This window comes from Trematomus bernacchii, unplaced genomic scaffold (genome assembly GCF_902827165.1).
Source record: "Trematomus bernacchii unplaced genomic scaffold, fTreBer1.1, whole genome shotgun sequence".
Classification (NCBI taxonomy): domain Eukaryota; kingdom Metazoa; phylum Chordata; class Actinopteri; order Perciformes; family Nototheniidae; genus Trematomus; species Trematomus bernacchii.
Window position 1 is genome coordinate 1,673,874 of NW_022987646.1, and position 140,429 is coordinate 1,814,302.

Below are 140,429 nucleotides of genomic sequence, written 5' to 3' on the forward strand. Positions count from 1 at the left end.
GTAAAGGTTTTCTCTTTGTACTGTTCATATAAAAGAGTACACCCTCAGACTCTGCTGGAATTCTCCCTCCAGCATATTTAAATAAAACAGAGGAGAGAGCGAACAATGACTGCAGGGTAGGGCTGTGCAATTAATCGTATTTTAATCGCAATTACGATTTTGGCCTGCCACAATTACGAAAACAACATAATCGGAAAAAACAATTATTTTGCTTTGCATATTTGATCTAATTAATTTTGGTCTCATTTATTTGTATTTATCATATTTATATATGTTTAGTAGCTTGTGGAAGTGCGCTCCAAAATATTTGTTGATCTTGTTTATTGGTATTTATTATTTTGATATTATTTATTTAAATGTATAATTTATTCAATAAGTTCAATAAATTGATTTTTTCAAAGTCAATGAATAATCGTATTTAATAATCGTGATATCAATTATTGACCCAAATAATCGTGATTATGATTTTTGCCATAATCGCACAGCCCTACTGCAGGGTCACTTGTCTACCACGTCACAGTGAGGTGGGGGCAAGAGAATGTGGTGCTCCTCCAACACAACCATTGAGAACGTACTGTACTTTGGTTATGTCCCATGTTTCATCCCCTAAAGACTGGCTACTTTAGTGTTGTTTTAGTTTTTAATTTCCACATAACCTCGTCACCACACAATTAAGGTACCTTAAAGATACAAGCATTTAGACACTTAATAATCACAGTTGTTTCTGTGACTTCCTAATCTTTTTGGAAGTGTCGCGGAAAGTCACAGACGTGTTGCCCAGGAACAACAACATATGTACTGAGGAAGTAAAGGGGATCAGCTGATTGATGGCAGAGGCAAAGTCGTCACCAGCGATACTAAGGATGTGTTTGAGTTCCCATACTACCATACTATTTAGGACCAGAACAATATTTTGTATGTCACGATACATATATCCAATGCGGCATGCAAATATCCAGCTGCATCCAGTCAAATGTTGAACTATTCATGCCAGCAAGCTTTTTTTATAGCCATTTTTATCGTGACCCACTATTCTCTGCGCAGCGGAAGATACAACAGATTCACCTAGCCTCAGAGACAGCTCAGAAAGATGAAAACATGCTGACTGCTTATTGACATTTTGTGCTACAGACAATAATGAATGTGAGCAAAAGAGGCATACAGTAGTTCAAGGTGCAAAGTTATGTCAGTATGACAAAAAAAGTATGCATTCAGCATGTTAGCGGACTGCAGTACTTTCAAATTAAAAGAATGAAAATCCTAACACAGCCACCAGACGCACTTATTCATTTTGATGGAGCGAACACAACGCAACTTCATCACCTTTGTACTCACTTCATCCCTCACTCAGTGACAGACTTTGTTTATAGGGTTAGCCCCCACTTTGCTGCGATCAAGCCACAACTACTGCTATTACAGTATTAATGCTGGAAGGATTTATGTGTCCTTCTGTCTTCATGGTTGACACATCTGCTATTGTTGGCTATGAACAATTGATAAGAATAATACCCAGCATGCTTCTTTTGTAGTACCACAGGTTTACTGTAATCTCTCCCGCTACAAGCACATAAAGCTGGGGTGGGCAACACCCAGGACCACACACACACACACACACACACACACACACACACACACACACACACACACACACACACACACACACACACACACACACACACACACACACACACACACACACACACACACACACACACACACACACACACACACACACACACACACACACACACACACACACACACACACACACACACACACACACACACACACACACACACACACACACACACACACACACACACACACACACACACACACACACACACACACACACACACACACACACACACACACACACACACACACACACACACACGTCCCAGCCCCTCCCTTCAAGGGGGTAGCACACCTTTTTTTATCAATATAATAAAAATGATCCTAACATAAATTGCATACCATGACCTTGGAATAAACTCTATCTATGCAGCTCACACGGTTTTCCTTCTCTGCATATCCAGTCATTTGTCTCTCCCTGCCGCTCACACGGGCTTCTAATAACATCATTCCACTGGGAGTAGATAAGTGTGGCTGTTGTGATAAGGAGCTGGGAGAAGGAACGACGCAATCTGTCTCCATCTCCTCCCACTGTCGCAGCAGGTCTGATCTACCAGTGGATATGAATATCAGCTTTAGTGATGTGCGGTACAGTGTGGCTGGTATCTGAGATCTACTGAGGATGCAGTGTCTTATCTACAGATGCTGATAATATTCCCATGCTTGTACTGAGTATTTCCAATAATGAGAGATGACAGGTTTGGTGGGCATGGTAATCCTGGTCAATTAAACTCTTTAAAGCCTATAGGAGTTAACGGGTTAATTGTTCAGATTTTCCTTTATCTATCAAGTTATATTAACGGAATTATTTTTAAGCTAATTTTTAATCCTTGGGGTGCATTAAACCTTATCATTAATTTAATTGTTTTCCCTTCAATTATTATTCTTGTAGGCTTGTTAAGGGGACTTTGATTCTAAAGGCAGAAGTGTGCTGTTCCTAATTAGTTATTGATCTTATTATGCTAATAGATTCAGACACTTTTGAACTATTGATCCTGTCCACCTCAAAGGAGCACATTCTTTTGTGTGAAACATGATGCATTCTGCATGGCAAACACAAAAGAGTCTTCAATGAAGCTGCATTCATCAATAATATTAAATCAGCTTACACAGCTAACCTTCATACTTGACCTAAATTAGCTTCATTATGTTATTACAATACCTGAAATGTATTGAAGATAAATATAGGTTCTGGTCAATATTAGTCAACAGGATGCAAGCACTTAGGCTACCAAATCTGCCTTTAAAGATCCAGTTAGCTTAATAACCCAGTCTCACGGCATTTCGTGTTATAGTCACGAAATTAATTTAATCTATTGATTCGTGTTCACCAACACGATTTTCGATAAAAGAAATCCATCTGGCAGCCAAGCACACACAGATGAAGCAGGGTGTCTCCGAGGCTCAGGGACTGTCACTTCTGGATCTGAATGTCCTGGAGCTTTTAAAAAATGTAAGTCTGACCTGAAACCATGACCCTGTCCTTTTCTATTCTCCATTTCTTGCCAGGTTGCAATTACCCTCAGCCTTGTGTCTCACTCTCCCAAAGGCAATATCGTTCTCGATCTGCAGATATACAGGTCAGATGTATGTCTGTGCCCAGGATCACACATTTTTTATCAGCTGTGTGGTTCATCAAAAAAAAATGTCTTATTCAATGTTACCCTAAGCCTAACCCTTTTATTTTAAATTGTATAATGTCGGATTTTTTTTGCCGTCCGCGAGGAAAGGAAATGGGGCTCAGAGCCTCAGAATACTGAAATCTGTATTTTTTGTCATCTTTTTTTCTTTCTAATTTGTTATTTTCTGGTGCAGGCACGACACATAGGCTAGTAGGCTACTACCAATAGAAATACATTGCTTCTAAAATCGTTCTGTGTCAGAATACTGAAATCTGTATTTTTTTTTATCTGTTTTTCCTTCTAATTTGTTATTATTTACATTGCTTTTAAAATCGTTCTGGGTGAACACGAATCAATAGATTAATTTCGTGACTATAACACGAAATGCCTTGAGACTGTGTTGCTTAATAACACCTTCTTCCTGTTTTTCACTGTTAGCTACTGTTTGTGTGAACTTACCATCATCGGGCAGTCTGTGACACTGTTTCTTTTCTTCTTGAAGAATCTGTCTTGTCCATTTCACACTTTTCAGTTGTCACCAATTCGTCTTCACTGTAGCAGCAAAACAAGAAACAAACCTGAGCCATGCTGGTTAAACTGGGCTAGCTAAACACGTTGGGCCCAGACTAGCAGCAGACAAACAGCAGGACATTTGCAAGGCTTTTAAACAACTCAATAAACTAAAATATCGTAACTTACAACAGTCCTAAAGGCCTTATAGAAAAACCACATAGCAATTTTCATTATTTTTGGCTAAATATACCTCTCACCCGGTTGTGTAAGCTACGTACTTTAAAGCAGACTCAACTTACCTCCTGTTAGCTGTGTAGGCTGAGAGCTAGCTTGATAGCTCTTCAATGATTCTGTACTCAATGGAATCTTTTATAATCCTGAAAACAAAATGCAAAAGAAAATAAGAGCATGTTCCTTTGTTTGCTAACGTGTTTGCTCACTACAGTAGCTCACCTTTGAGTAGCACCCTGCCACAAAACTTCTATCACAGCCTCTCTAACAAAGACGTTTGGATATATTGCAGTGTGCCCTTTACTGTTCAATAAACTAGCATAGGCTACTTGTTCAAATCAAATCTTGTTGTTAAAATAAATATATAAAACGAATTATTTAAAACAATTTCCTTGAAAAAAAAAAGTATTTTAATTTGGAGTAGGAAGTATAACATTTTGTTATCAATAATCCCTTATTAAAATGTGGACAATTATAAAATCCACTCGTTCTTTTCTCTCTCACCACCTTACTTTTTGACACACGTTTCCTTTCTCCCGCCCTTGCTCTTTGTGATATTTCCCACATTTTAAAACTTATGACTTACTTTAACACATACTTCTGTACCCCCTTCACAACTTTAGTGGCCAGTGAGGAATAGTATCTGGTGCAGCTAGACCTTTTTCAGAGCAGGCAAAAGCACAGGTGTAACTAATTATATGAATTAGTGTTTAGGTCGTTACAGTTATTAATTACACCTGTACTTTTTTTTCTGCTATGTGTTGCTTGCTGCGACAACACTTTCAATTATTTCAACAACAATGGTACGTGTAATATCTTATGCGAAAGTTATTTCTAAAACATTTTGGTGTTCTCCTATTAATTTCCAGCAACCTGTGTCTTTTATGGTCTGTTTTAAACTTGTTCAGTACATAGGAATATTGGTTTGGGTTGGAATATCTAATATAGTGGTGTAATCGTAAACATTTCCTTGAGCCAAGAAAAGCAAACAACACAATACAAAGTCAATAAGTGAATGTAGCTAGAAACAGTTTATGAATACAGCAAGATCTCTAACGTTTTTCTTATGTCAGGTTGTAAGCAACTCTTTTGCCAGTCCTAATACACAATATTTTCTGTACTTGCTTTTATATCTTTTAAAGTGTGAGAGAAGGGTAACATATACATCCATGTGTTAGCTTGTATCATCTGGTCCCTCTCCTAAGCATTAGCGTAAAAACATCCCCCGCTTTGATATAAGCAGATCCTCTCAGCAGGACCTTTCAGATAAATTCACCTCTGGCGAGAAACTTGAAGAAACAGGCGAAGTCTTTGGGGAAGTCCCCTGCTGATCCTGACATTTAAGTTCCCCCCCAAGTCATTCGAGTTTTACTCAAGCTATAACCGACCATCTGCTTTACTTTCAAAGCCTTAATGTAAATGTTCACACAGTGGTTTCTCTTCAATAATACGTTTGTTCCAAGTGGGAGATTTAAAGATTTTTGTTTGTAGTTTTTCTCCCATAGAGTCCAAGGGAGTTCCATTCCCTCAAGGTATTAACTTGTATGTAAGTTCTCACAAATACCTCCACATGATTATAAATAAAGTTGGTGATATAAAAAGTACAAAATGTTTATTTATACCAAGCAAATTAAATTAGTTTTGTTCTACTCTTTATATAAATCGCAGTCTCTGTAATAGTGGACTTGCACTGCACAGATATGAAGCGACTGGTATCCCAATGTTTTTGATGCAGCCATTGGATCAATTCCATCTGACACTCAGATCCACATCCAAATGTTTCTGTGTTGCCTTTTTAGTTCCTTTTAAAGCAAAATGTACTGTCCTAGTAGCTTGTAGTGGTAGTCCTAGTTGTTAATGAAATATAATAATTGTTGTCAGACTGAGTTCCAGCAAGGCTTTCCTACATTGTGTGCAGTGTATTTCTTTGCAGCATCTGACACTATGACTCAGCCTTAGATGTTTTCTTGTCATGAGATTGAATATGGCTTTTAAAGAGTCTTTGTTCTTATTTTGACCAGCGCTTTCTTTTTTTTCTTCTGGTTGTCAGAAACAATATCAGTCTAGAGGATGAGAAATGGCTTCTCATGATCTAAGAGAACAGGGAATGGTGACTGAACCTGTGTGACACTTCACATGAAAGAAGCCACTCACGCTCACTTATGGGAAAGTGCGACATAGATCCATCTGTCTAAATAAAAAACAGCATGTGTGACAGCTCAGTCAGCCTTTCATTACCAATAATACAAACATAGGGCTATCGCTACTGCATACATTTCCTACAAGTGCTTGTATGTTCTCTCACTGGTTGACATTGAGTCTGAGCATACTGATCTGGAAACTCCAGAGTAATTAATGAACCCACCGCGTATCACAGTGACATGAGAGGGAGGAGGTGAAGAAAGACAGATTAGAAGAAGGAGGGGTGCCATGAGAAAGCTGTGTTTAATTAGACTCATACAGAGGACTAGCAGTCCTGGGGGATCGTCTGTCCTCCATAAACTCTGACACAAATTACTATTATGCTGAGAGAATAACAAGCAAATGGACAGAAAGAGCAGCTTTAGACAGCGATAAATATCGGTGACGGGCATATACATTGGCAGGCTTTGGTGTCCCAGTGGCTACAGTATGTAGGCAGATAACTTACTGTACTTTTCACTCACAACTTACATTTAAAATGACCTTTCCTAAATGTCTGGTTCTATTCACATTTCAAAATTCACATGGCAAGCATTACAAATAGTTTTAATATGTTTTAAGCTAAACAAACAACAGTGAGAGTGAAAGAATAAAGACAAAGGAAAACCACCGGTGAGTCCATTGAGAGGAAAGAGATATATTCTGCCACGCACACAGTTCCAGGTGGGTAATTGTGAGTTAAGGTCTGTATCGCTCTGATACGGGCCGGGCAGAGCTCAGCATCCATCTGGCAGCCAAGCACACCACAGATGGAGCAGGGTGTCTCCGAGGCTCAGGGACTGTCACCTCTGGATCTGAATGTCCTGGAGCTTTAAAAAAATGTATGTCTGACCTGAAACCATGACCCTGTCCTTTTTCTATTCTCCATTTCTTGCCAGGTTGCAATTACCCTCAGCCTCACTCTCCCAAACGCAATATCGTTCTCATCTGCAGATATACAGGTCAGATGTCTGTCTGTGCCCAGGATCACAAATCTTTTATCAAGCCATTTCTCTTTCTCTCTCTCTGAGTTTAAGGTTTGTGGAGCATTTTGTTTATAACTAAACAGAAGAGACACATACACCAGCCTCCATCTTTGACTACAAAAAAACAGCCTAAAACCACATTTCCTAAAAGCCGCAGTTGCACCTGAGGATTTTGTTCCCTGGTCTCGTACACACACCGCAATGTTCCCTTCTTCCTCTCCATCAATCTTAGTTAGTCTTTCAAATATGTTTTGCTTTTCTCTGGTATGTTTGGGGCTGATGCCTGAGTCTGCATCTCTTATCCCCATTTGGACATAATTCTTGTTCATACCTCTACATCTCCCTGCAACAATGTTTAAAAAATTGAAGATTAGGAAAAGGGTATAATAAGAAGAAAAGGAAGAAAAGCAAAAAAGGAAGTGTTGAAGTAGGAAAGGGCAAAGATGATGAAAGAAGGAAAGAAGGAAAAATGTATAGGGAGAAAATCATGCAGGAAAAGTAGAGAATACCAGAGAAGCAAACGAGGAGGGCACTAGAGAGGGAAGCAGCAAAGCAAGTAATAGGGAAATGACATAAGGGAGAATGGATACAAAATTGAACAAAAACACAGCTTGAGGGAAAAATAATTAGAGTGGGGTAAAAAAGTACAACTCTTTCTCTCTCAGTCTGTCTGTCTTTCCAGCTCAGAACAGACAGACTTGTTGAGAGCTGCAGCAACAGATTGGCATCACAGTCCTTCACCAGGGGAGACAGTGGCCACTCTGCGTGACTGATAACACAAACGTGCTGTTACGAGAACACACACACACACACACACATATATAAGCATAAGGACAGGGAATACACAATAAGTTTGTGAGCACTTGCCCTTTGAAAGTAAGAGGAGTGTCGGAGAGAGAGAGTGCAGCAGAGAGTGGAGAGCAGCAGGAAGTGGATGACAACGGGAGGTGACCGAGGGCTGTAACCTTGGCAACCAGGCCTCTGGTGACAACTGCCTAATCAGTGGGCGGACAGTCGGATATCCAGGGTGATTCCCAGGAGACGTATGCTCATTTCCCCGTGGATCACAAAAACAACTATTTTACATTAATGACCAAGATGTGACTTTTCACACAATCCCGTTAAGTCCTGTCAAAGTCTTCTACTGTCTGTGCTGTGTGCACACACTGTTTAACAGAAGCTTAAGGCCAACAGGCTGCTCTCTGGCAACTAACATATGGAGTATGCTGGACTGAAATTAAGAGAATGGCGGGAAAACCTGTGCACACGTTTAGGTTTAATATTTAATACTGGTAAAGTTTCATTTTATTTACAAAGCACACCAGAGAAGCTTTAACCATCGAAACTTCAAAATCTACAACTAATGCATTGCCAAAAATGTTTCTATAAAGGGCATATTGCAAGTTGTTAACAGTGAGAAGGACCCTCTTATGAATTATAAGTAGTTGTCATTCAGTGATCCATGGAAATGTTATGTGTATACATGAATCCCCCAATGCATTGGGGTAGATACATTGCACTCCCCTGTGTGCCTGTGTCCAGACCTTTGAGTCAACGGCTGAATAGAGGCCTGTTATTGGTCGAAACAAGGAAGTATGTTTGAGAACTGACAGTGTTTACAAATTAAGAGAAGAGTTAAATACAATTTGATCAAATTCATGAATGCAAACACAAAATGAGCAAGGCTTCCCACAGGTGTGACGCGTTCCTTGAGGGATTTGCATTTGGTAAATTGAGTTCCTAATCACAACTCCAGGCTTGAAGGTGCGGTTTTCCTCGACAGAGGGCAGATCAGAGGTCAGGGACTGGAGTGACAGATGATCTGCCAAATAAGCATCAACGAGATCCGGTAAATAGGGTCAACACTGCAAGCCTTCTTTGCATGCACGCAGCATCCAAGCATGCCGACTGAAATCAATTAAATTAAGATTGATGTTGTTTGCATTGTCTGAACTTTATCTCATTCTAAAATAACAAAAAGAAACCACTGCTACTCTTTTTCCAACGACATACAATATCCTCTCCTTTCAGAATCCCTCCATCTTCCTCTTTCTCCATTTCCTCTTCTCTGCAGCCATTGTGTCTCTGCTATGCACAAATGGTCATTAGGGCAAGGAAATATCTGGTAGCAAACCATGTACAGACACACTAGGCACACAACTCGTGTGGCACCGCACATTGCATCCGCTCAGCTTACATACAGTATGACCATTATCAATTAGGAGGTCGATTTACTGTCAAACTCCCTCATCATTCTGTGCTGCTGCCTGCCCTGCAGCTACCTGTGAATGTCATGCTTGTTAGTCTCACTTCTATTGTATCAAGCGTGTGGCAGCATGACATGAATCCTGCCTCCCAAACTTTAATTTAAGCCACAGAGGATACATCTGATCAAACTGAAGAAGAGCTGCTGCCTTCATTGCTCCTGTCTGGTAGAAATCAGATGCCTGCCTGCCGTGTTACAGCGCAGGCAGGTTGAGCCCTGAGATCTGTTCCAATTTGTATGGTCTTAGTCCAAGATATATTCCTACAGCTCTGCACCACTTTAATTTTTAACAGCACATTTTTTCACTTGGGAACTACATCATTACTTAACTTTTAACAAGATGGAAATGTAATTATCTCATCCTATCTGCCCCCTTAAATTGATTAATTCTTGCTGTATTGCAAACTGTGTATCAACTGCTTAACTTACTTGTTGCAGATGTTAATCAAAAGGCGATTAGCTGTTCTACTGTATAATATATTGATGAAAAACAGTATAATAGTGGACCTTTAAATAACGTTTAAATGTAAACCCTGAGCTTTGAATACTTTAACAGCTCTTATGAAATCAACACATTTTTGAAAAACATCAAAAAACAAAACAATGTAATTGAACCCCAAAATAAAAACAGCAAGAACAATCTGCACAAACATCTTCTATTGTTGTTGAATTTATTAAATTCAAAGTTGTTTAAATGACAAATAGAACAGATACCGGTACTTTAGTAACCAACATGTCATACAGTTATTAATATAAACTGTATACGTTTACACAGTGAGGCATACACATAATACATTTAATTAACATTTTATTTCAAAATCAAGTCTAAATACAACAAAAAAGTGGGAAGGGAGGGAGAAGGTGATGTAGGAAGAAAGAGGTGAGGGAAATGGAGGAGAGAGTTTGGGGTGAAGTGAGGGGTAAGGGAAAGGAAGTAGGTAAAGTAAATAAAGGATGGAGGAAGGTGAGAGAGGGGGAGGTAGGTACAGTTAATGGGGGAGGGACTTAATAGTGAGTTTTTTTACATTCCATTATACAGATTGTGGGAAAACCTGAGCTCCAGGAGAGAACCCTGAGTATGAAAAGGGGAAGAGAGGAAAAGGGAGTTACTGGTGTCCAGCCTCCTCCTTCTCCTCTTTCTCCCCCTTTGCTTTCTTACTCATCTCCTTCTCTTGCATCTTGCGTAGCATTTTCTGCAAAACGACGTCCCTTTCCTCAGTCGCCCCCCTGCGAGCGAAGAATCCTCTGCTCTTATTCTTCATGTGAAGACAGAGGTCCTCCAGAAGTGTCTTTTCGTCATCCATCTTCTTCTCTTTAGCCTCCCAGCTCAGTCGTGTCTGAGCGAGGTCGTCCTTCTCGTCCTTCACCTGTTTCAGTTGAGTCTCCATCAGATGAACCTTGGTCTCCCAGCTCTGGTGTTTCTGGGTCAGGTCTCTGGAGCACTTTTCCTTCTGCTCCTTCATCTCCTCCTCAAGCTGTTGGACTTTTGTCTCCCAGATCAGGTTGTTCTCATCCTCTGCCTGATGTAATTGAGCCTGAATCTCTTTGAATTCAGTCGCCTGGCTCTGAAGTTTCTGAGCCAGGTCTTCCTTCTCCTGAGTGACCTCTTTTATTTCGGTCTCCATTAAACTAGCCTTGGTTTCCCAGCTTAGGTGTTGTTTGGAGGACTTTTCCTCCTGCACCTCCATGTCTTTCTCAAACTGCTTCACTTGCCGGTCCTTCAGTTTGACGTCCAACTCCAAGCTGTGGTTCTCCTCCGCCAGCTTCTTCTTGGATTCCTCAACCTGTTTTAATGTAGTCTCCATCTCTCTCCTCTCGTCCTTCAGCTGATGTTTCTCACTCTCCCAGCTCAGGTGTTTTTCGGCCAGGTCTTCTGAGAACTTATCCTCCTGCTCTCTCATTTTGTCTTTAAGCTGTTGGACATCCGTCTCCCAGCTTTTGTTGATCTTGGCCAGGTTCCTCATGGATTCCTTGGCCTGTTCTAATTTTGCCTGAACCACTTTCAATTCATTCTCTCCGATCAGGTTTTTGTGAACCAAGTTGTCACTTTTCTTCTCTTCCTCTTGTAATTTGGTCTCCATGAAATGAACCTTGGTTTCGCAGCTCAGGTGTTCTTCAGCCAGGTCTTTGGAGAACTTTTCCTCCTTCTCTCTCATCTGGTCTTTCAGCTGTTTGACATCCGTCTCCCAGCTTTTGTTGTTCTTTCCCTAGTATTTGGTTAGAAACCGGAGTATTGGACAAATTAACATGTTAACTTGATTATGCCCCCAGATGAAAAGCCAGAGGAAAAAAGTGATTAAGCTTCATCCTCTGGGGAGCATTAATATGCAATCCATCCAATCAATGTCAAGATATTTAAATTAATTAAAAACATGTCAACTTCTTTGTAGTGCTAGAGGAAATGTCAGGTGATCACCAAAAGCTGTAGGATAAACTTTTGTCTCAATCCATCAAGTAGCTATTGACATATTTCCAATAACAAAACATCTATTTTTGTGCCAGGCTTTAAATATGTTTATTTCTGCAGCAAAGTTGGGAATTTAAAATAAGGGTAATGTGTCTGTGGTGATTGACTTGCTTTTGGAACCAGCCTCAAGTGGCCATTCGAGAAACTGCTTTTTTTGCACTTCAGCGATGGTTTTAATTTTTCAGCAGAACTTGGTGCAGACAAGCGAGTGGGATTGTTCTATTCATCTAACTGTTGACAAGAGCATGAATGAGGTTTTCACCTTAAAATGCTCAACTATTTCTCATACTTTCAGACACAAAGAACAGAGTTTAATTAATTTGCCTTGAATGCTCAACTGCACAGCATGCTGTGTGCTACAACCTGATTACACACAAATGAATGGGCTGTAGTGCTGTTACTGCTGATTAAAAATACTGAATCATGCTGATCACAATTTGCTGCTTAATACTTCATAGCAGGTGGAATGAATGCTTGGATACACACAATTATTGAAGTAGACTGAAAGGCAGAAATCCTGCTCTTTCATCAGGTTATTAATAGTTTATTTTCCCTCCAAACATAGATAACTATCCTGGCTTGAATGCTAAAGTAGGGCGACTGGTACAATAAACAGATTCACAGTCCTACGAAGACCAAATCAGATCCAAAAGTTGGTAGTGTTGCATTTCGACCGAACATCTCAATTCATACACATCATGTGGGGTATTGGCTGGGTCATGTATGCTCCACGTCAACATGCTGCGCTGTATTAATGTTGGGGGTTTGTATTAATCTCTTCCTGTTCTTGTTTTTTTCTGGTGTGCAATTTCAATTTCGCAGTGAGCTAAGAAACTATACCGACCTGACACAGTTACAAAAGCCTTTCTGTATATGAATACATTGAGTTATCAGTGAGAAAGCAGACAGAGAGATGTGTGCGGTCTTGTCAACTGTCCATACTGTTCCTGAAATTAAAGTTATTTTAAGGTAAACCAAATGCAAGTTGGAAGCCTATATTAAACATATACATTGCTCAAACTCCCATGCCTGAAGGCACAGATTACATGTGGTACTTAACTTCACACTCACATGTATCCTGGTATGCGATCCCAGAACGAGGGAACGTGAGCAGCATGGCCTGCTTTGATGAGCTGTCAGATTATAGATTACCAAGGAGCCCCATTAAAACTCACAGCAGCACTGTTCCACTTTCTGCTCCCCCATCAGCTGTTTGTGGAACCTGTCAGAGAGATCAGGACACTTGCCAGAGTTTAAGGGGGGAGAGGGGGATAGTAAGGAGGGGGGTGATGGCAAAGTAAGAACAAGACAATTACAAGGAGGCAGGCAGAGAAACGTGAGCTGACAGTGGAAGGGCAGAGGGTGGGAAGAGAAGGCTGGCTGATAACCAGCCCGTTATTAGATTTGATTTATGGAGTTGTGTCCTCTATTGAACAGCCTTTTTTCAGCTTCCTCTATCCGAGTGTAGGATCTCACTGCTGGCACATGTCAACACTGCACTCTACAGGCTGGATGGGGAGCTTCAAAATAAAAAGGCGACGTGGAATGGAAACTATAAACAAGAGTCATTTTTTACATATTTATTTTTAATTCTGAAAAAATATATAAAGGTGACATTGTAAGCTAAGAATAGGTCTACATTTTATAAATATGGAGGGGGCAGTATGAGTAAGCTTATATGAAACATGAAATATAAAATAGTCAGTTATCTGGACAAAGGCTGGATGAAAAAACAACTACACAGAGACAGTCTGAATATTTATGCTTTTTCAAAACATTGTATGCCAACATATATTTTTTATTTAGTTTGTGCTTCTTTTCTTTGACAATACACTTTGTAAATAAATATCTTTGTAAATAACTTGTGTCTTGTAATTTGGCATGACAAATTATTTAAACTAACTATAATAATTGAATGAACTAAGAAGCAGCAAGTAAAGTCAGTCAGTTTGGTTATTACTGTTTCTACTCTTGTCAACCCCAGAGCCAATTATCAATGGCAGCTCTTGTGTTATAGAGCAATTTAGACAGATTGCCCTGTGTGAAACTTGGTTTTAACTGAGCTAATTTCACAACACAAACTCAAACATCTAACCCAGCCATTCATTTACAAAAGAATATAAGAAACAGTGTGAGTGTAGAATTATAAACATAGAGAAAACCAGATGCTAAGGTGACTTTACTTATAGCTTACTCCTGTAACAGTTTCTGCAACAGTATGTGGCCGTTGTGCCTACTTCCCCCTCCTCTAATATTATACCAGACTCCAAGGACACAGTAATTGATGTTACAAACATTCCAATTGTTCCTCAAACCCAACTATCCTTCTCTTGCACAAAAACATTTAAGACAATTGGATTAGATTTTAAGACCTTGGCTGGAAAAAAAAGAACAAAGTTAAAAACATTGCTGACCAAAGGCAAAGTCTGTGTGCATACGTTTAACTTTGGATGGAGTAAACACAATAACCTTAAAGCTAAATTGATCCATTGGATTTTAAATATGAGAACAGAAAAAGTATTTTCTCCTGAACTTAATGTTGCCCATCCATTGCTTAGCTGTGACGCAGAATGATTCTCTGAGAGTGTGTTGACAGATGTTTAGTGGCCAAAAGGAGAAAGTGAATTTCATGATGAAAGTTGAGAAAGAAGGAGGCTGTGAACAGAATGCCTCATAGCTTCAGTTCCATAGTAATGAGTTACGTTCATGTTTCATCTGGATGGCTGCCATCTTGGTGAGAAGGATTCACTCTGGCAGTGGGGATGAGTTAGTTGCTGCAGCTGTGACATTATAGCTGACACTTCCTTGTGAGTAAAACACATAACAACGCACATTCACTGCAGCTTTATTCTCACGGGTATACAGAAAAAACGACTACTTCGCTCGGTCAACTTTTCTTGAAGGTGGGAAGATAATTGATGCAATAGCTTACATAAAAACTGCTTTATTTTCTGCATTTGCCTGAGGATTCAGAACCTGCATGCCGGCGGTCTGGGTAACCATTTGTTCTACTTCTCTAATCCGTACATCAATGTTTTACTGCTCCCTAGTGGACAAGGATAACAACTGCAACTCTCTATGATGCCACAGAGACATGAGTCTGCCATCCACAGTTTTCCCTTTCTAAGTAATTGTGATATAATACATTAATGGTACTGCAACACTTTTAACAATATTGGAGTATTTTTCTGATGCTATTCTGTAATTGCCTCGAAAGTAGCCGTAAATGAGCTTGCTGCTACTGCACTACGGTGGCTGAGAAGTGCAAACGAGAATTACAAAGTGTGAAACACTTTAACAAAGCTTGAGACAAATTTACATTTTATAAAACTAATTGACATTAGCAAAACACTTTTAACAAAGAAAAAACTATTTAACATTAACAAAAACAAACTAACAAGATGCGAAACACTTTTACAAAGCTAGAGACAAATTAACATTTTATAAAACAAAATTACATTAGCGAAACACTTTTACAAGAACTGAGACAAATGTACAAGTCTCGAAACACTTTAACATTTCCCGAAACTCTTTAACAAACTAGAGAATCAAACCGGAAAGGGAATGTTTTGTCCGTTCTGTGGAAACCACCTGGGCCAAGTGACACGGTTTTGCTCATCACGATATACTTTCTCGTGCGCACGAGAAAGTTACCGGTTCACCAAGTAGGAAGTGGAGCTGTGCCTTCACTGTGTTTACCTTCATTAGAACAGCTAAAGAGCGACTGCAGGCTGCTTCGTTTGAACCACACACACCTCTACACACACACACATTACATTACATGTTACTCGTTAGACGCTTTTATCCAAAGCGACTTACATACTCAATACTGTGGGCAATCCCCACAGGAGCAATTTGGGGTGAAGTGTCTTTCCCAGGGACACAACGACATGCTGACTGCAGTGGGGTTTGAACCTGTGCTCCCCTGATCCGAACACCATCTCCTTAAAACGAGTAATAGGGGGAATATTCGGGCAGTTCGATGTGTGTGTGTGTGTAGAGCTGTATGTGTGTAGAGGTGTGCGTGTGTGTGTAGAGCTGTGTGTGTGTGTGTGTAGAGCTGTGTGTGTGTGTGTAGAGGTGTGTGTGGTTAAAACGAAGCAGCCTGCAGTTGCTCTTTAGCTGTTTTAATGAAGGTAAACACAGCGAAGGCTGTGTGTAAAAGGCACAGCTCCACTTCCTACTTGGCGAACCGGTACCTTTCTCGTGCGCACGAGAAAGTATATCGTGATGAGCAAAACTCAGTTCTTGTAAAAGTGTTTCGCTAATGTAATTTTGTTTTATAAAAAGTCAATTTGTTTCTAGCTTTGTAAAAGTGTTTCGCATCTTGTTAATTTGTTTTTGTTAATGTTAAATTGGTAAAAGTGTTTTGCGAATGTAAATGAGTTTTATAAAATGTTAATTTGTTTTATAAAATGTAAATTTGTCTCAAGCTTTGTTAAAGTGTTTCACACTTTGTAGTTGTCGTTTGCACTTCTCAGCCACTAACAATTAGTATCAATGTTTTCAAATTGCCACCGTTATTAAGCCATTAACTGCATATTATAAATTAATTATGATTTCTAAAAGATTGAGGCTGACACAGAGCTGAGGGCCAGCAGGCTCTGTGCAACAATGCTAAGTTTAGATAGATATTGAAAAACCCAAATTGACCCCATCTATAATTTACTGACCATTTGAGTACATCCTAAATAAGTTAAAGACCTTTCCATGTACCACAGGAACGCTTCAATCCTATTGCCTGACAGTGACATTTCAAACAAAGCACCCGCTTTTAAAGTTTTTGAGGATTTTAGCTCTCAGGGGGAAACACTAACAAGCTACAGCGAGTATTATGTATTGATGGAAAGGTTTTCTGTGGTTTGTTTTTTAAATATACACCAAATCTTCAGTCTGCATAGAGTTATTATACAAACATTGGTCATAACAAGTCTGGAACTTCTGTAAAACTTTAACTTGTGGGTTCTTTTTAACAACCGAAATGCCGAAATTATATAAGTTAGGGTTATTCACATGGGCTTTGTAGAAGCAAGATAAAATTCTGTTTGTAAAACACTGCCGACATAAAAACTCACATCTTCTTATTAAACTTTAGAACACAGTATCCTGTGCTTGCTTAACAGGTGTACAATTCATAATTGTTTTACATTTTCCAAAATGTATCACAAAAACGAAATATGCTATTCGAGTGAAAACTCAGCAGTGCTTGCTGATATATTCCTCATAAGAAAGTCCAAATGAAGCTGAAGATGTAAATATGCTTTTTTACTACGGTCATTAAACTGATATATTGGTGAACAGTCATTGAACAGGCACAGGATACATTATGTGCTTTTAACAGATACAACCATGGCTGTTGCCGTAGTTTTGAAAATGCAGCAGGCAATATGATATCTGAGCACATGAGTTATTCCAATTAATATGACATGTAAGTAATAGCACCAAACAAAATGACAGCTCCAATAAAAGCTTCAAATTAAATCACAAGAATCTGACATGCCTGCAGAGGTGAAAATTAACACTTGATAATAATTGCAGGAGTTGTGTGTTGAGCTTTTGAAGGGGTTTCCATCTGGAAACCAAAGAAGCCACAGAGCTGAAAGGATCATTAACTTTGATATGATGAAAATAGCCACAGGCCCTTAACAATGAGTCACAGTTTTAAGAAGTTTTCAAATAAATCTGATGGCTTTGTGAGCTTCTTGTACTTCTATATTTCAAAATTCAATGTTTTATAAATGTCTCCCTTTCTGCATCAGAGATTTTATCGATCAGTGTTTTGTTGAATTTACACACTTTCCAGGAGACAGTCTTACTATTTTAGATGGGAATTTATCTGTTGGCCAGTGATGCGATGCAGCACCTTCATTCGCTTTGAGAATATACAGCATATCATTTAACTTAGCCACCAACCAAATCCATCCTTTTTTTGTAGAAGTGAGATGAATCTTTGGACTAAAATCACTCTGTGGTCACGCAGCAATGCTTTAAATCAGACGGGCCACACTTAAGACTGAAGTATTACTGTACAGGACATTAGACTAGTTTTAAAAGGCTATTCTGTAACTTTAAATTGGCTGTGCAGAGACCTGGTGGTCAGTGTGGCACCAGATAATGGCGGTATTAATAAGGGAAAGGAAAAATGTCTCCATTGTTCTTAAATCACCCTCTGACTATCTGCTCTCTCACAGGACACAGCGAGGCCGTGAGGAAATTAAAAAACCCACCACTGGGCAAATGTGAGTTATTCCTCCACATCCATGAATCATTTACACAGCTTAATTAAAATTATATTTTCTGACATGACCTTTTACCAATGTAGGTTATACATGATCACCCTCATTGGCTTCACAGGCTACTAATTCATATCCATCAGCCTGGCTGCCCTTTTAACAATTTATCTTAATATTTGTATTAAATGTCACTAATGTCACTCAGGAAGGTACAGACTTAAGCTCATTTCCTGCCCACCTCACTTCCTCAATCGTCAGTCAGGACTGTGAAGGGTTTAGTTGCATACATTCAGAATCAGCATGGATGTACCTGCAGGGTGACTGTTCACATGATCAGCACCAACAACCTGAGTGAGGGCGAGAAAACACAAGCCATGAAATATATATATACATGTTCCACTTTGTACCTTTAGGCTGCAATGTTTCTCCTACTCACATTGTTGTTTCTGCTCGAGGAGGAAAGAGGAAAGCTCACCACTCCATCAATTTGTTTTTCCTCTGGACAGCAAGAGCTGCTCTGATCCAGGGAGACGAACAGACACTGTGTCTGCAGACCTGTACTTCCTGTTTCACTCAGCGATCACATTCTTTAGGAAAGCAATTGGCTCCTACAAATCAAACACTGTGCTTTTTATCTCACTCACTCACAAATTAAGTAATTTATGGTGACCCCAAAAAAAGAATAAATCACCCAGTTTCATGCATCTTGGGAAACATTACTATAGGTTATTAAAGGAATATCTCAACATATAAGAAAACAGGTGTATAAGCTCCTTATCCAGCGCAGAAACTCAGTTACATTGTTACTCAGGAAATGGTCCCTCCTGGAGTACTTTTAATGCAGCACACCGTTAACTCTTACTCAAGTACATTTTGGTAACAAAAGAAAGAAAATTGTGATTACAACAAAGACATGAAGAACTTGATTGAATCAGAGCAAAGAGGCCATAAGCAAACAATTCAAACTACTCCTTAAAGATTGATGTTTATACATTAAAATAAAAGTGAATGCTTGTTCCAACCAATGCAGAATAAACAATAAGATTAGATTAAAAGTACCAAACAGTTTTGTCCCATCTTCAAGGTGTGTTGCTCCCCATTAATTTTAAGTGTATTAGACTTTGTTGTTTTTCTTTCAGCGGTAAAGCTTTTATGCAGCGTGTCTTGTTAAAGTCCTTTGGGAGGACACAGTAACCTTTGTGCTTCTTCGAATGATTATTTTCCCATTACCTTCAGTCAGTCCAATCAATGCTGAAACGCGTATAATAAGCTTTTTACTCAAGCACGTCTGCGGGATTGTTTGTGTTTGCTTGTTCTTGAAGAAGCGGAATTGATTGAAAACCTGCAAGATGGTATTTAGCTTCACTGGAAATCATTTGAATTACCAGGAGAAAGGTCACACCACAAAAATAGTCTTTATTGACAGATACAATCAATTATATTAAGGCAACAGCAATACTGAGACTGAGAGACTGACTGAGTGAGAGCATAATTTGGTTTTGCTTGCAGATTTATGTGAACTTACTTTAACAAAAGCGTAAAGATAAGTAAAGTTAAAATAAAATACAAAAATAAGCATTTCATAAATGATTGGCCCTGCACTGGGCTTCACATCTTCTCTGAGTTGGAGCTCTGTTGAAACAAACAAACATGCATAATGTAAATACAGGGTTACTCCCAGTTATGGGTAAAAATGAATGGATTATGTCAACAATACATATCCTGTTCAAATAGTTTGGAATGGTCTTGGTAACATAAGGCTAATGTTCATTCACATACATTTGCATTACTTCCTGTTAAAGAAATAGCAAGAACTTGTAGAAAATATGATTACTCACTTTCTTCCCAAGAGCTAGATGAAATGATTAATACATCTCTCTCTCTCTCTACATGTCTGTATGATACATATGAGGCGGGCCAGCAGTCATTTACTTTAGCATACTTAACCAAAGTATAGTTGTTTTCTCTTTTCACTATTATACAGGTCCAGACTAACTGTTTCCACCTGTTTCCAACCTTTATGCTAAGCTAACCTTTCCCTGGCTGTAGGTATATATTTAACATACACACATCAGAGTGGTATAGATCCTCCCCTTTCAGACTTGGCAAGAAAGTGGATCAGTGTTTTACTCAAATGTATTAAATCGCTAGTCAAGTTATAGTCCCGTTAATACATTATAACCTGATATTTCTTTGTGGAGCTGAAATTAAACAGTTGGTCTCACCTTGGACTTGAAGATGAGGTTGATGATTCCCTTTGAGCGCCTGTCTGCTGTTCTGTCAGAGGTCACACAGACAGACATGCTCTTACTGTCCCTCCTTGCTCTGACAGAGTCCACATCCTCCATTCCAGCCACCGCCAAGGACAGACCTACACAGAGCAACAACTGAGGATTTAGTGTCGGTGTTTCATTGATTAGCAGCTTACAAAGAAACCTCTGCCTCCTCCTGCAGCAGGGCCGATTAAAGTGACTAATTGTGCTCCTGCAGCTGAAATACTGATTAACTGTGTTCTCTGGCAACACGGTGGCACTGTGTGCATGTTCACCGAGGCTGTACAGCTTGTAGCCAGCGCTGCTAAACAGAGATGTTGTACAGTATTAACACCAGAGTCAATGCTGGCTCAGCTTGCCTGGCCGAAGATGGCAGGAAGCCAGAGAAAACAGTGATTTGTAGTTTGATGCACTGTAAAAAGGCGCTGGGTCATGTAACCGAAACAATGAAATATAAACTAGATGGCACTGCCGCCTAGTTCTGGAACAATTACTACCGACATGACTGATTCCCTAATTTGCCACCTTCCACCGGGTTGGTGTTAGGTCAGGCTATTACTGCAACAATCCCCAGCTTGCCAATGTGTTTGTATTCCTGCCATGACCTTGTGTACGATTTCCCTTCAGTCAGGGAAAAAGCAACACTTCCTCTCAGTGCGTGCATTTTCTATTTTTACTTGATGGGTTCTTGGCTCATTGGTTTAACTACAGTTCACTATGAAGCACCATGAGACATTGTGATCACCTGTGATGGCGGGCAGGGATCTGGAGTTGGCATTAGTCAGCGACACACTTCCTTCATTCGGCTCACACAGGTTGGTGTCACTGCGGAACTCCTGTTTCTTGGACAGCTAGAGGGAGACAGAAATCAAACAAAGCTCAGCACCGCCTCACACACTCGGCTCTTGCTGTCTTTTTCATTTCTTTACTTCCTTTACTCTCTCATCCTTTCCTCCCGGGATCAACCTCTCACCCGTTTGCTATCCATTGTATTCATCCTTTCTCTTTCCTCTGTGATGAAGATCATGCTGCTCCTCTTCTTCTTCTTCTTACTCTTCCTCAGTTTGACCTCTGCATCACCCACCGTCACCACTCCCCCCGATATACTTCCAGTCATGCTGCCACTGGAGCGCGGCAGGGTGGAGTTCCAGGAGGTGGGGGACTCGGGGGGGAAGTCCCTGTGAGGAGGCAGGAAGGGGGTGAGCAGGGAGTCAGAGGTTAACTCTTGGTTTTTCATATCCAGGTTGTTTTGGAGTGATTTTTAAAAGAACATGAGATGAGAAATACACCTGACATTTTGCTAAACATAAAACTAAACTAAACAAAGAAAAATGTAACACTGCACATTGCTTTAACAGAAATGTTTCGTATTTACATTTTCTTTACATAATTGATCACAAACATAATTAAATAACATAATTACATAATGAATACCCTCCACAACGCGTGCTCACAGCATTCCACAATTGAATACCAATGTTCAAAACAGAAAACTAGTGTAAAGAATCAGCTTCTGCAACTACAGAAGCTTAAAGGTATATAGAAAGAACAGATTGAAAGCAATTTTTTCAATGAACATTTCATTTAACACTGAGAAAAAGCTGATTTAAGTTGTGTAAAATAAATCAAACACAGCTGTTCCCTACATAAATGGGAGACATAGGCTGAGGTGATAGTGCAGTGGAAAAACTGTGGATTTCATATTTATTGCAAGTGAAACATAAACATGTTTTGTAACGCCATCAACTGTGAGTTTATCAATGTCAGTGTGTGGGTTGGATGTGTATGCTACCTGTCTGCATGGAGCTTGGTTGGAGTCCCACATTCAGATCCCTGCAGTGAGGAGATGGAGATGATGGACTGACGAAGGGAGCGCAGCATGGAGCGAGGACGAGTGGACTTCCTCTCATCCAAATCCGGCTGGAAATAGAGTTCAACAAGAATATTATTATATATGAAAAGTACTAGTAGTCCTGTACCTCTGCTTTGTTTCACTGTCTAGCATGGCTCATAGACAGTGAAACAAAGCAGACGTACATCATTAGAAAATGCTGGGAAAGCAAAAGCAAGGTACTTTTAGCCCAGCACCCCCCATACCCATCATTAGCTTAATCTCTCCTTAAGGGCCAAGTCTATTTACACCAGTTAACGATCACATTTAGCCCCAGTCAGATCACCTGAGCCATGCCCTAGTTGTAGAGAAATTTTAAAAGGTACAAATCCCATATCAACACTACACTTGAAGGCTTTTGTGAGTACTTTGATCTTTCAAATTTGTCTCTGTCAGCTCATTTGCAGCTTAATTAGCGCAGTGCTACCAGAGTAGATCTGTGTCCAGCCTCGCAGAAAAAAACATATCTTGGATTACAGAGACATGTTCTAGTAAAGAATCTCTCCATACTTTTTGTCAGCTCTCCTTCTCCATCTCCCCTGTTCTTACCAGCTCTCTCACTCCGTACTCCTTCTGCACTTTCTTCTTCAGCTGTTTGAAACACTCCTCCATGCGCTCGTGGAAAGGACGAAGGGCCTCCATCACTCTCTTGCCATGGAGAGCGATCCCACCACCCAGTAAAGGGATCTATAAATACAAATATTATGGTGTCAACAGAACGTTCTCATAAAACCATCTATGTGGTGTGTATGTGAAGTGTGTGTTAGTGTGTTCAGTACCTGCCATGCGATGAGGTCCTTAAGGCGCAGCAGTTTGTCTCTGTCCTCCGGGTGCTGCTGAGTGAAGTCTTCGGTAAAGAACGCCTGATACAAAGAAACATTTAAAACTCATTTAAAGAATCCTGGCGTTTGGTTTCACCTACCCAGGCAGTTTGTTCATGAATTACTGACTTTTCCACCCACATGTGCACATTCAAGCTCACTGATCTTATCCTGTGTGGGAAATGAAATCACGGAATGGTGTTGGAGAATGAATACTAACAATGTTTCTGGTTATGGATAAAACGATCTTTGCATTTAATGAAATAGGCAATTTTATTGTAATTAAGCCTCAGGAGATGATAATGATTTTCATCATTACAGCTCAGATAGCCCTTAATACATGATTATGTGATAGGTATAATAAACTGAACTCGACTGTTCCTATATTAGTTTGAAGAAATCTATATGAAAATGGCCATTATCTGATCCAGAACAGAAGCTATAAAGTGGGGAGGAAAGGGATGATTCTTTACCTTTTCATACTTGGCAAAGCCGCCCATGACAGCTGGGTCCACAATGCCATTGAGCAGCATGGAGAGGGGGTTGATGGGAAGGGTCCAGTCAGCCTGATACTGGTTGATCATGGTGAGAATCTTCTCGTTGGTGGACTCCATGGTCTCTATGGCGTTTTCCAGTGGAGACAAGGTGGTCTGAGCGGAGAAACCAAGTGATGAAAAGAGCAAAGGGGTTTAAGTAGAGAGACATTTTATTAATATGGAAGAAGACGAGACCAATGAAGTAAGAGGGGGGGGGGTTTTGAGGGTGGGATGAAGGAAAAACATTCAGTTAAAAAACAAATGAAAAATAAATGTATTGGTGGAGGTGAGACAGAGGATGGAGAAAGAGGAGGCATTAGCTCAGAACACAAACGGAGTAACCCCCCCCACCCAACCACAGACTCACATGTTTCATGTCCGTAGCCTCAAACCAGCGCAGGATCCCTGGCAGCTTGTACACAGTGGTGAAGGTTGTGCGTTCAATCCACATTGACTGAAAACAGATTTGAAAAGGGAATAATAAAGGAAAAAGCGATTAGATGACATTGTATATAACAAGTAATATAATACAAAATAATATATATTGTATTAAGGGTGTTGGTAGTTGAGAGCAGAGAGATAGAGAGGGAATAGTTATGGTCGATGCTAGAGCGTACAAGAAAATATATAGTGACCGTAGCAAGAACAAAGCAGAACATTATAAATATAAATGTCCATGTACAGGAGGATTTATCAGCCTTATTGTTTTTGTCTTTTCAGACTGATAACAATGCAAGTACACAACAACTTCTGAAACACTTTCCCAGTGGTCTTAAGTCTTATCACAAAAAACTAAATGGAAAAACTCACAACAAATTCATTGTTTGGGTCCACAGGTCCTTTCTTCACCGGTCTGGAATAGTGAAAGCGCTGCACGTAGTTGGACTTGTAGAAGCTGGACATAAAAGAAGAGGGAGACGGAGGTAAAAGGCACACAAGGAAAATAAAAAACGAATTTGCAACATTGTCAGAACTATTTTTCACATCATTTCATACACCAACACATATTTATTTGAAATAAATGACCGGTTAAACATGCTCTTTGACTTACTTGATGATCTGATCGGGAACAGGTTTGTTCTTCAGGCGAGGAGGAATCTCGAGGACTGGCTGCACTGTGAAACACTGGATATCTGGTTCACAATGCTCAGGAAGAAAACATCAATACAGTTTGGACAGGACAGTACATCCACAGCTGTGGCAAAATCTACACACTGATAGTTACACTACTGACAACACTTCAGACATCCAGTGGCAGGGTTTTAAGATATATACATCAAAAGATACAACTAATGTAAAGACAAATGTCTCTGTGATAAGTTCTGATACACTTGGATTCGTTTTTTTGTGTCCACCGATATTTTGTTTTCGAAAACACTGAAAGATACACTTCCTCTTCAACCCAAAAAGAACCTTAAGGTACAGCATGTACTGTATATTAAAGTCTACTTCATATATTCAGTAAATGACTGAGCATTACTACACTTGACTGTAAGACCACAAAGTGCTTGTACATCTTTCTATGTATATCTATGATTGCACATTAGTGTATTTCTGTGTGTGCCACGAGGATACACTGCAGTGGAGAGTTCTTGATGTCGTCTCCTGGCATGGTGGTGGTGTTGAGGTGCAGAGCGCTGGGGAACTGGCTCATCAGATGGTTCTGGAAGTCCTCTCTGCGTTCGTACTCCTTTCCACGGTGGATAAACACCTTGTTCTGCAGGCATAGGATATGTATGTTATATAAGAGTGTACTGATGGTAATCAAACCCTTATGTAGCCTCTGATCAACACATATAGAGTTGGTAGTGCTTGTAAATATTTCTCAAAGTGGGCCAATGCCTGGTCTCCCTTATCACTGCCCTGAGCTACTAAGAACTGACTCGCGGCCTTTATCAGACTCCTTACCAAAGCAGATGAACACATCTAATGAATATTGGAGCTACAAACAGCGGAATATTTATTTCTGCAACTTGCTGGAATCCACAGATCAACAACGCTCCCTGAAGGTACAATATGCCCCCTTCTGTTAAGCATCTTGCTAGTGTGTTTGGAAAGTTGTTTACTGTTGCAATTTGAAATAGCTAAGCTTCAGTGCTGATAATGGAGAATAAGCGTTTTCTTCGACTGCTTTGTACAAGAAAGGGTAGTCGGTAATACCTTTGTATTCCTTACACAGCGTGATCCAACGGTTTGAAAAGTGAAAAAGCTATGCATAATATTCATTAAAAGTAAACCATGAGAAAGACAAACCCTGAGGAATGGAGGGTAGCCCTGTCCGTAGTAGCCCACTGCAAAGTAGTCCGGCTTAGGCCTCAAGATCTTCATGATGTTTTCATAGAACTTGGCTTGTTTCTCCTGCAGAGCGAGAGAGAGAGAGAGAGAGAGGGACAAAGAGAAAGACAAAGGATGTGTTCAGGGGAAAGTTTCAGATGGTGCAGCCGTAGCAGTTTTATCAGCTTGTGCCAAAGACAAAGCCACCCTCAGCAGAATGCTGTGAGCTTTGATGATAGATGTAGAAACAATAAAGTGCATAGCATCCAAGGGCAATGTCTGTCATTGATATAACCACATACATTTGGCATTAGCTGAGCCACTGCTGCAGTCATATAAAAAGAGAAAGAGATTTTGAATTGTTGGTAAAAGTGTAATTCTATGTGGAGAGGGGAGGGGGTGAGTTCAGTGGAGGGGAGAAAGAGGAGAATGTGGGGTTGGATTTGTGAAGGAAGGAATCTACTGCTGTGGTGACAGAGCAAGAGAAGCAAGACACACAAGATTGATTGACAGTAAGAAGTGTTTGAAGTTTCATATGATTAGCAGTGATGAATCACTCTTCTGGGGTCATATAGTAATTGTGAAACCTCTAACCAGAGTTCTTCACACCAGAATTGAAGGGGGACTTGAATAGTTTAGTAGATATACATTTTTAAACATGCAATTTTAAAGTGCAGGTGACCTATCAAGTGTTGCAACTGTTCCATTTATATTTTCTGATCAATAGGCAACTTACTGAATGGCAGTTGCATAGATTCTGTTTTACTGTTAAAATGTCAAAGACTATTTGATCAATGTACATAAGATCCAGTACGCAAAAGGTGCACTGGATGTGAGCTATGTTACTGCAGCTATCAAAACACTCCCTCACACCCAAGAATATATATAACGTCTATAAAGGGGAAGTTAAGGGGAAAGTGGAAAATGTGAGAACATGATAACTGTGCAGACGATAAAGCATCAAGGTTTGAGATAGTCATTTATTACCAGTCTCTTGCTGAGTAACTCGTAGTCAAAGATCTCGTTTTCGTACTGTTCAGCCAGTTCCTTACAGAGAGTGATGGCCTCTTCCCACATCTAAAATGCACACACACACACACACAAAGAGCAAGAAGTATCCTTCATTACACCATCTGCAAATATTGTACATCTGAATCGGCAGCAGCTGTCGTGGTGGGAATTGTTCTTGTGAAATCTGTTTCCAGGTCTCTGGAGAGTGAAGTGAAATGTCTCTTTCAATGCTTCAGAGAACATAAAGCATTCATAGAGAATACAGAACGAATCTGACATCAACACACAAAGACTATGACTGAATACTTGATACAGGAAAGGAACATTTTCCAAAATAAAAGTGTATGTCTTGAATTCTGATCTTAGAGGCTTTAGAAACTATTTTCTTTATCGTTTTGTGAAATAAGTTCAAAAAGTTTTGCTACTTCGAAAAGAAAGATGAACTGTCCTGCTAAAAACTTTCTTTGTTTTGATTTTGGAGTGTTTATCAACATTTTTCAAATCATCACACGACTTAATGGAGGTCAAGATGGAGGAGCAGGTTGTGTTGTAAAGCCATGCTGACCTTGCCCTTGTCAAAGTAGTCGATGATGGTGTCGTAGAGCGTTTCTTTGAGCTGCCGCTGCGTTTGGGAGCCGTGGAACTCAAACTGGGGGCTGCACATCTCATCCAACCACTGAAATACAGACAGGATGGAAGATACACATAAAGATGAGAGGACAGAGACAAAATGTGAGATGCAGTATGTCAACGTGAATTAAAAAGAGTAGCCAGACCAAACAAGTTATTTACTTTCCCATTCATAATGACGTTAAAACAAAAGAGGAAAAGAACTTGAGGCTAATTTGTGTGTTGTAATGAATCAATGTTAGCCATAAGCAGAGTGTGCACCAAAGCAAACCGCACAATGCTCATTTATCATATAAACAAGACAATAATGTATCTTCCATTACATAAATTGCACAGAAATTCATTTAGGAACCAAACGTAAAAGTGCACAATGAGCAAAACAAACTTCACTGAGCACAGTTTAAATAAGTCTGTTAGAAGAGGATGACGGCATGCTGTGCCTTACTGCCCATTAATAAGAAACAGACATGACAGGACTGACACTAGAGATTAATTAAGTTCATAACAAATGTTATAGAGTTCAACTGCTTACTAGACAGAGAGGAGCAGAGAGACAGAAAGAGAGACAGAGAGAGAGGGAACAATGCTCTATTCCTCTGTCCCTCTCTGTGAAATCTAAGTATCCTATAAAAGAGGTCAAACACACGCAGACACGTGCGCGCCGACACTCACACAAAAAAGCTGCACGCATACAGACTCCTGAAATCAATCACCATAGTGATGCAGCACCAGTGGCCGATGCAATGCCATAAACTAACGGCAGAGCTTAATCATTCGGAGCCCAGGACCCATTTATCAGCATATAAAAAACTGTCTCATTTGTGGCTCAGAGACAAGTGATTAGACAGAGCAAGACACTAGCTACAGCATTAAAATAACAAAATATCCCTCTACATGTGTGTGTGTGTGTGTGTGTGTGTGTGTGTGTGTGTGTGTGTGTGTGTGTGTGTGTGTGTCCTACCTTGAGCAGGCGGGAGTGGAGCAGCAGTGTGTATGCTGCCTCCGTGTAGTTTTCACCCTCCAGATGAAGGTCCCTCAACTTGTAAAGGTACCTGAGAACACACGTGTAAAAACACACACAACAGAGGTCAAGTAAATGTAATATGCAGCTTCTGCATCAATCCACTAGATGACACTGTTGGGCAGCATTAATCAAGAGTGTGTCACTTTCTCACTCAATCGGTCTAATGCTCACACCATATAGCTACCCTGGAATATGTACACAACATAGAAAGGTCATGCAGGGCATATTCATGCAAACAAACAGAAGGGCAATTCAAAGTATGTCTTGTAAAAAGTCAGATGTTTTGTAGCCACAATATGTTTTATGAGCCCGACAGGAGGAAAATGGGAGCATTGGGCTGCTAGTGAACCCATTTACTATTTTACAGCTTCAGGTTTGATGATTTTTTGTTTCTTGTCGGGAAAAAAACATTCTGCCAGATCGCCAGAGGCTACACTTTCTTGCTAAGGCATTGATGACGAAGCAAGTAAGCAGTGGCTTCTACAGTAGATGCTTTCAAATGAGAAATCTTCTGTACGCTTGTGCAGTATGGATGCCCCCTTAGGGTTAATGTGTATGGCTACATGTTGAAGGGTCTCGCTTTCTTTTTTTTTAACCTCATGTCATCTTCTTCCTTCCATTTCCTCTTATTCTCTAAAAGAATTGGGCCAGGTACCAAACTTTGATCAATTTAGTCACCGAACAAATTACTTCAAAACTATCGAGTATAGAAATAATCCTTGTTATTTATTATTTATTTATTCCAATACCACAATAAGGAGTAAATATCATCGTTTGTGAGCCAATGATGTAATGTAGCATGCTTGTACAAAGATGCTGGTGATTGGCTTTATAATTATAATAGTTACATTGTGTAGAAGCACGCAGGAAAAAGCTATGGTAGACCCAGAGACGAAAAAAACCCATTAACGTTTGTCTCTTGGTCTCTCTTCTATTTATGCTTCCTGTTCTCTCTCTCCCTCCCTGACTATTCCCCTCCCTCTCATCCTCTATCTCCCTGGGTCTGTTAATCACAGGTGGTTTTCAAATTGCATTGGCAGGAGTCAGCTTTTAATTAGTCCATATCTGGGTGTTAGGAAACCTATTACAGGAACATTAGGTTTGTAAAATGTATTTCATTTCAGATCAATCTAATGTTGCCCTCTAATGAACATGAAGTGATATGAATCAATCACACAATGGAATCACAGAAAGCTATGGTTGAATTGTTCACCAGAAACATTGCTGGTGTGTTAGGGCCTTAATGCAGAAAACTACAGACGTCTCTCTTTGAAGTGTGACTTAAACAGGCCTTTCCACACTCTATACAAATGAGAGGTTTTCAGTACAGCATTTGGTGGGTTTGCATAAAAGACGTGACACATGTAGTACATTAAAAAGTCAGTATACATTCTATGAATTGATTATTACTTTTGTGTGCAACAATATTATGAATTACTGAAGGTGAAACTCAAGAGTTGATTTTTTTAATAATTTGTCTATTTTAGTGAGACAGCCGAACAAAGATAATAAAACAAAATAATAATAATTAAAAGTTTGGAAAAACATTTTCTAAATTCATAGTTGAAATTACCTCTAAAAAAGTTGTTCTTTACCTGACTTATCAGTAAAGAAAGGTCAATTACTTCTGCTTGCTGCAAACAAATAGTTTAGTATGAACACTAGAGATAAATAAATAATACAGTTCATTAAAGGAAATATTCAGTAGTCAACTGTTGTATCATTTAAATTATAAATGTAAGCAATTAAGATGCTAATGTAATGGTCCATAATTCACACCCTGAGCCACAACCTAATTAGTTTGTGGTTTTATTATCCACGCATGGCCTTGAGTAATATAGCTACTGTGTAAGATAACATTATGCTTAATAACATAACACATGCTGTATGTAGTTATCTAATGTTCATTTATGTCGCATGCTGTAAAGCCTCCTGAGACAAATGTGTGATTTTATTCAATATAAATAAACTTAGATTGACTAATGTATTGATTCCATTAAACTGTGTGTACATGCTAACATAAACTAGGGAGCCGGCCAAATGTTAACCATATTCTCTACATGAGAGACGAAGGCTTCTGACCAACCACAGAGCTGAGCTCACATCTGAACACACAGATAACTAATTAGGTCCATAAGCCACCGCCAGAAATGCACGTGGGACCTGACGGGATCTGCATTTCCCTCTCTCTCTCTCTCTCTCTCTCTCTCTCTCTCTCCCTCCCTGCCAATCATGTCTCTCTTTTTTTATCTCCTCGCCCTCCAGTCAGACCAAGAGCTGATCCTGTGGATTCTGACATTAATTCAGTGGGACTCATATAATCCCTTGTCAGATTATGGAGCCACACACACACACGTACACACACTCAGACACACACATGCAAGCATCTACAATGTGGAAACACACCACTTAAATGTATTTCATGTCAAATTCAGCACATAAATACCTGATATACATCCCTTCACGATTGATGTCCTTGTAAAAGTTCTGTGAAATAGAAAGGAGAAGACGGTTAGTGTCAGTCAACATTGGTGTGTCTGTGTGTGTGTGAGATTTTTAAGGTCATTTATAAATGCTGCACTAACTCACTAACTCTTTGTATTTGCGTGGAAGAGTATTTGTCTAAATGGATGTATGTGTGCGTTATATTTGAAATACTTCTGATTGCCTGTGTGTGTGTGTTAGTGGGGTTTATGCGCGGTTGTTAGATAAGCAGCACAAACTCCCAGTTTAATGAAGTTTAATGACATCTATGGAGACCAGAGGAGTGAAACGAACCGATCAGCGCGAGCCAGCAGACACAATAGTAGACAAACACAATAAGAAAAAATAACACATTGAAATTCACTGTGAAGTCAAAGGAGACTGCATGCCTATTAATATTGATTTGCTCTATTCTTTTCAAAGATCATATAGTATAGATCAGGGGTCGGCAACCCGCGGCTCTTTAAGCCCTCTACTCTGGCCATCTTGAGCTTAGACAGGACTATTTAAATTGTGTTGCACGGTTGAAAATGTTTCGTATCTTGTATTTTGAGGTGATACTGTGAAACATAAATAAATAATACATTTAATAAATGTTATTAGGTCAACTAAAATATGCGTCATATCCTGCTGTCCCGCGCCAGAGCCTTTTCTTGCAGGCGAATAACCTGACCCCCGGCTCGATGAGCGAACTATGGATAAATCAAAGAAAAGTATCGGAGGAACACAGAGGGTCTGCGTGGTTAGAGTTATTTGCTTTCACAGCAAACGATGCTGGCTTACCGGTATGTTTGATATGTAGAGAGAAGTTGTCAAAGGTGCTGCAGCCTTTACGTATTGGAGGGAAAACACGGAAGAGGAAGACAGCTGACGATCTTCAGTCATAATTCAATCAGTTAACTCTTTTTAGGGTGCAGCTATATGTTTTATTTATTTCAAAGTGGGTCCATTTTAATTATATTCATTTTCTTCAAATGTGCAGAGGACTCCCCAAGTGCTGTGTTGATTTATTTTAAAGTAGGCCTGTGTATTTTTTTTAATTCTCCTTATAAGAGTTCTTTGTTTCTTATTAGAGGTTAACAGTTTTATATAATGTAATAAATAATAAATGCAAAAAAACTGTACTTTTTGTCTATGATGTAACAATAAATAGAACTTTATAAGCTATCAAGCTATCAAATATGTTTTGCGGCTCCAGACAAACATTTTTTTTGGAAAAGGGGGCAAAATGGCTCTTTTGGTCAAAAAGGTTGCAGACCCCTGGTATAGATCATTGTTTGCATCATTGCATTTTAACTTCAGTAGACAATTTTTGGTCCATTTACATGCAGTTCACGACCACCATCGACAGATATGTTGAACGAACACCACAAATACACAGTACAATGAGAGACTTCTCTACATGGTTCCTAAATGAACATACACAAGGGTAATGTTAAATGGACTGTATTTTATACAGCCCATTATCCAGTCTTTACGACACCTCAAGGCGCTTTATATTTAGAAATCATCATTCACACCGCATTCATACAGAGCAATGTGCCATTCACACACTGTTGGCCACGACATTGGGAGAAACTAGGGATTAAATATGTTGCCCGAGGAAACATCCACATGTTGACTGCAGGGGCTGGGATCAAACCCCCAACCTTCCGATTGAAGGATGACGGCACTACCTCACAGCCACATGGCATTTAAAAATCCATATGTAAGTCTTAAATGAAGATAATCACGCAAACAGGCTTTTTTTGGTGGCTTAAAGTTATTCTGGAACGTCTTTAGCACAAGGTTAGCAGAGGTTATTTTAGCCTGAGCTGTGTGTATGTCTGTGTACAAGAGTACAGGTGTTTCATTGAAAGTGCATCTGCATGAGGGAGCATACCTATGAATACCTACGTGATTGTGTGTATGAAAGTGCACGCCCTAAGTGAAGTCAGTGTGAGGGAGGTTGGGAGAGTGCAGAGGGATTTTTTTTAGCTTGCCAAACAAATGAAAGAGACTAGCTAATGGGCAGCTGTCATGGGCAACAAGCTAAACATCTCTGGCATGTGCCAACAGCCTCAACTCCTAATGGGAAAATAACACATAATAAGATACCAGCACGAGCACGACCACCCATAATTAACCCAAACTCCTCTGAAATATCTTTAAAAAAAAATCTCTGGAAAGAATCCATATCAAAAGAGATATAAAAGAAGCAAAATGCATTATGGAGGAAGAATTATATGACATAATCTGATGTGGAGAGGATCTTAGGTGGGATAGACTAAACTTGAGTATACCGTGGAGGAGAATCTGATTAGGAGATCACATGAGAGGGAAGCTGTGTAGCAGACAGGAGCTGATGCAACCCTCTGCAAAAACAGTCGTGCGACCAGACACAGAGATGAATCCTTTTCTTTAGATCAATTTGCACACAAATCAGAAGTGGAAAAGGCCTACAAAGACCTTGGCATGAAAGACAAGACGTACTAGCAGTGTTGCATGATTAAGTGTTCAATTGGTGTGGCCCTTCTGGCATGGATGAGATTATTGACAAAGCTCTCTGTGGGACAAACTCACCTACTAGTCTCTTAATATAGTAGTCTTTCAATGAATAATGAGTTTATTGATGTGTGTGTGTGTGTGTGTGTGTGTGTGTGTGTGTGTGTGTGTGTGTGTGTGTGTGTGTGTGTGTGTGTGTGTGTGTGTATTTCTGAGATCAGCACATCTGCTGTGAGGTTCAATACTCCAAGTACAGTGCATGAATCACGAGGCAGGTGTCAATAAATGCAAATCCATGGAGACACATGCCAAGCTTACACACTACAGGAGATTTGGAAAGACTGCAGAGTATCGATGACACATCAAGAAAACAAAACTATGATGAAACTATTAAAGGAAATAACTGCTTACTGTACCTAGTCCTAACTCCATATGTTGTTACTGAAGCTCACTTCAGTAACAAGTGAGGAGGGATTTGAATATTTGGGACTTACAAGAAGGTTGACGGTGCAGCTCATGCGGTTGTTGCGGCTGTCATCGTTCATCACGGTGCGGTAGTCAAGGAGACGAATCAGGAGTCCCTTCACCAAGGAGACAAAGTGCTGCACCTGTGGCCTCAGTGGGGGCTTCTCTGCTGCACAGTCCAGCAGGCTGGAAGACAAGCATTCGCGAGTTAATCATCAGAAGATATGCCCTTTAAATGCAATGTTTTATGCTGCAAATGTTGTGAGTGTATTCCTGGTAAACCACTGATGTGAATCCAAACTGAACAATTGAGGGTTAGCAGGAAATCCACTCCCTGAATTCATTTTTTTTTCAGACAATAGCAAAGCAAGGCCAGCCAGAATTTAAATAATTTCTCAAATGTAAAACCATATTCTGGCAGTACTATCACTTCACTCACTACTTTTGTTGGTAGCTTTTTGTTTATCTACAGAAGAAGTCTACATTTTCAAGCATTATTGGCTGCCGTTATGGTTTCAAATGATAATACTCAGGCCTACATGGTCTCCAGTAGTTGCATGTATCGCTCGTCTCCTCCTCCACCCTCCACCTCATGGTCCAACTTCAGAATGATCTCATTCTCAAACTACAGAGGAAAGACAAAGAAAGACAGAGCAAACAGGGAGAAGAGAAAACAAATGAGATCAGGACTAGAAGAAGAAATCAATTATGCAAGTATAATTAAGGTGTCTCTTTTACTTTCATGCACTGTCACAGGAAAATCGATGTATATGGACAAATAGTGTGTGCCAGTGTCACTGTGTGTATTTGGTACATGCAAAAGGAAGTTTGTATTTTAAATCTTAATATTTCACTGCAGCAAACAATAACGGGCCACACATATCTGTATGCATGGATGCGTTTTACCTTCTGGAAGTTTCCAGAGTGTGCATTTTCACAGGTGATCATGTCGAAGAAGATGGGGATGGTGGCCCTCCTCAGCTCTTCTTCTGGGATCAAAGTCATCTCCAGGATGGGACCCACCATGCCAGGGATGAAACAGATCTTATGGCTGCCTGAAACACACACACACAAACACACACGTTATGAAAAAGGCAAGTAACATCATACCTGAACCATCTCCCCTTGTTCACCCCTGTTCCAATTGTTGTCCTCAGGAATATTCCCCAGGTCTTCCTCTACCAACACATCCTAATTCAAAAGTAGTGTTTCCTTCTACAACAAGGAACACTGCTTCCTATTTCAAGGAAATAACCCTGTACTTTACATGCAGCTTTCTCAGAATACCAAGTAGCCCTTTATTTAAAGAGCAATATGTTATATTTATTTATGTGAAAAGGTGCTGACATTGTGAACCCTCATTACCATGCTATACAGAAAACAAATTCCACTGGCCCCTTGGTTTCGTTGTGCACCGACATATACAAATGCGTATATCTTGCTGTGAAGGAAAACACACATTTGCATTCCCAAAAGCAGCAAAGCAACCACACTTGTATAAAGTACATTTATTTACCTAGTTTGTACCAGATGTCGCGTATAGCGAAGCCAATGAGTCTTCTCATGTCACCATACCTGATTTAAGACACAAATAGAGACAGGGAGAGAATGGGTTTAAGAATTAAGGTCTTGATGAATGCTGTTATTTTCACCTTCAGAAACTGAACATCCCAGAGGGAAATATAATGCTGTGCTAATCTGCCCCAACATGAACCAAATTGAATGTCTATCAACAGGCGTCGCACAGTGGGAGTGTAAACGGTAAATGCAGACTCCAAAATAGATCACAAATCACTGAGTGTTTCATTAGAGCAGGGGCAGTAACTGTGGTAAATAAGGAAATTAAATGGCCCTTGTCTCACTTGGCGAGAATCTTGTTCCTCTTAGTTGGCGAGAAATGCTGAAGCTGCAGAGATTCCTGGGTAATAAACGCCACCGCCAAGTGGAAGTAGTTATTCCACAACTAGACAGGTAGAAAGAGCAAGGAACAGAAGAGGGAGAAAATAGAGATCTATGTTAAATAAAATCAGGCAAATAAAGGTACTGTCAATATTATAAAAAGCCTGTAAATACACACTTACCTGTACTTCAAAGTCGTCGTTATTGAGGAACTTCTGGTTCATTGTGTCTGCATAGGTGTTGATAGCTCTCAGGAACACTCTGATGGACACAAATAATGTACTGATGCAGTTGTTTGATTGTTTTATAAAGCATAAACACACATCCTTAAGGAAACAACTATGTCCTTAAGGAAACAACTATGTTTATGTGGAATAAATTGAGGAAATTCGTTAATGATCAAAAATGCACGTTATTTGTTGTTTATCAAACAACAACAGCTTTGACAGCAGCTCTGGCCCACAACTTCATAGTGGTATTTCAGACAAGTTTGTGATATTGCTTCAGATTCTAAACATCCGTCACAACAACAGATCCTGATAGCAGCTTCAAACGGTAAGCAGGTGTATCAGTGAGTAGTGACTTGATGGATTTCTAAAGTTAGGTAGCCCCAGCCATCCTACCCGGGCGCTATTCATCTATCAGTCAGGGTTATTCACCGCTAAGTGACATTCCCTCTGTCTTACTTTGTCTTTCAAGCGTGACTTTCTCTACCTCTCCTAACCCCAGTTTGCAGACTCCTTATCAACCTGTCCTTACTTCCACCTCATTCTAACTTTAACCTCTTTTCCTTTTCTATTCCTCTGACACAGTTGTAACCTTCCTTCTAGCTGACAGCCCAAGAACTATTCCACAGCAGCTCACTAATAAATGCTTTGGTCACATCAGCCTTTTTCATCTTTGCAGCCCTGAGCCCCAGCTTTGCTATCTCTAACTTATCCCTGTGTGGGTTTGTGTGGATGTCAACAATATGTTATATAATTCACACACACCAAGCCTCAACGACCCAATAGCAGGTTGGGCTGGGGCGGTTGTGGCCTTTTCTGTTGTCAGAGACCTGGGAGAAGTAGGAGGATGTTTCAGATCTCAGGTCTGTGTGTGCTTCTAGTACCTGTTCTGTACCATGATCATGGCCATCCAGTCAGAGGGGTACACATGTTTCCCAATCAGATCCTTGAAAAGCAGGAAGGACTCCATCAGGAAGTCCTGCAGTGAAACGGACAAAAGAAAGAGAATGTGAGTGTATCACACATATTTCTTGTTTCATATTTCTCTTATTTATTTATTTAATTTATATTTCTTGTTTCATATTTCATATCCAATAATTCATTCACAGCATTCTATTTCCATGTAAATGACTGCTTTATTTTATTGCTATTTAACTATATTTTATTACGGTGTCCTTAAAGATTTCTTGTTTTATATTTTACGTCTGCACCACGACATCAAGTCAAATTCCTCGTATGTGTGAACCTACCTGGCAATAAACCTGTTTCTGATTCTGATCAAACTTTATCTAAATTAATTACAGTCGGGAGTTGTTTTTGACCATCAGTGTATATTTAACATTCAACATATTTAGCATTTTGACATCTGCAGGTGTTTGTGTACTTACCACCAGATCAGAGGACCCAGCGAAGGTTTCTATGTATGTCTCATAGTGACGATCATCCATCTGACTGAGTATAGCTGTCATGCAGGCTACCACCCTGGACTACAAATGGAAATTGTGAGAGAAAGAGAGAGAGAGGCATCATTACTTTTTGGGCACAGTGCAGCTGCTCTTAAACCGAGTGCTATTCATCTGAAGCCAACGGCATTTAAATCACTTAAGGTAATTTCTTGCTATACCATGTCAAAGACTGCCTGGGGTAGACTTCAGAGAATACCTCAGGGCAATTCTGTCACTCGCTAATTTGAGCTGCAATCTATACTAAAGTGCAAGCAGCATTAACATCCTCACATACAGGAAGTGGAGGAAAAGGGCTATGAGGAATTCTGTGATGTTATTTTGAAAGATGCTGTATGCATTAACAAGCCTTTACCACAATATTATTCACAAATTACCATAATTACTATCAACAAACATAGACATTGCCAGGAGCAGTAGCTGCCTCTTCAGTTTCAATTGTGGCTCTCGGCCGCCGGGAAAGATTTCAAACACATTTTTTGAAATGCTATACAATACAAATACAAAAAATAGACATTAAAGCAATATAATTGGTCATTACAGCATATGTTAAAAAGTGTTAAAAGAACAAAAATCCCTTATAACGGCAGCTTTCCGAGACAGGGCAAATTATCGTAACGTCAATCAGAGCAGCAACATAAAGGTCTCGTTCATACAATATGAAATACATGATTTTGTGAACCACAGTGTGATTATTATGGATTAATATAAACAACATATTAAGCAAATCTTGTCACATCAAACCAAAACATATGAGAATGCTGACATTTTGGAGGCAGTTTACATACTGCAGATTTCTTTCAGTGTTGACGTTTTTAATAAAGTATTCAAACCTCATTATGTTCACTTATCTCTGAATATGTCCCAAGGCGCAAACTGCGCACAAAAACACACACAGAGACTGGTAAAAGGAGAATTGGATATAGAAGATGAAAGTGATGAAGAGTCAAGAGATTAGAGAGAGGAGGGAGAAGAAGCAAGCGTTACTCTGAAAGTAAGACAGACATTAAAGATGAGGATAGGCAAAAAAAAGATTTAAACAAGTTTCAAGTTTGAAATGTGTGTGAAGCTGCTTAGGCTGAGAAGAGAATCCTTGAGCTGGATTATAAGCAGAACATTCATGGAAAATTTAGTGCAAAACCTCCACAACCAGAGGCTCACACTGTGAGGGGCGGCAGGCAAGAAAGGAGAAGAAAACGGATAAATAAACTGCATAAAAACTCCACTGCACTAACCAGAAGAGAACAGCAATTACCAATGGCATGAATGTCAAATGAATTTGCAAAGATAACAACTATTAAACATTATATTCCGGTCATTTAACCATCATACCATTCAAATGATCTGATTTCCATCTGCTCTAGACATTTGTCTGGTTCTACTTTCTGTATTTTTCTCTAGGAATATACAGTCTATTTTGGCCTTTGTAAATGATGTCTCGCCAACAAAAAATAACCAATTGGAAAGCTGAAATGAAACATGGTTGGACTCAAATTGAAAACTGTTGGTGGAAATTAAAGAAAAGGAAAAAAACGGCCGTGCTACAGCCATTTTTATTTTCATTTATTGAGCTGTCTGTAAACAAGCAGACATGATTCTCGTACTAATGGCAGTCGGCAGGGTAAGCCTGAAAAGGGTTTGCACCAGGAGGACAGAAAAACAGGAATACGGTCCAGTGTGCCCTGCTTAAACCTGCAGTCAGTTTGTTTTCCTCCACCTTACATTCATGTTTTCTGATCCTTCCCTCTGCTGTGCGTAATTGCTGGAATGAGGTACGCAAACCTTTTTTTTAAAACATGGCAGATGTGCAGGAACTTCTGTTTCATCTCAGCAGCCAAGGTTTGAGTGCAATTATCCTCCGGAGTTTTTGGCACAAAAGGGGAACACAAGACAGAGATGAAGGATGATGGATGGCTAATTAAAGATGAAAGATGATCGGCGTCTAATGTGGTGACAGCTTGCATCTGATCAAAATGGGCAGGGTGTGTGTGTTTGCCTGCATTCTTACAAGAAAACATACTTTTTTCAGTCATGTATGCACACTGAAACATATTTTCACTTTGTACAACTCAAACTAAAATGAGAGCACATAGAGGGAAGTGTTTACATTTGGACTTAAAGTTGTTCAGCTGGGGAAGACAAGTGTATGTTATCTGGTGTGTGTGTGTGTGTGTGTGACCTCCTCCCCCCTCCACTCAACTCTCTTCCTGCAGTGCAGTGACACCAGAGACCCTGGGTGTTTCTCAATGTCGAGGAAGGATGCTCCAGAGCCACTATTTCAAGCATACTACGTCATCGAGTCCCGCCGAAGGACTGTTCCAATGTCCAGCATACTTGGAATTCTACCGAGGCCGGCGTACTTCGTAGCGAGAAATGTCGAGGCTGCACATGTGTAGACTCCGCGGTCTTAAAATCCCCACAATGCTTAGCGCACGGACCAATTTCCAAATCTTTGGCGGAAATCGCGCTCCATTTAAAGCGGGGCCTCGCATATGACGCACACGTGCACACCTGTTAGCCTGTTCCACAATTCTTCGTTTTCCAAGGCTAGGAAGGATTCTTGCCTCGCTTCTGAAGCAAGTGACTCGGAAGACGTGCTACCAAGCAAGCGTCCTCGACATTGAGAAACACCCCCTGTCAGCACACTCTCTTCTTTAATCCCTCTTTCTTCCTCTCTCGCTACTCCAACGCAAGTCAAAGTTACTATAGAGGGAACAAGGTTAATATTGAACTTACATTTTGTCTTAGTCACTAAAATGTCCTCATGTCACTGTAGGGAAAACTCAACAGAGATATACTTTGTTTTTGTCAATTTTTCCAACATCACAGCAAGTAGGGATGAGAGGAAATGGATTTATGTAAGAGTGGAAATTCTTACATCTTATAATTCTGAAATCATTCACAACCTGAACAAAAGAAATCAAGCAGAATACGAGTTTCACATTGTTTTTGTGTTCAATTGATTTTTGAAAATGGCAAGTTTCTTAAAAAGTAAAAAGGCAGCCAGCCTAAGCCTACCAATTTCATTTTGGGATTTTATTATTTTTTGAACTTGTTATTCTAAAAGTCACAGAATAGAGAAATCCTGTTTTCACTTTTTAAGTAAAAATGCACTGTGTAACATAAATAAATGTAGCATTTTGTCTAATGTATGCCGTTGTGTGTTAACCAGGGAGTTAACGTAATTGAGAATCGATTGATATCCCATTTTCAAATAGAACAATTCTACGATCTTATACACTCTTTACTCTGCTTTTGTGCAGTAATTTGACACAAGCAGAATGGAGTAGATTCTCAACTTAGCACTCTATGCACTGAATCAAAAATCAATTACGATCCTGAAAGAGTCACAGCCCTAATAGCAAGTGTTAAAATGATGTTATTATACTACAGTGCATGAATGAGAACACCAACAGGGAGGAGCAGGCAGAACAACTTCTCCTTCTCACCCGCTCTCTCTTGCTCCTATGCCTCCCTAGTGTGTAATGGTTGATCAATTACACACACACACACACACACACACACACACACACACACACACACACACACACACACACACACACACACACACACACACACACACACACACACACACACACACACACACACACACACACACACACACACACACACACACACACACACACACACACACACACACACACACACACACACACACACACACACACACACACACACACACACACACACACACACACACACACACACACACACACACACACACACACACACACACACACACACACACACACACACACACACACACACATTTCAGTAGTTTCTGGTTTCATGTTCTCTATGTTTATGTGTGACTGTGTGTGTGTTTGTGTACAGTACCTCACGTGATTTATTGCCCTACTTCCATGTAATTGGTCTTCTCTGAGGACTTATGCTTTCAATCTCCTCTAACGCTTAAACTCAAACAAACAAAAATGCTCAAGGGCCCAAATATCTGAACATAAACTGTTGGTGTCTTCACACATGGAGGTTTTTCATCAACACATGATATGATATTCAAAGACATAAGGGAACCGTATGAGCCTCCTGTATAATGATGAAACTCCTGACAGGCAGAGAGAGAGAGCTGCGGCTTGTTGAGGCAAAGGCATTACGCAACATTGAAGAGATTAGTGACAAAACAGGACACAGATGCTGGCAAAGTCTGCGTCCTCCTTGTCCTCCTCCTCTTTATAAATCCATTTTCTCAAGCTGGACGTGTTCTTACGCATTTTCAAAAGCTGGACTCATTAATAATGTATTAATAACTGTAATTGCAGAGATGCATACAAATTACAATAACCTGAAAATGCACCTGCATGCCTAGAAATAAATGTAAGCCTTGCAAGGATCCTCCCCAAGGTTTAAATGTTCATTATACTGCTCAGCACAAAAGTGTCAAAGTAAAGAGCTACTAAATACTTCACCTGGGCTTCACAGGCTTTAAAGCTGGCCCTCGGGCTCACTTTGTCTCTCCTTCCTTCAGCAGACATCCATCGTGCATCACCTTCTTTAGCAGCAACAACGCAACATCATTAAAGATAATGGGTGTTTCTCAATCGCGAGTAAAGCTGCTGCAGAGCCACTATTTCAAGCATACTACGTCATCGAGTGCCGCCGAAGTACTGTTCCAATGTCCAGCATACTTGGAAATCTACCGAGCCCGGCGTACTTCGTTCGGAGACATTTCGAGGCTGCACATACGGTGGCCCGGAAGTGCAAGACACCACAGCATTTCACAAAACACCACAGCATTTCAGAAAACGCTACACCATTTCAGAAAACACCACAGCATTTCAGAAAACGCTACACCATTTCACAAAACACCACAGCATTTCAGAAAACACAACAGCATTTCAGAAAACACAACAGCATTTCACAAAACACCACAGCATTTCACAAAACACAACAGCATTTCACATTGGACGGAAAGGGTATTCCTTTAGGGAGAACACTTCTAGTTTGTGATTGGACAGAGCCAGCCAGAGAAGCACTGTTGTGATTGGTTGTTTTTGCTGCCAGTCAATAAATGACGCTTCGTGATCGGTCAGCACCCGACAGCGCAACATGTCCCGACACATCAACCGTTAGCTGTTAGCACACACTCAGAGCTCACAGCTCCTCATATCTGTTCAGAAACTGGACAAAAGTTAAACAAGTACAAACCACAGACTGTCTATGTCAGGGCGAATACAGTCGCTGCTTTATTTATGTCTGTATGACGCTGTTGTGAGTGTGGACGGAGCAGCTACAGGTTAGTTTAGCCTGATCGATCCGCCCCCTCTCCAGCACGTCTTGTTTGAATGACAGGAGTAAACACTGACAGCTGCGGTGAAACTCGAGCGATTAGAGCGATGCGAAAATACCATGAATTAATGCTTTATTAATTCATGGTTTTTAAGTGGCTTATCTCCATGTAAATACTATGGTAGACTACCCAATATTCGCATCGCTCTAATCGCTCGAGTTTCACTGCGGCTGTCAGCTGTGTTTGCTCCTGTCATTCAAACAAGACGCGCTGGAGAGGGGGCGGGGCGTATCTCCATGTAAATCCTATGGGAGATACCAACTACAACAAATGAACATATTGACCGTGATTTAATTGTAATACACGTTTCAAAGTGATGCCGAAGTAACTACATACTGATACCGGTTAGTAAAAACCATGAATTAATGCTTTGACAAGTCTGCAGACAAGACGGCAGGTGAAAAGCTTTTAAAATGCGTGTTTTCTGAATGGAATCGGATCGATCAGGCTAAACTAACCTGTAGCTGCTCCGTCCACACTCACAACAGCGTCACACAGACATAAATAAAGCAGCGACTGTATTCGCCCTGACATAGACAGTCTGTGGTTTGTACTTGTTTAACTTTTGTCCAGTTTCTGAACAGATATGAGGAGCTGTGAGCTCTGAGTGTGTGCTAACAGCTAACGGTTGATGTGTTGGGACATGTTGCGCTGTCGGGTGCTGACCAATCACGAAGCGTCATTTCTTGACTGGCAGCAAAAACAACCAATCACAGCAGTGCTTCTCTGGCTGGCTCTGTCCAATCACAAACAAGAAGTGTTCTCCCTAAAGGAATACCCTTTCCGTCCAATGTGAAATGCTGTGGTGTTTTGTGAAATGCTGTGGTGTTTTCTGAAATGCTGCGGCGTTTTCTGAAATGCTGCGGCGTTTTCTGAAATGCTGTTGTGTTTTCTGAAATGCTGTGGTGTTTTCTGAAATGCTGTGGTGTTTTCTGAAATGCTGTAGTGTTTTCTGAAATGCTGTTGTGTTTTCTGAAATGCTGTGGTGTTTCTGAAATGCTGTGGTGTTTTCTGAAATGCTGTTGTTGTTTTCTGAAATGCTGTAGTGTTTTCTGAAATGCTGTGGTGTTTTCTGAAATGCTGTAGTGTTTTCTGAAATGCTGTAGTGTTTTCTGAAATGCTGTGGTGTTTTCTGAAATGCTGTAGTGTTTTCTGAAATGCTGTAGTGTTTTCTGAAATGCTGTGGTGTTTTCTGAAATGCTGTTGCGTTTTCTGAAATGCTGTAGTGTTTTCTGAAATGCTGTGGTGTTTTCTGAAATGCTGTGGTGTTTTCTGAAATGCTGTTGTGTTTTCTGAAATGCTGTAGTGTTTTCTGAAATGCTGTGGTGTTTTCTGAAATGCTGTAGTGTTTTCTGAAATGCTGTAGTGTTTTCTGAAATGCTGTGGTGTTTTGTGAAATGCTGTGGTGTCTTGCACTTCCGGGCCACCGTACGCACATGAGTAGACTCCAGCGACGTGCAGTCAGTGGAGGCAGGGGAGGCAGAGCCTCACCTGTCATACTCCAATGTAACGGAAATACAATTAAAGAAAAACTAAATAATAATAATAATAAAATGTCTCCACTGATCTTGTGTAAATGTGATTTCTGTATGATTCCAATCGCATTTTATAGTCAAAATCAGCAAATTTGCCGAGCTCCGCTACGGCAGCGATGAGAAGTGAGGCAAGCACGAGCACTGCCTCACGTAAGCCCACAGTAACTTGCTGGAGCGCGGGCACTAATTTAGCGCGGCCACTTATTTTGTGAGCGCGCTCAAGCCATTTACTGTGGGGTGACGCATTCTGAGGTGAGGCACAGATGAGCCCTGCCTCAATTCAGAATGCGTCACCCCACAGAAACTGGCTGGAAAGCGGGCCCTAAGCGCATGCCTGTTACCATCTCACTGTATGTCACCAATGTAATGTTTGTAGATCCCTTTATTACATTTATCCTCGCCATCCATAGTCTCTAAATAACTTATTTCACGTATATATGATATTTAGGCTCGCTGGTCTCTCGTACAACGGCAATGAAAAAATCACCAGGGGAGGCAGCCATAACCTCTGCCGCACTGAAGGGGGCGCACGTGAGCCCACAGGTTCTTGTTGCTACTGTTATTCTACCGCAAACAACAAAGAAACTAGACTTTTGAAACTACGGGAAGATAAGGAGGACTTTTACAAAACAGTAATAGAGATTGTTGTCCAGAAGGATAGCATGGACTTATATTCATCTTCAAGTCAAGGTAAGACCACAACTGTAATGAAAATGGGATCTTACTTAGAAAGAACAATCCAATATTTAGATTTTGGGTATCCTTTTGTTGATCGGTCTGTTTAAAATTAATCATAGCATCAGACTAAAAAAGCTTTTGAAAATAACAGAATATTTCGATTAAGGTCAAAATAGGCTATAATATTTGTAAATCTGACTCTGAAAGAGTCAGTGCCTCACCAGCCATGAACCTCACCGCACGTCACTGGTAGACTCCGCGGTCTTAAAATCCCCACAATGCTTTGCGCATGGACCAATTTCCCCAAATCTGTTGCGGAAGGTGTAAGGCGGGGCCTCTCATATGACGCACACCTGCACACTAGCCTGTTCCACTCTTTGTTTTCCGAATGCCAGGAAGTATTCTTGCCTCGCTTCTGAAGCAAGATGCTCGGCAGACATGTGCCCACCAAGCAAGCGTACTCGCGATTGAGAAACACCCACTGCTTCCACACCCTATGATCAATGCATCATCTATAATGTTTTGAACACATTCCTAGTTGAGTAGATCTAAAGTAAGGAAAGTAAATCTTGTGCATGGACTCAATCCTTGGCACATAGAGTCATGAACATGGCGATAAAAACAATGAAATGATGTTGACATGCTACAACATAGTTTATCACGATCACCTAGACGAGAGACATAAAGTCAGATAACCAACACAGCAGTATTAATCGGAAGTTTGCTAACTTTTAAAACCATTAGCTTTAGATCAAAGTAAGGCTCTTGCAGCATATGCACCAGGTGTTGTGTTATTTCCTATTCCAAAAGTTACATAGACTCCCTTTATGTCAATTGGTTTGTATTCTCTGTTTAAAGTTCATTCTCCCCAAGAGACGCCCAGTGGGATAAACAGTGAAACCCGATTGATGCAATTAAATATAATTAACATATTATTCATTTTTAATTAAGAGGGAGCATTAAAGCATTAACTTTGACAATCATAATTTAAATACTTAGGCGGTAGGGTTTCATCTGTTAGGAGGAACAACAATTACTGAGTCATGTTAGTCACAACTGTCGCTCAGAAGAGTGAAGCAAGTAATCCAAGAGGTACACATGGATGATTTTGGTTTATTGAATTGCCAATATTTAAGATATTTTGCCAATTAAAGGACTATTAAATATAAAGAGAGCAAGTGGGTCATGCAGCCAAATACACAAGTTCATACATATTATATTAAGTTAAAGTGCAGGGGGAAATGATAACATCCTATCAAATTATTTTAGCTCCATTGATGCCTTTCACAGAACTAATTAGGGTCCGTATCTTGACTCATGGTGCTCTCCTCGCCACCCGCCTTTCCCTTTTTTTTTTTTAAATACTATTTTCTCCTTTGTTGTTCTGTCTGTGGAGTCCTCCCCCCTCTCAAGGTGGCAAGTCATTACGGTGCTCTCAAATGTTTCATTATCGAAAAAAATAGAATAGAACATTTACATAACACAGTCTCGCTGAAAGCCTGCAGCATCAGACTGTAGACACACGGCCACATGCTCATCTCCCACCCACTCTTTTAAAAGTATCACACACAGACACACAAAATAATAATGTAATTAGAGTTGATGTGTGTGTCAGGGTGAGGTGACTGTGTGCTTTTCTGAGGCAATATGGGTGTCTGTGCGCGCATGAATAATTGCATTTCATGTGTGCGAGTTTGCGAACATGTTCAGAAAACAGATCAATGTGTCCTTAGACCCACATTACCAAGTCAAGTACAAAAAGACACCATCGGTTTATACAAATAAGGAAGCAAGAAATAAAAGAGGGAGAGATGTGAAGAGGAAAGAAATAATGAGGAAACCTCCAGCTCACATGCTGTACTCTTCCTCTTCTTCCTCGACAATGACATGAACTCTTCCTCTTCTTCCTCGACAATGGCATGATTCTGCTCTCATCTGCCACTCCAAAATCAACTTGGAGCTTCTGCACAATTACGTCATGCTTTGTCACCCTTGTATGTTGTTTTCCACGTAGAGGCCACATGTGTTGCTGCACCCTCGCTGCTTATGTAATGTGCACATACACACAACACCACCTTTGCTTGCTTGATCAGAGGTCATTTGAAACACAACCCAAGGTGAGTCTACTTTGCAGTGGCGCATCACCAGTTATTTTCAGATGGGGGAGGGGTCAGGAGGGACATTTACGCAAACGCTGCATCGAGGGACCACTCTCAAACACACATAATAATTCATTGTCCATACACACAGCTGCATCACTGAGTGTCATAACTCAGAACAGTTACAAAAGCCCTTGCACAAATATGGGAACACAACAGTTAAACTATAATTACTTTGTTAGTGTTCACTTATTACACATATTATAAGTATGATGACATTATTCATTATATAAAATGAATAATTAAATGTATACTGATTTCTAGTTAAAACTCTTAAACGTGCCTGTGAAAGATGTGCGAATTATTCTCATCTTCCCTGATGCATGACGAATGAGGAAATTCATTTGCAGAAACAAAACTCCTGCCGTGCACAAAAGACAATGCACTCATAATGAAGCATAATTAGAACCTGATGTCACATGGCGTTTAATCTCACTTTCTATTGAATTGATCTTGTTTTCTGTGTAGTTTGCCGGGAGAAAGAAAGCCGCACCCCCCCCCTCAGCTTGCATGAATGGGAGCAGGACAATTACGAGAATGACACGGAAGCAAAGAGTTGGCTGGGAGGTGGGATGGTCAAACACAGGGGATGAGCAGAAGTGAGGGATGGAGATAAAAGTAGAGGAAAGAATGGTGTGAGGAGACTTAAGTGGAGCAAAGGAGAGAGGGGGGGGGGAGCGACAAAACAGCTCGAAGGGGGGAGTGAGGTGAAGCTACCAGAGAGAGGGAGTGACAGAGCGAGAGAGAGAGAGGCAACAGTAGACTACAAAGATATAAATAAGGTGACTGATAGAAGAGAGTGTGTGTTTCTGTGTGTGTGTGTGTGTGTGTGTGTGTGAGAGCGTGTTACTCTGTCCTGGCTCGTCTCCCAGGAGCAGACAGTTCTGCGCTGCCAAAGTTTCTCTGGGTCTACCACCATGCCAGGGTCAATGCACGAACACACACACACACACACACACACACACACACACACACACACACACACACACACACACACACACACACACACACACACACACACACACACACACACACACACACACACACACACACACACACACACACACACACACACACACACACACACACACACACACACACACACACACACACACACACACACACACACACACACACACACACACACACACACACACACACACACACACACACACACACACACACACACACACACACACACAGAGAGAGATAGAAACCAGGGCATGGCAAAGGATTAGCAATCAGTAAAGGGACAGAAAGGGGGATACATATACAGAGAGTGAAAAAGAGAGAAGGTACAGGAAGTAATAAGGTAGTTACTGTACAGTATTCGAGAAACAGGTAAGAGCTTAAGAGAAAGGGTGAGAGAGAAAATACATTAGGTATTTAAAAAAACGTGATTGAGATGAATCAGAAAGAGTGAGAGAGGGAGAGGGAAAGAAAGGGAGGAGGGGGGAAGAGAGAGAGGAGGGAGGCTCACCGGGCTCCGAGAGCATGCGAGGATCAGTAGCAACAGAATGAGACGGAGAGAGAGATAGAGAGCGGTAAAGAGTCAGAGGAGTGTGCTGCTGAGGACTAAAGGACTATCAGAGATGAGAGAGAGACACGGAGAACAAGCATGCGGACCAAAGGGGAGGAGAAGAGAAGGTAAGTGACTCAGAATGCAATGAAACACAGTTGTTAGGGATATTACAGTGTGAGGAAGTGTGTGACGTGAGCTGCAAATGTTTGCTTCTTGGTAAAGATGCTCTATTTTGACCCTGAGGAATATCTCTGGTCTCGTAGCGGACAGCTTGTACTTTAAAAGCAGCTCATTCAAGATTTAGGACACTGGTCAGTACTTGAATGGAGGTCCTGGTGATTGTATGGAAGCAAGCGACAGTGAGCCCGTGGGAGAAATGGGCAAAAATCCTTAGGTTTAACCTCTGGAGTCCAAACACATCAGAACAGCAGTGATTGGTCAACTAATAGATCAGTTAATCAAATTAAGAAAATAAACGTTAACTATTTTGATAGTGATTAAAGTCTTTTTTATCATACAAAAGTGAATATTAAAATTCCTCTTGAAAACATGGGCATACATATTTTCTTATTTTTATATCACAATAACCTGAACACCTCTGAGTGTATGACTCACAAAACAAGACCTCACTGAAGACTTTGAGGGGCTGGGGTGAACATTTTATAGACTAAACGATTTATCAATATATTTAGATAATAATGGGTACAATGGGTTTCCTATAGAGTCGATAGCTTTGACAAAAGTGAGCACAGCTCTACTTCAGGAAATGTTGTTTACAGCAACTTTATTAAATGTATGTGTATTTCTGTTTAAAGAAGTAGAGTGATGAGTTGACAGTGATGACAGCATCACAGTGTTGGTATATGTTGGTGTGTGTGTGTGTGTGTTTGTGTGTGTGTGTGTATTGTAGGTGAGTAATCCTATCCATCTGTCACAGTAGGATTTGCTGCATATGATTACGTCGGTGTACAGTACGTCTACGTGCGTTTTTGAGTCTTACCATACAAATGTATTACAACTTTTGCTTTTAACACACACCCCAAATGCTCCTGCTGATTTACACATGTGCAACTGTGTGTGTGTGTGTGTGTGTGTTCCCCACTGCTATTAAAAGCCCTCAGAACAGCTAATGCAGCTTTAATATGGGATTATATTGCAATAACCCTTCTCTTATACACTAATGCTGACCCTGTGCATCTGGGTATGGGTGTGCGTGTATGTATGTGTGCATGTGTGTTTGTGTGTGTGTTTGTGTGTTTGAGAGAGAGCGAGTGAGTCAGAGAGAGAATAAGCAAATATGTGCACAGATATGAGAGAACAGAGTGTGGATAGATGTGACCCATGCACTTAACTATTATACAACCTCATCAATCAGTTAAGAACATCATTTAAAATGACAGTTTGTGCCTACGCATGTGTGTGTGCATGTGTCTATGTTACACTATCACAGCCTTTCATTGGCACAGACAAATGTATTCAATCTAGTTCATCACAGGGGAAATGTTGAAGAGGAAGGTCAAAAATGTCATACATTTCATTCAATGCTGCTTGAAAAACATAAAGACAAATTGACAACATTGGAGAACATTTGTGATAAGCATTTCTTTATGCTCAAAAAAAGGTATTTCTAATATTATTTTTGTATATTTGTTTTCGGTCAACTGAGACTCACACAAACTAAAAGTTAATTTATCCTGGCAACCTTTCATCTTGTCTAATAAAATCATGCAGGCAGAGATAACACTGCATACATTTGAGCTCCTGTAGCACATGAAGAGATCATTTGAAGCTGTACAATTCTAATTACAGACCAGGGACATTAGGCTGCATTGACTTAACACACATCACTTTCCCCCTGAGAATGACAGATGATAGGGAGGGAGAGAGACTGTAGAGATTAAAGGAGATTGACAGTGAGACAGGCTTGAAGAAGAAGTGTGTACTTTCATATGCATCTTTGTGTTATTGCTATTGACAGAGCAGGTGATGAGATGCAGGGAAATGAAAAAGATCTAGAAAGTCAGAGGGGGCAAGAAGATGGATGAGGGTGACGACAGGAGGGCAGCAGGGGCAACAGGATGGGGGGGGGGAGAGGAGGAGATAGATTGGGGGTTAATGATGGAGAGATAGGATGGGATGTGCAGACAGGATGAGTGATATGGCAGTAAAGAGAAGGATGACATGAGAGAATAGGATAGAGAGAAGAGAAAGTCATGGGAGATTAAGGACAGGTAAAATGGAGGCATAAAAGAAGCGGTGCCATAAAGAGAAAGAAAAGAATGCACGTTTGAGCAGATATCCACAACTGAATACATCACACGCTACTAGCCACGTTGAAGAGATGTGTGTATGGTCACGCATCTGCAAGTCCTCTTTTAACTTAAACACTTTGTTTTTCCCGCTTCATCTCTGATGATCAAATATTTGCACATTTCTCATACATATTCAGTTTTACATTGGTTTCTCTGCTCCGCTGCTCAACCAACACATTCCTCCAGCCAACAACAAAACAAATTAATTAAGCTGGCAGATGGATTTGTCAACGATACGCCCTTTGTCTATATTTCAGCCCTTTTCTTTTCACACCTGGTTGTAAATATCCCCACACCATAAAACCAAACAGAACATTCCATTTTCTTCTTTTAGGGCCCTCTGAATGGAACAGTAGATCTCTACGAATTATGTCCAATTTCCCCTCATAAAGAAGCAAAAGAAGCTAAAATGCATTGAAACTAATGAAAAAATGCAATCTATTTGGATGAATGTGTGCTGGAGGAGCTTGTCTCAACAAATCCTTTTGGTGAATGGATATGTGTGGAAGTTTATTTAATATTTTAACCCTTTCATTTACTTTCTTTAATGAATTACTTAAAGCTAATATCCTTGTTATCATCATCTGACGGTTCCTCAGAGAAAAGGATGACAAGTCCTCACAGGACTAATACAAAATTAAGTAATATCTAACTTAATTAATTTCCTGCCTCCGTCTTATTTATGCACCACTGACTGTTTAATAATACACACACTTGTTGAAGAGTGACAGTGTTGGCTGACAACCCATAGCTCTGAGGGTCTCACTTGAAATCATGCTTTTCATTTTTTTTCAGAGCAAACTTAATCCTCATAGGCGTAACAAAGATGGTGGGCCAGATTGCACCGTAAATATATCATGAACACACAGCACACAATGTGCTCTAGAGCAGTGCTCCCAAAGTGGTTGCCTTGAGGAACGGCTAAGGGTGCCGCAATATTTATCATATCATTGTTAATTGATGGTGTATTTCTAATACGGCACATCACTTTTGAAACATCTATTGATTGTTGCAGGTTGTCATGATAACACAACATGCTTTCCGCCTCAGGAGTTTTTCAGCAGCTCAGTAAATCCCCAAAAAATAGTGACCGTTGGAGCAAGCAAGGAAAAGATTTGACACGGGGAACAGAGCTCAAATACATGCTGGTACATCTCAGCCCTCAACACAGTCTGAGAAAAACAACACAACTCAAATCAGAGCAAACACTCTTTTGCTGAGCTGCTTGTGGGAAGTGGATATCAATTGTTTCTGGTTACTGAGGTATTGCACGTTTCAAACTTGATATACTGTGTGATGTGACTCTCTGGTCTCTGGTGACATGCAGTCAATAGCTTCCGGTTTATTTTGTTTATTTTAGATTTTATTTAAAATATAAACAATATTAAACATTTTGCGAAACTGAGCTTCGTGTTTAGACCCCATTTTGTCATATTTAATTGTGTTTATTGCACATCTATTCATGTTATGTGAAGTGTTGGGTCACAATTACAAAGAATTGCAGTGGCCTAAATAGTTTAGGAACCAGTGCTGTGGAGCAAAGTCATTTACCTATTCTTATAATTGACATCAAATTTAATTGAATCAAATATGTGTGTAGGAAACCAAAATGAAGTTCTCATGTTGCCAGCCGGATAGAAACAGTTTCCATTGTTGAAAGTAGCTGCCTTGAAGTGACACTCGACTCTCGTCCTACTGTATAAGCGAGGCACACAATCTGCTCCAGACAATGCTTCACTGAGAACCAACCTCGCATTATGCAGCATTGGCTGAGATACTTGGCTTTAGTGAGATGATGAACATTCGCCTTTGTGGCTTTTGGCTTCTCAATTGAAATGCTGATTAAAGTGAACTGTCCCTGAAAAACACAGTTGTATCCAATTAAAACACACGGAACGGAAACAGAGTGCACAAAGCTGACTAAGTGGTGGTGTTTTGGTGATCATTACTGGATCCTTCTTTGTGTCTAAGGGACAGGGATACATGTCACCGTTGTACTGTATGGAGGCACTTTAGAAAAGGTGAAACCAGTGACCAATTATGAAAACAAACAAAAAAACTGATTAGAAAAGCATCTACATCTGTAATGCAGCAAATATTGGACATAATGAATTGCAAGGTTTAGTATGTTCTTCTCCTTCTAATACTCACATAAAGCTATTTTCTTAACTTACTTATTGCACACACATGTATCCTCATTTCACATTAAAAGTAAAGCATAGGCAGCCTTGTATTTTCTAAAGAGCTGGGAAAGGATTCCAAGTGATTCTGCTGAGTTTCCTTTTTAGTAGCGTGTGATTTCGGGTGAAGCAGGGTAGTTGTAGCTGTAATGAGCTGTTCAGTGCAACTGACCGGTCTGACAGCTTGTCTGCTGATCACCACAGCAGTCCTTTCCAATCATCAATTACATTAGAACAAGGGGTCTTAATAATCTAGTAGCTCAGACTTACACTTAGCAGATCATTGTGCCAACCTGAGTGACATCTCTTAACGACAAAATGGTCCCCAACATAATTTACTGTTACAGGCTTGTATTATCAGAGAAAGCTAAAATAGTCATCTTTTGTTGCTTTGAGCACACACAGCAGAATAACAAAAGAACTACACCACCCAAAATGCAGTGTGTGCCCTGTCTCAAATGGGTGAAGTGCTGCATTTGTTCGGCTCTGCTTGGTAAGTGGGAGAGAGACAGTTAGCGAGAAAAGCAGTGTGATTACAGAGCAGTAAAGCGGGTCTAGGTCTCCCTTTAACACACACCCGTCAATCGGCGAGTAAAAAATGATCTCACCTTGAAACAACAGGGGTTGATTCACTGGAGCATTTAGTGCCCGGTTACCACTGCTGGCGCACACACACACACACACACACACACACACACACACACACACACACACACACACACACACACACACACACACACACACACACACACACACACACACACACACACACACACACACACACACACACCACACACACACACACACACACACACACACACACACACACACACACACACACACACACAACACACACACACACACACAACACACACACACACACACACACACACACACACACACACACACACACACACACACACACACAAACTGATGTTATAAAAAGATGTCTAGAAACTCCCTGAAGTGTGTTGAGGCTGTGTGAGTGTTTGTGGGTGTGGTGACAGACGCTCAAGCATGCTTTGCAGCGCGTATTGATTACTGGCATGCCGTGTGTCGCTCCCCAGATCTTCCTCTCCCTCTGCCATGCTCCTCTCTTTATTCATTAACCAACCCTATTAATCACTTTTGGTGATTTCAACTTAGGAAACTGGGCCTTCACTTCTTATCCTCTCACACACACACACAAGCATCACTTTCATCTTGTCCGTGGTTGTTCTTCTTCATCTCTTCTCTCACCCTGTATCCCTACACCACCTCTCTGCACTTCCCTGTGCTACCGTCTCCTCTTTTTGCTTTTATTTTGACGCCTCTCAGACATCCCCTAGCCAACAGAGTCACATCCCCTTCTCCTCCTCGCTCATTTCGCACAGCCAGAGGTGTGATGTGGGTGGGAGACTACGTTTTAATATAGAGTCAGAGGATGAGGGGAGAGAGAAATGCACAGAATATCAAAGAGCGACAGAGATGGGAAAGGGGGCGGTGGGTGGAAAAGTGCCACAACAAACACAGGTAATGATGAAAAACGAAGGCAGCGAGAGAGGAGTCGTTCCAATAAGATGTAGGGAGAGAACGAGAGCTAGAGAGTGGTAGAAAGATCGAGAGACAGTCGGGCGAATCAGAGAAATTGACTTCTGAAGATATGGTGTCACTTGACAGCCTGCAGGTCAGGGGTGAGGAGTGAGACTTGAGATGGTACGCACACATACACACATACACACACAAATAGGCAGGAACAGCAAGCGGATAGAGGAAGTGTGTTGCAGCAGGTGCTCTGGTGTCTGGCTTGGCTTCTGGTGAAATGAAAAAAACATAAAAAACAAATGCCTGGAAATTAACTGCAGTGAAATTACCTTCAATTGACTTGATTTCCAGGGCAACAACACATACACACTCAAAAATGCACACTTGTACATATGCGGGCACATCTGGAATCTTCACCCTTGCCTTCACACAAACATGCACATGGTTTGCTCTCTCAAATTGCTTTGCATCTGTCTGTCTGTCACTCTCTCTCTCTCTCTCTCCGTTTCTGTTTTCTCAGGAAAAATATCATCATTATGCGCAAATACTTTCCCGAAAAAACACATCTCAGTCCATTTCTCATCCACCTGGTGGCTGAGGGTCATGCTTTGCAAATATATTTCCCACACTACCAAAAACAAACACACACAAACAAACGCATGCAGAAGGCACCGAGGATGCCACATTTATACCCCAATGAGAGAGGGAGAAAAGGTAGGAAAATTATAATTGCATACCTGAAAGGATGGGTGAACTCTGCGTAAGGGCCTGTGTGGCCCATTGCAGGACACGTTTTTACCACAGTTACCCTGGCAACAAATCATAAACAGTCTAGACCTTCAGACATAATGTGACCCCTTCCTAGCTTTAAAGCAATATAGCATTTCTTGATCCTAACACACTGTCAAGATGTTCATAAAAATAGCAGCAATATGTCACTGAAGCAGAAATCCTCTGATCTATAGTGCCTTATGTAAAACGCTTATATTTTGAAGCTCCGCCAGCTGTCAGTGAAGATCTCGAGCACCATTGTGTCCCGGGAACTTTGTCATGAGCACTAAGTGCACAGCACTATGTGACACACACACAAACTGTTGTCCCAGCTAACATGAAGAGAGGTTCTTAGGGATACAGACTGAGAACTGTCTAAAATTAAACTATTCCCAATCCAATACTGCGGCCCCATGGGCAGACCACCAGCATAATAAACTATATTCACTCAGTTTTCATATTTAATGATAATAAATGAAAACTAAAATTCCAGAAAGGCTGCAATAATAATTACACTGGCTGTCAGTGGTAAGGGCTAAAATGCCCATTTCTATTCTGCTCATGCTGACAAAACAGCATGTGACATCCGGCTTCAACATTAGAAGATATATGTCACACAGAGCGTTACTTTGAGTGAATGTGTGCATAACTTTCATCCTGAATACATATGAACTATTATATCAGCAGTCAGGCACATCCCAGGCAGAATGAGTCCACAAGAGAACATATTTTGTAACCGCTACAGGGCAAATAACTAAAACTCTGAAAACCCTGAACATGAATCTGACGTCTTCCTTGGCGGTTCAAACAAGACGCTTAATGAATAATCATTTTTTCAGTCATTTTTACTGACCACAAACAAGCCCTTAGACTTTGAACCTTCTAACCAGTGTCCTCCTGATGGGATGCAACACACACCAAGCTGCACTCTTGGAGACGATGCAAAGAGGGGGCCTCAGGATCCTCTCCAGAGGCTGCACCCCCCCCACCGCACATCCTATCTCCTCGGAGCAGGAGGAGACAGGCAGCCATTCAGCTGGTCAAAGAAATATTGGATGTTGATGAAACAGCCACTCAATGCTTTGCTCTCACAAACATGAGCAGAAATACCCCGACTACTACAGAGCTGCAACAGTCTTACACTCGTCCAGTGCAGAAATCAGAAACCCTGCCTACAGCAGTCACACTTTACACTACACATTAGAATTGACAAAAAAAGACGCATACCTGACGTCTTGTGTTTGTTGTGTTTTTATGTTTTGTGGCATTTTTATTGTATGCATGGTTGTATGTAAGTGTATAATTGTATTTGTAAATGTAAGTCTGTTAATACTGTAGAAACATATATTTAATTTCTATTCCTTATTATTAATGTAAATTCTGTTTCTATTCAGTAAGCTGGGAACAGCAACGGGAATAAACTTGAACTCATATTGAATGGTTTTGTAAACAACAAGGCCATAATTTATTTATTTTTGAATAATATTGTACTGCTCCAACCTCGACCCTAGAAAACAAGGATCTGTGCTGCAATGTTGCACCAGCTGGCATGAAATAATCTCTTCCTCTGTGTGTTCGTTCGTATGCCAGCTAGTTTAACATCACACACTGACTGCAATGAGAGGACAAAACTGTGGTGAAGATGGGGGCAAAAGAAAACGACATATTGATGGAGAAACAAAGAAGAGTTCTGTCTGCTGATTGCTTGATGCATTGGACTCAATTTCATGCACAAATTATAGTTTCTGGTTCTCTTGTTATTTGCCTAAAAAGACATGTGTTGGAAAGCAACAACATTCAGCATACTGGCTTCCCGAGTTGGGCAGGGGTCTGATTTAAATTGACTGATTAGGTTGATAGAAAGAAAGCGGCTGAAATGTCTGACCTGGGTCCACACGTCTAAATATATTGATGCTTGCATTGAGTGCGGACAATTTGAACTCACAAAACCATCGTGTAAGATAACTGCCAAACACATACATTTAAAAAAAAAGAGCTTAATAGGTGTGGTTAGGTGATTTGATACGTTTTAATCACTGACAAATTCTGCTCCATCTTGTTTTTCATACTCATAAATACAGTATATCTAAACAAACTTTATTTGCTCTCTTACAGTACATTTACTTTCCAGGCAATGTGTACTGCTGCAATGACCCAATTTCCTCCAGAGGAAAATGTTGATATATTGCCCTAATTTCATCGGCTAATCATAGTGTCACAGTGCAACATTCAAGTATTCTGGGTCAATTCTCAAGTGATTTAAAGTTATTCAAGTAAAATGGCTGATTTTGCTCCCTTTTTCAAATTCAAAGTTTTACCAATAATATTAAAGATAAGATTTAAAATAATATAGCAATGGATTTAAATCATTCTTCCTAACAAACCATTGACCAATACATCCAGATATATTAGGCTAAGGTTTAAGCAACATTCAACCGCACTGACAAACAGGATGATGAGTAGTAACAATATGGTAGTTTCATACCGAACTCACTAGATAGATTTCCAAATGCAACTCAGAGATGTCAAGGAATGATGCATCATGGGTTTACATTCTGCAGCGGGAGGCATACATATCCTCATTTGAAAGTTGTCACACTGTGTCTTCATGTACAAAAATATACAATATGTGAAGTCCCTAAATCAAATAGTTTTGACTTGCTATGGTGGGGTGGGTTTCACTTATATATAGATATATAAGCTATTACCCTCAAGATACCCTATTTCTGCTCCCTGGAGAGGAACGGCTTGATTAGATTTAGTGTTTTGCCTCCCTAACTCCCACCTACCTGCTAGTCTAATAAGAGGTTGATAGAGTTCTATCGATCTGGTCAGTGTGTGCATTCAGTCGAGGTCGAAGCCTTTATATGGTGCTTTACGTGCCTAATATCTGTGTCTTCTTGCCAATCTCAAATGTTTTCCCTGTTTCCCTCCTTTCTTCTGTGGTTTCTCTCATTTACTGCCTCTCTCTTTTCCTTTCTCTCTCCAGATCAAACTCGCAATGCACAGAGAATCCTTCCAACTCCTCATCTGCGGGCCGCTGCTTAGAAACTGAGGAAAGCCTTGACAGTGATGTCCAATCAGGAGTAGCTAATCTAGTAAGGCGGTCATTAATGAAAGGACATTGAGGGTTTAAAGCCTTATTGGTTATTGGATTCCTGTCTTCAGCTTCGACTTACAAACTCTCTCCCGCTGCCTCACAAACACACAAATTCATTTGGGTAAACAAATGTTGGACACATTCCCTGTTTTTTATTGGACATAATCCTGCTGACGCTGGCCGATGTCACTGCTTGACTCCATCCCGTTCAGCTCCCCAGGGGGCTGAGCCGACCTGCGGGGGAGTATGGGCAGGAGAGTGGCTGACCCAACCAATCCGGTGCCTGCGCTGGGGGTTCCCCTGGCAGGGGGGAGATGGGGGCCGCTGTGCAGTGTCGGGGTGCAAACATCTCCCGGACTGCGGACTCTTTCCTCCATCAAACGACATGGCAGCCAACCAAACAACTCACATCGCCCGCAATCCATGGCAACGGACAAAACAACGACAGGGGGAGATTTCAGAAGTGACAGCAACAGTCTGCCAGTGTCAAAGGACACTTCTCAGAACGAGATTAACACCCTGACACAGGACGACATGGGGTCACAGGGGTCGGGCAGCGGAGTTTACTGCCAGATAAAAAATATACGGACAAACCCCAAGGACACTAAAGATAAAAGGACAGCTCGGTATACAAATGGCAGTGTGGTCGCCTCTGACGCAGTGGGAGGGGTGTGCACTGACGCCACAGAATGTAAGGAGCCGGCTCGGGAGAGGAGGAGGGTGCAGTCTCTACGAGGGGAGGGCCAACGCTCGGCTTTGAAGACGGGGAGTGTTGGTACGACCGTGCACGCCACCCCGCCGCGGCCCTGTCGAGTGATGCCGACTTCCCCACCCAACATGTGTGGGGCATGTGGGCGGAGACGATCACAGATTACACCGTGCACTGGAGCATGTCGCAGGAAGGCTGTCAATCAAATATCAGCCAGCCAGACTTTGCCTAATCCGCCACGGAAACCGTCCGTTGCTCCCAGCCAAGCAAGAAAAGAGCCTGCCCTGGACTCTCTGTCTTACACCAAAAACACAGCAAACACCCCCCGACATACATCACTAAAGACTTCTCAAGTACCACAGCTGTCTCACACTATACCAAAAACACACAGCTCACATTCCAACCACACATCACACACACAGAACAAAAAACAGTCGAAGCAGCAGACAAGGCCACATTCTGCAGACTTTACGCATTACAAGGACTCCGCCACGCAAACAACAGACACACAAGTGAACAACAACAACACAGACAAAACCACAGCTACCGCACATACACAACGACCACACACACCATCTGCTGAGGCAACAGAGCCACAATCATCCGTCAAACACAAGTATGACTCGGCTAAAATCCAGCACACTGATGAACACACGCACCAACACACATCAGTCCGTATCACTGCTACACATCCAGCTCCTTCCCTTTACAGTGACTTAAAATGTACAGACACTCCACGCAAAAACTCGAAACCCACCTGTTCTAAACCAGCCACACCCGTTGCGCAAACCAAAAGCACCCAGGGGACCCCAAAAACTCCCAAACAAACAACATCTAAGGAAGAGATGAACCTCAAGGACTACACAAAACAGAAGAGCAAATCATTTAACGACCACACTCTGCCTTGTACGACTCATTTGAAAGCACAATGTAATGGAGCTCCCGGAGGGTTGTTGGATAAAACCACAGGGAAGCCCCCCCGTGGGCTGGAGAGCCAGCTGCATAGTGTGGAAGAGAACCTACAGTCGAATCAGGAGAAGATCAAGGTGCTTCTCAACGTCATACAAGACCTGGAGAAGAGCAAGGCCCTCAGCGAAGGGTGAGAGAAGGGAGTTACCGGGGGTGAATTGGGAGAGAATGAGAGGTAGAGGGGATAGAAGGCTATAACAAGACAAGGAGAAGGAGAAGTGGAAGATTTTGTGTGAAATGTCACAAAACAAGAGGGTTAGGGACCAAGACAAATAGCGAAAAAGGGAGGAATATTCCTTCCAATATTGCTTCAGTAAGAGAGTGAGAGAGAGAAGAGATGAAAAATAGATGGTGTCAAGGGAGTGCGCAAGACTGAGAAGAGAGTATACTTGAGTTTTTATGGCAATATATACCGACAGGCTTTCAAGTCTGTGTAATAGATTTCAAATGTCAGGCCAGTGGAGAATGGTTGTCGTGTGATTGTGTGAGTGTGACTGTGACTGTGAGTGTGAGTGTGTGTGTGTGTGTGTGTTATCCAATTCTAAAAGGATATACGATACCTGTCTGTGTTCAACGCTATCAGATAATTTCTCTGTCCCTTCATCTTATAGACCTTTAGGGTATATAAGCTCCCCAAGGTAAGGGTCCCCGAGAGACATTGTGTTGCCCACCAAAGCAAACTAATCATGTCTTTCTTTCTCTCTCTTCTGCTAATTATTTTGTTCTTAAACCCTCCTCTCCTGCTCCACATCCTTTGTTTCTCTCCATGTCATAAATCCCAGTTGGCTTTCCGTAGTCACTTCATTTGAATCAAAGCCCTTCCCTTTCTTCGAGGCTCTTGAACCGGCTTCAAGCTATTCATCCTTTTTCTCTACCTCTCCTTCATTAGTAATTACCACCTTTTTCCGTCTACCTTTCTCCACATATGCATCAGGCCTGCTACCAAAAAACTATGAATCGCTTTATTTCCCTCACACCTTTCTATCGGCCCTGACAACCTGTCCATCACTCTGCCCTGCTGTCATGTGTCAGCTTTCACTGTGTTTTGTTTCTCTATTGCTTTCTCTTCATTTCACCTTTACTGTCAGTGTAGTTTATTCTATGTGTCTTTCTCCCATCCTAACTTGCAAACCACTTCTTCCTAATCCATCCTGCCTATTGATTATTCTCCTCCTCCCAATCAACCGTAAACCAATTCCTTCCACTTGTGTGCCATCTTCTCTATAAAGATCTGTCTTCTTCCACCTAAACTTCCTCTTCAAGTGTTTGTAATCTTTACTCATGTTTTCACCCTTCTTCTTTCTGTTCAGGGTTACCAGATGTCTCTTGCTTCAGACTAATCCCTATCAGATTACCTTTGAGAAATGCAGTTTAAGCCGCACAACAGGGCTTGTAAACTCGGTGTACAGTACATGCTGTCCTGGCATGTATGAGCAACTGCATAAGAATATGTATTAATATCCTTCAAAGTGTGTGAGTGTGTGCCTGCTCATGACTGCTACTAAGAGTGTGAGAATAGGGGTTAAAAGGGGCAGACAGGAGAGAAAAGGAGAGACAGAAAGAGAACGCAATTGAGAGAAAAAAAGAGACACAGAAAAGTAAGAGAACCAGCGAGTAAGAGGGTCTGCATGCATCTGATGCACTGCCAGGAATGAAAGCACTCTAAGTGGGCTGCTGTGATAAAAGTGTCGGCTGAGCTAAGAGGCTGAGCTCAGCTCTGTGTTTTTCTTTCTCTCCCGCAGAAAATACTTGTCTTGTCTTGCTGGCGTTGTCTTTTATAAACACTTGTAGGGGGGGGGGGGGGGGGGGGGGGGGGGGGAAATGATGCCAGTCACAAGGTCTCACCCCATGTAATTAAAATGACTATTTTGTCAAAAATAAATCAGCCACTCCCTCGTCGAAACAGTTCAGTAAAGGGGCAGCCAACATTTCCAATCCAAACAGAAGCCTTTTAATTAAATGGCAGTCGGCAAGAGCTTATCAGATCTTTTTATCCGACTTTATTTCCCAACAAGCTCTGTAGTCTTGTTCAACCTGGATAACAGTTTGAATGTGTTAGCATGTTTTCTTTGAAATAAACAACATTTTCTTTAAATTGGTATTTATAAAAAAAAATGACAATTGTCACTGAACACTGTTTATGATATTGATATAATCTAATGATTGGCTTGCAACTAACCAACCCACACAGCCATTGAACACAATGCTTGGTGTTTTATTTATCTGCCTGGAATGCCAAGCAGTCAACCCACGAGGGTCTTCAGGTGACGTCCTGAAAACTGTTCGGGTGCAACAAAACATCACAAGCTATTTTGTGTCCGTTCAGAATCCCCAGAGAACACAACTGATGTGGGAGAGACTAATACAAACGGTAACAACAGCAGTAGAGGGAGTGAGACTTCTTTCAGTATGAAAATCAAAGCCTGTTGTTAGTTCAAAATGACTATTTCTTTCATTTTTCTTTCTAAACAACAAAACCTGATCCTTGTTATTATTACATTACATTACATGTTAGACGCTTTTATCCAAAGCGACTTACATACTCAATACTGTGGGCAAACCCCACAGGAGCAATTTGGGGTGAAGTGTCTTGCCCAGGGACACAACGACATGCTGACTGCCTGTGACCATCTGATCCCCATACCAAGGCTCTATCCACTGCGCCACACGCCTCCCTTAGCCCTTATTAGTGACTATTAGTGAAATAAAAACTAAAAACGAATTATCAGTAGTAAAAAAAGGCATTTGTTCCCTGTTTTACACGTGTTGTCTCTGCAGGCGCAGCTCATACAGAACTGGCCAGGACATTAACAACTGCCCCACCTGCCAAAAGACAGCCTGCATCATCTACAGGTAACCGGCATAATGAGCTAACGGCTTTACATAACCCAAACAACTGCATGCCTTTTGTCACCTTGATTTCTTTCAGCCTTTCCATTTGTAATTACTTATTCAGAACATCTTTTATTGTATCTTCTCGTCTTTCGTCTCGGTATCCTGCTGCCTCTGCCCTTTTCTCAGTCTCTGATAATTGTACTTCTCATACAATATATCCCTATTATATGAAACAGTGTGTGAACCCATTCAACAATAGTGAAATGAATCCAAGCCCTATTAGACGAGGAGTTATTTAGACACACAATTATGTTCTGTGCAAATAGGCAAATTAATTCAGCACCTACAGTAAGTGATGCATCTTTTCCGTTTCCGTGGTCCCTCGTGTGTGTGGCCTAAATAAGTAATTGCATTCTCGGATCCTCTGCAGTTTACAGAGCTGCATCCTTATCTGATACTGCATACAGTAGTTGAATCCTCCCATCCCCTCTTCCCATCCCTTTTCATTATGTAAATCACTCCATCTTTTCATCCCATGCTCAAGCTATCTTTCTTTCATCTCTAACTTTCAATCAAACCGGTTTCCTCTGTACATTCTTCCATCTGTCACATGCCAACGCTCTAATCACCTGCATCCCACTCCCACACTCTTTATGTGCACTGCATACACAAGCTGGAAATGTTTGTTTAAACATACAGTAGCATATACAAATGGCCTGTCACAATCGTCTGATCGTTATTGCTTGGCATATTCATAGGATAACACAATAAAGGAAATTCAGAGCCAATAAGAAAATGAGCCATAAAAACAAGTCAATGAAAGCCAAGGTTATAACTGAGGCGACAAATAGAGAGTGTGTTTCTGTCTGCCAGATAAATAAAGAGTCCTCAGCAAAGGTTTAAATGTCTGGAAACAAATGTTAAGAAACAGAGATGGATATCTAGAATGCACTGCTATCGGACAGGTTGTTTTGTCTGAGCTAATATGAAACTCTGCTGGTTGCTTATAATGAAAAATGGTGACAGAGGAGGCAGAAAGTCTCCCCAACAGCTGCAGCAGTGTGTTTGACAGCTCTGCCGGGGAACGTTATGCTGGAGCTGGTGCTTCCATCCAGCTTTTTTAATTAAATTGTCCACAACAAAATGTGTGGATGGAAACATGGTGTTAAAAGAGTAGCCAGGGTCCGTTTAGGAATACATCAGTGTGTACTCTTGGCTTGGTGAGTGTGTAAACACACAGCGAGAGAGGGACAGTCATGGTGAACCTCTCAGGCAGGATTGGACGAACAACATCCAAGCAGAAAATAATAATCAGTGAAGCTGTCTTTTCTTTGTTACTTTTGAAGAATAAAATTAAGTCTCCCTCTAGATTATTAACTTCTCTTGAACAGTTTTTGTTGTTTTGAAACACAAACCTTGTTTCTGTGCCTTTTTAGATTTATTGACACTAAAATGACCAACTCGGATATAATTCTAGTTGCAAAACCCAACACAAAAGCAACTATGTATGACATCAAATAAACAGAAATCGACAATTTAATAATTAATTGCAATTAAAGGTACGACAATTGTTGGCAACTAGAATTCAGGATTGTGATGTCGTAGCCCAGGGGTCGGCAACCCCCTCTGCTCTGGCTCCCTTGAGCTTAGACAAAAATAAGAAGGAAATAAAATAAAAATATTTGTAGGAATATTTTGTTGCACGGTTGAAATGTTTTCGTATCTTGTATTTTGAGGTGATACTGTGGCACATAATTTTTTTTTCAAACGGTTTTTAATTAGGTCAACTAAAATATGCGTCATATCCTGCTACTGTCCCACGCCAGCGCCTTTTCTTGCAGGTGAATAACCTGACCCCCGGCTCGATGAGTGAACTATGGATACATCAAAGAAAAGAAAAGTATCGGAGGAACACAGAGGGTTTAATTCTGCGTGGTGAGGGTTTAATTCTGCGTGGTTAGAGTTATCTGCTTTCAAGCAAACGATGCTGGCTTACCGGTATGTTTGATATGTGGAGAGAAGTGGTCAAAGGTGCTGCAGCCTTTACGTATCGAGGAAAAAAACGGAAGAGGAAGACAGCTGACGATCTTCAGTCATAATTCAATCAGTTCACTCTTTTTAGGGTGCAGCTATACGTTTTATTTATTTCAAAGTGGGTCAATTTTAATTATATTCATTTTCTTCAAATGTGCAGAGGACTCCCCACGTGCTGTGTTGATTTATTTTAAAGTAGGCCTGTGTATTTTATTTAATTCTCCTTATACAGTAAGAGTTCTTTGTTTCTTATTAGAGGTTAAGAGTTTTATATAATGTAATAAATAATAAATGCAAAAAAACTGTAGTTTTTGTCATGATGTAACAATATATACAACTTTATAAGCTATCAAGCTATCAAATATGTTTTGCGGCTCCAGACAAAACAAAATGGTGGAAAAGGGGGCAAAATGGCTCTTTTGGTCAAAAAGGTTGCAGACCCCTGGCCTAGCCTAATAGAGAAAATGGAAAGGTCTACTTGCTGTTACTGGAATATTCTGGCATCAAAACCTCATTTTAGTCTTAAGCTGTTTTGTGTGCATGTATACGACCTAAACTATGCTTTAAAACTGATTTTGCTTGTTTACAAATATAAATCTTCATGCAGGTCTAAAGGGATAACGAAACATTTCCCGGGCCTTTATCTCTCCAGTTCTCCCTCACTCACAAAGAAATGAGCCTCCCAGAAGCCTCATATCTGCATCCCTCCTGTATTCTCACTTTATTTAATCACTCCATCTCATCACCCTATTCTCTTCTCCCCTGGATCTTAATTAACACAGCCGGATCCTTGTTAGTTGTAATGAACTCCAAGGGGAAAGGACTGCCACATGGTAATAGAAGCATACATCCATAGATTCATACAGATGAGCACATATGTAAATGTAACAGACACAACTCCCCCACTCTACACAGTGCATTTTCTCATATACAAGAACATACACTGAAGATGAAAGCACTTGAAGTAGCATTTCACAAACACGATTGCTCAAAGAAAGCATTATTCTGGTCAATTTTCAGTTTTCCGAAAATGTCCTCACATGATGGAACTTCATTTTAAAAAGGCAACAAAAAAAAGAAAGAAAAGCTAAATGTAGAGGTGTATGACATTTGTTCAGATAAATTATGTTTACAGGACTTAAAGGTGGGGTAGGTAATTTTGGAGAAACCAGCGCTAGAATTTGAAAATACACAGCCGGGAAAAATCTGCCACTTCCTTACAGAGCCCCTCCTCCAACACACACGAACGCACACATGACCAATGAGGGCACGAGATAAGTTTGTGCACAGATGGAAGGTTGACAGGCAGGTAGGCCATCCAGTTATTTTAGCCGGGTCGTACTTTTTACAGTATTACGGCTTCCACAGATGACATTTTTTTATGGATTTTTTGTCAAAGCACTTAAGATATGCATTGCTATCGGGATGTTAAGAGCATTCCATGGAATATAACAAAAAGTGTATCTCGAGCCGGTTTCTCAAACTTACCTACCCCACCTTTAAAGGACTATTTTGTTCTATGTAATGCTATTATTTTACCTTTAAAATAAACTACCCTGTAATCCTGTAATAACAGTAAATAAGACTTTAAAATACTTTCAAGGCCTGGAGCTACCCATATCTCAACAGCAAGTTGCTTTGCTCACTTCATTATCATCCCTCTTTTCTCTCTTCTCAGTTTCACAGATTTTGCCTGCTCCACTTTCCCCTTTGTGTTTCTTGCACAGTTGCAAATATAATCATGTATACACATATGCTAATTAATCCAACAATCAGCTATTATTGGATACGTCTGTGCATGCATTTCATATGCTTACTTGCATGCTCACACTCACATACATACCGACAAACACTGAAACGGATATACTTCACGCTTTTTGAAAATGTTAATGACTTGGACAGATATGCAGTATCTGCTTCATAATAATTTTTCTTCTCATATATCAGCATAACTTCCTTTACACACATTATATATGCAGAAACAATTTCCAGTTGCCCATTGTGACAAAGACACACAAAAATCAGAAGCTCAATTTGTTTGATGAGAGGCCTTATCAAGCCCTCAGAGAGGATTCTGGGTAAAGAGCATGGGAGATAGGAAGGAGACACATAAGCGGAGGATAAATTACGCGTGGGGACTGAACCATCCATCCTAATGAATTGTGGTGAAAGAAGTGGTTTTGATGTGGGGCTGGCGATGTTTTGCCATTGTCAGCACTAATTAATCTGTATCACGAGAGACGAGAGGAACTTTTGACAGGCCTCTTTTTTTCTCCCAACGCTTAACACTTCAAACACACACATATATGAACACACTGACAAAATACTTCTGAGACTTGCTTCCACTCATACAGCAGTAACAGCACACACTGTACATGCACAACCTAAGCATAACCCCGTGCACGACATGACTTACCTTCACTTTAAACAAAAAGTGAAGGTTTAAACATTTAACGGGTTCTTAGAAGCAACAGTAACCCAGTCACGCACACAGTTGCAAAGAAGCTGAAGATGACAGCTTGCAGACCGAATTAAGAGCAGGGGCTTTTCCCACTGTGCCGTAAGCTGTCGAACAATAGTGGAAGGAGAAGTAGATATAGGTAGAGGGAGGTAGTTGGAGAGAATTTAAAGAGGGGGAGGTTGAGAGACCCGACAGAGGAAGAAAAGTCCTCCTCTCTAAAACAAGAACGACTATAAATTGAGTGAATGTGGGAAAGGTGCACCACTTATATATATATGTTGTGTATAAGTATAGTACATCTCCTTTATTATTTATTCATGGCAGCCATATTCCTTCCTCTGTGAACACCAGAGCTTTTACTTTCCCCTTATGACTCGTTCCCTCTGTGCCTCCATTACTGCACTCCATCTCCTCCTTTACCTCCCTCTGAGCTTTCTTCAGGACCTCTCTGCCCTCTTTTATTAAGCTTGCCATTTCTTTTATTTACCCACCGCTGCGTACCCCAGAGGAAAAATCTGCTTCTTTCCTCTTTCATTCCATAAATCCATGGACATTCCCTTTCCCCCCCCCACACTCAGCCGGGGGGCTTGTTGTGGAAGAAGCTCACGTTGGATGTCAGGGGAGCACATGTGTGTTTGTGTGTGTGTGTGTGTGCCTGTATGTGTGTGTGATGGTGGGAGGGGATGGGGAGTTGTCTCTGCTCTCCTTGCCTCATCATGTGGCTCATTACCTCCAGATGCCGGGCCCTATGCGGCTCCTCCCCTATAATCCAACTCGACACACACTCACATGATCCTTCACACACAAACAAAGTTACTGAAAGGAAAAAGAAACTCCGAGACTACACTATGACCCGCAGCGGTGGGCACTTCAGAGAGATGGAGAGAAAAAGTGTGAGAGAGATGAGAGTTGGGCAGTGGAAATATAGAAGCATAGAAAAGGAAAGCCAAGAGGGTCTGCTTTGAACACATCAGAAAAAAAACGTTCTCCCCTATGCTCCTCTCTTTAGCTCCGCCATTTGTGCAAAGACCCCTTTCCCTCCTCTCTTTCCTGCTCTCTTTTTTATTCTCTTCCCAATCCACTCGTCTCACCGGCCTGTCATCTCTCGGTGCATGAAGCGCGAAAGAATACAATGGCTGGAAATACGTGCAGAGTGAGACCTCTGTGAAAATGTGAGTGTGTGTGCGTTTGCTGAAGGTGCATGTATCAGAGTTAAGAACACAACATGGTTTTACACCTCTATATAAAAATGTATTATGCGTGAGTACAGCCCCTCCTTTTAGGTGTTGTCAGCAATTTACGATACACTTTACATTTTAATGTCACTAAAACTCCTTCGCTCACCTCTTCTCAATCCCTCTCTCTAATCTCTCTTTCTGCAGAGTAGACCTATACCTGTTTTCAAAACGCTCTGCTCATACGCTCCTCGGTACCCCCATATCTAATCTCCTTTTGTGAATAAATGAGCTATTTTTATGAATTTGACTTTAACTGACCCTATAGTTCAAACTCTAACTGTGCTCCCGCTGCTTCTCCTGTCTCCTCCTCTTTCTGTCTCTCCTCTCCAGTGTGGAGCATGATTTCCGACAGCAGGAGGGACGCTTCCAGGGGGTGATGGAGGCCCTGGATGGGGAGTATGATGTGCCTGCATTGACTCTGACCAAGCCCACCCTAGCCCCTTCTTCCGCAAGTCGTCCCAGCACCAAGGCGCGTGTCAAGAAGCTCCGTAAGAAGTGTTTTTGGTGGCTGTAAAATCTGGAAAAAAGCACCTTTTCCAGGCATATGGGTTGTAGCAGGAGACTACAGGCCTCAAACCTTTGGAACATAGCGTCCCCCTCCTGGTCTCCGGGGTGTGACATGTGTTTCAGTGTCATTTAAATCAGTGGTGGCTTTTTTTTTTAAGCAGTATCCCTGTAAATGGCACTTTTTCCCACGGCAATCCATCTTCAGCTCTACAAAATATACACTACAGGACGAGGTAGAGAAAGAGAAAATGGGGACCTGCTGAACTTTGTTCTCTGATATACCCAAGAGGGTTATTGAGGACGACCATGACCCTCCCTCTGTGGGACTCAAGCAGCTAATATGAGATTAACTTTTGACTCAAAGTGAGGATACTGTTCTCCCTTTATAATTAAAAAAGAGCTGAAGCATCAAATCTTTGGATGACAGACAGGAGTATTATTTTTCACTTGGCTGAGTGGCTGGTGAGGCATATGGACCGATGTATGAACAGATTTATCCCAAGATGGATTCACGCTACAGCTGGGAAATAATCCCCACATCAATCTTTTCTGAATCCCAGCTATAAGCACTGGTATCAGAATGATTTTGATGATCCAAGAAATCTAACAACAAATCGGAATACTGTGTCTTTGGACGGAGTGAGAGCCAACATGAATGTAGCAACGACTGAATAGCTAAAGAGGACATATGTGGGACAGAATGTGATGCTCTCTGGAAACAAAGAGACAGCTCGCTGGAAACAAAGAGACAGCTCGCTGGATGGATATCAGGGTTTGGAGAGCACAGTGGACTGTGTTAAGAATACATTAAGAGACGAAGTGATAGGCAGCACGCTGATAGACCTTTTCAAATTATTAAAAATTCTGTCAGCGTTGTTTGACAGAGTGATTGATTCTCACCTTTGACCATCCAAAGTGGAAGTGTTTTGATGTAAGCTCAGTCTTGTTTTACACACACACACACACACACACACACACACACACACACACACACACACACACACACACACACACACACACACACACACACACACACACACACACACACACACACACACACACACACACACACACACACACACACACACACACACACACACACACACACACACACACACACACACACACACACACACACACACACACACACACACACACACACACACACACACACACACACACACACACACACACACACACACACACACACACACACACACACACACACACACTGCAAACTAGGGGGTAGAACAGTTAGTTATTGGCCTGTACTCATGTTTCAAATGTGTATCAATACTTGCAAAGCCTAAGCTAATACAGCACCTATACATTCTGTATGATCACTGTGAGACTAGCTGTGTATTTCTGAAGCTTTGCTTAAGTTCACGTTGCAGAAATCATGCAGCGGAATGCTTTGTTGTTGTGCAACATATGGAGAGCTCGACATAATCTGTTTCATGTGATTTAGCACCCATCAACTGTGACTGCAGTTGCACAGTGAGTACATGCACCCAGTTACCCAGTGAATTGAACAGAATAAAACGCTTTTTTTTAAAGCTATTCGCTTTTTTTAAAGCTATTCCTTTCCGTTTTACCAATACATGTGTTAATGTATATCATAACAAAATGTGTGGGTTAATATACAGTATTTTTTCACAAATGATATATTGGCAGACTACTCTGGCGTCCATCCCTGTTGGAAACACACCCACATCATTATTTTCCACACAAACACACACCATTTGCACACTGCTTAGCTCACAGCAGTTTAGAGGTTAACCACTAAATCTTAAAAGGACCTACTCCAGCTGCTTCTGGCTGACAGGTTGCCACCAATTAGACCACTGGATGATACCACACTCACTAATTAACCCAACAGTGTGTGTGAGCTCCCACAATCCCCCTCTCTTCCTGATCTTCCTCTTGTATGTACAATAAAGTGTGTATTTTAAACAAAATGTCATTGTGTTGAAATACTTTGTGTTTCAAAATGAAGTCATATTAGCAGACAAGAGTGGATGGGGGTTGGTCTTTATATGAATACATTTGAAAGAGCAGACAAAGTGAGAAAAGAGAGGAGGGTCTGCAGTCCTTTATGTACTTACGATTAGGGCGTGCTCTCTTCCCATCGTGATGACCGTCCGGTTGATGATCCTCAGCAGAGACACCACAATGTCCTGCACATGTTGAAAGGTTTCACCCTGAAAACAAAAAGCAGAGCAGAGTTAAATCACGGGGAATACTGGGGAAAGATGGAGAGAGAAGTATAGACAAGGAACCATAATATTGTTAACACACACAAAAACAAGAACAGCTGCAGAACAGAATCCGGTTCTGTTGAATCAGCTTCCTCTCAGGCATAACATCAGATCCATCTCAGAAACCTTTGATTTGTTTTTGTTGCCGTTTTTCCCTCTCATGAACTCTCCTAACAGCAAAAATAACCAAGTTTGCACACACAATAAAAAGATTCACTCGGGCTCTGAATGGATGATTGGTGGATCAAATGAAACAACAAAGAGAATCAAGTTAAAAGTCGGTTCACTTTTTAGGAAGAGGCCTCACCAGGACATTCAGTTAATCATCCTCAGTGTGGACATTTGAACCTCAAAGGCACGTGGATGTGGATTTTTTTGTGCAGACCTGCTTTCCTTGTCCCATCTTTTCCTTTCCTTTGAAGCCACTTTTCTGTCAGCTTTCTTCTCCTCCATCTGCCCAGAGGCAAACAAGGACGAGAAGATCTAACAGTCTGTGCTTAAACCTTTCCCAAGGCAAATGACTTTCTCCTAGTTAAAATATAACAATTATTTGTCATGGCAAGTGTTGTTAATCTGGCACATATGGTTGGTCTTACTGTCTGGAGCTGGAAAGGGATGTTTTATTCTAGCAATTTAGTTGTTTTATGAAGCAAAAGAAAAAATGGTGGATAATATTTGCAACTCTTTCAGGGGTCAGTCATATTAAAAGCAGGCTTTGACAACCAACACTACTAAACATAAAAAGAAGTAGGCAGTGGTATATGAAAAAACTCACATATTGTGATATCTTATGTCAAATACCTCAAAAACATATTGATAATTGATACCCATTTAATATTATAATATGGGATTACTTTAGATCAGGGGTAGCCAACATGGTGCCCGCGGGCACTTAGTCGCCCGCGGGGCATGTTCTAAAAATAGCTCAATCATAGCGAACTCTATCTACTTAATACAACTCTATATCTATCTAACACCCCTCCTCCCCCCGCCCCACAATGAATATCGACCAATCACGTTCTTGCTTGATTTGCGGGACCAGCATTGCAGTCGGGAAGAAAAGCAATGAACAGCTAGTCGTGCCAGCCTATACAACACATGAGGGGCAGGGTTTTACTGTGTGTGTTGCAACTTACAAAAAAACTGTTTAAAAGGGGAGTGATTAGTAAAATATGCATAAATAAAAAGAAAGAATGCTAACTAGGTAACATAAGATAAGAATAAACAAGTTTAAATGATTTGTTATTGGTTGTGATCATATTCTAAAGATGTTTGGATTATTGAAAAGTATACAGCTCCCTTTGAGTGTTGAGAGCTGTATCAATAAATTCATGTTGTGCTCAAAGTGCACCAGATTGATGCATTTCACTTCAACATTTAAAAATAATCTTCCTGGGGGTGCATGCCCCCGGACCCCCCTAGAGGAGGTGAGGACCCCCCTAGAGGATGTGAGGTCCACCCCCAAAATAAAGCAGTTAAAATAATTAAATTGCATACATGTTCTTTTAGTAAACACTGAAAACGGGTCCCACAGACCCGAACAGCACACAAAGGTTAAAGGTCAGCATATAATAATGTTAAATGTGCTAAATATATACACTGCAAAAAACAAAAAAAGAGGAGTAAAAGTAGCCCCCGACTTGTTTTATTTTTTGAAAGTAGCTCTCATCCTAAAAAAGGTTGGTGACCCCTGCTTTAGATGTTTTAGGTAACACTTGTACTATGAATAAGATGACCCATGGTCAAAGATTTTCTCCTTATTTTGTTAAGCAATATAATTGAGATCCATTGTCCTGTAACCCAAACATTATTGCCACCATTCATCTGTATTGTTTTAACATTGAATATGCAGAAAGCAGTCAATGCATGATGAAAATAAAGCCTTTAATAAGATAACACATTTTACATTTCTAAAAAAATACTGAAAACAACTTTTAATGTCAAAAACATTTAAGACAATTGCCACCTTAAAAAAGGCAACAAAGTAATTCAAATAGTCTGAAACCCAAGAAAAATGCAAGGTCAGACTAATGACGCATAAAAATAGTGCTAATTCTTTCCAAAAAATACACATTTTACATAAAAAACATGCACCTTGACAGATGCATCCATGAGCACAGAACAAAATACAAACCTACACACACAACCACACACACACTATGCTACAGTGAATTGGTCAATGGAAGCTGACTCAGACTTGCCTGAGGGTAGTAACTCACTACTGGGGCATCTGCTGCATCCAAGCACATCTTAGTAATAATGCTGCAGGGTGCATCTTTGTGTCAGTGTGCGCGTGTGCGTGTGTCTGTCTGTCTGTCTGTCTGTCTGTCTGTGTGTGTGTGCGTGTGTGTGTGCGTGTGTGTGTACATTTGTTTAGAGTATGCTAACAGTGTTATAATAATCTCACCAGAATTAGTTTTTTGTTCATGTCCTTGTCTGAGCTGATCAGAAAATAATAATAGCAGAGAGCAAAGGTCAGAATAGAAATTAAAGTAGGGAAAAAAGACTCAAGTTCAAAGTTTAAAACGGCAATCTCTCTTCTACTGACTTTGCTTGTGTGTCTGTGTGTGTTGCTGTGTGTGCTGGCCTGATGGCAGATGATATTTTAAGGGCCGGATGAAGGCAAGATTTGACCCCACCCTCTCCCTCGAGCCCCACATCCGCCAAGTTGTAAAAACCTCATTTTTCCACCTCCGCAATATCGCCAAACTCCGTCCCTCTCTCACCCGCCCTGCAGCTGAGCGACTCATTCACGCCTTCATCTCCTCCCGCCTGGACTATTGCAACGCACTCCTCTACGGCATCAGCACTACATCCCTCAATAGACTTCAGCGTGTCCAGAACGCAGCCGCCAGACTCCTCACCCACACCAAATCATGGCATCATATCACCCCGGTCCTCAAAGAACTTCACTGGCTCCCCGTTTCACACCGCATCCAACACAAACTCCTGGTACTCACCTACAAAGCCCTCCACCACCTGGCCCCCCCCCTACCTCACTGACCTCCTCATCCTCTACCAACCACCCCGGTCCCTCAGATCCACCTCAGCCGGTCTGCTTTCCATCCCCAAGGCCAAACTCCGGAGCTTTGGGGACAGAGCATTCTGTGGCAGCCCCGAAGCTCTGGAACTCCCTCCCCCAAGACCTCCGTGAGTCCGAGTCCCTCACCCTGTTCCAGTCCCGCCTCAAAACCCATCTCTTCAAATCTGTATACCCATAAGCCCCCCCCCCCCACCCCCCACTTCCTCCTGACTGCTTTCTGTTTTTTTTTTCTTTTTTTTTCTCTGTTTTGTTTTTGTTTTGTTGCCTGTCCTTGTCTGTCTACCCTTCCCCAAATGTAAAGCGTCTTTGGGTCTTAGAAAAGCGCTATATAAATAGAATTTATTATTATTATTATTAAACCACACTAAATGTACTGACTCAGCCACAGGGCACTGAAAGATGAACAACTGTGTAAGTGTGTCCTCTTGCATACCATTTCTATCTGAGACTACCTTAAACTTTCCCTCTCACGCTCTCACTGTCACACACACACACACAAACACACACACACACACACACACTAAGGTTGTGGCGCAGCTGTTGATCCCAAATAAGCCTAATTCTTTCTGGCTCACTGTAGGTATTTTGGTTTGTCAGAGCTGGAAGACGGGAGATGAGGCACAACGCTCGTTCCCTCTCCTGCAAAACACAAAGATGTCGATACTCTGTTCATGTATTCCAAACTGTACTGGTTTACCTTTCGCTGGCAAAATAATGTGAAAATAACCCATTGTTTTGGGGATAGGTAAAAGAAGAAAACGAGGAAGCCTGGGTGAGCCATTTCTTACTGTCTCTCTCTATCACTCACATACACGAACAAGACTGACTTATACATTCAACACAAACTCTCCGAGAGCATCTGTCTTTTGTTTTGTCTTCTCTTACATCTAAGCTTTTTTTTATGCTTCTCTCCCCAGTTTGGAGACATCTGTTGTGCAACAACTTAATCAGGTACCAACCTGAGCGAGAGAGAGAGACAGATGGGTGGAAAACAAAAGGAGAGGGGATGAAAATAAGTGATAGAGGGCCAGAAGGTGAGACATTGAGACAGTCTCACATCACCCATGTCTTCCTCTATTTCTGTTGTTTTCTTCAATTTGTTTTATTGCACCCCCATTCCAATTTCAGACTGTCATTTCTCTAGTTCAGTGCAGAGTTGTCTTGTAGAACCCCTCCACCTTATTAGTGTAGACATAAACCCTCTCCCCTCTGTCTGTTTAGCTTGTACTGCTCTCTCTCTCTCTCTTACCATTCCATTCAATGTTTTTCATTCTCCCTGAATGGCCATTGGCATTATTCATCTATCTGGCTTTTTCTCCTCTTCTTAATTATTTCCCTTCTTCCCTTCTTTATGCTGCAAAGCATAAAGAAAGGAAGCAATGCAGAGGTTTTGCCGGCCAGGGTTCTCATTAAACTCCACCATGCAGTCTAGCAACACACACTCTAGATGGTGTGAATGTGTACTAAATTAAATCCGGAAATAAATATCAGAACTAGTGCTCACTCTGAGTGTGTGTTTGCTAAGAGAATACTTTGATCTGGAGTCTTGACACATATATGCAGTCCATCAGCAGACATTTCCCCTAATGCCATATAAAGCATGTATTAGACGTTAATATGTTTGTACCTGTCATGTCCCTTTGAATCTCAGCTACAGCCTGTTTTCTTTTGTTATACCGCAACCGGCGCACGCTAATGTCATCCTATTGCACTCCATTCATTCATTCATTCATTCATTCATTCATTCATTCATTCATTCATTCATTCATTACTTCTCCCTCTCCTCTCCTTTTTCGGCTCATGCTTAATTACAGATATCCAGACAAATAGAGCTGAAAAAAGAGCCACACCTTCACTTCAAAAACTCAGCAGGTTGCCAATACCTTGCAAAAGCAATTTAAAAGACCTCAGATGGATTCCATTGATGTATTTGTTCTGTGTGAGTATTAAAGGTGTTTAGTTCATGAGCTAGCTGGATTTTGTTTCGACAGACTAACATGCGGCACAATCAATTAGATTTTAATTGGTCAAGGCCTGCACTATTGCACAACTGGAAGACTGGAAACAAAACAGCTTAAGGCTATTTACTTTATTCTTTAGGAGACAAATTGCACTGGGCAGGCACAGAGCTCAGGGGCATTACACATTCATCCAGTGATCCTTAAAAGATAAAGAAAAGGTTTTTTAGTTCCTGCCTGCATTGTTTTACTTTAACACTTTACTAATAAAAATCCTGTGTAAGAAGGTTTAATGTTATATGAGAGCAAATAATGCTTAAAGTTCAGTTATAGGTTGTTTGCTTATTGGTCTGCCTCAGCGGTAATAATCTAGAATGTATTATTGTGGTCATTGGCACATTTATAGTTTAAACCAGTCGAAACCGATGTTGTTGCGGCCCACTTATGGCACTTTAGTTGCACCTCAATTGACCATTGGTATTTAAATATCTCAGGAAACTGTAAGCATTCAGCCAAACAGCTGTTGAGGTAATGGGATTGCTTTCGGCCTATGGAGTAAAACTATACAGAAAACCTCCAAATGAAAGAAGTTGTTAGGAAATACAATGAGGGAGGTAATGATGTTGAGAGATAGTCTGAAACACATAGGAACTTGGTGTTAATATAAGCTGTGATTGAGTTTATAATATCTAGCTAAACTATATTCAAATGTCAACAAAGAAATTGGATCCCAACATGTTCTCAGAGTATATTGGATGTGTTCAACGCTGTCTAATTTGAAACAATCACCCAGAATGCAGTGTAAACATTTCCATTATGTGTTCTTTACTATTAAATAGCTCTACGTCTTACCACACTGTCCCGGCTGAGGACCTCCAGAATGTTGTTGAGCAGCTCCAGACTATTTCTCCTCTCATCGTGAGGCCCGTCAGCCATGCTGGCAAGTGCCCCACCCAACTCCCGCAGCATCATGGGTAACAGCACATCACGGCACTCTGCGAAGAAACAAAACCAGCGATGGTTCAAAATGACAGGTTTAATAAACTAGTCTGTAAGAAAAATGAAGTGCTAGACAGCCTATTTGCAAGAGTGATGTTTTATTTACATATTTTAGGCAGGGCCATAAAAGATGTGAGTGTCTTAAGATGTTTAATCACACACATCAACAGTCAGAGCCTTAAGATTTACATTTATGCAGTTCCTCTCTGAAAAGCCCTTTAATACCTAAACCCACACATCAATTGGTTCAGCTCCTCTGAAGACAGCCTTGCCCGCACACTTTGAGTAACGATGCAACTGCAGCATGAAGAAGAAATGCAACCGTAACCCAAGACTGCACAATGAGGTGGTATCAATCAAGTGTCTATTTACAGTTCCATGCATGTCTGCTGCTCTGTCAGCCGAACAGACAACTCATCAATCGCCGTGGCCAAATGTTTCTCTGTGCCATCTATCTGATTGATCATAATCTCTCTTTAGCCTCTGTGTTAACTGTGTCTCACAAGACATCGTCAAAAAATGATATTACATTACGTCAAAGTCGAGAACACTTATGTGGGAACAAAATGTCATTAATGTTAAGATATCCATATCAAAAGCTAATATACATGGAGCATCTATTATATTTATACTACTTTCACATGGTGCTTCACCGCTCCATCAATTATTTATGGATGCTGTATGGAAAGAGCCTTCGAGTTATAGGAAGGAAAAGGGACACTGGTAGCAAAAGCACTGTAGTGAAAAGAGACCTTAAAGCAGACCTGAGTAAGTCAAATGATGTGTATGAGACACATTTGAATGGCTTTATTAATAATAACACCTTTTCTGACCAATGCAGCCCAAAACATATGACTGGTTGGATTTATTTGACAGTGTGTTGGTTAAAAAATGACTCCAGAAACCAACATGTATCTACATCTACAAACACTGAATGTGAGTGTTTTATGATATGTGCCCTTTTTTTAAATGGGTCATACATCTTTCAAAGTTATTGCCAATTCAATAATAAGGGAAAAGGCTGGTAGCTTGTATTCAGATAAAATATTGTGTTATATAGGATTAAATAATGAGCATGAGTGTTATGGCATACTTTGGATATCCTAATTTAAACAAATCTAACTAATATGACATCAACCAGTGTTTGGACAATAAACTATCTACATGTATACAATTAAACTTAGCATCAAAATTCAAATAAAGTTATAGCGGTTAAATACAATGACTTAATTCTTAGTTTCTGTACAATACACTTTTTTTTGCTGTTCAACAATATCCCTTATGTGTCATAGTGCCTGCACTCAGCTGCTACCATAATCACTGCCTATCTTAACACACAATCAGCATTTTGGCCAAGATGGTTCTGATCACGGATGTAGCTTGCAGGTCAAATAATTTATCTCAAGGTCAGATATCAATACCAATATGACGCAGTTACACATGTACAAAGTAAGGAAACAGTGATTGCTAAAAACTGATCTTTATATTTTTCATTTGTCTACCTTGACCTCTCCCCTTCTTGTCTCGTTCTTTTTTAATCATTCTGCCCCCTCCACCCATTCCTCTCTTGTAGCCGCAGGTAGACAGAGCCCATTAAAAGCTCATTTGGGCTTATGCTCGTTAGTTCCATTATTTACTGAGGCAAGCTTATAGGCCTGCTGAGTGGACCTTCAAAACACACACACACACACACACACACACACACACACACACACACACACACACACACCACACACACACACACACACACACACACACACACACACACACACCACACACACACACACACACACAACACACACACACACACACACACACACACACACACACACACACACACACACCACACACACACACACACACACACACACCACACACACACAACACACCACACACACACACACACACACACACACACACACACACACACACACACACACACACACACACCCACACACACACCACACACACCACACACACACACACACACACACACACCCACACACAACACACACACACGAAAGGGGGGTTAAGAGAGACAGTGAAGGGGAGATGCATGAGTCACTAAAAGCCCTCATGACTCAGAAAAATGGAGGCAGAGGAGGGGGCTGGACAGGTAGAGTAAATCCAACATTCACGATAAGTGTGGAAGACAAAAATAAGTAGTATCTCAGTGCCATGCAATTTAAAAATAATTACCATTATGTATAATGTAAAACCTGAAACAAAGTTGTGTCTTTAACCGAAAAAGACAGAGGGCTCCTGTTCTGTGGCTGTAGAGATGGTGCTTCAGAGGCTGCCAGCTTTGTATTTGAGAAGAGAGCCTGTTAAATCTGTTTAATCCATCACAACAGAAACTCATCATCTTTTGTCCTTTCCGATAGAGAAAACAATAGGTTATGTTTTATAGCAGTAGTGTTGTGTGTGCGAGAATTAATCCATCTGCCTTCTGGGTGCTGGATGAACCACTAAACCCGAGTACAAATTCATTCCCTGCTGAAATGACCCCAAAGCCACATGTTTCTTTATTTCTATTGATCTAAGAAACTAAGCCAGCTGGTGTTTATAGGTGCAACATGTTCAGGGGAGCGAACATGAGTATATAGCAGGGGGTGGTTGGTTTGAAATGGTATCCTGTTGTACGAAACATCGCATGCTTTTTGTTTTACTGTGTCAGGAGCCAGGCTTGATGAAAATATAACCATGACAGCAGGCTTCAAGGTCTACTATGTTTACACTGACCCTATATAAATGTCAAGGAAGATGGAAGAACCCATTTAGTCAAGCCTCAGGCATGACATTACTGCAAATGGTGTGTAACATTTAATATAATGTACACACATACTGTGCAGGCTAGATGGGCATCTAGCTAGCTAGTTTTACACTTAATGACGAGAGAGAACGTGCGTTTATATTTCTCTAGGGTTATAATCTTTTGTTTTGAGTTAGGAATAATCAGTCTCACTTTGTATCTTGAAGAGTGAAGCCTGGGTAGAACAAAATGAGGTAGAGAAAGAAAAAGAGATAGTAAATAAGGGATAAATAAAACTAGACTATTGAGACTTAATCTTATGTCCTGTTTCATTGTGATTATTTTCTGAATGAAGAAAATGTTTGGTAATATTCAGGTAGCAGGCATACTCATGCAATGTACTTTAACCTTCTGCATTTTCATTGTCTACCAACAGTGACACAATCTGCTTGACTCATTAACTTTCTACAGAGCGTGCTGACACTGGAAGATTATATATTTTCACCAATTTCAATAGTGATGGAAAAACAACTAGAGTCTCACGCTTTTTCGAATACACTCTGTTTAACCTGTGCTCTCCTGGGAAGTTTCTTATGCCGAGTAAAACACCTCAGTTCAGTCAGCAGCAGCTTCCCCTCTTAAACCTCTGAAAAAGTATTTAAAAAAACCCATTATAACTCGCTCATCTCCAACATCCTACTTTGATTGATCTGATGAGGTGTGAATGGTCTGTTTTGATTTTACCTACATTCCCTTTCCCATCATGTCTCTGGAGCTCCTGAGTATGAACTGAGTTCGATGATAAGTACAGACTGCCTTTGTAATACATCTCTGCGGCTGATACTCTTCAGTCAGCGATGTGGAACAGTGCCTTTCACTTTGCAGGTATTTCTCTGCACTTCGCCTGGCTTGGAATAACATCAGGAATGTTAATATCTGCTGCTTCAGCCTGAACCGAAGCTCTCTCAGGGACTTCTTTGAACTGCAAGGAGGTCCTCGGGGCTTTCAGTCTTGTAAGAACAGCAGCTACGTTGGTGTGCGCAGGTCCCAGGGTCAAGGTCATTCTTTAAGAGGGCATTTGAAATGAGGTCCATTTCCAGGAACACTTTCTCTGCAGCACTGAGTGCACACTCTAAGTTCTGTGGAGAACTGAGTGATTGAACCAACAAAGGGATATGCAAAAAGGTGTTCTCTTCTTTAAATTAAATTAAATTATGCATCCTCACAGCGGATAACAAAATTGGTCGAAACAAACATGGAGGCTTCTGGTTTGTTTGACTCTTTAAGCCACCGGAGGTCATTTCAGTGATTTTCTTAACTGAGTCAAAACAAACTTGAGAAGTATTATCATTTTTGACCGAGTAGTTTATCAGGGAAGACAATTGCCCTTATTTGAGCTGGAGGACCTTTCATTGTCGCAGTAATTTGTTGAAATAACAAAATGACTGCCTTGGCAGATCTGTTGGGTATTTAAATGCAAAAATCTTGCAAATGTTGTTTCCTCTTACAATCTGCCAGCATATACTCCTTTCCCTCCTCCTGGTGGATTCTTCCCTCTTGAGTGTCTCTCTTTCATCATCTGCTGTGTATATTCCCAGAGTTTCCTGATTCTCTATGCATATTATAATCTCCATCTTCTCAGCTCCAGCTTTTGTTTGTAATTGTTCATCTTGTTTTTGTCTCTCAGCAGATCCCACCATGGGTCTTTGCACAGCTTTCCTCTTGATTACCATTCCCTGTTTTTCAGTTCTGTCAATCAAAACTCAGCAACTTAGCATTTCAGGTAGGGTTGTCACAATATTATTTTACAAAAGGATAATAACTGGTAAAATAAATGACAATACTAAAAATAAATCTGACATTTGTAGACAATGTAAAAAGAAGAATGATGCTATGAGTGAAATTAATCTTAAAGTTTGTTTACTGTATGTTTTGTCGGCAATTAAAAACACTCATTCACTCACACATGGGGGGGGGGGGGGGGGCACTGGGGAAGGGAGCAAAAGTGTAAATGTTAAGATATTATTATAATATTTGTTCACATACTATCAAGCATGTATTACTGACATTAAATAATATTTAGATATTTAAATATCACGGTAAATCGCAACAGCCCTAATTTTCTGTGAAAGGCTTCCACCATAAACCTCAAAACAAATCGGCATCCTTCACTAGGATTGGCAGAGTCTAACCCCGGTCATGGACCTAATCCTATAACCGTAAACCATTTTTGCCAAGGTCTGTTTGGTGGAGCTTGCTAGTGGCAGCTTTGTAACAAAGCAGCCTAAAAAGAGACTCTGCCTGAGTGGCTCAAATAAGGATGAGAGGAGGGGTAGTGGCTGGGGAGAAGAAGAATTTTAGGAACCTTGCAAAAGGCACCAGAGAAAGGCATTTGACGGATACAGTTCAGTTGTTACCTTTTAGTCACATTTGAAGAGGTTTGATATGCAACATGTACAAAATAACATTTTCAAGCTATTTTTTCATGGCAAAGGTGTATTTTTCACTTTCCCATTCACACCTGTGTTTCTATGTTCCACTTGCCTGTGTGATTTAGTTGCGTTATGCGTTTTATCCTGCGGTGTAACAGTGCAGCAAATCAATTCAGCCATGTTAGGGAAGAAAGCTTTGCCCAACTGGCGCTGATGGGCAAATGGAAATCAATATCTTGGGGCTAACATTGGGATGCTTTTCAACTTTTCCTCATCTACACAGGCGCTGACGCACAACACACAACATATTCAGAGCGTGTACATACAGAGCTTCAAGTACTCATCTATATTCAATTGAAATGTATTTTTATTCTAGCCGTAATCTCAGCCTTTGACTAATAAAAGCAATGTGTCTCTGTGTGTCCAAGTGTGAATTGTCCTTGTGTCTGATTTGGAGCTTCACTGATATTTGATGTGTGAGTTGGAATGTCTCTGTGCCTGTGTGAGCGTGTGGTTATGTGTTTGGATTACCAAGTTTATGAGAGCAGACAACCATCCGTGCTGGCAGGCCACAACACAGAGAACAGCTTTGATGGCTCAGCAGCCAGCTCATCTCTTCTCTTCTCTGCTCTATTTTTTCATTTGACAGGCAAACACAATAAACTATAGCACATGATAATGAGATGCAATCTCAGTTTCTAAGAGGCATGTAAATCATTGTTCTCTTCCTCGTATCTCCATCCCTCTCTCTTCCCTTCCTTTAGTTGTCTTCCCTTCCTTTAGTTGTCGTCCCTTGCTTTCGGCAAGGCGGAGTGATAGAAAAAATGATAATGAGGGGGTTTGGAGGCACAACGACAAGTAAATCTTTTGAGTTGAGAGGGGGCTGGGACCAAGCCAACTGTCTTCCCGCTCGTTTATGACTAAATGTCTCTCTCAGCATGTTTCTCATCTCTCCGTGTCACAGTGGGTGTCTCCTCTCATCCACTCTCCCTCCATTCTTCATTTGTCTCCCTCCCTCCTTCCTAACTTTTTTTCCTTGATCCATTTTTACACCCCTTTTGAAATAGAAAGCACTTATTTCTCTGTTAGCATTAAGGTTTGTGCTTGTCTGTTTACATTTCTTTCTTTTTTTATAGCTTGTTTGATATGCTGTTGTGCAAAATAGACGTATTTAAATGTTTTAGTGGGATGACTCTTTTCATAGAAATGCATAAAATAATCTAAAACTGCGTGAATGAATGCTCTCCCTGCTATGATGCTGATGAGACCTGGCACAATCCACTGTCAGCAGAACCAAAGAAAACACAATCACAGTAAAGGGCGGCGTCTCGAGCACGATTATTTTTCTTCAGTATGATATTGCTGATACTGATCAGATAATCCCCTGAGTGATTCGTCTAGATACAGCTTTCAATTAATTTTCCCTGTGTTTCAAACAGCGTGCAAATGATCTTTTTTCTTTCTTTCCACCTGTCTATGACTCACCCGCTAATTGCCACATCTCATCTCTGCTTTCCTCCCCTGCTCCCTCTCCCATATGAATATTTAATTGATTGACCAATTAGTCTCTTGCAAACATCGGTTGCTTCAGCGTTTCTGATGGAATCCAAACGATCCAGGGGCGGATCAATGGTAGATGAATGCCTTATGGTCAACAATGTCCCTGCTTTGACTGGTGGACAGGCTAATTCTCAGAGGGACATATCATGGTGTTGCAGCCTACTGTTGAGCATATATCTGATGACGTTTTTTAATTCTGCATCGTAGTTTTTCAGCATTGTGAACCTGAACAGTACTACTAACTCTAAGTATTATGGGTACTGCAATCAAAACCAACTATCAAGTTGAAAAATAAAGTAATACGTACTTTTTACAAGTAGTGCCGTTTCATTTCATGTGGATCATGTGTTCTAAGTGAATACTGATATCTGAATTATAACTTCTGAGTTAGCAGTAACGCAACGGGAACGTACTGTAGAGGCTGCATACTGTGTTACGTTACCTTGACAGCACACCCCACCGTGTTACCATGACAACACAACCCTTACCATGACAACACACAATATTCCCCGTTACCATGCAAACACAATCATTACCATGGAAACACACATCGTCACGTTACCATTCAAACACACCATGTTCTGTCAGGTTGTTGATGTCTCTGGTTAACATTTAACCAATCACATCCGTACTAAATAAATGACTGGGCAGGTGTGCTGATACACAGACCGTGGTGTCCCTCTACTGTCATTGTCTGCATTCAGTTTCCATTGAGATTAACTCAGAGACACAAGCATGGAACAGAATATAAATGAGACAGAGGTAGACTGGGAGACAGAGGCATTTCCCAAAATGATTAAACTCCATTCACTTTGTTCCATTAGTCTCATCCATCCTTCTTTTAGTTCTTCTGCAGGCTCTGCAGACCCTTAATGAATGACAGACACTGACTCTCTCTCTCTCTCTTATTAACTCTTTTAAACCGTCAAGCCACAGCTTTTACAGTTAGCTCAGCTACTTTGGGTCATTCTGTTAAACAAAAGTTTTTAAATAATTTGTGGCAGATGGCTCCTCTGCTGTTGAACACTCGATGGACACAAACCCCACTTTTTAAACCAGTTTACATTCAAAATCTTCTGACAGGTGTTGCAGGCTAGGTGTTTGAGATCTTGATCTCAACGCAGAAAGAGTACAGCGTGACATGAATCTTAATATGATGCAACAAAAGCCAATGTTAAAATTATATATTAAAGCAAGACTCAGTAGGAGCTAAGAGAGGAGAAAAGAGAAGAGAACTGAAAAAAGATAGGAGGTATGCAGTAAACAAAGACTGTAGGGAGGAGAACAGATACAAACACATTTAACAGCCTGGGGGGGGGGGGGCACAGCAGCCAATGACTATTATGAGTTTTACGATTCACATATTTGTCTCTTAATATGTCCATATAACTAAGGATACAGCATATGGGCACATGGGGGCTTACTGGACCACCAAGCAACCTGTTACAATCACACACCCTGAGCAGCAGTAAAGCTGACAGCTTTGAAATGACATCTCAACCAGCTGCTTTGAGAAAGGCTTGGAGAAATATTTAACAATAAGAGGCTCTTGTGGTGCATGCAAATAGTTGCTTACCCTCAGTGTAACACTCACACATATACAGTATAACATAGCGTATTCACACTATTAAATACACTGGCGTTTTACATCTGCTTTTAAAAGTATGTTAGAATACCAACACAGCCTAATCTTACTTTAGACGGCATAAATAGACATTCATAGCCACATCCCACTTGGTTACAGGGTAATATCTTAAAACTGTCTTACGGGCCAGATGTAGAAAACCCCTCTCAGTATCATTATATCTCAGGCTTAAAGTGACCTGTCAATAATGCTGATTGGTAGAGAATGCGGGAACAACCAAGATCACTCAACACTCAACACTGATTAAATCCTGACGTTAATATCTGTACAGCACATTAGTCATCCATATTCATCAAGCCCTGACATGCATCTGTTAAGTAATCACAGCAGGGGAAATATAGACACGGGTGGGAACAATGTCAACAGTATTGTATGATGTGCGGCAGTAAAGCACAAACACTTAAGTAATGGGATTGCTGCTGTTTATATGGCTTGATGTGAATAATGCATTTAAATCAAATGTTTACAGTAGAGATGGCAGAATGCAGCTTCTCTGATTTTCAGTTTTATGGTTTTAGTATCATGTTATGTTACAGACACACTTAGCACAAACAATTCATCACACCAAAATGTGGTTTATGTTTCATCTGTTCTACAAGACGGGTGACATGACTGCTGTCTTCCCTCCAGCTGTACAGATGGAGGAGGGGGAATGGCTGTCTGGCTGAAAAATGCAGAGGGTTATTAGATGGAATCAGGGATTTGGCCTGATTTTGGAAAGTAAAACGCCATTTTCCTCCCACTGTCCTTCTGCTCTTTGCTCTCATTCTTTTCCCCCCATTTATCAGTGTTAATGCTCTCAATCTGTCACACTGATTGCATTATAATTTGCCTAAAATGAGCCATAATGCGCATCGTAAATGTCATGTTGTCTCAAAACCAGATTAACCCCCCACACGATGCACATGTGTATCTGTGCCTGTATCTGCATATGTGTAAACAGTATTTGCTTGCCAATAGCTTTAATCCCACAAGCATATTTTTGAGCATTGGAAAAAAATAGAATCCCTTCAAACACGGCCAAAGGATGCAATTGGACATGAGGGGCACATGAACAGGCCCCACACACACACACACACACACACACACACACACACACACACACACACACACACACACACACACACACACACACACACACACACACACACAACACACACACACACACACACACACACACACACACACACACACACACACACACACACACACACACACACACACACACACACACACACACACACACACACACACACACACACACACACACACACACACACACACACACACACACACACACACACACACACACACACACACACACACACACACACACACACACACACACACACACACACACACACACACACACACACACACACACACACACACACACACACACACACACACACACACACACACACACACACACACACACACACACACACACACACACACACACACACACACACACACACACACACACACACACACACGAAAGTGAACACATGTGACTACAGTGTGACAGGACCTCATTGCAAAAATAGAGACTGCTCTCCTAGTGAGTAACACCAAGTAACAAATACATGGTAGTTCCAATACTTTCTGGATTCGCTTATTTTTACCAAAATATTTTCAAAAAGGAATATTTAAACCAATCCACATCCTGATTATATTCCCTACACAACCACATGTTGTGTTTTCTGCTGTAAGAAGATGCCCTCTTGCAATGACGGCACTTCAATCTAACAATAACAGTATGTGACGGGATAACTGTGGAGCTAATGCGAATGTGCTGCTCATTATGCACTTCATAGTGAGTAAAAAATACATTAAATATCAAGGTATGATTCAAATACAGATAGGTTGCATTGCAGTTGGTACTTTTATAATCAAATTACTACTGAGATGTTTTTTTAATTTTTTACTGGTTTTAATTCTTATCTGTTTTTTTTAATTCTCACTCTCGAACATTAGCTAGCAGGTGACCTCTCGACTCTTGCCACGCACAGTCGCACACCCTCCCCTTCAATCATCTAACATCTCCTACACTGTCAAAGGCTTGGCATTTTTCCCTGGAGACGGAGCTTGGCAGGTCCTCCCCGACAGACAGTCAAACAGACAGGTATGGTTATTAAATATGTATTGCAGAGCAGTGATAGGACACCCGGGGCCATTAGCCATGATAAATATATAATCTAGCTGTGCTACATATTTCAGCCTCCTGGACGAATGGCATCCCCGCATACAAGCCGTCTGATGAGCATCCCAATGCTTAAATGCATCTCAATTAGACTGAGCGTCAGCCCTCATTTGGTGAGGCAGGGATCGAGATGGAATAGACCAATGTATAAAAGAACGAATGAATAAATAAGCAGTGTGCCGGAGGATGGGGGGGGGGGGGGGTAGGGAGCTGGGACCGACAGCAAGCGGGTTTGCTGATAGATTGCGTGTGAGCAGGCCTTAAACTTTAATCACTTCTGGACTGTTTTATAGCAAAACAACATCAGTATGTCTCTCACAAACTCTTACTTGTTCACTCTCAAGCTATTTAGTTTTCTTTCTGTACCACCACCGGTTCTCTCCTCTCTCCAGAATACCTTGTTTCCCTATAAATGCCAGTGTCTCTTCACCACTCAACTGTCATCAATCTTTCCCATATCTCTAAACTTGTCCCACCTTTACTAATCATCATGTCATCCCCCTTTCCCTTTCTGCCAGTGGGAAGTCTTTTATTTTCCCAAAACATCTTCCCTTACTCTTCTGTCTCCCTCCTTTGCAAATTAGTTTGATATTTTCCATCTTTTCTGCCTTTGTTTGTTCATTCCTCATTTGTCTCTAAACTACCTCTGCCTGAATCCCTCTCATCTGGCATAGGAAGTATTTTTATTACAAATAGAGATTTCCACCCTCTCAAATGACTCTTAACATGGTTGACTGGAGCTAAAAGTATTTAAATATTTGCTTTCTAAATGGTTTTAGGTCAGCCATCTGGTTTTCACATATTGACTGATAATTCAGAGACCTTGTTTGCCTAAATTGATTTGTAGCATTTTGGCATGATGCCTTATACACCTCTTTATCTCTTTTCTACCTGTTGTTCCCATCACTCCCTCTCCTGTTACTTTCATCGCTTTCTTCCCTCTCGCCTTCCTTCCCTGATGACAGAGTGTGACTCAGAGAATGTTGACAGCGAGCCAGAGGGCCCAGGCTGTCGTTGAGGCCCCTTGGGAATCAATCATCGGAGCCAAGATCAATACCAAAGGACCGTATCGTGGACCGGCCACTGCCTCGGCTGGCAGCGGCTGACTGATGAGCGGACCCACTGCTACACCGGGAAAAAACAACGTTTAAGGCAGAGCCCACGCTCATTTAGCATGCACCGCTGCACAAATACTGAAATGCACAAATACACCCACACCGAGACATGGTGTCATCAGTCACTCTGAAACAGATACATGCAAATGTGTTTGCCCCATGTGCGCATGGATGCATTCTCATACACAACCTGCACTATCCATGATGTAACTTAAACTCTCCCCAACAGCCCAGCATGCATCCCATCCCATCCCATCTCATTCAGACCCATTTCTGTCTGAAACCACATTTGGTCTACCACAATCACTCACAGCCTTTTTCCAATTCTTCCACTGCAGAGGCCCGATGATGGGCCCCCTTATCGACTCGGTTTTATACAGCAGCACAACATTTGCCCACTCTATTCATCACTGTGTGGTCCTCTGCAGGGGAAACTACCACTTATCAGCCCACTACAAGCCAATTAGACTGACATAATAGGGCTGAACCGTAGTAGGGGGTGAACTTGGTGCAGAGTGTATGATCCTTAATGTGTAGTGTACTTTAATGGCCCGATACATACAAAAACATGTGTCTCTGGCAATTACACCAAATCTAGGGAAATCAAACAATAGGCATGGTGTGAACATTGACACAGTAATGACTATGACACTGCTGCGCTCTGAAAACACTTTCCGCTTATCTGCCTCACACATTAGGCGTTATTACTTCTTCTCCTTTGGCAAACTGCAGGTATTACCTTTGACATTAATATGGATAGCACTCATCTTTCTTTATATTCACTGGCAACAATTAATAAGGCGTAAACCATGTATTCATTTTCTGCTTGCAATAATGTTCATGCATGTTTTCAGTCTGGGCGGATAGGGAATGTCAACACCACAAGGACAAAAGCCAACGAACAGATACTGCTTCAGACTACAAATGTTTACTGGTTAGGTCCATGTTATTCCAGCCTGCTGACTTGAATTTACCAGAACATTAATCGGTGCCACTTGTGCTGATTGTAATAATATGGTATCTGACCGGGGTACATCGAGCTGATTGTAATGTCAGTGGAGATAAACATAGCAGCACTCAAATAGTTTGTTACAGCATCAGCATCAAATATCCAAACTCTTTTGTTTTTTTCCCTCAATAAAAAATAGCCACTGACAAAAATACTGTTTTGACAAATAAACACAGATATCCATTTAGTATTAAGGTGAATGTAAGCTGAAGCAACTGTTAATGTTAAAGTAGATTTACCCTTCTTTTTTCTTAGAGTAAATCAAGCAAATATCAAGGATTCAAAAGATTGTAGTTGAATTCATGTTAAAAATCATTCATTGTTCCTTTTTTAAGTATTTGGGAGTGTCATCCTCCATATCGTCTGCTTCCTTGGAGATTATAGGTTGCCATGTCATTCCTATATTAATGAAATTGACTTGAATGTGTGTGTATGGTGCAGGAAATAAAATAAAGCATACATGAATAAACAACAGTTTGTCCTTTCACCATGTGGCAGATGCTTTTACCCAGAGTGCTTTACTGGATTGCCCTACAGGGAATGGAACATTACCCTTGCCGTATTAGCACCACACTTTTATCCACTGCGCTGTATCAAGATAAAGCCTTTGAAGTAAAGGACATCCTTCCTGATCATAAAGTACAGTGGGAACAGCTGTCTGCTCAGTCCTGTAGCTGTGCGGGAATTACTCACTGTATAATAGACCTTTTAATGCGATCTCAACCTTTAAGTGAGAAGCAACTAATGCTCTGTAGGATTTCACAGACTGCGGTGGTATTTGTTCAGAGCTGGGCACATCTGTGATTGGTTCTCCCCACAACCGTTAAGTCGGCTATTGGTTAGCAGCTCAATGCTGAGGCCTATGACAGAAAAAATAAATGACACACCTTGTCTCTGGAAGAGTTTGCTGCTGACGATTTCAGTCATGGAGGCCACCTTCTGTTTCTGGAGTACCTCAGGGGGGATGCAGGAATAAAAGTCATGCAGCAACTCACTGAAAAGAGAAAGCAATAGGCAGTGGAATAAATAATCGGCAAGATCATTATACGGAAGGAACAACAGGCTTGTTTTCTTGAAAATGAGCACAATAAATATTCAGGAATAATTTAACACAGATTATTGCATGTTTTTTTTAGTTTGAACATAATCTCCTCATTCCTTTTTTCCCCACCTTGGAATTGATTCAAAGATAAAAGACGGAACCACGCCTCAGTAACTTAAGCTTTAAACATTTCTCCTTTAAGGTCATAAAATATGCAAACACTGAAAGCACAGCGCAGCATAGACATGGGTAAAGCAGTGTATGCCGCATGAAAACAAATGAGCCACAGCCTAAACAGGCTTTAATGAAGACACAGGTTTGAATCATCCTACGCCCCCCAAATTCAATTTTAGAATAATTAAACAGCCTGGTTGCAAGCCCCGATGCCACTTAGAAAGATTGAATACTCACAGCATGGCAAACCCTGTGTCTACATGTTTGTATCTCACTTTGTTTCTGTCTACTTAACTGATGGCATACAGGCTGCAACAGCACTGTCACTGATGGTATTAAAAATTAAATGCACAACCCCGGCTAACAAACACAACAAAAGGTTTGTTTAACTTTTGGTGTGCATAAGCTGGCAGGAGGACATGCTGGGCCCAGAGGCTGACTTATCAGGCCCAGTAATCATCTGAGTAGAATGTAATTAAAACCCAAAATGTCAGCATATTCCCACATGGACAAACAAAGGACAACTAGAGCAAACAAAACACAGGCATAGCTGACAATGTTTGTGTTTGTAGGCTCGGCGGATCACACCATAGGTGAGTTTACAAGGTGCAGGAATGTGACTATACCGAAGCTGAGACAAGGCTTTGATGTCCACCTATTTCGCACTGATTGTAATTCACACAGCTTGCTTTTGGAAACTCTGCCTGAGGCCATTCTGATCAGGAATGCAATGGGGACCTTACTTTCAAGTGTAGATGGCTCGGTATATTTGTGCATGTGGGTAAAGAAACGCAGAAGACGGGAGGTGTGTGGAAGAGAAAAAGAGAAATTGAATGACAGAAAGTGAGAATATATGCACTGATTTTGAAACTCGATGCCCTTCATCACCTTTCTACCGGTGTATTTGCGAGTTATGGTCTGTGTGGCAGGTGTTGGGTAGCACCTTCGTGACACTGTGTTGACATCGAGCCACTACAGGGACTTAAATTGGCAGATGTGGATAATCCACAAACACACAAAGGCACACGGGTCACAGAAAGGTGAAAAGCACAACTGTGAGGATAAGGGTGTTTAAAATGGAACATTGCTGGTAGGAAAACATCAATTAACATATTTTGGTAAGGTAAAAAGGTCATACCAAGAGAATGGATCATTGTTAGGTTGTGGAATTGCTAGAGGACAAACAGAGTGCCTGAAATACTGCTGAGGTATATACACTGATTCGGGGTCAAAGAGAGGTCAAACTAGCCATTCCAAGTCATTTCGCTCTTTAGGAGGATGAGAAGAAACCTGAGAGAAGAGGTTCAAATGGGTTTTGTTTGATGGTTTCACTGCAATTGTCAATTCACTCAGGGGCATAAGGAGGAGGCGCAGATTGTGTTTGAGTGTGTGTCCTTGTGTGTATGTCAGTTTGATGAGATTTTTATCACCTGATGGAGAAGGTGCGGCTGAACCAGGACGGAAGGTGTGGGACAGAAGGATGGGGGTCACTGAAGAAAGCCAAGACTAAAACCTCAGCTGAACTGAAAGCTCCCCTATATCCCCTCTGTCAGTGTCACTGAATGAGATCAAAGATAAGGAGCTGGTGTGTGTGTGTCTGTGTGTGTGTTGGTGTGCCTGAGTATTTAAAGGCAAGCTTACCTGAGAAGTTTGGCATCAAACACTTGCTCAACATCATGCAGGACTGTTGGCAGGTACTTCAGAGCAGCAACCTGATGAAACACACACACACAGGACAAGTAAACACTGTTAAAAAGCTGTCTTGAAATCCTGTGGAAGATGTTGGTGAACAGAAGGTGACTTTGCCATCAAATAACCTCTGATCAGAAGTGTGAGAAAATATCTATTTTATGTTTTACAGGGCCACTAGTTCTTCTGCTTAACTTTCTGTGACTCGATCTGTTTGTATGTCTTTAAGCAGCAGAATAGTGATCGCATTAGAGAAGTTTGGGATTGAGGAGGAAGAAGAGAAATCAGAACCAGACAGGTACATGTAAAAAAAAATAATAAATAGAGCATAAGGATGAAAAATGGTAAAAATGAGAGCTGGGTGATGAAGAATGGGGTTCAAGGTGAAGACGTATGATTACCCTGAGCAGTAGAGTGGTGGTGTAGTCGGTCCCCATCAGCTTGTTGATGGATTCAAAGAGGCTCCTCAGCGACTCTTCAAACTCCGCCTGCTCCTTCCCCTCGTACAGCCTAGGAGGAGGAGGAGGAGGAGGAGGACATCAATGGAAATGCAACAGGAAAATCTGAATGATTTTCTGATGAATGAGGCAAACATTAGAAAACAAGACGCGATTAGAAAGGGGGATGGAGTAAAGGATGGAGGTAGGAGCTGAAAGATGAGAGAAAACAACAGGGAGGTGAATAATCATTGAGGTGGGAAGGTGGGGAGAGAAAATAAGACACAAAGTGTAAAAACAAAGATGGCTGGCAATAAACTCAAGTTGAATATAGATGTAGGCAAAAACAGCCTTATTTAAGAAATGTTTGATCAACATTATGTAACAGATATTGAGTGTAACGCACAAACTAGTCAGTAAATTATAACTAAAATACTAAAATATGAAATATTTAAGTTTGATGAATTTACAGGGTTTACAGTTTCACTTTTTTTCAAGATTCCTTGTCAAGCCAGAGCTTCTCTGTCAGTCTGAGAGTTATCTAGCAACAGGGAAATTACTCCTAGATTATGTGTTTTTATGGAAATTGTCAACTGAATTGGTTGCAGGTCCTCGCTTCTTTCTTTAATAATATAGTTTAAAATATATTCAAAGTGAAGGTGCTATACATTTAAAGCTTAAGGTCAATATTTTATTTAACATATAAAGTTGTAAGACAAAGAAAGAAGTCATTCTGGCTATGTAATTATTCAGCAACTCAGTGCAGACTTGTAATTCAATACACTCTATACCAAAGTGCTGCTGCAAACTAATAAAGTATTATGTTGACAAGGTTAAAGTAAACATTGATAAGTACCAACTGCAGTGATTACAACAACCCTCCTCAGACTTTAAAACAAACTGGGTGATCTTTGTTGCTGCTTTTTCACATCACAAACAAACTAACACCCACATATTCCTCTACCATCGCTCGAGTTTAACTTCCTCCACCCCAAGGAAACGTCTCTCTCATCCATCTTTCCTCCCCCCAATCTCACTATCTCTGTGTGATTCAGTGGAGCTTTGCAGTTATTAATTACAATAGAAGTGTTGGGTGCTGGAGGGAAGGATTAGCATGTGGCACACAGCAAATGTAGCATGTGCGGGGAGGGATTATGCGGTAACACACGGCGGTATTATCACTGGGTGCTTTGCAGAGTACAGTTATGATGACAGACACAGTGTCCTGCTTAATCCACAGGCCCTGTCTGCGCATGAATATGTGTGTGAGTGTGTGTGTGTAAAGAGATGATGTCTAGATGCATCAGGGTCAGAGATGGTGTCATAACACCAGGTTGAGCACTCACACCACATATATACAGCTCTGAAAAAAAAATGAAGAGACCACTGCAAAATGATCAGTTTCTCTAGTTTTACTCTTTATAGATATTTGTTTGAGTAAAGGAATTTGTTTTGTTTTTATTCTCTAAACTACTGACAACATTTATCCATGTTGGAATTCAACAGATAAAATAATGGAATGGCTGCCATACATGTAGAGATTGAGATTTAAGAAAAATGTGGAATGGTCTTTTCCAGAGCTGTATAAAAGTACACTTCACAAGCATGTTACACCCTGTAAATATATATATGGAAATAACAGCCAAAATAACCATAGGCTGTTATTACAGCTTAGCTGTGCTCACAAACACACACATCAAGCACACACACATCAAGCACACGCACAGCAGAGCGATAACACATATACATTAGACTGCTCAGCAAACAAATACTGAAGATATACGGAGAGAGCCATGAAGGGCAGGGTATCAACAGAAATGGAGTGAAAGACCTTGAAGAAAAGTCTGAAAAAGGCTTCTCATTGAAAACAGAACAGATATCCTAACAGAATCCTAACTGCATTAATAAGAAAAGATGTTGATATTAGAAAACATACTTATTTTGTCTGTGAAAATGTCAATGCTGTGTGCTTTTGCTTTGGAGAGAGTGAGAATGTTTAAAAAGGAGGAATGAAGTGAAGATAGAAGGTAAACCTAAAGATGAGAAAAAGGGATGGAAAGAAGGGGGACGAGGAAAGGGTAAGACAGGAGGAGAAATATAGAGCAAGTGCTCCGGGGAAGGAAAAAGGAAACACACACACCTGATGAACTAGACTAGTGGAAGTAATGTGAAAGCTGCAGGGCCTGAAGGACATACAGAAGGTGAAGGAAAGAGCTAAATCTGGTACAGCGTGCCTTACATATTTCTGAAGCAAACATCACACGTTTCTAATAGAGTTTGCATGAACACAAAGTCGGTTTGACAAGCTAATAAATCTTCAGTGCCGCCTATTTAACTATTTATGAGTGGTAGTCTTGATGATGATGGGACCTTACAGATGCACCTAAAGAACCAGTGGCTCCCTTGAATACCCAATTCTCCGTTGGCATGACAAGGCCTTAAGAGGAGGAAAAACCTCAGTGTGAAAACGCTATATGCAGAGCAAGAAGAAGTTATCGGCTGCAGGTAGGTGGGGGGCGACAGATAGTAGAAGAGAAGAGAGAAGAGATACCCAGGGGAGGCTGGGGACGGAAGCTCAGTCGATCCAGGAGCAGTGGAGCGCGCAAACACACACATACAAACGCACACACACACACAGGTTAGTGGACTGTTGTACATGCACATAAACACACTTGGGAAAACCACACTAATGCATTCACACAAATCCGCACACACTGAATAAACAAACAAACAAACCCAGCACACTGATAGAAAAACACAGCTGTCGATGCCCCCGAGAAGATTAAAAAGAAAGACCTTCATTGACCATTTTATTTCAAATACCAAACACATAAACCCACAGACAAAAAACCACTAAAACCTACATTTTTTTTTTTTTTCCCACACACACACACACACACACACACACACACACACACACACACACACACACACACACACACACACACACACACACAACACACACACACACACACACACACACACACACACACACACACACACACACACACACACACACACACACACACACACACACACACACACACACACACACACACACACACACACACACACACACACACACACACACACACACACACACACACACACACACACACACACACACACACACACACACACACACACACACACACACACACACACACACACACACACACACACACACACACACACACACACACACACACACACACACACACACACACACACACACACACACACACACACACACACACACACACACACACACACACACACACACACACACACACACACACACACACACACACACACACACACACACACACACACACACACACACACACACACACACACACACACACACACACACACACACACACGTTTCGGATCTGTCAGCATCAGTTTGTGCGCTGCAGTTATAAATGGTGTTTTCAATGATCTTACGGTGCAGCTCTTGGCTCCGCACAGTGGGTGTCATAAGTCTCTCTTTGCAGGAACTTTGTCTCCCTGGTGTTTCGTTGGCTGCCCATTCAGCAGCCCTGCCCTGACATTAGCTCTAATTCGGCCGCTGAACTTCATCATCAATGCTCATTAGCAACAATAGTGCTCTAATCAGCAGCCTGCTCGCACAGAACTGTCAAAACCGATTACTCCTGCTGAGCCACTGGGCTCTGTGTGAGGTCAAGAATGTCTATTTGCATTATTGTGGGTCCTAAAAGAAATTGAACAGGTATTAACATAATGGTCAGTCAACAAAAAGGTACACAGACACTTACTGGGAGTAGAGCATGCGTGATCGGACGATGAACTTGAAGATGTACTCGAGGGCTTTGAGGGTTCTGAGGATGGGTTCACACTTTTGGCCTTGGCTGGACACGTCCAGATACCTCTTCAACACCGACATCAGCTTCCTGGGAGAGAATGATATTAGCAATAGAATTTGGGGGGGTTAGAAAGGTAGAATGGGAAACAGAATGCAGACATAAGGGGAAGGGAGAAAAGGAGAACATTTAAATCATCCAGTCAGAATTGTCACTCCTTTTCTGACGATCCACAGGTTGGGAAATTAATCATCAACTCCATTTTTCACTTCCATAGAGCAGAAAGACGGAGTTCAGCAGAGTGAGAGTGAAAGACAGAGAGAGAGGAAGACTGGCAGGGAGGTTGAGCCGGAAAAATGGCAAAATAGCATTTCACACCTCAACAGATGTACCTTTCACACAGCTCACAGACACCGTCAGACGCACGGTGGAATATCATTCTCCAACACATGCACTCCCCACAGCCGTCTTTAGACACACCTAAATATTCCTATGTGTCAAAGCAGTTGGAGAGGTGTGGGTGGCACAGAGTTCAGTCTAAGTTTATGAACTATTTCTCTTCCCAATCTCAATGACATGACATTCAGTAAAAATAAGACAGTACTGTAGGCCTAAAATGGGCCGAGAGTTTTGGCTTTGTGATGGCTCTATTTCATGAAAAGCAACAGGGGATCACTCACTTACTTTTATAAATCGACCCAATCCTCTTAAACAATAATAGTCCCATTAGAAAAGTCAATTCAATTCAAAACCTTTATTTATCCAGATGAAATCCCATTGAGATCATTGATCTCTTTTTCAAGGGAGACCTGCAGCAAAGAAAAGTGAACTTTAATCTGTCCTCACTGCTGTCAGGTTGGCCTTTTTATATATTATCTACAATAATACCCTTCAGTCTTCCCTGGTTTTGTTTTAGTGCATGGCTTGAATGCGATCGGCAGTTTAAAAGGTATTGAGAGGGGGTTTGAGGGCTTTACATAACAGCCTCTGGGCTGGCAGGCGTTAAGCTGTAGTGACCCTTTTAAAGAGGGTGAACACCAACACAATGGCAGGGTAGAGATGGAGTGATGGAGAGACAGCAGAGAGGGCAGGAAGATTGAAAAAATGCTTTTAATTCCCTAACTGAAGCTTTGGCAATGCAAAACAATATTGTCTCTCACTCACTGAATCAAGTGAAGTCAATTAACAGAGAGTAAGGAGCAGGCAGATGTGTTTGGGTGCATGCCTGAGTGCTTTAGCTGCCACTCCACAGAGGCAGGGTTAAAACTGTAATCCTGTTCAGTCAAGTGCTGCAAAAGGCCCTCACACACCGACCTACAGTGGCAGGTGGATACAATAATGTGTGTTGGATTTAGTGGCATCTAGTGGTGAGGTTACAGACTCCTTAACTGGGTAGCCAGGGGGCGTGCTCAACAAACTGCTTTAAAACTGAACTATCTACGTGTCGTACAGCAAAATATAGAATCCCAGATTACAGGGGTACAGGAAATGTTATAGAAGAATCGTGTTTACAGTGTTTAGGCTGACTCGGATACCAGCTGTATTTATTTGAGCATTTGAAAGAAATGCAGTGGAGAGAGACAGAAGCTGCCTGGCAAGAGGATAAGGCTGCTGGGGGCCCTTTGGGAGGTAGACAAATATATCAATATACTGTAGCATCCTCTTAAAAAATGTATTGCTTCACTTTACATTCATCATTAACAATGAGTGGAGATCCACACTGAAGAGGGCCGATTTTCCTTTTAACATTGGATCTTCAGGTGACATTTATTTGACCAAAAAAGGTATAAAACTTGTATATGAAGAATGGTATTGGCCCAAATGACAGTTTTGTGAATGTGATTCAGACAACCCACATGATTGTACTGTATGTGTTTCTGGTAGTGTACTTTAAACTGTTTTAAATCGGTGTTTTGGCTTGATGACAAAGCATTTTCTTGATTATCTAATGGGATTTTAAAGATTTCGTAAATTCCAAGGGGTGGGGAAAGATCAGATAATCCTTCATTTGAAACGCAAACGGGGAACATTGCTGATACACTGCAGCGCTTGTATTTTCCCACAAAAGGAGAATAAATGTTTCAAATTAAGTATTCAGCTGGCAGTCTATGGAGGCCACAGTAAAATGTCTTAATCCTTAAATAGCCAGATGAGCTCATTGAGTTTAATTGATAATAAAGTCTCCTGTGGCAGATGAGTAGAGAGATGTCTTTGCTTTCTATTTATGGAGCACTTATAAATGATCCTACTGAGAAAAGGTGTAGACATTTTTGTTCAGAATATAAACATTACAATCTGATGCAACACGAACACAGTGTGAGAACAGTGGCTTCTGTCATTCAGGAAACGCATGAACACTGAAACAGAATGAGATGAAAGGAAGTGGTCTGTGATCCAGGAAGTGACCTACTTGTATGCGAGTGTAGCGCTGAAATGCTGCTTGATGTAGGCCTCCAACACTGTGTTGAAATGCTGGAACTTTCTATCAGCAATCAGAGCTATGATGTATATCTGGCAGACACAAGAGAGACAGAGAGAGCTACATGGTTAAATGGGAGTATACATTTACAAGGCAGATAGGAAGTTGTGTACAATCATCTGATAGACATGTTTATTTTGAAAAAGGTGGATAGGTACGCAAAGATGTCACACACAGACAGCCTGTCACAAATTCAGCTGTATCTGGTGACAGGCCACACACACACAGAGATATACACGACATTATCTGTGTAAACAAACACCACAAACTCACCAAGGCGTCAAAAACGAGTATGTCATAGTCGTCAGTCTGAGAGTGTTCCATCATGATGCTGAACAAGGCATCCAGAGTGTCCTGCAGAAACTAAAACCCATACATCCAGAAAAAGACAGTGAGATCACACACGTGTCAAGTCTGCACACTTAATGCAAAGACACACTTGTATTCACAGCACTGACCTTGACCACCTCCTCTCCATCAATCATTTTGAGTTTCTCAAGGTTTTCTTTGAGGTGTTCGGGTTGAGTCTTCCACTTGAGCAGCCCAAGCAGGCCCACTGGAGAGAAGAGACCCACAGAGTACATTTACTGTTCAGCTGTCTTAAACACAGCTGTCTAGCTCAAAACTAGATGCTCATTAAAGCTGTTAAAATGGAAATGTGTTCCAAATGCATCGTTAAAGACTGTCATTTTCTCAATTGAGTATTTTCACTGTGTTCCCTTGAACATGTGACAGTGTCCCCCCTTTGTTCTTCAGAATACATATACACTGCAATTTTAACATAATTAGTAAGATAAGAAGTTGGTGTTGATAAGCAGTTACGCTGTAATGAAATAAGAGTTGTACAAAATACTTAATTTATGGTCTACTCGACAGAAAAGATTGGCAACAATATGATATTCAGCAATCTGCTGCTTTTCTCCATTTCATATCTTTGTGAAATTAATACTTTGTGGTTTGGATGTACATAATACTCTATATACGAAGCATGCCTAGACTCCTGTATCTGTTATTTACCCATTTTATGTAAATAGCATTTACACAAGGTAAATTGTTGATACACGTACATAAAGTAACCATAAATGAATGAATCAGTAAAGTTATTGTTAGTTACAGCCACAATAAAACTAGTAATGGAATTTCCTGCAGAAAACGCAGATGAAGTAATACAGAAGTAATACAGAAGTAATACAGAAGTAATACAAATTGGAAATTGAAATGTGAAAAAAACCTTAAAAAGTCCAGACATGAGCACAGCTGGTCCCCTTAAAAAAATCAAGTGTTGTGCAAGACTCCCTGATAAATACTTATTACCCACTTGGGGCTCTTACTATGAAAATCCAATCAGCATGTGTGAGCTTCTGTGTCCTGGTTAGTGCATAACCTAAATAATCTAAGATCGTGCTTGAGAAGTGAAAGTGAAAGTTCTGAAAACTATAAGTACGAAAAAAATGGTAAAATAAATAATAGATCAAGTTGGGGACATCGCAGGTTATGTGATGCGACACAATCTACGCACCACAACTCACAGCCATTTTAAACTCAGAAAATGTCAGAAAAGGGCATAAAAGGAAATTGTGATAAAGTAAAAACTTTAAAATATATGAAAAGCCAACTCGTGGTTTTATGTCTCATAGTCTTGTAGCATTGTTTAAAGTTAGAAATAAAGTTTGAAGCTAGAAATATGTCAATGGAGTTACATTTTCAAGTTGAGCAGGTTTTAAGAGGATTGGAAGATTCTCTCCAAAACAAAGTGAAAGAACATAAAACTAAAAAGAGGAAGGAACATGGAAAGACATCGCACACATCTCCTTAAGGAGCTGAACACTGATATTTCAAACACGTAGGAGCAGACCAAGAGGTAAGAAAGAATAATAAAGATTGAAAGAACGAAAATGTGAATGTTGCTGAATCTTAAACTAAATAATATATTCAATACATAGATATTATTTTGTAAATCCATCTCTTATTTGTAAGTACAGCCATTCGTCTAGTGATGATGTGTCATGTGGACACTCCCTGTTCCTCTGCTCAGACTTTAAGCTGAACATTTAAATCCACAGTTTCTGTCATTAATTCTGCTAGAGTTTGACATGGGGCAGATTCCCCCGTCCCTGCAGGGCTGCCTGCTTGAAGCTCATTGCTTTTCCTGTCCAATAATTCCTGACTCACCAAGCCAAGCCGCACATCTGCTTGGTGGCCCCTTACAACACTGTGTGCATGCATGCCTGAGAGTGTCTTTGTGTGTGTGTGTGTCAGTTTGAGTGTGTGTGTGTGGTACAGGTGATTAATATTGCAGGATAATGTTCATTATAGTGATGGACTGGCTTCCTCAGTAACAGCTGTTTCCCTGCACCTGTGCCTGATGCACCATACTGTCTGGAAAGTACGTGCATTGTGTGTGTGTGTGTGTATTTGTTGTTGTGCACTTCAGTGTGAGAGTCTGCTTGTGTGGCTGCCTGCCAGAGTGTGTAGGACAAAATGACACACTCCTCACTAATCAAACCCATGTATACACACAGTTCCCACTAGCCTGTGCTTACTAGCCCATAACATGTTACACACACACACAAAGAAATAAAGAAACCTCCTAAGCAGCGGATGTGTCCTCTACCAATTTATCAGCCAACAGATGATTCATTGTCTTGGCATGCCCTTATTACTCTGTTGAAAGATGTTAATTAATGTTTTTTTTAACATGTCAGGTTTCATTTCAAATACGTTCCTCCTCATAATTTCTGTCGTGACCTTTCTTCAACTTTTGTGAGCGTGTGTGCGTACAGTACGTGCATGCATGTTTCTGAAATAAATGTTTTGCCCTTCCAAGTCTCCAGAGTTGATGAATTTATAACACAATGTCAAAAAGGAGCTATTCGAAAATTCCACACCTGCCCCCCCCCCCCCCACACACACACAGAAACACACATACACCTACCATTCTGGGTGAGCTTGGTGGAGCAGACCAGGGTGGAGGTGCAGAAGCTGTCTCTGGAGCTGACGGACAGGCCTCCACTCCCGGACACGTTGCTGGAGCTGCGACTCAGCACTGTCCCCTTGTGGTTGTCGCTGTGGTTGTTGCGGGTCGAAGGCAGTGACAGGTAGTAGTTCACGTCTTCCATGCGCTTGCTGTCACCCTGAGAATACAATAAAAGGGAGTCATTTTCAACCCAGTAATGTTCAGCATCACAATGTAGTAATCATACTAAAGTTTCAGTCTCTCTCAACCTTCGAAAAGACAATTCAATAAACACACTTAATGTATTTATTAAATACATACTCTTCAATAAGGTTGAGAGGGACCACACTTTTAGTATGGTCAACAAATTGTGATGGAAAAAAACAATTATGTTGCTAAAACTTGCTAATGATGGCACAGATGGTTGATGGCTACGCAGCAGCATAGGGACGGGAATTATACTTCCTGTGTTAAGTCAGACTGTCTTGATGCAAACACAGGAGTACGAGACACTGGGGTTGGATACACTGGCAATGATTTATAAGGCCAGCCCTGAAGGAACAAATGACAAACGGTACCTGGAGTCGCCGGTTCCACAGCAGTTGTTCTCTGTGATCACAATGCATTATCTACTTCTACCCGACTCAATTTCGGTTTGTAAACTCATAACTTTAGAAACACTGGGGCCACGACAGGTTAGAAAAATAAAAACCCAAACAAAAACCACCCCAGCTGTTGGTACAGCATTTTTCTTGCTGAAAGTGCTGAAGAGATGGACCGAACACAGAGAGAAGACGGAAACTATGAGAATAAGCAACATCAAATTGATTCATATTACTATTTTGTATACGTTTTGTTAATGTGATTATACTTTACCTACTATACTTTGTATATATATATGATATACTGTACTGTAGGTCAGGTCAGATTCATTTGGGGCTCAAACCTCAACTCTACCCTCTTAAATGCCAAAACAGTAAGTAATAATGGGTGAGTGGCACAGAGATTGAGAGGAATGCAGGGATAACGAGAGATAATCGAGAAAGAGGGCACATGGGGACCATCCATTTGGTCTTTAGAGTAAATCACGAGTAATTAATCTTCATTGCGTTTGGCATTTAATCAATAGAGGGATTCAATCTTAGCTTTGGCTCATTTGGCAGCAAATCTATTTGGCTTTATTCAACCTGGGTGGCTATAATCTCCGGTCCAGACTCACTAAATGTTTAGGTCTTCTTTAATGATACTTGCAACTGATTAACTGTTATAGAATATATAACTATTAATGATATCTGGTCATTAAATAGTTATTGCACTGGTTGTGTTGTTTACCAGTTTGTATGTTGCCACTTAAAGTTGTACCTACACATTTATTTAAGATGTATTGTAATATTGGCTGTTTAATCCAAATAAACTGATCATTTCTCATCATTAAATGCTCACCCTGTCATGTTTTACTCTCAGAGGAGCTTTGGCGTCTGTAAGAGTGTGGTGGGTCAAGGACGACGGGATATGGTTCTCAATTATAACTTGCACATCCACTTTGGATAAATCAGTGAGCTGAAATTTGCCTCATGATGATTTGTTTTTCAATGAACCTGATCATCTGCTTTCTTTCTGCATTGGTTCTGTTTTTGATTCTGACCTTGAAGACTACAAGGTCATGCAGTCCATCTTGTAGAACTGTCCCATCGTCCTTCATCAGACGCACAAAGGCCATGGCAAAGTTCTTCTCGCTCTTGTCCTTGGCTGGAGACGGGTTCATACATTTAAAGAGGGTAGAAACACATAAGAAGGGGAGGAGGTGGAGGGAGAATTCAGGCATTGCAGGAATAAAAAGCAGCGATTTGTATAATCAAGTGTGCGTAATGATGGCTTGGGCCATTTTCCAAATTGCTCCCAATCATTCGGTGTTTGCAGTGCCCCATAATGCTCAGGGGAGCAGAGGAGAGGCGGACAGGCCGATACTCACACTCCTGGGAAGAGCGGTGTCTGAACATGAAGCGTAAATGAATTCTGTGCATTTCTTCCAGGGGAATAGCCACCTGGAGGACACATTATTATAGGAAATAAAGTAACATATATTCAAACTTTACAGGTTTATTTTCTTGGTAGTTATGTTTGAAATGGAGAATGCAAAAGCTACATAAACATCAGACACCTTCAAGAAAACTAAAATAAGTTCTACCACAAACTTTATTTTAATTGTTAGCTCTGCAACTCCCTCAGACACACACAAACACACCTTAATTGTCTCCATCCAGCGGGGCTGTTTGACTTGGTAGTAGATGACGGATCTGTACTCACTGACCACCTTATCCCCTGCGCCCAAACAGATGGAGTTCTAGGAAAGAGGGAGAGAGAGAAAAAAGTATGTGTCATATTGAGATGAAGGATTTTATGTTTGTGACTTTGTGTGCATATGTGCGTGTGTGATGTTCATCCATGTGTGCCTAAAAATGGATTTTCATTCTGGGATAAAGCCACGTTTATGTGTCCCTGACTATGAGGGGGTGAATAAGCCCCTGATCAGTGCCGTGTTTGCTCAGTGGCCTAAACCAACTCAATCTCTTAAACACTACACATATGGTACACAGGCGCACACACGCACACACACACACACACACACACTCTTACCTGCAGACTCCACCTCAAATCCCCGACACACAAATCAATCTGTGTTTACACAAATCCCTTTTCTCTTTAAATACGCGCTCTGTGTGTCCGCAGCCTCATCTCTTCGTGCTGCTCACCTGCATGACCTTGCCCTCCTCATCGCAGACCCACATGATGACCTCCACGTTTTTCTGTGTCGTCTTGTTGTATTTGTCGAAGTCGCCGCCCTGTAAGGTGAGGTAGATGTCGTTGCGCACGTCTCCCGGCATAATGATCTCCGGGAAGCCCAGCTTGCGGGCCACCACGGTGCTGCGGTCCACCAGGTGAGGGTATTCCTTCCGGATCTGAACTATGTCCCCGACCAGAGTCTTCAAAGTCACCCAGAGACCTGGAGGGAGACGGGGGAGAGAAAGAGGCTTTGGATTCATATTCTACCCATATACATTCCTCAGGTTCATAAGTAAAAAAACTAGATGTTTGCAATGGGACTCGCGATTCTTTTATTCCCTTTTCGTAAGCAGTGTTGACTTTCCTTAAAAATACATATTAATGATAAGCCCCTGAAAAAGCCTTGAGATCATCAGAAGATTCTTGTGTCTCTTAAGAAAGATGACACAAATCTAAAGTGTAATAATAATAATAACTAAGCAATACATTTGTAAAGAAGCAACATTTCCTTGTGGAATTTTAAGATAATAATAATACGTTTATTTAGTATAGCACCTTTGAGAAATACAATTCACAAAGTGCTTCACAAGAAAAATAGGATAAAAAAAACAAGACCACAGAAACATGAATACAATAAAAACATGTGTCAGAATTTAAGGTTACATGTCCATCATTATAAAAAAAAAACGATATTATATCAACTGGACAGTATCCGATATCCATCCCTGTACTGATTTATGGGTTATCGACTACTTGGTAACTATTGTAGATGTTGTGTTCATTACTGTTCAGTGCCACAAGCAAGGAATATAAACATATTCTCCTGTAATACTTTAATAGGGAACAAAGTTGAGCACCCAAAACAGCTTATAGGAAAACACTGGGCTCTACGTTTGTAATTCAATGCTACTTAATACAGAACTTTGTGGAACCGAATATCAGAACATTTAAGAAGAAACTGCTGCCACTTCAGTTGATTCAAAAAATAAGGGATCCAGAGAGTTTTTATTTCGCTCTGCAGGTAAGTAAAATCTAATAAAAGCCAAATAAATGAAAAAGGAATTTCAAGGCCCTCTACTATTAAATCTTAATTCATGAAAACATTTTAAGAGGTTTTCAGCATCACTAAAACACTTAAGATTGACAGATGAACATAAAGTGAGATCCACTTTGTAAAATCTAAGTGTTTCTATACGAGGAGCATAATGTTAAAGTGTCTCAAGGTGATGTGGGGATGTGAAAATGTCTTCTGTTGTTACAGACTAGACTAATCAATAACACTATAAAACCTCTGTCTCCTGTTTGTCAAAGGGGTGTAAAAGAAGGGGGGGGGAGGAATGTTGTCCTAAAGAATATGGGCTCTCAAAGCTTTCAGAGAAATGATGGGAAAAAGCATAGCAAAGGATGAGCCGTTTCACCATAGTACACAGACTGTGTCACAAACCCACATTTCCAAGGCTAACCACATACCTACAGGGATTACTCTCGATATGTGTGTCAGTGTGTGCTGTGGCAGAAAAATGAGTGAGAGGAAGGAGAGATTAGGAGTGAGTAATGTAAAGAACAGACATCGGCCGGCCTCAGGTGCTCCTTCCATATCGGCTCGTCCTTTCCTATCTAGGTTACACCCAGGGCTTTCAGGAGCGTGAGGAAAGATAAAAGCTGAGTGATATGGACACTGCAGTCCGACATGCAGGCTACGTCTATGAGGTACCACCCATAGGGGCTGTCACAGTCTGCCATATACATTGGGCAGTGGGCAGCGAGACTGAAGCTTGTGAGGGAGAAATAAAGGGTAAGTAATATGAAAACATCGGCTCGAGGGCTCATGCTATCCATCAGGATAATGTCCTCCGTTCTCACCCACAGCGCAGAGAGAAGAGGCGAGGATGTGATGAGACATGGCCATTTTGTCTCACTACAATTGGCTGCAGCGTACACAGTCCACTGGGAACCTTTAGAGCATACAGGGCCACTTACTTTGGCAGAAAAATCACCTGGCTTTCATGGATACAGAGAGAGAAGCTGGTAAATGCAGAAGCGTACCTTGCCCGCCACTGTCTCCTCGTGACGCTGTCACTTTGTTCAGCAAGGAGTGTAGAAAGTCATTCTCAGCAACTACCCTGGAGCCAAACAAAACACACAAAAACACACTTTAAAACCCATAAACATTGTTTAATATAAAAGTCTCACAAATGCTGAAACCTTCACACGAAAAATGCAATATTGCTTTGAATTACATGGAGTGTTTGATAGTAAAAGAGGGAAATACAACATACGGGAAGAATGGGATAAAGAACTGCTTCTCTTCATCGCATTCAATCTTCCCTTTGATGATATCACTGATGTCCATCACTGCCAAGAACAAAAAAACAAGTGTGACAGTGATGACAAAGAAAACAAAACAATTATAAAGAGTAGTTCCTGATGGTGTATTCACATCAGTCAACAATGTTAGACATGTGAACATCTTGCATATAAATCGTTATCACACACTAGTCAAAACAGACCAGACTGGAGCTAGTGGGACCAATAATAGCCTGAGGGGCTGGCCATGACCATCAACATTTGAGTTGTGTTAGTGCTAAAAAGTACTGTGGTTGTATTAGTGAGCTTCCATGTGTAAGGATACAAACAAAAAATGTCTTATTTCTCTATGTAGGGGGGGGGGGGCAGGCACCGTGGGCAGGCACCATGGGTCCAAGATACGAAAAACTGAAAAGAGGCCAATGTCGGGGAAACGATCTTCAATACTCCGAAAAGAATCCCACCAGGCTACTTTGCCCCTCCAACAGAGGATGTATTTTTAATGGACGCCCTCGGCTCGAGTTCAGGGCGTTCCGAGCTGATTAAGGCTGTCAAATGACGGCAAGACGCCCCCCTGGCGGAAACACTGGCAGTAGCATTTCAAATGGTTGGGCTTATTAAAAGATAATGTACCTGAAGGATTCTTAGAGTTTTGAATTTGTATCTTAATGGTTGATTGCACTCATTATAAAACATTTAGCAACAACTTTGACCAAAACTAAACAGCACTGGCTGATCTTATAGTACCTGCCACCCCAAAGGGCCGCCTCAGGCCTTGGGTGCACTTCTTGTTCAAAGTCTCTTTTAGGTCCATCCTGCCCACTCTCACTATCTGACAGATCAGATAAATCTTCTCTCTGCACAGGTCCTTGTTTCCCAAGTCCTGGTAGAGAGAAACAGAGACAGGAAAGCAGAGAGAACAAAAAGCAAAGTAAGAAGTGCACGATGAATGTGATAATAACCGATACAAGGATGAATAGATAGAGGAGAGAAGAGTTTGGGGGAAAAGGGTAGGTGGGAAAGAGGGGGAGGAAGGAAATGAAAAACAATGCAATCTTCTTAGAAGGAATAACCCCATTCATTCTTATTAAGTACAGTGTATTTTGATGTAAAGAACAGTGAGACAGTGCCCTCCTGTGGTCACTTACTGTAAAGACAACCTTCAGGTTGTTCAGCATGTCAATCTCCTTCGGGAATCCTTTGCTGCCCCAGCGAACTAAGTAGTTCTCACTGCAAAAACATGACAAGAACTGTTGTTAGTGTTCTGCAAAGCTATAACTCACATTAGTTTAACATACAGCGAGACATAGTATCAACAATTACCATTTTAATAAATATAATCAACAAGAATTTCTAAGAAAACGACATCTATAGTGTGTTATGCAGGCATTCACTGCGAAATATAATGCATTCATAATGTTCCATGTCTATACTGGCACACACACAATGCTTCCTGAAGTACTATATCAACAGTCATAAAGTATTAAATATGTTAATTATAAGTGTCTTATTGATGTTCTTGACTAGCTCTAGAGATTCTTAAAAGAATCTGTGCTAAGAAGTATTACTAATACAACTAATTATTAGCATGTAAGACGTCATTACTCATCTATGAATGCATTGCACTTACTAACACCACTACTCAAACCAACGAATCAGGCTGGTGTACATTGTCACATGGGCTTTACCATATATGCATAGTATGTTTACTGATGGGAAACTACATTCATTCTGAAATGCTAAAATGTTCCCTGACAGGCATGTGGATCCATTAATGTTACCCAGTGCAGCTGCATAACAATTAAAACCTGTGCTAAAAATACATCCCATCTATTCCCAAAAGCATTTTCCTGACATGCGAGCACCAGCCACTGACAGGGGGTGAAAAGAAAAATAGACAGCAAGACAGACACATGGGTTCAGCAGGGTGGATCAAAACTGAGAAAAAGTCTCCTACAGTATCATAAAATCCAATATCTACCATTTCTGCCGGAGAGAGACAGACATATAAAAAAAGTTGAGGGAGTTGGTAGAACAAAAATAAAAAGCTAAACATAAAGCAGTATTCACACAAGTATAACAAGAACACAGACAGAAAAAAAGAAACCAGAATAAAGTAAGCAAATATTTAACAGTGAAAGATATATGTTGAGAAAAACATGATCGATCATGCTCTATCTTAATACTTGCAGCTGCAGTGGCTGAGACCTAGATATACCCAGTGTGACAGTGAGTGACAGGGCTTAGCATCAACCCTGTCAGCCACCACACAGCACTGCCAGTCAGTGTCGGCTGCCCTATAATTTGTGTTTTTTGTATTCTTCTTTTTGCATCCCTTTGTTGTAAATAAGTGGGGTTCAAAAATGGAGCAGAGAAGGACAAAAGCAGAGAAAGAGAGATATATATATACAGCTGCGGGAGGCTGTGGCTCAGTGGAGTGGTGCGCTGAACTTCGAATCAGGGGATAGCAAGTTCGAGTCCCACTGCTGTCAGCATGTCGTTGTGACCCTGGGAGAGACACTTCACCCCAAATTGCTCCTGTGGGGAATGCCCATTGAATGTATGTCGCTTTGGATAAAAGCGTCTAACACGTGACATGTAAAATAAATCCAGTCAGTGAATGGGTGAGAGGATTATAGCGTTGGCTAAATCTACTTCACCTTAATTTCCCATATTTTCAATTGTATTAATTGAACTGCATTATGTTATGATTGAAATCCTTGACATGAAATTCAGACTCCGAAGCTAAATCAATACTGTACGTGCCATACGAAGACATCTTGTTTCAAAAAACAACAATAGCTATTCATAGTCATGCACCTTGTTTTCTACCTCAAAGTGACACAAAGCTACACGACAAAATCGAATCAACTGCATGGTAGTGGGATGAATTAAATCTGCCAGACTTTAACATTAACATAATTTTTTATTTGAAGGCTAAACCCAGACATTCAAATGTGCATATGAATCTGGGGCTTCAAATATGCGTTTAAAAAAATACATTAAAGAGAATAACAGCGAAAAGAAAAACAGCAGCATGTAAAAGAACACTTTTTAAAGCTCACTGTAGAAGGGAAGGGACTAAAGCCAAGAAAGAAGGAAAAGTGACACCTGATAATGGCTTGTTTGACGGGGTCGTATAGGGACATGAAGAGCTCCGAGTCCTCTCCAATGCGACAGACAAAGTTCCTGACAAACACGTAGAGGCTGTGGGTGGGGGACGACTGGATCCGTGCGGAGATCCCGCTGTGGTCCGTCTGGATGTTGGACTGCAGGGGAGGACATTAGTTAAAGACAAAATGCCTGTCAAAAGCCTTTACTGCAAACTCCTGACAAATCTGGTCAATTAACAGTAGATGGTTACTTAATTCTGCGACGTACCAACTGCAGCATGAAGATTATGGGTTTATAAAGGAGAATCATGGAATACATTCTCCTTTTACTAATGAATCAATGTTCAAATGTAGCACAGGCTTTACAGAGCTGCAGTGAAGTCAAGACAATTTGAAATCGAAAAGCTTGGCTCGCAGACATGATTGCTAAGTGAAATATATTATCTGCCATTTTCATGCAGATGAAGTTTAATGTAACTACTTTCTTATCATAAAAACAAATTAAATGACAAAACTGTGATTCCACCTTTATCTAGTTGATGACAGCTTTTTCCCATGAACAGTTTCCCAGTGAAAATCCCATGGATACCTCTGGGAAGTATAGTGCAGTGAAACGATAGCAATATATCAAAGAAGTCCCTTGAAACTGTCTGTGTGGCCATTTCATCATGGGGTTCTGTTTTATCTGCTCCCAACTGCCCTGCCTTCTCATCTTTCGTCCTTACCTGATCCTCTTTGATGCGCTCATTGATCTTGGCTGTAGCCTCCTCGTGGGCCCGAAAAAGACTGATGACGTTTGCCCGTTCAGGGTCCAAGATGTTCCCATCCTCGTCTCTCACCACCTGGTCCAGCTCCAGGATCCTGTAGTGGGAAGAAGGAGATACCGCTCAGGTGAGGATTGGGGAGATGGATGGAAAGTGTACAAAGGACTGAGGACTGAAAAAAGGCAACAAGTGAGGGATTGGAGGAAGGAGGGATTGGAGGAAGGAGGGATAAGGAGGAAATAACGATAAGGGGAGAAGAGTCTGAAAAGTTCTGTTACAAAAAATGTGGAAAGGTAAGGGAGGACAACAGAATGGTTTACAAAAATTGGCTCAACCATTGACCAATCTAAACAAGCAATTTTGTTTTGGACCAGACATACTTGTTGCCATAGTCAATCTTCGAGGTGACTTTTTGCTTGAGCTCCTTGAATTCGTCACTAGGCAGAGTGCCAGACAGGAGCTGGGAACGCCACTCCATAAGCTCACACATCAGCCTCTGGACCTGCTTCACACGCGTCCGCTTGTTGGCCTGGATAGGTAGATACATGTTGTTACTCCCAGATATACACACGTTCACATACGAACAAGAAGTGTTTTTCTATGTTGTTTTTTTACCACGAAGAGCTGCTTCCATATGCTTCCCCACTCCCTCAAAGTGGTGGTCACCTCTTTCACCAAGGGCATCTCTGCAGGCAGCACAACCTCCTCTCCTCTGTAGGCAGACATACAGCACACAAAATATGACAAAATATTCCAAGAACATCATTTTCGGAGTCAGATGAAGACTTCTTAAGTTCACTCACCCTCGTTTTTCAACGACAACCTCCCTAAGATGGACATAACTGGCAGGGAACACTCCCTGCAAAGGAACAAGTAATAAGCGAGATATGTACAGAAATGAGAGCAGCTCTCACCTTTCCTTTTCACAAAACTAGAACAAATATCTCTCAGTTGAATAAAGCTAGTTGAAGGAAATGCATCATGTGTTATTATCACCTTTCTGATCAAATTAATGTGATGCACAGTCTGGTGTGAATACAGATTAATGTGTGTAAGCTCTTACCCACACGACTTTGTTCCTGACCAGGTGGCCTCTGTACCATCCTGAAAGAAAAACTCAATATCAGTTTTCTGCCATACTGTAATCTTTGTTGCATAATATGCTTTTCTATGCTATGATGCATTGCATACCGCACAATATTTCATATATGTATGTATTCTTACCATCACAGACCTCCTGGATTTGGACCGCATCTCCTACCTCAAGGGAAAGCTGCTTTTCTCCTTTGCCGAAGAAATTCCACTTAACTAAAAAAGAAATGGTTACAGTCTGATAAGGGGCATATATGATAGTTCATTGTTTAATAGCACTATTATTAAAAACAAACTTCATAAACAAACAAATACTAGCTGGGCAGGGCTAATATGTTGCTATCATGTTATGAATGTTAGCTAAAGTAAGCTAGCCTGATTGGTGAAGTGCACCAGTTCTCTCCCTTTTTCATGACCTCTTCAGTCACTGCACCAACAAAGGATTTACATAAACGGTTTACCGATGAATCAGGTCAATTAAAGGTGGGGCAGGTAATTTCGGAGAAACCAGCTCCAGTGCGCTAGAATTTTAAAATACACAGCCGGAAAAAATCTGCCACTTCCTTACAGAGCCCCTCCTCCAACACACACGAACGAGCACATGGCCAATGAGGGCACGAGATAAGTTTGTGCACAGATGGAAGGCTGACAGGCAGGTAGGCCATCCAGTTATTTTAGCCGGGCCGGCTAAAATGATTGGTCGTGCTTTTTACAGTACTACGGCTTCCACAGATGACATTTTTTTATGGATTTTTTTGTCAAAGCACAAGAGCAAAGATATTCATTGCTATCGGGAGGTTAAGAGCATTCCATGGAATATAACAAAAAGTGTATCTCGAGCCGGTTTCTCAGACTTACCTACCCCACCTTTAAGAGAAAATAAAATAAAAATAGCAAGGCAGCATTATTTATAAGGAACATCTCAACCACAGAGTCAATGCAAGGTGCTTTCATATACAAGAACAAACCCATTGAAATTATGTTTTTAATGTTTTAAATAATGAGCAATAAATAACAAAAGCAATCAAGATAAAATAAAATAACATTCAAATAGGCAATGTCCAAAAAGGCCTACAAAAATACTATCTGACAAGACCACAAATTGTAGACATTGTGTGTGTCTGAGCCACTTTGGTCTCTCTTAATGATTTAGACACTTAACCATCAGTTACGCAGCTACAAAATGACTGCTATCACCATTTATTTTATTCTTGACTGTAATACATTGAAATGCATACTTTTTGGAAAATTAAGACACATGTTTATATAATTTCATAAGATTATGCGTTTTTTACAGTATTTAGATTTACGGCTTAGAACTAGTAAAAAACAAAAGCTTCAGTCCTTCTTCCTCCACTTCCTGTGTTGTAGTCTTATACAGTCCAGGAATATGTTATTCTCTATAAAGAAGGTCCACAACACTTTAATCAGTAATCTTATTAGTAACAGGTAAAAATGACCTATATAAATTCACTACCCTCTTCTCTGTCAATCTTCAAGCAGTAGAACAACTTCCTTCACTTCCCTTACTTTTTATACAATGCAAATTAAATCTCGTATTTATTTCAAGCAACTGATTAATCAAGGCATTGTGTGCAACAAGGCAGTGAAGCTCTGCCATAACAATCTGTGTTAGAATTCATAAATCTGTATTTCTGCTAAATGTGTGTCTGCATCGCATATCTAACGGCAACACATGCTGATCAGCTCGACCATATTCAACCCACACAGCAGATAACTACAGATTGTACTGAGACGTTATGCTTTAACTGTCTACGATTTGTTCCTGAAGCAAAAATCAATCTTTCCAAAACCTAAAATAGTTATTTTCCAAAAAAATGCTATGCATAATGTGAAATGCATGAAGATTGCCTACTCACTGCCACTTATGTGTTAGTTAAAGAGAGATGCATTTCTTGATTTTATTCCCCACAGTCTTAACTCTTACGAGTTAAGTTGCATTGAAGTTTAAAGGTGAATTTGAATTTAGGATTTGTTTTATTTTTGGGGGATATACTTGTAATGTGTATATCCTAAAGTTATGTGTGTCCACTAGCACCTGCTCACATCCTGTTAAGCAGGAAGTGAAGGGCATTTTATTCTCATTCTTATTGATAGCATAGATTGGTTACAATCACACCTAACGGATAGACACTGTACCAACATGTAAGTGCTTGAACGCACACACACAAAGACACCCAAACGTTAACACAAACCAACTTACCTACACCATACCGCTCTGTTGTGGTCCTCGTCCAAGGAGCCATGATTACATGTAGCCCTTTGCCTACTTCCTTTTAGTACTACTTCTTTTTAGTTTGCAAAGTCTTTTTTTGGATTCGCTTCCAATTTCTCTCTCAGCCTCTGTATTTGGAGGGTGTCTACTAAACTTCTCACTTCTGTATTTTTTTAACTCTAAATTAAAACAACAAGCCCATCCCCCTTTGTGTCTCTTCCTCTTCTGTCTCTCCTCTCTTCCTGCCTTCAGACCGTTGAGGGGAAGTGGTTGAGTGCAACAAGGTGGAGTCCTATAGACCCACAGGCCTGCGCAGTGTGTGAAGTCTCCATTTTGTTCATTTTGACTAAGTGGAATACTTTATCTGTGTTATAAGTGAAAATAAAACATCAATAGCCAGTGTCTTCTGTTAGAGATGGGATGAAAAGTGATATGTATAGTATGCAAAAGTACCTACAATGTACAAACTTTATCTAAACATGTTCTTTTTGCAATTCTTAAGTAATGCAATCTTAACACAATATGCACTCGACAGGACACAGTGTGCGAAGTCAGTAGACTGTGGATGACTTCAGTCAATAGTCTGCCAGCTCACACTGTGTGCCCTCACCACATCTTTGATCATCATCTTTTAAATGTTTAAATAACAACTGGCAACAAGCATCCATAATAGATGGGACCTTTTCGAAAATCATAGACCACTCAGTATTATTGTGGAATACAATCTTAAAGCTTCAAGTAGAAAAAAACAGGAACATCATCATATTTTATTTAACAGTGGAGAAGATAGTAACATTGAAATGCTCTATGTCTAAACTACAAATCAGCATGACGGTCCAAAGACAACCAAAACCTAAAACAAGGATTCCTTGTGGAGTACTTTTTTTTCTGTGAGTGGGTCCCTGTTTTGTTTATCTCATGCACACTCATAAGACAGGGAAGAAAAAGATGGCCAGCCAATCAACATGGATTTAAATTAGTTGAATATCTCCTCTACATTTGATTCATGAGGAAGGAAGGAAAGGTTGTTTATCAGCTGGCAAAATAAATTGAACGTATGAATTACAATTTTTGTTTCTGTTGACAGAGTTTAGTCAGCTTGTTTGATACGTTAAAAAGTTTTAATTAAAGAATATTTTGGATAAGAGAGTCTTTTCTCTGCGTATTCATTTCTATCCTTGGCTGAATTTGTCTCGCCCTTCTGCCTGCGGCTAACAGACTAACAAATGACTGATTTCCTGAAGAATTAAAGCTGCTAGCAGCGTTGAGCGGGTCTTCGACGCTCCGCAGGCTGTTGTCCGCACGTCGACGTGTGTGTCTAGGTGTCTCAAGGACTCGGCCGTTGGCAAACGTGGGAAGTTTCAGGCCGATCGGACAATGTATTTAGGAGTTACAGCAGTATCATAAACATTGTGTTTGATGGCGAGTGATCTGTCGCCATGGCAACGGAATTTGATGACACCCCATAATACGCCTAGATGTGTTGAGGGCTGCATCGTTATCAAACCTGTGAAGTTTTGGGCCGTTTGGAGCATGTTAACTGGAGTTATGAGAAAACCGTGTTTCACGGCGACCATTTTGTTACCCTGGCAACGACATTTGACGAATCTAAAAACTGACACGTATATGTCTCGGGGGCTTGACGGTTAGTACACATGTGAAATTTGCGGCGAGGGATGCGTTGCCATGGCAACAGCTTTTGAGGAAAACTCACTATTGTCATATTGAGGTGTTGAGGGCCGGACCATTAACTGTCATCTGCAGTCTCGTGCCGTTTGGACCATTTTCCATTGATTTAAGACAACATTGTGTTTTATGGCGAAGGATACGTTGCCACGGAAACGGCATATGATGACATCCCATAATTGGCGTAGAGCTGTTGAGGGCCGGACCATTAACTGTCATCTGAAGTCTGGTGCAGTTTGGAAGCTTTTCCATTGACTTAAGAAAACTTCGTGTTTTTTGGTGAGGGATGTGTTGCCATGGAAACGGCATACGGTGAGATCTCAGATTTCACGTAGAGCTGTTGGGGCATGGACCGGTGATATAAAAGTGAAGATTGGGGGACGATGGGACCGTGTCCATTGGAGTTACAGCGACACCGTGTTTTATGGCGAGGGATGCGTTGCCATGGAAACGGCATATGATGACATCCCATAATTTGCGTAGAGCTGTTGAGGGCCGGACCATTAGCCATCATCTGAAGCGTGGTGCAGTTTGGACCATTTTCCATTGACTTAAAACAACATTGTGTTTTATGGCGAGGGATGCGTTGCCATGGAAACGGCATACGGTGAGATCTCAGATTTCACGTAGAGCTGTTGAGGCATGGACCGGTGATATAAAAGTGAAGATTGGGGGACGATGGGACCGTGTCCATTGGAGTTACAGCGACACCGTGTTTTATGGCGAGGGATTTGTTGCCATGGTAACGCCATATTAAGTAACATCAAATTTGACGTAGAGCTGTTCAGGGCCGCAGTGTTAACCATCATGTGAAGTTTGGTGGCGTTCTGAGTATGTCAGTTGGCGTTATGACATCATCGTGTTCCATGGCGAGGGATGGCCGAGCATCGAGCGAACGCGAACTTTGGCGCCAAATCACGGCTATGCCGTGCGAAAGAAAAAGACTTCCGTGATAACTTTGAATTGCCCATGTCTCGAGACGCTACCCGACAAATTTCGAGTCGTACGGATAAAGTCCCTGGGAGAAGATAGATTTCGTGCGGAGGACGAAAAACGCGATAAATCGCGTTTTTCCGACGCCAAATTCAAAATGGCCGGCTTCCTGTACGTTATTTTATACCCCTCCAAGAGGCTTTTTGGTTTGTCTCCGCACCCTAGATATGCGTAGCGAGTTTCGTTCGTTTACGTGAAAGTTAAAGTGGGGGGAGTTTACGTTAAAAACGGAAGTGGGCGTGGCCTACGCAATTTTTGACGCAAAGTTCCGGAACCAATTACACATCTGAAGTTGCACCACTTCTGACGCGCGTGCAACATTTGGTGAGTTTTCACATATGTTGCGGGGGTCAAAGGTTTATCGGTCGCTGCGCGGTCTCTAGGTCTCAGACCCTAATTATGTAATTATTTTGCTAATCCTAAAGAGGGTGGTAGAGTTCTAAATCATTTGTTATTAGGGTCTGAGACCTAGGTCGCGCAGCGACCGATAAACCTTTGACCCCCGCAACACATGTGAAAACTCACCAAATTTTGCACGCGCGTCAGAAGTGGTGCAACTTGCGATATGTAATTGGTTCCGGAACTTTGCGTAAAAAATTGCGTAGGCCACGCCCACTTCCGTTTTTAACGTAAACTCCCCCCACTTTAACTTTCACGTAAACGAACGAAACTCGCTACGCATATCTAGGGTGCGGAGACGAACAAAAAAGCCTCTTGGAGGGGTAAAAAATAACGTACAGGAAGTCGGCCATTTTGAATTTGGCGTCGAAAAAACGCGATTTATCGCGTTTCTCGTCCTCCGCGCAAAATCTATCTTCTCCCAGGGACTTTATCCGTACGACTCGAAATTCGTCGGGTAGCATCTCCAGACATGGGCAATTCAAGGTTATTACGTACGTTTTTTTCTTTCGCACGGCGCAGCCGTGATTTGGCGCCAAAGTTCGCGTTCGCTCGATGCTAGGCCCATCAAACGCCATGGAACACGATGATGTCATAACTCAAACTGACATGCTCACAACGCCACCAAACTTCACATGATGTTTAACACTGCGGCCCTGAACAGCTCTACGTCAAATTTTATGTTACTTAATATGGCGTTACCATGGCAACGAATCCCTCGCCATAAAACACGGTGTCGCTGTAACTCCAATGGACACGGTCCCATCGTCCACCAATCTTCACTTTTATATCACCGGTCCATGCCTCAACAGCTCTACGTGAAATCTGAGATCTCACCGTATGCCGTTTCCATGGCAACGCATCCCTCGCCGTAAAACACAATGTTGTCTTAAGTCAATGGAAAATGGTCCAAACTGCACCACACTTCAGATGATGGCTACTAGTCGGGCCCTCAACAGCTCTACGTGAAATCTGAGATCTCACCGTATGCCGTTTCCATGGCAACGCATCCCTCGCCGTAAAACACAATGTTGTCTTAAGTCAATGGAAAATGGTCCAAACTGCATCAGACTTCAGATGACAGTTAATGGTCCGGCCCTCAACAGCTCTACACCGATTATGGGATGTCATCATATGCCGTTGCCATGGCGACAGATCCCTCGCCATAAAACACAATGTTGTCTTAAGTCAATGGAAAATGATCCAAACTGCACCAGACTTCAGATGATGGCTAATGATCCAGCCCTCAACAGCTCTACGCCAATTATGGGATGTCATAATATGCCGTTTCCATGGCAACGCATCCCTCGCCGTAAAACACAATGTTGTCTTAAGTCAATGGAAAATGGTCCAAACTGCACCAGACTTCAGATGACAGTTAATGGTCCAGCCCTTAACACCTCAATATGACAAAAGTGAGTTTTCCTCAAAAGCTGTTGCCATGGCAACGTATCCCTCGCCATTAAAATACAATGTTGTCTTAAGTAAATGGAAAATAATCCAAACTGTACCAGACTTCAGATGATGGCTAATGGTCTGGCCCTCAACAGCTCTACGCCAATTATGGGATGTCATCATATGCCGTATCCATGGCAACGCATCCCTCGCCAAAAAACACAATGTTGTCTTAAGTCAATGGAAGATGATCCAAACTGCACCAGACTACAGATAATGGCTAATGGTCCGGCCCTCAACAGCTCTACGCCAATTATGGGATGTCACCATATGCCGTTGCCATGGCAACGCATCCCTTGCCAAAAAACACAATGTTGTCTTAACTCAATGGAAAAGGTTCCAAACTGCACCAGACTTCAGATGATGGCTAATGGTCTGGCCCTCAACAGCTCTACGAGAAATCTGAGATCTCACCGTATGCCGTTTCCATGGCAACGCATCCCTCGCCATGAAACACAGTGTTATCTTAAGTCAATGGAAAATGATCCAAACTGCACCAGACTTCATATGATGGCTAATGGTCCGGCCCTCAACAGCTCTACGCCAATTATGGGATGTCATCATATGCCGTAGCCATGGCGACAGATCCCTCGCTATGAAACACTGTGTTGTCCTAACTCACTGGAAAAACGTCCAAACGGCACCAGACATCAGATGATGGCTAATGGTCCGGCCCTCAACAGCTCTACGCCAATTATGGGATGTCATCATATGCCGTTTCCATGGCAACGCATCCCTCGCCAAAAAAACACAATGTTGTCTTAAGCAGGGGCGTCGCCTGGACCTGAAAACATTCGGGGCTTAGCCCACAGTGGCGGCGGCACTACAGTGGAATATTCTACTGCAACACTCCCCACACGCACACACACACAGTACACCCGCGACTGTTACAATGAAGGCTCGATAATCAGCTCACGGCATATAGGCAGGGGTAAAGTGGTATTTTTTATGAGTGGGGGGCTCACCTCCTCTAGGGGGTCCGGGGTACGCTCCCCCGGGAAGATTTTTTTTTAAATATTGAAGTTAAATGCATCAATCTGGTGCACTTTGAGAGCAAATTGAAGAGATCTATGGATACCTCTCTCAACACCCATATGAAGCAGAACTGTAAACAGATGTACTTTTTCTTTATGGATATTTTACTAATCACTCCCCTTTTAAACTCTATTCTTGTTTTACTGCCATATAGTATTTCATAACTGTTTTTCCTTTATTCTCTTTTTTTTAATAACTATAATGATCATATGAAGGTGTGCCGCGGAAATAATCTTTTGAATAATTTGTGACCAAACCGTTTGAGACCCACTGAGATAACTTAGACTAAAGTTAACTATCTAAACACTCAGAGAGTCCTTTAGCTCACCTGAGTCTCTCAGTCTGAGAGGAGAGGACTCTCCTCCAGCTTGTTGTGGAACAAACAGCTCCTTATGTCCGTTAGTGCAGCTAGCTAACCAGATGCTAACAACACGGTCCATGCTGACACCGGTCTCTCTCTCCCCCTCTCTCTCTCTCTCACATGCGCTATTGCCACACACACACACACAGGAGCTGGAAAAAGCGCCGGTGTGAAAGGGGCACCGGCGCTTTTCCAGCTCCTGCTCGGAGCTGGAGCTGGAAAAGCGCCGGTTTTTCCTGTTCACACCGCAGCGGCGGCGCGTCATAGCTCCGGAATGCGGTTCACTTCCAGCTCCAAAAAATTGTCGGTCCAGAGGCAAGAGCTTCGGAGCTATGACGCGGCGTCGCTTACGTCTCTTACGTCGAGGCGTGCAGGAAACCTTACTTTGACCATCCGTTCGCTGTTATTGATCATTGTGGAGATACATGGGCTGTACAGGTTGTCATGTCCGACTATCACAAGTAGAATCATAATGAAAAATACGCCGGTAAAATGTGCCTGTAGAAAACGGCTTAGCAAGTAGTCAGTTTAGCTTCGGTTGCTATGCTAACATCACCCATGTTATACCAGAGAAACTTTCATAACAGCGTTGTGATGCCAAACAGCGTCAATTCAGACTGACACACATTCACTTAAGGGAAACTGGGGATATGTATCAGCTGCTTGTGTGACAGTCAGACAGTGAATACTTTAGAGCCGTGTGAGCTAACCCGGAGCTAACGGGAGAATAAACTCCCGTGGAACTGCAGCCAGCACTGCAGCGGTCGGTAAATGCCGCTGAAACACATTAATAAACAATGAACCACGGCACTCTGGAGAAAAGTATAAGGTTGGAGAAGTCGTTATTTAATTTAATCTGGCTTCGTATGATTAAAAGCAACACGATCATCGACCCGACGCAGTCCCCGGCCCGTTGTTGTTGTGGGAGAAAATCAGAGACGTAAACTGTGACGTCATGACGCAGCAGCGGCAGCTCTGGGCAGTGTGAACAGAGCGGGAGCTGAAAAGGGAAACCGGAGCTGAACCAGAAAAGCTCTCGCTAGGAGCTAGAAAGGGAAAATCGCTGGTGTGAAAGCCGCATGGCCGAGCTTGAATGACACACGTTTATTTCCATGCAACTCTCTGATTGGTCTGGTGTCATGCCTCTGTTGCATTCACTGAACACGGGAAATTACAGTGCTGCCGTCCTCTCTTGTGTCATGATGAGGTTCACGTAAAGCACGGTTAATGTATTATATTATTGAGGGAGAATTGTCCGGGGCTACAGAAAAAACATTCGGGGCTAAAGCCCCGGATGCCCAGGCCAGGCGACGCCACTGGTGCTAACCGTCAAGCCCTCGACACATATATGTGTCAGTTTTTAGATTTCGTCAAATGTCGTTGCTATGGTAACAAAATGGTCGCCGTGAAAAATGGTTTTCTCATAACTCCAGTCAACATGCTCCAAACGGCATACAACTTTACAGGTTTGATAACGATGCAGCCCTCAACACATCTAAGCTTATTATGGGGTGTCATCAAATGCCGTTGCCATGGTGATAGATCACTCGCCATCAAACACAATGTTTATGATACTGCTGTAACTCCTAAATACGTTGTCCGATCGGCCTGAAACTTCCCACGTTTGCCAACGGCCGAGTCCTCGAGACACCTACACACCTCGACGTGCGGACAACAGCCTGCGGAGCGTCGAAGACCCGCTCAACGCTGCTTGCAGCTTTAATTTTTCATTGTATTCCCTTGGTATTACTTCATCTTATCAGATCAAGATATGGGATATTACAAACACACTGTTGACCTAGACTTAGATATGTGACTTAACTTCCCATTAATAAAGATTTATACTACAAAGCTAATGGAATTTGAGGTATCAATGCCAACTGCCACAATATCAGTTTAAATATACTTATCATTTCCTTACACAGCCTTGTATGGGAAGTCTGGAGGCCCAACGACATCAAAGCAAAGCAACACCCAACTATGGTGTTGATTAAAAAAAGACATCACTTACATAGCCAATGTTTTATGACACCATCCACCTATATGAAGGAGTGTCAGTCAGGTATCCTCCACCAGCTCAGACACATCATAGGTTGTGTTGTTATGGAAACCTGAGGGGAGATAGAGCTTGTCAACACACTAAGGATTACAAAGTGAAAGAAAGGTGAGCTTATAACATTAACAAGTATGTAACTGTTAAGATTCGACACCTTCAAACAAAGTTATATGATTTGTGTGAAAGGAAGAGTGAGAGAAAGACGGCATGTCGACGAACAAAGAAGGAGAAAAACAAAGAAGAAATTTTTTTTAAATGATAAAGAAAGATATGTTATCGCATAGTTCTGTGTAGTGGAAGAAAACTGGAGCCTTGTTACTGCGACACAAGGAGAAATAAAGGCGGAGCGTTGAGGTGAGTGGAATACAAAAGTAACCAATGCAACAGGCTGATATAACCAGAGAAGAGACAACCATTCTATAAATGAAGGAACAGAAACAGGGAGAGGAATAAATAAAAGGTACAAAAAGAGACATAGAAAGATTTAATTCAACACCAGCTATGAACAAGACAACGGGAACTGAGACAGACGGAGATGAGAGAGATAAGGAAAAGGTGGGAAACATCACATAAAAGTCATGAAAAGAGATGTGATAATAAATTATGAATGTTAGTCTGCAGCCCAGAAGATGAATAGACATTGGAAATGATAGATAAGCCACACCGGGGGCCAAAGCACATGAAAAATAGATACAAAGGCTGAGTAAAAGGCTGCACCAGAAATAGAGAGATTGATTTAGAAATATTTGTGACCTATCGGGTCATTGACATCACGCTACTGCAACTGGTGCCAGTTCTCATAGATTTGCCCTTAAGCCATCTATCAATGAAGCATTAAACCAACCCTATATTATTTAACAGTTTGAAGTTTGGAGAGAAGTGGTATTTTCTGAGACAAATAAAGAATTAAAGCCCAAAACAGATGGATGCATGAATACCATGTCTTCTTGTGTCTCTTCCCATTACAAACTGGACTAACAAACTGGACTAAAAAGCTGGACTAACAAACTGGACTAACACACTGGACTAACAAACTGGACTAACACACTGGACTAACACACTGGACTAACAAACTGGACTAAAAAGCTGGCCAATCCATTCAGGCTGAATTCAACAGGTGCTTGTATTATTCAGGTAATAGAGCCAGGTCTCCAGTTTGCAGCTGCTTTATCACATCAGCTGGCACGCATGTTCGAAGGCATGATAAGAGAATAGAAGAGCTATTAAAAAGATTTCAAAAGCAAATTACCCTAAAGAGATAAAGAAGAATAATAGATGGAGCTGCAGAGAGAGTGAAAGAGAAAGAGAGCGTGTGTGAGTCTCTGGTGCTCCCTCGCTTCTCTCCCTCCTCTATTTCCCACACACACTCACACACTTATTACGCACAGTCTTGACTAGCGAGACTGTGGCTCTCTCGTCTCTCAGGGAGCAGAGCACAGTAGCGAGGGCAGTCTTCTCAGAAACAGAAAAGCAGCTTGGAGGTGAGTTGATACTTTATTATTGTTGAACATTGTTTTATATTTCATCACATTTGAAGGACTTGTGTGTGAAAACAACGCATGTGCAGGTGTGTGGTGTAAGTCTGCATTGATTTGCTGCTTTGCATTTTACATGTCAAACAAGAATAATGAATGCACTAAATGTATCAAATATTTGAGAAACCCTTCACTTAATTACCAGCACACTGAAATAAAGGATGTTTAATTCTATCACTTGACTTTCATGTGTGTTAATGTTCATGCAAAAACTGAAAAGGAAGTTCAAAATAAAAGACAGAACGAACGAGATAAAAATAGAGAAGCAGATTGTGTGTGGTTAGTGGCATCCAACGTCTGTCTTGAACAGACTCACTACATTGGTTCGTGCTCTGAATGTTTGTCAGCTCAGTTGCAGTTTCCTTTGCTTTTGTCCTTTTGTTATAGATTACATTTGAATACAAGTGGATGTTGAGAGTTCAACTGAGGCAATCCTGGTTTGAGCATGTGAACTATGCACAATGACAAATATACAAAGGGGTCATTTAATCAGTACTTCAAATGAGGAAGTAATATTACTCTACGTGCAGGGGGGGGGGGGGGTGTGTGCGTGTGCGTGTGCGTGTGCGTGTGCGTGTGCGTGTGTGATCTTATACTTGTTGCTGCTGCATGACATACTTTGACGTTCTACATTTGAGCTTCATCTTTCCAGTTTCATATTCTCAAACCAATACAGTGTGAATTTCCATATTAAAAGAAATACATAAAACAGATAGATCATTATACTGTAGATAGATAGCAAGAAAGAACATATTCTGACCCAAAATGTGAAGAAGAGCTGATTCTTACATTGTCCTTGCTCATTTCCTTGTATGTAAGCACAATGGATAGATCAGTATTGCAAATGAACAGATATGAATGTTCATAATGATAGGACCTCTCTGAATGGCTCACAGACTGAATATAGTAATAATATTCCCTATCTATTGGAATAATGGGGAAATCTGATGAAAATGGAATATAATTAACTTCCAAGGAATGTCATCTAATTGTACTGTCGTCTATTTAAAGAAGTCATTCAAAGGATCCCTGAAAATATTTTTTGGGATGGTTTTCCTGCTTTGCACTCCAGGGAGATGACTGAAAAGAATCTCCAAGTACTGTGACATCCGTATTGGAAGACTTTTATGTTGATGAATCATGAATTCTTCTAGTTAGTGCTATTTATTTTATATGTTCATAACTAATGTGATTCACCTTATGTTCCTTATTTTGCTTTACCTGCTGCTGAAGTCAGTACAACATTTGCTGACACTTCAATAAGCTGACATTTGATATTTAAAACAAGAAAGTCTTTAATGAACTATGTTGAGTCTCTATTATGAATAGCAGCTTCTATTTAATTAAAATTGTTGCACATTATGACTTATAGAGATCAAACTGGGAGGGAGGGTTAACCGAAGAGAACAAGGAAGTCAAGTGCAATGCGGGTATCAGCTGAAGCCGCCCACAGGGGAGAGAGGGGATGTGGTTTAGTGTCATGGCTGGGTCAGGGGGACATATGCAGCCATTGAGTTCACTGCTTAGATGCTAGTAGAAAATGGCGCTTTAAGATATAACAGGTTGATGCTGGACCTGTGAGAGTTTGTGTTTTTCTACAATAATGTCGAAATGTTTATTGCAAGTCGAAGCATTGTATACGGTAGCTGAAATGTAGTCATAACAGAGGTGTGTTAAAGACAACTCTGACTTTGAAGGCAATCCATCATCCCATGTGACCTGAACTCGTTAGCAATGCATGCTGTTAGTATCTATGCATATTTCATGCGTCTGCCGCCCCCCCCTCCCCCACCTAAAAACACCCTGTGTGTCTACCTGTCTGCCCTCACGTCTGTCGCTTTGTCAAGATTCCACAGCTTCCCTCCACTGGTCAGGACACACACCGGTTACCAGGCAACACACCATCCCTGACCACTTCCCCTCTCTCTCTGGGTGTCTGTCAAGGACAAACACAAAGACAGACCCAGACACACGTTCAGAGAAATACAGACAGCTATAGATTTGTTTGCACACGCAGAGGAAGTGAGTGAGCCAAGTGTTTTTGCTCAATTGAATTGTATAAGGATAAATGAAGGCTTCAGATGTCTGATTGCATTATGTTGCTCTGACGGCGCTGAATGCAGGGGGAAAAGTTGCTTTCGACATCTGTAGGCCTCTTCAGTATCAGAGTCTTCACAAGTTAATGAATGGATTAATGTACCTATTAGCAGTCTTACTTAAGGAAATCATATTCAAATCCTTGCTTTTTAAAATGTAGAATACTTCTAATACCTTTTGACCACTTTGCTTTTCAACCAACCACCAACAATATCATGTTATTAGAAGTGCATGGTGTCATGCAACACTGCTGAGACCACGCTCTCCACATGTCAGCAGCCTTGCAGAGACGAGGCAAGCGGTTTGGTTCAGTGAGTCATCTTAAGACACTGCCATGACTCCTAGCAACATTAGGTGGCAGACACGCTGTGATGGAGTTTTAATGATGTGAATGAATTACAAGTTATTTCCTGTATGTGCAATTAGTCTGCAGCAACAGCATTAAAAAAGTTAATTTCTTACCCTGCTAATGATTCAGAGCTTATAACAATATTGGATGTAAGACGTGCATAACTAATCAGTGTACTGATTGCGTAAACAAATTCAAACACGTCTGTGCATTCCTGACAAAACATTTGTTTACTTTAGTTAATAATTGGCTTGAAAAAAAGCAGATTTTCCTTGTGTTTATTTCTAAAAAAGACACATCTGGCTGGTAAGAAAAAAGGTTACAGATTGAACACTTGGTATTTGGAAAATGTTGCAAATCAAAAAGCGAGTCCCAGCTGAGAAGTAAATAACCTCATTACTCATCTCCGAGCTCAGATCGTGTCTGGTAAAGAGCCCCTGTTCCAACTTCTTCTCTGCCTGCCTTTCATCTCAATACCCAAATTGGGCTCTTTTCACCAGACCACTTACTGAGTAATGGCAGGTCTTGATGGGGCAGGATGAAGCCTATCCGGCTCATCTGCATCGTTCTTGTGCTGGAAGAGAGGAGAAGGGGAGAGGAAGCGATCAAGGATCTCATTCAAGTTAATCACTTAATATTTCCTATCTGTTACATCCACTAACTGTTGGGTGTTACACAAAGATCGACCTGTCCCAGGATGATCCCTCAAAGCATTGTCCTCAAGACCACAAACACAGCTGCAACATTTTGTCATTTCTTGAAAACAAGAAACGGCATTCTCCTGCAGAAAACCTTTTAAAGTAGAGCAGCCTTTACATCCTGTGGAAAACACAGCACTCAGCAATCATTACAATCCATTACAGTCCTGAAAACCCATTATTAAGACGTATGTTATGTGTTAGTATTAGTGTGTGCATGTACGCCTACATGCGAGTGTGTGTGCATGTGTGTCTGCAAAGATATAAACAGATGTGGTAACACTCACTGTCCTTTTCCATTAGGGAGAACTAATGAGAAGTTTTTGAAAGAAAACAGATGTCAGTAATAAAGTAGCGCACTGTCTAAATGAACAATGCTTTATTTACTATATAAGGGTATCATACTTCAACATTAAGGTGAATGACTTCCACTGTGACTTTGTACTGAAACCATAAACACAGTCTGACAGTGATTTGATAAAGTGAAAATGCATGTAAGACACTTGCATTTTTTCCCAGTATTAAATAAGAATCAAAATCTTGTGCTTACATGTGATTCTTGATAAGTGAGTGGGCAGGATTGTATATTAATATGGTTTTATTAAAACACAAATGTTTATGCAAAAATAAACAGGAAACTATTATAGCAGCACTCACACACATGCACTGTTACATGGGAAAAATAAGTAATGCATTTGACTGAGGGCAGACAACCAGAAGGCCTGAGTGAATACACACATACACACCGTCTTATACATTATGTCCCAGGGTTGAGACGAGGTTATTCAGAAACTTCTAGTGACTGCAATACATGTCCATATGTGGACATTCCTCGGAGGCCATTGTTGGAGCGAATCCAAAAAGCAATTCTACTGTGAGCTTCTGTGTGTGCTTTTGTTAGACAAAGCAGGACAGTGATTGACATTGTGAGAGACAGATTTTGTTGATTAAAAAGGTTGAAATGTTTGGTCTCAGTCAGTCAGTCTGTGGCTCTGTCAGATATAGCGGAGGAGATGTCATGTGCATTTCAGAGCAGCACTTGATACATTAGTAGCCGTGTTATCAGTGTTTGCTCTGGATGAAGTTCAAAGCCGCCAGTCGGTGACAGAAATGTGTCCATGGAACAAAGAAGTGAAGATTAGAAGAGTTCAAAGATTAGAGATGGGGTTCTGGTTTTATGCAGCCCAAAATATAATTAAAACCTTTCTGTCTGTGTTTTTTTCCCCATTATATAGTCTAATGCTCTTTATTCTCGTCTTCATGTGAAGCCAGCGATTCCACCTCTCTGTTTTGGTCTCTCTCTCTTTGAGGTGATAAGTGAGCGGCTCTGCTCTAAATCTGGCAAATGTCCCAGTATCCATTACAGTGTTAGAAAATAGACGAGCAAACATTACCCACCACCCGCTGACGCAAAACCCATGTACTACACACTGCACACACACACTCAAGTAGTCACCCTCATTCCGCCAGGCACACATTAAAAACTCTTGTCCCCATTTCATAAATGAGTATGTTTGCAAAGGACAAATAACACTCTCTTTACAAGGTCTAAGTTAGAAAGAATTTTGTTTTTGTCAAAGGTACATGAGAAGTATTTGCTTAACAAACTAGCAGTAATTATGTTTACATTTCATTGCATTAAAAACATATGAATGGCCATTATTTGGCCACTGCATATACTTTATTCACATCATTACATTTGCTCTGATCATTTGACAGAGCTGCTCTCACCGGTCAGTGCAAACCTTCAAGACATTTCTGCAGCAACATCAGATCTGAGAACATTGCACAGCCAGACTTTGCATTATCTGAGCTGCATTATCTGTTTACACAGAGTTGCACATCTTGGCCTTAGCTAAACAAACTACTGTGTTGGTTCATGGTTTTATTAGATTATAGATTGGAATTCCCATGAGCTGCACTTCTAAAATGGCAGATTTACTTTTGGTAGCAGTGAAACAACTTAACGTGAACATAATACCATAACATTTGACAGTGATATGTCTCTTTTGTTAAAGCACAGGGTCCTTATAATGATACATAATAATAATTGTCTGGGAATTAACTGTTAATAGGACACAGCATATTGAATCCCTTACTCATCAAACAGTGCATGCAATGCTTGAGGCTTACATTTTGAATTTGAAATAAACGTACTAAAATCAGCCATCATACATGTCAGCACTAAATACATTTTGTGTGTGCTTATATTTCTGCCCTTTTAAGGACCAATTTCAGTATTATACCATAAAGTAGTGTGTTTCTGCACAGTGTAAATATCTTGGCCAGTTGGCACTACTTTAACAGACTGTGAGAAGTTTAGAATAGTTGTTTAAATTAAGTTAATGTTGGGATAAGATGTTTAGTTTTGATGGTTAGGGTTGGTTAGGTTGTGTTTGTGTGAGGGACTTTTACAAAAAAACAACGTTTCCTGGTGCTACAAATTAAGCCTGAGTTGTCAGTGCACTGATAGGCCAAAGTTAGATAGTCTTTCTTAGTCTGGAGATAAATCTTTTAAATTAATCACAGATAATTGGAAACATATCAGAAAATGAAAAGATTGTTTAGACACAAAAATGTAGAGTTTAAACAGATGTTTATGTAGACACTGCAGGACAGTCTTCATTGGCTACTTATTCATTATTTTTTTATCACCTCCTATAAACTAATGCCAACTCAGTGACTTGTGTGATTTATATGACTTTTGTTTTGTAGTTGAGTTATCATTCTTTTCCTTTCTCATGAAAGTTCCTGTCTGTATCCAAAAATACTTTAAATACTTTGCATTGGTGTGTTCCAACGTTTACCATATTAATCCATAGATGGAAAAAATAGCTCAGAGGCCATGATAGCACATGGATGTACTTAAATCCTGGGCCGAAAAAAACATGCACTGATAAAATACACTGTCCAAATATTTAGTCAAAAGAGTAATGTTTCCATAATTGGTTTGGTTATGGTGGTTCTACTTGAATAGTTGTGCAAATTAGGGTTGAATAATCTATCAGAGGGAATGTAATAAATCAACTATACGTAAATCATTCATTTGTATATAAGCAGGGCTGTGCAACATCCTGTGCTGATTAATAACTGTATTTATCATCTCTGTCCGCTAGGTGTCAGTACAGCCAAAGAAGACGGTGAAGAAGCCAACGTGATGCCATGGACCAACAAGAATCAGCCACACAGACAGAAAGCTATTTAACAGCCATCACAGGCATTAAACCAGCAAGGCATTCTGCAGATTTGGGACTTTCAGTCAGTTGCAGCATTTTTCAAAAGATCAAAGTTGTTTAAAGAACTTCTAGCAAGACTTTTTAGGGATATTGTACCAAGTGTGAATGGGGTTACTGGTGTGGTTGAGTCACAGGAAAGTTACAAATATATATTTTAAGCTCAGCAAGAACAGCAAACAGTCAAGTAAATTAGCAGCTAAGGCAAAGGAAATTTTGGGCGACGGAGGGATTACATTGGACCATGGAAACATTGAGGTTAGACTGCATGCGCCTTAATAAATGGAAGCACCTAAAACACCCTGTGCAGGTGTTTAAACATTAACATTAAACATGAGACTAAGGCTGATAATGTAAATGTCACAACCTCTTTTCAAGCGTATAACTAACAACAAAAAAAGTGGCAATGGTTCACATAAAGCTCCAGCGGTGACGTCATCAGATTGTCTCCAGTGAAGCACCAGCGATAATGTTGTCACAAGTGGTGCTGGGTGTCACCCTGACCCTCCTCATCATCCTGACGGTTGGTGGTAATGTGCTGGTGTGCGTGGCGGTCTGCGCCTCCCGACGCCTCCGCTGCCTCACAAACTGCTTCATCGTGTCGCTGGCTGTGACAGACTTGCTGCTCGGCCTCTTGGTGCTCCCCTTCTCTGCCCTCCACCAGCTCACCAACGACTGGCCGCTCGGCCCCATCTTCTGCAACTTCTACATCTCCATGGATGTGATGCTGTGCACCGCCTCCATCCTCACCCTCCTGGCCATCAGTGTGGACCGCTACCTGGCAGTGACCATGCCTCTGAGATACACCTCACTGGTGTTGCCATGGAGAGTTGCTTTGGCCATGGCCGGTGTTTGGACAGTGTCTGTGGCTGTGTCCTTCTTGCCCATCCAAATGGGGTGGAACACTGTTAATGGCACGGTGCAGAACCAAGGGCCTTGGGCTCCAGAGAGAAAATGTCGTTTTGAGCTGAACAGACCCTACGTGCTGACTGACTCTCTTCTCACCTTCTACCTGCCTCTGGTGGCTATGTGCTGGACCTACCTCCGAATACTTCGCATTGCACGGGCACAGGCCAAACGCATCATCAGTGCCCGACCCACCTGCATCACAAGCTACAACTGCGGTAACAATCCTTCCACCACTACCACTGTGGTCTCCAGTGTAACAGCGGTGGCTCTGCGGGAGCACAAAGCCACGGTGACCCTGGCCGCAGTGATAGGGGCTTTTGTGGTGTGCTGGCTGCCATATTTCATCCTGTTCACAGTGTTGGGCCTAAAGGAGCACCCGGACCCAAGCACAGTAGCAGCATATCCAATTGTGTTGTGGCTGGGTTATGCCAACTCAGCCCTCAACCCTATCCTGTATGGAGCCCTCAACAGGGACTTCAGGTCAGCATACAACCATCTACTGAGATGTAGATGCCCCACCTACATTGGGTGGAGGAGCCGGCAGCCGTCTCCCACTTTAACAGCAGGTAAAGCATAAGAAATGTTTTGGTTTGCCTATCAAATCTACACTTTAAAGTTCTTCAGTTTAACAGTCGTTGGGTGGACGTTAATTCCTGAAGACACATAGAATCCATTATATGTTCTCAACATAGGTTCTCAATTTTTAGTATTCCTTTCTTTCTCCCCCTCTCAGCCAGAGAACATCTTACAGAGGTGACACTGCTGTGCGACCACAACCCAACCACCTGCAGGGCCGTTCTAACAGAGCCCAGCTTAATGCTTCAAGAAATGAACAGTGGGACAGCCACAGCTACTATTCAACTTACAAATGGCACTGCAGCCACAGATGTCAATGGGAATGAAAGGTACATTATTATTATTTAGCTTGGGGCTGGGCTACATGGACAACATCTGGTATCCTGATATAGGCCATTACATATCTCAAGTATAGCACTTTGTCTGGCATTTTAATAAATAGTCTAAATGAATTAACCACTAAAGGGTTTTTTGTATAATCCTGTTTTAATTTAATTATACATTTAAGAAAAATTAGAACTTTAATCTTGGGAGAATCTTCCCTCACTATATTTCCCTTTTAGGTACCTTAAATTAGTGTTTGCTTTTGAAATTATGAATCATGATATCTTGATATATGATTTACTCACGATATGATCCCATTGAAAGACGATAAATTGTCATATTGTAATTTCGCCCATCCACAGTTCAACTAGATTCATCTGATGCTTCATGACTCAAACGTAAAATGAAAAGAATCTGACATGATGCAGTGAAATTGTAACATAAAACTCAATGACTAAAAATCAATGAAGATTGACCTGTTTAACCAGGGGGGGGGGGAGTACATCAAGCATGTATGTCTTAGTGTGTAATTGCACTGGTTTGTCTTACTTTCAAACACAAATAATCTGAATAAATCACACAAACATTCCTCTAATCTTTCACTCTATGAGCGCAGGTCGTGCTGAGCCTGTGCTGATGAGGTGTGCTGTGTTCATACTGCGTTTGCAACCAAGAGCCAGATCCATCCGCCATAAGAGGAAGAGCAACAGACTGTCAAAAAGATAGACAGAGATTTACAGCCTTTCTATTTGGAAGCCTTCAGTACTGCAGTAGAAGCTCCAGTAATTGACGACGTAAGTAAATATAGACACAGACATCTCTACAACCCCCACAGAGCAGGTCATGCCCAGAACAAATGAACTGTGACACACAGACCCTCGCAGTGTCGTCCACGCTGCAACAGGCCATATGGCATTATGCTTATTAGGCCAAGAAATATGCTTTCAGCTCAGAGGTACATTATCCAGTTTCACATCCTGCTCACATGTCTTTGTTCGCACTTTGTGAACAGTTTCGACTAAGTGGTTTGCCCTTTGTATGTGCTGCTTTGTAAAGTGTGTACTAGTTTAACTAGAGTTAAAGCAAGTCATTTTGTTCTTCAAGATTACCAAAACATTGTAAGGCTGCCTGGTAAAAGCTGTACTCAATGTTCAATACATTGTAACTGAAACATTAACACTTTCCAAAGCAAATAGAAAGTGTAGTCTACCAGTACATGACCTTTTCTAAAAAATGTAAAAGCCCAATGAGGCTTGAATGTAACTAGCATCGTGAATAATCTTTTACAGTTTATTACTTTAACTATTTGTTTCAAACTTTCATTTACTAACAATAAAAGCTATTTTATTTATTTTACTTTATACCTGCTGGAAAAAGGCACACATTTCCACACACAGCCGGCCTCTACTCGTTCAGGACCGAACAAAGATGACGCCTCCGTGGATGGAGCTAAGGGAATCCTTCCACCTCAGCCAACCATCACACAGGGTGACACATGATATACTCAAACTAACTCTGGATAATATTGAAGCTCTGGAGGACCGATTGAGACCTGCTGATTAACTTATTGCTCATTAATTGTATGAACTATATAATTTATGCTGACTCAAGAGTGCACTCCAGTGGAAACACAAAGTATAACAACTTTAACCTGGAAATACAAATGGGCGTTTTACAAAATCAAAAGAATGGAAGATAAATAGTTGATAAATAGACCATTATTAAACTTACCATTTCATGTCAAATGTGTTGAAATATACGACATGTGTATGTATAGCATACAAATTAATGTTACGTGTCTACTGTCTACAGAATGTGTCTTTATTGTTGCTCAGTCAGTGGCATAACGCTTGCAAGTGTATGTATTGTATGATATTGTAAAGGTAATTGAGGACTGGACGTTATCCGTTACTCAAAAATACAAAACTGCAACCATACTGTACCAGCTTCAATAAACAATCTAATATATGCTTCCATTTTGGAGGCAATACAGATGGACTGTAGATAAGTATGGATAGGGATTATCATGTGGGATGATGTAGAAAACACTGTATGAGTGGTAATACGAGAACATTGGAAACAATTCATCACAGCTGTCAGCACACATTGCCTCGAACTATTGCCACATTAACATTTAACCTTCTCCATACTTCAAGCTATTTCCTTTGAGGACTGACACAGAAGTGCAAATAATATCCATCTGCATGTCAGGTAGCAGCTGTACACAAGTGATAGAAGGATTTTTACAAGCCATTAAACCACATGGAAACACTTACTTGGTATTTATAACACCTAGGGTAGCTATTTTTTCAATTCAGCTCTCCCTCCTGTTTGCAAGGAAATGCTCTATTTCATGTACAATTAGACTATAAACGTTAGTGACAAAACACACAGCACAAGGTCAGGATAACACTTGTGTAAAGCACTTATACTGTTAGATTTGGTGGAAACAGCTCTGCCTTTAATTAGAGCTTTCAATTAATCCTGCATTCGGTTATTCTCATACACATACAGTACTAAACTTACCTTAATCATATAGGGAGGTAGTGGCAGCAGAAAGCAGTGTTGACATAAGGAATCAGCAGTGTACAAGGGAGAACTTGCCATTTTAAAATGCCATTTAGTAAATGTGATTAGATACATGTTTCAATGCAATTTTCCACCATTCTCACTTTGACCCACATGAGCCAATCAAAACTGTGTTGTACTACATAATGAAGAATACATTTTATTACTGTACCCCTGTATTGTTTGTATGTTTGTTTATCAGCAGGGTAAGAGGAAAAGTAGTAGCTGATTTTCATAAAAAACGTTTTGCGAGAGTGTAGCAAGGGCCAAGGAAGAACCAATTAAATGTATCTATTTAATAAAGAATCTATAATAATAACTATGAATATGTTACATTTGTACAGATGTTGATAGTATGTGATAAGGCCTTGACAGAGGTCTCCACTCTCTAAAATCCCTTGTAGTGCCATCATGTTTTTATCACTATATTACAAATACCTATCACACTACCAGACAACAAATTGTAGCATCACCCAAATGCTGTCTATAATATATCTATTACCCGTATCAGAAACATACCATTATGTCCTTTCTCAGGCTTTTGTTAATGTGACCATATCAGGATGCATCGTTACAGCACGGCTCAGCATAAAACACAAACAATCATTCCTAACAGAGGGACAAAGACTGTTATTTTTGAAGATACCCACTTGCCTTGGCTGTAGATGTACAGACTGTTGAAGCCTCTTATAAGACATGGCTGATTGTTACAATGCATTTTTGCAAAGAATAAGTACTAGATCTCGTCCCAATTTCTTACAGTGAAGCAGCGCAAGAAGGGACCTTTGAGGAGGAATGATTGCACTCTTTCCATGTACTGAGTATTTTATTAACATCATAACAACATTGTATCATTTAACTGCCCTTTAAAGGGCCTTTTCAAACATCTGACTCAGAGAAGAAGAAAATGACAAACAGATGCAGTAAATATGTCTTAGTTGGGTTTTTCATGGCTAGGAAGCAAGGTATGTAAATAACTCATAGAGTTGGTCTTATCTGCACTCCGTCCTCTCTAACTGAAAGACATTTATTATGCTTTTATCTCCTTGAGTCTCTCTATTCCTTCATAAACATGATGTGTCCCCTGGTAATTCTGGTCACTTGCTGCCCATCTCCATCTCTTGACCATTGACAGCTCAAAGTACATGAAAACCATTCATCATTGCTTCCTTAACATCAGATTAATGTGGGGGAAAACAAAACATATGGACTCTCTTTCTCTCATTCTGTCACTATAATGTACACACACACACACACGCCCACACACACCAATACAGTACACACAGCCGGCTAGCTTTGTATAAGCTATCAATCATAGATATTGTCATTATTCAACTCTGTCATCGACAAGCCCCTCTACTTCTCTTTCTCTCCAGTCTGACTCGCTCCCTTCTTCCTTTCCTCTATTCCGTCTCTCCTTCTCTCTCACAGGCAACACACACACACACACACACACACACACACACACACACACACACACACACGGACACACACACACAAGAGAGGGAATCATAAATCTTATGAATGCCATCTAAAGACTGCTCAGTGCTATGAAAAAGAGAGATGATTGATAGATGTGAGGGGCTGAGGCAAAAGCTAAGAAGATGGCCAGAAGGTTGTAACCAGCAACACTGAGGTCAGAAACTGCAGTTCAAGGGTCAAACGTATCGGGGAGGCACAATATGGCCAAGAAGGAAGGAAAAAACTGGTGGGGGGTGGGGGGGGGAGGGGGGAAGAGAGGAGGGAGTAAATGGTTGAAGGGGAAGGGAGAGAGGAGGGAGGAGGAGGGTGTAGGGGGATGCTGCCACAGTGAGGCTAAAGCCATAACTCATCTTTTATTAAAAATAATGAAAAAAACTTAATGAGTTAATAATATCATGGAGAAAGAGATAGGGAGTGAGACAGAGATGAGGATGGAGGATGGGACGGGAGGAAAGGAAGGAAGAGAAGAAAGGAAATTAGGATAAAGAAAGTGAGGTGGGGATAGAAAACAGAAGAGGGTCAAAGTGTGCTTATTCCAGTTTTCAAAGTTCACACAAGATCCATTACAGCAGCAGGGACAATCATAGCGACCCCCCTCTTTCTGCCGACCTAAATCCCAAAGCCTGCCTGGTAATTAAAGGCACTTAACAACCAATTAACGGTGATGAGCTAAATTAGCAGGATATTGTCTCCTTTGACTAGGCTACTGCATTATCAGTGTATTGAAACAGCGTTGAACAAACCTCAGTGGCCCGTGTTTGCATGTAGGCAAATGACGGATTAATTACTATTAAAACATCAGCATCGTAATGAGCTTGGAAACAATTAGAGAGGTCGTTAGCATGTGGAGAACGGCTGAGAACAGAGGAAGGGGGGAGAGAGCACAAAACAAGAGAGAAATCTTCATTGGGATGCAATACTGATTAAATGGACGTACGGTTGCACTCATCGCCCAATATCCACGGACCTATTAAATACATGACATCATCATTTGTCTTTTCTACCATCAAGCTACTTTTCTCCTGCCATTATCTTTCCCTCTTCTTCTCCGGCTTCCCCAACTCTCTGCCTGCGTTTTGCCGCTCATAAAAAGCCTTTTTCTTGCTCTTTTTCTCCTTTCTCTACTTTCTCTGCTTTTTCACTCGCATTTCTCCCTTCCCTCCTTCATGCTTGGGGGGCTCAGTCCTGTGAAGGAATTTAATATGCAACTTTTATATGAGAAACCAATCGCATACGTCTGGGTCTATTGGGCTCGCAATCTATCGGCCCGGACGGCTAATGCAATAGAGAGAGCCGGGGCTATTTATCACACAGGGAGCTATCTTTTCCCCTCTCTCTCTCTCTCCCACTCTGCCCTCGCTCTCTCTGTCTTTATTCAAGCCCAGATTCCTGGCTGCCACTAAATCAGGCCAACTATGAGCTATGGCTGCCCAGAGGGCATCTCCTCTTTTATAGAGGGATTTGGATTTTGTATCTACTGGTTCCTCAGTGGTCGTTGAGACTGTGCTAACGGAAGCTATAAACATTCAACAAACAAAAGGCAACCACTTAAATGTTCCTCCGTCCCTACTGTAATGATCATGAACGTGCAGAGATATATGGATGCAGGGGGATGCATAAACCTGATGAATAACATATCACCGGCATTTAGAGTGATGCTGCAAAGATTTGTTTGTGCATGTCAGACACGCATGCATGCAAAGACTATACATGAACAAACATGTGTACACATACATATTGTGATATAATTTGCACAAAATACTAATACTAGTTGTACATAGCAGTTAGCAGACAATTTCAAAAGTTTCCAGCTGGAAAACAAAGGCGACAGTGTGCAGGGCTGCCCACCTGCAGCAATTAAAATGCCTCAGAAAACCCAAATTCATTTCAACAAATTAGCCACATTACTGGCCACTGTGTAATCGCTGATGGCAATTAATAAGAAATTAGTCACAATCAGCCCTATATTAACATCTCACCCAGGGGCCGCGGCTGGAAATTAATAACCAGAGATCCATCTCTCTTACTGTCTTTCTGGCTCTCTTTCACACTCACACACACACCAACACATACACTTACACACACACACACACACACACACACCTTTGCCCACCTATACGGTTCCTGAATCTCCTCTAAGAGTGTTTTTTTTCTGTGTGGATCGTCTCATATGATTTGCAATCTGCTCATGTCAGCTAGCCAGCTTCCTCTTTACTGAGGTGTGAAAACCCCCTGAAAGAGATGAGTGTGTGTGTGTGTGTGTGTGTGTGTGTGTGTGTGTGTGTGTGTGTGTGTGTGTGTGTGTGTGTGTGTGTGTCTTCTCACCAGTGCATGTACAAACAACACATGTGCCTTGAATTTGTGGACATGTATTTAGGGATAAGCAAATGATCTTAGTGATGTGTACTGTGTGTGTGTGTGTGTGTGTGTGTGTGTGTGTGTGTGTGTGTGTGTGTGTGTGTGTGTGTGTGTGTGTGTGTGTGTGTGTGTGTCTATGGGTGTGCGTGTGTGAGAGAGAGGTGCTACACAAATGAGGAGAGGGCATCGGCGGGGACTGGGCCCGCCTCTAGGGGTCCTCACACCAATCAGCAAAGCGCTCCAAGAATCAATTAACACCAGTGGGAGGGGGCAGAGGGTAAGGCACCACACACACACTGTCTGCACACACACTGCCCACACACATGGTACTGTCTGAGGAGATATCCATCAGATCACATGGTGTGCCAATGTGTGTTTGACAGTGTGTGCGTCTTTGAGTGTTTGTGCCCCTATCCTGGTGTGCCCCGGTCTCTCATGGTGTGAGGTTGGGGAACAGATTGGGGGTCAGCAGGGGGGTCAGGACAGGGTCACCCCCATCTGAGCCGTGTGTGTGTGTGTGTGTGTGTGTGTGTGTGTGTGTGTGTGTGTGTGTGTGTGTGTGTGTGTGTGTGTGTGTGTGTGTGTGTGTGTGTGTGTGTGTGTGTGTGTGTGTGTGTGTAGGCAGAAGTGAATAAGATGGATGGTGTTGATTCATACTCTGAATTCATTGCCCCCCCTGAATCCATGGAGAATAAATACATCCACAGAAATTATGAAGCAAGGGACCAAAATGAGTATCTCACATTTCATATTCCTCCTTCACTTTCTCTCTCTTTTGTATCTCTCTGGTTTGGGGACAGCTGCTGGCTACATGAAAACCATTCATCATTGTATCTTTACCACAAAATGATTGACAGAGAGGAAGAGGGTGAGGAGCTTTATTGGCTACATTTTACAAGGTTGGACAAAGAGAAAAGTCAACCATCAGAGAGAAAACTTGAAAACTTCATCAAGCAATAACAAAAGGT

General features: G+C 41.2%; 3 protein-coding genes across 5 annotated transcripts; 2 read left to right on the top strand and 1 right to left on the bottom strand.

The window, feature by feature from the left end:
* Positions 1-17,151: 17,151 nt before the first annotated feature.
* On the bottom strand, positions 17,152-115,378 carry LOC117485498 (dedicator of cytokinesis protein 2). Its single transcript, XM_034134049.1, has 51 exons — positions 115,336-115,378; positions 113,244-113,327; positions 113,083-113,123; positions 112,823-112,878; positions 112,635-112,731; positions 112,400-112,548; positions 111,981-112,116; positions 111,254-111,411; positions 109,291-109,372; positions 108,890-109,025; positions 108,115-108,190; positions 107,882-107,958; positions 105,805-106,055; positions 105,297-105,395; positions 105,024-105,096; positions 104,697-104,800; positions 103,031-103,229; positions 100,554-100,651; positions 100,369-100,458; positions 100,027-100,127; positions 97,572-97,706; positions 93,757-93,865; positions 93,308-93,378; positions 91,338-91,444; positions 77,588-77,730; positions 71,582-71,677; positions 37,542-37,640; positions 37,038-37,132; positions 36,109-36,187; positions 35,890-35,990; positions 35,544-35,602; positions 34,934-35,082; positions 34,567-34,652; positions 34,057-34,213; positions 31,041-31,081; positions 28,532-28,622; positions 27,506-27,616; positions 26,917-27,006; positions 25,909-26,013; positions 25,231-25,372; positions 24,707-24,788; positions 24,466-24,550; positions 24,023-24,109; positions 23,593-23,769; positions 23,078-23,161; positions 22,848-22,985; positions 22,200-22,327; positions 21,381-21,585; positions 21,153-21,258; positions 20,360-20,505; positions 17,152-19,766 (listed from the first exon to the last, which is right to left on the bottom strand). Exons 1-51 carry the CDS (start codon positions 115,376-115,378, stop codon positions 19,743-19,745), a joined length of 5,478 nt encoding a protein of 1,825 aa, XP_033989940.1. The 3' UTR covers positions 17,152-19,742.
* Positions 48,786-69,536, top strand: LOC117485499 (serine/arginine repetitive matrix protein 1). The gene is made up of 4 exons (XM_034134050.1): positions 48,786-48,961; positions 58,613-60,531; positions 63,180-63,254; positions 69,300-69,536. Exons 2-4 carry the CDS (start codon positions 58,970-58,972, stop codon positions 69,481-69,483), a joined length of 1,821 nt encoding a protein of 606 aa, XP_033989941.1. The 5' UTR covers positions 48,786-48,961; positions 58,613-58,969; the 3' UTR covers positions 69,484-69,536.
* A 9,363-nt stretch (positions 115,379-124,741) lies between the features above and the next one.
* Positions 124,742-135,930, top strand: hrh2a (histamine receptor H2a). 3 transcript variants are annotated; one of them, XR_004556224.1, is made up of 5 exons: positions 124,742-124,813; positions 131,128-132,719; positions 132,887-133,058; positions 133,670-133,847; positions 134,431-135,930. XR_004556224.1 is itself a non-coding variant. In XM_034133919.1 (4 exons), exons 2-4 carry the CDS (start codon positions 131,714-131,716, stop codon positions 133,677-133,679), a joined length of 1,188 nt encoding a protein of 395 aa, XP_033989810.1. In that variant the 5' UTR covers positions 124,742-124,813; positions 131,128-131,713; the 3' UTR covers positions 133,680-135,930. The 3 variants fall into 3 exon arrangements, 2 of the variants coding, with proteins under 2 accessions (XP_033989810.1, XP_033989809.1); XM_034133919.1 differs by having other exon boundaries at positions 133,670-135,930; XM_034133918.1 differs by lacking the exons at positions 133,670-133,847; positions 134,431-135,930 and having other exon boundaries at positions 132,887-133,151.
* The last annotated feature ends 4,499 nt before the right edge of the window (positions 135,931-140,429 follow it).

Excerpts from the sequence above, each read along its gene's own strand:
- hrh2a (XM_034133918.1), top strand. The coding sequence starts at position 131,714 with ATGTTGTCACAAGTGGTGCTGGGTGTCACCCTGACCCTCCTCATCATC. Across the intron at positions 132,720-132,886 it reads GTCTCCCACTTTAACAGCAG|CCAGAGAACATCTTACAGAG; the intron begins GTAAAGCATAAG and ends TCCCCCTCTCAG.
- LOC117485498 (XM_034134049.1), bottom strand. The coding sequence starts at position 115,378 with ATGGCTCCTTGGACGAGGACCACAACAGAGCGGTATGGTGTAG. Across the intron at positions 112,117-112,399 it reads AAGATTGACTATGGCAACAA|GATCCTGGAGCTGGACCAGG; the intron begins GTATGTCTGGTC and ends TTCCCACTACAG. Across the intron at positions 109,373-111,253 it reads GTCAAACAAGCCATTATCAG|TGAGAACTACTTAGTTCGCT; the intron begins GTGTCACTTTTC and ends ATGTTTTTGCAG.
- LOC117485499 (XM_034134050.1), top strand. The coding sequence starts at position 58,970 with ATGGGCAGGAGAGTGGCTGACCCAACCAATCCGGTGCCTGCGCTGGGG. Across the intron at positions 60,532-63,179 it reads AGCAAGGCCCTCAGCGAAGG|GCGCAGCTCATACAGAACTG; the intron begins GTGAGAGAAGGG and ends TTGTCTCTGCAG. Across the intron at positions 63,255-69,299 it reads ACAGCCTGCATCATCTACAG|TGTGGAGCATGATTTCCGAC; the intron begins GTAACCGGCATA and ends TCTCCTCTCCAG.